Here is a 101,962-nt window from a genome sequence, read left to right on the forward strand (position 1 = left end):
CCATTGAGCTCGTTTCTTTGTTGTTCGGCTCACTTCTGCTTACTTTTTTACGTGACTTTTACTTGAAAAAAAAGAAACGACAAGAAAAGAAAAGAAAAGAGATATATATGTTGGGAAAGTGGGTGTGGCAGCATGAGGGAGAGACAGAAAGATGGAGACTAAGAGGCAGTGCCGTAAAGTATTGTTGGGCTTATTAAAAAACATAATTTAAGCGTTTTGTTTGCCATTTATTATGATTATTTGTGATAATGGAAAATGTGGAAATGATTGCCACAATTGATGTTGAAAATGCCACTGACCTATGCATAATGCTTAAATAATGTATGTACATTTATATAAACGTCCACATAAGAATTTTAACTAAATGAAATATATTCTCAAGGCACATGTTCGTGAAATTTCTAAACTATCAACATTTATTACTCATGCTAAACTCAAATTAAATCTCTCCTTTAGTCCTACTATACTCTCCATATCCTTAATAACATCCACTAAAAAAGTCCTGTACCACAAAAAACAATTCAAATCCCCCGTGAGCAACGTTGCAGCAAAAACAAAAAAAATTACTGAAGTCACTCAATGAGGGATTATGCTGGTCTTGGTCTCCTCCAATATGGCCTGAACAACCCTAGACCTGGCTACATCCTGTCCTCCTATGTGAACCCTTTTGGCGGTGACTGTGACTGTGTGCCGCGACATGATAAATGACCGGTGTTATTCAAATTAATTGATCAAATCCGAATGTCAGACTGTGGAAATCTGCGAGAAATTGCCAAATTACGGCATCAAATGAATTAAGTGGCGACTGCCACTCGCATGACACATGGCCCGAACGGATGAGGATGTGGATGTGGAAGTGGGTGGCGGATGGGGGATGCGGCTGGCCCTGTTGCTGGTAGAGGGATGCAGAGCAGCTGGAAATTTGCATGTGTCACGCCCGAAGGTCCGAGTGTGTGACACCCCAGCGGGAGTTGCCCCAAAACATCAAACCGGATGGGGAGGTGTACGTACACATACAAGTATGTGTGTCAAACGGTATAGCTTCCGGTTGAATGATTGGACAAATGAATGGCTTACAAACGGACGCATGTACGGAACGGACGCAGGATAACCGCATCCACATTGAGAGGCAGGCAGGCAGGCAGGAGGCGGCAGAAGCATTAGCCCCCTGAGGGCTTCGGGTGCCCTGACCAAACACGTCGACTGTTTGCGGTTACTGTGGCCAAAATCTGGAGCGTTGGAACGAGTACAAGAGGTCTCTCCGAGAGCTGGGCAATTGCCCGTTGGGCAGATTTTTCGTTGCAAAAATTGTGGCACAAATTGAAATCGGAATTGCAAATTAACAGCAGCAGCAAACGATTTATTGCCTCAGATATACCCAGGACTCTGCCACTCGTTCTACAATTCTCTCTGTGTGTCTGAGGCTGAACCTGATTCGAGTCAGTCAGTCATTTGAGTTGGATTAATTGCACAGACTGTCGAGAAGAGGTGGGGCGAGGCACATGGACACAGAGAGAACTGATTAATTTTCTGAGATTTCACAATTTGAGAGGCTTCCAAAAGTGGTTCGAATGATTGCAAAAAGCAATTAAATGCTTAAATTGAGTGCAAAAAGCAAAGTGATTGAACGCGTCTCAAACTCTGTACTGATTTGTGGAATGCAAATGGAACTGATTTTACTGATAGATGTGATGGGTGTGCTATAACTAATTTATACTCCATCTGAATGGATCTAGAAGGAATTGACTGGCTGACCTTCACGAATAGGTATGCTCGGAAAGGTATTGTATGACTTCTGGCACAACATTTTCCCACACATACACCACCCACATGCACCCTCGGCTCCCACCCTCGAGGAATGTGACAAAGCCACTTAACACCTACTCATGTCACCCACACAATCCGCTTAGTTTAAATACCCAAAAGGCTAAACAAAAAACCCCGGTAGAACCAAAAAACCACCGAAAGCTCAAAGCGAGCGCGGAGTAAGGGCGAGATTTTTTGGTGACTTTCTGCAAAATTTAACAAAAACAACAAGGGTTCTCCTGCCACCTTTTCGACACTAAACGCCCCTTTTTGTGCGACGATTTTCTTCTTTTTTCAAGTGGTATTGGATTTGGTAAGGGTTCTGCAAGGGTCTGTGTGGGTTTGTTCCATTGAAAGTCCCTGCCGGAACAACCACCAAAAAACTACAAGCAAACGCGGGGGTATGGGAGTTGCTAAAGTTTCAACTTTTCTGCCAAAATAAAACCCTCATCGAAGGAAGGCCTTCTTCCGATTCTCCCTCTTTTTCTTATGGAGCAACAAGTGCACACTAGGAAATGAAAATACCATTTCAATTGCTTCCCAGCCAAAAAAAAAGAAAAAAGGGCAAATCGGAGAAAGGAGTGAAGTGTAGAGGAAGAAAGAAAGCTACTTGTGGGAGTTGGTTGAGTGTTTGGGGAAGGGGTGGGAACAGAACTTGGAGCAAGCCCCCCATACGAATAGTAGGACAACATGAACGCAAAAAAAGTCAAGCATAAAAGGAAATCCAACAAGCGGATAATAGAAAATCCACAGAACGTACCAGTGAGCCGGAAGTGTTTTGTGAAGTGGCTTTGACTTATGGCCAAGACATTTCCCCGAGGGTTTGGCTCTCTGTGGTCCAAGTTGTCAACGCAATTGGCCAAGGCTTAGAGACAGACAGATATGGACACAGAGATGGACTGGATGGACGCACCATGACCTTTCTGGACAATGTCTGGGGGTGATCTCTTCCATTGAAACTGTTTACCTTGGCATCAATTTCAATTTGCATGCAGGGCGGAAAAATAAAAAAGAACTTGAATGAAATTCAAATTTAAAAGTGTTTATGGCAGCGAAATGTAAATTTGTATTTGCTTAAGCGCACCACGCCGCTAAATAGCAGAGGGCACTCGTACTCGTACTCGTATGCAACACAACGCCAAGTGCAAAAACCGAAAAACCAAAAAACCTTTTTTGAAAACCGAGAGCAACCCTCTATACATGTACGCGATTTTCGCTAGGGGGTTGAGGTCTTGGGTTTGCTTTTCATGTGTGTTACGTCCACTTCAGTGTCAAGTGCATATCGCTTGCTTGGCAGACTCTTCCTTCCCCCAGCATCCTTCAGCCTCTGTTCAGAGTCCGACACCCGCCCCCCAAAAACAATGCGCTCTTTCAATGTAACAATATGCAAATAAATTGCCATTAAATAGCGACTAAAATATTATGGTCTGCATTTGTTTTAGGTCTCACAATTACAATGGGCAGCATTTTAGCCATTTTCCTATTTTCATTTTCGAAATATTCCTTATTTTTTCAAACGTTTGGGTTGGCGGCCCATTTCAATAAAAACAATTAGTGACTGCAACATTTGCATTGACTGCTAACGGCCCTTTGGTTGTTGTTGCAACTGCTGTTGCAGTTCATGAAAACGAAAATATTTTCGGGGCATTCCACGTTGCAGTTTCGATGAGAGTTTCTGTGGGAATTGCAGAGGGAATGTATAAATATTTTTAAGCCGTTGAATGCACATTTTCTAAAGGAAGTAATCCGATAATTTCGATCAAAGTATAAAAATGATTTCAACAGTAATCGTTAAAGTCATTGAAGTCGATCTTTTCGCTCTGTTTTATATTATATGTAATACAATGCTGATGGATAAATATATATTAACTCAAATTTCTGCGTTTTAGCCTTGAAATCTCTTTCAGAACATCCTCAAAACCATTTCGGAGTCCTATAACCTCTGGCACCCCCTCCACCAGTGTATTAACCAAGGACCCAGCATCGGAGTGGAGTGCCGTTTTTGTGGTATTTTAATATTGTGTTGCATACTTGCAGGCGCAATGCAACGACCCAAAAAAGAGCGAGTCCATCGCATCGTCGTCTGCAGCTGTCGTCGGCATTGGGCGCTGACAAAACATTTTGCCCGCATTTAATTAATTGTTCAATAAAATTAATAAACATTTGTGGGCCTCGTCCTGGTCCGCCAGAGAAGTCAACGTCCAACCACACACACCCGTTCACTCCCTACCAAGGGTCGAGCCCGCAATGAAATTCATGACATTTTTTGCCCGACTGCAATGGCAATGCAGTTTGTTTGTGTGTTTGGGGGAAAGACCCAAAGGCCTAAGGGCCAGCACCAGGACCAGGGCCAGGCCGAACGAGGTCCAGGCCCGACTGCAATCTGTGCAATGTTTGTGCAGTCCCCAAACCCAGAAACAGCGAATGCAGCGCCTGGAGAGGAGATGTGAAAAAGTCGTTTGGCGTAAAAACATTTTGTAAATTGCTTCATAAATATCAATTTGTAAAATAATAATTGTTGGTCTCGTGTGACCGAGTTGGAGTTGGAGTGAGCAGAGTTTGAGCAGTGCAGTCCCTGAACTGGCCAGGATGGGAGGTAACCGATCAGAGTGGGCGCCAATCTTTGTGACTACTAAACACAAAGGAGTTTGCACTCTGGTACACTGTCTGTCTGGTTATGACTGCACTCGCTGCGCTATTTACAAAATCTGTGAATTGAAGTATACCCTTTGGAAGTTTGTTGCCAAATGGTTCTCAATTTTCATAATTATTTCAATATGTATCCACACAATGAGTGACAGTTTCCCAATACTTAGTACATCTTTGCAGATAGTTTTTTTTGTATTTAACACTCTCTGCTCAACCCTTATTAGAGTACAGAGTAACCTTTCAGTCGACTCAATGATTAATGAATCCAAGGGTATTCCCACTTGATTCCCATTGCCGTTGACAGCGAGCATCTTTTTTATGTTTAGTCAACAATGTGGAACGTCCTGGACATTGAATACCGACAGTACCTGTACTCGCAGTCATGTCCAGGGCCTCATCAACTGGGCAAGTGCCTCGTAAAAGCATCGCTGTATATGAATGGGTAGGAGTTGGGAGTGGGGCAGACTGATTAAAGTTGTTACTGTCATAACTAGTGTAGTGTCTGTTGGGATCTGGTTGGGTTTGGGAGTGAGGAAAGTAAGTGCGAGTACGAGTATATGTATCCCTTGGCGGGCGTCAGAAGTCACACCAAACACAAGAGCAACACAAAAACGCTGCCCGCGGCCAATATGTATAGAACGAGTCAACGACAGGAGAGGCAACCAAAACAACTCATGTCTGAAGTTTAGCCGTATTTCCATTTAAATTTATGTTTCATTTCATTTACTCGACTGTCCCGAATTCCTGTCTGAGTTATCCCCATCTACTTTCCTTCTGTCTGACTGACTGACTGTCTGTCTGTTAACGCTGAAAGTGTTGCTCAAAAGTGCATGAACAATTTGGTTTGTAAAATTTCATTTAGCTTTCACTTTTTTCTCTGTTGTGTGTGCTCTCTGTGTGCTGCTCTGTTGTTGGGCTCACAGGTTCAAACTCATAATTTTCATTACATTTTACGCATTCGAAATGTGGAAAGTGTTCCTCCCTCTGTGAAAACTCTTTGCAGGACCCAAATTGAAAAGTTCAAATTGAATTTGAATTCAATTTGGCTTCCAACATGGCAAATGGACAGGAGAGCCAACCAAAACAGAAAAAAGGAGGAAGAATTGAGTTAACTGCGTATGTAATGGGTAGTTCACTTGATGGCTTGCTGGCTGGCCGGGGGTTAGCGTATGTAAGGGTAACTTGTTATTAGAAAATTTTCCTCAGAAACAGAAACAGGAACGCATTTCTCCAGGGAACACACTTGATTAGCCTGAAAATGTGCATATTTTTCATTTGCTTCTAGTTTTGCAAACCATTTATATTTTTCTTGTTATTTTTTTCGATTGATGATGAATATGAAAAATTGATTTGAAAAATGTTATTTGATGGTTCTATTCTGATGGGCTAATGGTAGTGGAAATAAGTGGGTAGCTGACAAGACAATGATAGGTTTGATAGACTTAAAGAGTTCAAACAGATCTGCAATCGAATTGGATTACAACGTGTCCCTAAGTAGTTACATACATATCTGGCAAATGCCTAGTAAATAAATAAATATACATAAATTATACAGACTTTAAAGGAATTAATGATTTTAAAATAAACTAAACTATAACCGAAAACTAAGACTAGTCACATAGAATTAGAGAGATTTAAAAAGTTGTCTTCATAAACTTTCTAATCAAAACCCCTCGAACTTCTAGTTCCTTCTCATTTCAACTCTCATCACAGAAAACCATTTCCATTCCCATTTCAATTACTAATGCAAAACGCACATAAATTTCATTAAAAATGCATTTGGTACTTGGAAACCGTGAGAGATAGAGAGAGAGAGAGGACCCCCTGCAGAAAAGTTTTGGACCAACCCTCCGCCATTTAGCTACCCAAAAGGTAAACCAAAACCACAACCACACAGAAACATCTGTGGCTCCATCAATTGCGGACTTCAGCTGCCGGCTTTTACCTCTTATTGTGGCTTAATATTCATGGTAATTGTGTGGACGGTGTGGCCTCAGATGTTTAGACCAAAAAGTAACTAAAGCATCACCCCAAAAGGTTATCATTTCAGGTGGCTTCGGCTGTTGGCCTATAGAATATTATACATTTGTGTACAATTTGGTTGCATTTCCTAAAAGTGACTGTAAATTCTAGCTAATGAACTGTTGGAGGGAGAAAAGAACACCTCCAAAAGAAACAAACAGAAAAGGAAAATAAAAAAGAGCATGAAAAAACAAAAAAAGTGAAACGAATGGCAAAATGAGCCCAAGAAAACCTGAACCTGAACAGGACAGAAATTAGTCGCACTTCGTCTTGAGTTACATTTTGATGACTTCTTCACTTTGTTTTTAGACTTTTTTTGTTGGCTGGGTCTCCCCTCTGATCCCATTATGTTCATGAGAACAGCTTTTAAATGTTCAAAATTTCCATTCTTTTTATGACAGACGCAAGGCGCTAGGCCTCTTGATTCCTAGTGATTGTCCTGTTCAGCATATTTGTTGCTTTTACAAAATAATTCCAAAATGTTTAGCATAAAAATGACATAACAATTTCAAACAGATTTTCTACGCATTTTCGGGATGAAAAGTTTCTTGTGTAACGGGGTTGGAAATATTTAAGCAATACTTTGATATTAAAAACCGCTTAAAAGCAAATTACTCAAACTATAAACAAAAGCCTAGAAAAACTAAAACCAACAATGTTTCGGATTACATGCAGGATGGGTTTTGGGTTAGAGAACGTAGTAGTGTCCTGCACAGGACATGTGTGAAGATGGAGGGCAGGGCACAGCAGAGAGAGAGAGCGAGAGTTTATGGGTCCAGCTATGGGACAGGTGCTCTTTCTCCTGATCACCCCACATTTTGGTTAGCAACTATTAGAAAGCAAACAAAAAGCAAACTATAGAGTAGAATAAACCCAGGGCCCACTCAATGCACAGGAAACAGGAAACAGGGACATTTTTATACCCGGTACTCGAAGAGTAAATAGGGTATATTGTATTTGTGCGGATAACGGTTGTATGTAACGCACAGAAGGAAACGTTTCCGACCCCATAAAGTATATATATTCTTGATCAGCATCAATAGCCGAGTCGATTGGGCCATGTCTGTCTGTCCGTCCGTCCGTCCGTCCGTCCGTCCGTCCTTATGAGCGCCTGGATCTCAGAGACTATAAGAGCTAGAGCCACCAAATTTTGCATCCAGACTTCTGTATGCTCACACTGTTACAAGTGTATTTCAAAAATGAGCCACGCCCCCTTCCGCCTCCGCAAAAGGGCGAAAACCTCCCAAATCTACAATTTTGAAGATAGCAGAAAACTAAAAACGCCATTTCGTAGGGAATGACCATATCTATCAGATCACCAAATTGGGATACGATTGGATCATTTTTAAAGCCACAATGAAGAAATTAATTTGCAGTGGCCAAACCCACCCCGTCCCGCAGCATTAACACTCTGCATCGCGCTGTTTATGGCCTCTCCCCCTGACACGTCACTGCCTCTGCCTCTGCCGCTGCCTCTGCCGCTTCCTCTGCCGCTGACTCTGCCGCGACTCTGCAGTGTGTGTCTATAGGGGAGGGTGGCGAGCTAAAGGAGCGTGTTGGCGTGAGCAGTGTTGTTGATGTAGATGACAGATGAAGAAAAAAATGTAAAATTTGACAAATAACCGCTAAGTTGCAGATGTAGTACTGAGTGCCGGGTATAAAAGTTGTGACGCGTAAGAAGCGTCTCACACGTCCCTTCTCGTTCGGTTTGCAATTTGGACATTTTTCATACCAAAATATTTTGTGGTGGGGCATGTGTATGGGGGAACGTTCTGTAGTTTTTGTAAACTAAGAAATTTGATCGAAAAATGTACCCTGAAAAGGAAGAGCACGGAGTAGAGCTTGCATGGAAGGAGGCTGTAGCTTCGTTAGGGAACTGGAACTTCGGTCCCTGTGCTTTGTAATTATTTTTTGAGCTAGTGCAGACGGCAGCTTGATAAAAAGTAAATAGCATAAATCAAAAGACTCACTCGTCTATGTATGAGATGATGACAAAATGTTGATGCAAGAGCAAAGAAAAGAAAGGCAGCAACTAGAACTGGAATTTGCAACCAAAGGTTCTCCACCTTCAAAAGTTTGCCGCGCCGCTCCCCTCTACATCAGCAAAAACTGTTTCCCTGTTATTGCCTGACTGGCAATTATCCAGATGGGGGATAGCGCCAGCCCATGCTCCATCTATCGAGGTCCCTTGGCCCAACTCTCCGAAATATATAAAAAGCCGACAAAACTCTCCTGGCGGCGATGCTGGAAAATTTCATTAGACTATAATTTTTAATTGAAAACTGTATATCATTGCCGGAGCACAGTCTGGTCGTACCAAAACCCTTTCACCATCGCATGCTTCCCCCTCGATTCGCTGTGGGTGGCGCTGAGAAAAATGCACGAAAATATTTTGTAAGCAGATTTATAGTTTCGAAAAATAATAATTATTTGCACAGGCGGTGGAAAACAGCAAGGACATGGCCTCTCCTCAGTGTGGAGACCCAACCATCTATAGATACGAATAAGTATGGGCATGTATACACATACATAGGTACTTCTTCTACTGACTGTAGCTCTATCAGTTTTTCCCTCTCGTTGGCTCTGCTACTTATTAAAGGCTTGGGTGTAGATTAGTTTATCATTTAATTATTTTTTCTGCCTCCCAACCGTGACGAGGGCGTGGTTGTTGATGTTGGAATGCTCGTAGAAGCAGGCTTTTAATTCGTTTAGTTTCATTTGCCGAAAAAGAACTCAATTTACTTCGGTGTCTAAAGAGTTCCTTCCGCCTTGGGGTTTCGGCAGACGTAATCCCTGTGGAAGTGCCCAGATTTGGTTATGCTCTTATATGGGTTTGAGTGTGTGTCTAGATGTGGGAGTTTGTCTGAGTAGATGTGGGGAATGAGATGCGCTTCAAGTGTGAATTGATAAATAATTAGCTTAGACTGATTCAATCAACTAAGTCCGCTACTTAAGGTGGAGGCCAGATACAGGAAAATAAGTTTCGGAACGGGATAAATACTATCTCTAGGCGAGGGTAACAAAGGTTTTCCCTACCATGGTCACATATAGATTCAGCAAGGTGTCATCCTGGAAGTGATTAAGACAGTCTCCGTTTCGTTGAACAACATCCATCACACATATTGGTACGAGTGTTCTTCAAATTTCGAGTTCACTGAGCCATATCCAGCCACAGAACCCGGAGTAGGAGCAGAATTTTCTCATTAGCAGGCGGTCAGAGATTTTTGAATATTATTAACCCATCCTCCGATGATGCGGGGGCGTTGGCTATTGTCTGCCCAGGGTGTCGGGGGTGCTGGGGTGGATGGACTGGCCAGTGGCCACCACCTGACCTTTCTAATTGTTTGGCTTTGTGACCTTTTATGCTGGGTACTTTTTTTGTTCTCTCGACTGAAAGGTGTCAAAAGCATTTGCTGCTGCTGCTGGACTTCATTTACCGCCCAGACACGTGCGTTTGCTTTGATGACCGTGGAAATTGAATGAGAATTTCTCCTCCTTTTCGGTCACACATGACCGCTGTGCCTTTGTCAACAGTTGCCTTTTAATTTCACTTCATTTATATTAAAATAAAAAACGCGGTTGCCTCTCTCCACAATCTCTCACTGTATCTTCCTCTAATTGCTGTCCAAAAAATGTGGTTGCATAGTGCTCGCTACACACCCATCCATACCACACGTGACAGTACGGAAAATAACAAATGCCAAAACGGATATTGACATTTGCCTTATTTCCATTTCCGTTCGAGGCAGTCTGGCTTTGGGGACATCCAATATTTCATTTTCACATTCCTTGTACTTTTTTTTGTCACTGTCCATAACTCGACTCTAATGTGGCATGAAATGATGGCATAAATACAAATTATCCGCCCCAAAATGGAATAAAAATAAAACACTTGCTATTTCTAATGGCATTTATTAATCCAATTGCATTTGCCTGTTGGCAGTGGGTGACCGTGCGGTGGCTCTGCGTATTCCAGGAGTGGATGGAGGGTCAGAGACCAAGAACCTAATAACATTAACGACCACCATCACCAAAGGAGAGATGAGAAAAACATTTTGCAAATCTAATGAGCCTCGACGGCATAAAAAAGACGCGCTCAGACGAAATTAAAAATAAAACGACAACCAGAAAAAGGCAACAGACGTTGAAGGCAGGGCATAAAGCAGTCCGCCAGCCCGCCCGCACGAGAAGGCCAGAAATTGACAGCATTCTCGGTCCGTGGGTCGTGGGTCATGAGCCACGACTGGACCCCGAACGAGGGTGCAAAATCAAGAATTAAAACGTCTTAATGGTCTGCGTCTTTATGAACTCGAACTGTCCTCTGTTCTCCCCCCCTAAATTGGGGGATGATGACTGTGATGGGACTCTATGTAGTGCGGGATTTCCTCTGCTGTTTCTGGCATCTTTTCGGTCGCATTTTTCTCTGGTCTGGTCTGTGATTTCGCCTTCTCACCCAGCGCCGCCTGGTTTAGTTAATTTTCATGTAAATTAAGCAATCAAATGTTGGGCTCTAATGTTTCAATTAACGTGTTTTGTGTCTCTAAATTAATTTCAATTTAGCGAAAATTTTGGGAATTCCTTAAACGAAACTGCTTGCTTGGGTCTGCTTGGGGCTTCAAAATTAGGTTTTGTTCTTTAGGATTGGGCAAAGAAAATCATAGGGGAATAATCATTGTTAATGGAATGTTGGGAAGAAGATGTGTTACCTAATCCGATTCGTATAAATAGATACATATACATAAGTATCCCAAAGATTTAAAAGTATCACATAAATAAACTTAAATCTATTTCCGCATTTAAGCACCGCAATTCCGCTGCTGGTCTGTAATTTTGCGATCTTTAGTGTCATTTTCCTGTTAATGAAGCAATTAATGCTGTGAAACATTTATTTTAATTTGAACTTTGACAATCTGCTGCCTTCGGTCTGGCAACCATCTCACACTCCCTGAGTCCCGTCCCCATACGAAGCTGCCTTACGGCTTCTGTTTGTTGCTGCTTCGACTGCAATTAACATATTTGCGCTTGAGTACGAGTCCCCTAAACCAATACATACTCGTACTCGCACTCGTACTCCGACAAAGCAAAGGCATAGTCGAGTCGTGGGCCACTTATCTGACAATCAACAGTTGTGTGTGTATGTTTGCGTCCCAAAAAAGAACCTGAGGGCAGCAGAGCAGCAGCAACAGCAGCAGCAGCTTGAAAAAAAGTTGTAGGCGTGTCCAGGTAGAGGCCGAAGTAAGAAATTTGCAACTGCAGAAGCCAAGTGCAGTGGCTGCCACTGGGAGCGGAGCCTGCTCCACCCACTTTTTGTGCTAGGCAGTGGGTCCTACAACACCCTCTCTATGGTAGAGGTAGTAGTAAAAATTTTCGGGTATCTAGCAGGGGATCTGAGAGTGGGCCGGCAGCCAAGGCATGGTCTGAATCGGGGACTGACTCTGGGACTGAGACGAAGACTGGGGACTCTGACGGGGGAGACTGCGACTCCAGCTGGGGCAAGTTTGCATGCCAAGAGAGCAAACAAGTTGGGCCTCACTTGATTTACAACAGTCGCCACTTGGTAAGTGCTGAGTTATGGCCCGATCTCTGGCTCTAGCTCTGACTCTGGCTCTGGCGCTGGGGACCGTGTGTGTGTGTGGGCGTCAATTACCAGCTCATAAATTTCAATCGATTTGCCAACTATTTTTACTCCGTCTACCCTTTCTTTACCTCCCACCGTTAGCCTTTTTCTAATTGTTTATTAATCAACTCATTAACTGTTTGTTTTTGGCCTCTGCTTTGATCATTTTAATTAATTTGTGCAATGTATTTTCCAATTGCATTTTTGATTAGTTTCGTTCATTTGATTTGAGCATATTTGTACAAAAAATCAACAAAATACTCGTAATTAAATGCATTCAAGCATTTTTAATTGTTATTTGCGCTAATTTCGATGCTTAGGCATTGTGTGGCTTGGTTGCCGGGTGGTCACCGGACTGCGATTTGTCAGAGGGCGTGACTTTGTTAAATATGATAAATTATTGATATGTTTGTGTCGGCATTGAATGGTTGAGTCGATTGTCCTGTGGGCTATTTGAACAAGTTGGGTTAACTGCTGGTGGGGTCAATATTAGTTGATCGAGAAACTAAGGCTTATATAATGGGAATGGTTTGAAATAGTTTGAAATTCTATCTCCCCACAACTCTCATACACAACAGCCAACAATTTATCAAACATTACATGGCTCAATGCATTCCTTAGTTTATAAAAAAATGTCACCTCAATGGCATTTGAAATATCCAGCGACAGAGAGACAACCTGGTGACAACCCAATCACATCCATGGAGTGTGTGCGGTGTGTGCCTGTGCCCATCCCATGTGCTGTTTTGCTCTGTCTGTTAGATTTGACTGCATATTTTGTTTGACATCATTGTTGCACATGCCACGTGCTGCTGTTGCACCTGCAGCAGTCCACTCCTGTCCGACAGTCAGCAGTCGGCAGTCGGCAAAACGCCCCAAAAAGGCGGCTACATGCAACATCAGAGGCCTTGCAAAAAATTGCAACCAGCTGCATGTGCGTGCATAAATTTGTGGCAGCTACTGCTGCTGCTGCTGCCGCTGATGTTGTTGTTGTTTGCATCAAGCAATGAAGACATGACACACAGAGAAAGAGAACACCTTGTTCTGCAGTTGCAACGTTGTGGCTGGCCTTCAGCTGTCCCTTGAGTGGCTGTTGCACGATGTATTCTCAGCCGGCGGTATTTTACTCTGCCAATCACACTATTTATACTGCTCCACTGATGACTGAAAATGTCAAAAGTGGTTCCTGTGTTACCATTCTTACCCCTGCCTACACTTTCTTCAATCCAAACCCCTTCTAATTAACTGCAGTGTGGCATCGACTAGGTAATAAATCCAAATAAATAGCTAACGACAAATGTTGTCTCAGCCTTTGTTTGAGCAACAATGCAGCCGAACACTAGCAACAATTATGTGTATGCCAGGCACAAACCGCCTGCGAAGGACCAACAAACTCAAACAATAGTTGAATTTATGTATGTGCCAGAACATTTTATAGTTCCCTATATATGACAGCCAGTCAGAAGCAAAGAGACCCACAGCCACGAGACAGCACCAGTCATGAGGAGGACAAACACATGGAGGAGGCGAGGGAGTGGGAGATGGAGCTGAAGCCAAAAAGGATATCGCGTGCCAGCAAAAAATCACCATGTAAACACATCAACCATACAAAAGGCGCAAGACTGGAGAAAGCTTTCAGCAGAGCACCCTCTATTCCAGCTGTATACGAGTATCCCTCTCCCTGTAACATGTACACATGGAATCCTGTTCTCTTCTGTGTGTTTCCTCCTGTTTTTGCCTGCTTTTGTTTTATTTTATTGTGATTTTTATGTTAGTCGTTTTGCTTTGGCATTTTTGGCAAATATTAGTTCCATTCCGTGGCTATTCCATTGTTGCATGGCAAATGGAATGCTATTGTATTACGTTTAGTTTTCTGGCGGGGGCTAATAGCAGAGAAAATACTCGTGTGGGAGAAATATCATTCGACTGTGTGGGATATTTGATAGTTGCGTGTATTTCCCTTGGGTTTTATTTTGGGGAGTTATGTATGAATCATGAACGAGACAATCGAAGATCGTTTCTTCGAGATGCCAATAAAATAAAGTTACTTCAACAGCACCTTAAGCTTAACCTATTTTGTTGTTAGTTTATTTGTCAATTGAGTTTTTCATTGAATACATAATCATTTCCATAGAATCATATACTACTCGTATTGTACTTAGCATTGATGCATAATATCAAAAGTCCAGCGGGCCCTGCGAGTTTAGTCTTCCAAATATTCTGCAAGAGAAAGAATTTCAATTTAGATACATTTTGGCAGGCTTGTTGAGTCAATTACAAGTTAAACCAAGCTGTGGTTGGCCAAAAGGCAGCTCATTCAACCCACTCAGAGCAAACCCCACTCTCACAGTGAGACAGACACAATAATTACTAAACATTTATATTAACTTTAATTGCACACACAAGATTGTATGGGGGCACCATGAATAGGGGAATGCATCAAATATGTATGGAATATGTAAAACATTTTATGATTTATGCAAGACCCTCCTCCCATACCCTCGCCAGGTTTCGAGACAAGAAACAAAATCAACAAATCATTTTTCTGGGCAACGCTGACAGCTGCAATTTTTCACTGCTACTCTACACTGCCGACTCGGGAGAGTCATGCAACATTTAACAGTACAGCAAAGTCCAGTTGCAGTCCCGGGCCAACTTTAAAGACCTCTACCTCTACACTAACTATGCGGAAACCAACCCCAAAAGTGCAGAATCCCCCCAGAGTCCATGCCCAAGACCAAGCTGAACCCAAAACCAAATCAATTAAATTCAATTAAATTCGAAAAACCACAAGCCAAGTGCATATCGTCTTTGGTCCCCCCCTGGGTTGGCGCTTAACCTTATCCGTCCAGTGCAAGTGCACAAGTGTACAAGTGCACAACGGATCCATTGTTGTGCCTATGGCTGGGACTGGGGCTCCGGCTGTAACTGCTTTCGGTGCAAGGGCTCTGGTCCCACCCCACAGCTTATCTGTCAATCTTATTCTAATTGAAATGCATACACTACACAAACACACACTGCAGGACCTCCGCCTTGGACTCAGACTCTCCCTCCCACTACGACTGGAGTTTCGTTTCACAAATTGACTTTTACGCATCAACAATTGAAATTTTCCCCAGTTTTGAATGAGGTGCAACATGAACTCAGTCTCTTTCGAGAACATCATGCCCTGGGAGGCAAAATCAACAAGTTAACTGCATTGCTGGCACTTTGGTTTGGGCCAGTCATTCAAATTGATTTGGATTTTGACCAGCCATGGCCTCAGGCCTGGGCATTCTGTGTTTGGTCTCTCACTGTCTAATTGACTTGTGAGAGTAGGGTGTGAAGTGGGGAGTATTTGAATTTGAATGGGTCACTCAAAATGCCTAAACTATGCTGGGTTAGCTACGTTATGTTTTACTGCAAATACTGAGAAAGCTGAGTTTCAGCTGAGAAAAATAAATATTAAATTGAGGAACAGTCTGGCAAAACAAAGCAAAAGTAGGTCAGAGGTGAAGGAATTAAAATGATCCAAGCATATTCGAAGTCCGCTTTATATTAAATCAAATTCTAAATATTTGTCATTCCTTTCACTCATAGTCGAAATACATTTCCCATTTTGTGCATAATATTTTGATAAGCCTTCAGCTATCTTTCCGGTCTCCCTCCACGTCATCCATCTCCTGCTGCTATCTCTTCGGTTCTCTCTTAATTAATTAAAAAAGTTGCGTCACCTTTTTTGGGGTTTTTGGTTTTGGTTTCTGTTCTCTTGTGGGCCAAAAAAAATGTGCGCAAATTTTTATTTCGCACATGTGAAATTAGCGCCAAGCTCCTGTGTTTTTTGTGCCATGTCTTGTTAAAATATTTGCAAATATTTAAATTGACATTTTTCCGTCATGTTATGACTATGAACAATGTCAATTTTGGCTGGGTAGCCAAAGCCCAGGCCCTCAAGGCATGAGAGGTTTTATGTTCTGTTCTGTCCTGTTCTGCGTTTTTTTTCCAAAGTTTGTTCTTGTTTTGGCAGTTTAAAATTCCAGGGAGAGAGAACACTTTAAGTTGCATTTGTAAAATGCTTGGATATGCCCTGCTGCGCTGCAACAACTAATCAAAACAAATTCAATTAAACGACACAACCAACGGACGCTAAGTCAGCCAAAGTCGATTCAGGGTCCCCGGACTGTCCACTGTACTCTGTGGAGTGTCCATCGCCAGGCACCCTCCTTTGGTCAGCTTATCTGGCAGCACAATCCATTAAAATTGCACATCGTTTACACCAAAAATCAATTCGCCAAAGCATTTAGGCATTACAAATGCCAAGCCAGCCACTGAAGCTAGTCCAGTCGAGTCGAGTTGAGGCGAGTCGAGTCGAGTCCACTCCTGGACAGGCCACTCCACTCCACTACAAACTCGTGGACCCAGTCGCAGTCGCAAGCTCAGGTCCAGAGGTTTTCGGGGTCCCGCTTCAAATTCAACGTTGATGCCCATAAATTTCACATACGGCTCTTTCTCTGCATTTGCCTCTGTCTCTCGCGAGTTTGTTTGTTTTGCTGCCTCTTTGGGTATGGCTATGGCTCCTCTGTCCGAATGTCGACTGTCTGTCTGTGGGGCTACCAAGCGATAAACGCAGCCCAGTTGGCATTGCTTTGAAATGTATCCGCCAGATACGAGTAGTACAAAAGCTGCATTTGTGGAGCGGCGGGCCCAGAGGCCTCACAGCTCTCTTGTGAGCTATGTTAGCCGGCCGCTGGTCGTGTGTCGCCTTTTAGAGAGGAGTCCATAAAGGTTGTTGCTGTTGGCTGTGGTGTGAGCTTATGAGAAATTAGTCGGAATCAAAGTGGTATTGCTAAAGGAACTAAATTAGCTAGAATTTAGAGTACATATTGCCAGGAACGTACTCGTTTCAGTTACACTTTCTTTATATAACTTTCAGAAGAAGTTAATGCAAAATAACATCCATCTATTGCTAAGCAATAAATATTCAAACAAAGGAAACGTTCTTTAAATTACCTATATGGAGCTCTATAGCTATTCGTAGAGCACAAAAATATTTCTTAGAATTTTTCGTTCATCCTCAAGTATCGCTAAATTCTAGCTTAACCATCTCTAGAAACTTATTCGGCCTGTCCTTGTCCCTGGCCCTGTCAGTGTCACCTCACGCCCCGACAAATTATGTCTATCGGAAACACAGAAAGCTAAAAAAGTAAACCCAAATCGAATGCCACGTATCTGGGGGCGATCGTTGGTGGCTTCGTGCTCGGGCGAGTGGTTCAGTGGTTCGTTGCAGTGGTGTCAGTTTGTCGTGCGTTTTATTAGTGGCAACTCAAACAGCAAATTGAGATTAGAATGTCGTCGTTGCCGCCGTGGAGGCCATGAGTTATGGCCTGCATTAAAGCGCATCAAAGTGGGGAATTGAAGAAGACTAAAAAAAAGGGGGTAACACCCATTAGTAGGTGACAGTTGAAGGAAAGGCAACGCTCTCAAGTTCCTTGGATGTTTTCACTGTACTTAGACTCCCAAGACTCTAAAGTATCCCCTCAAAGGCTGGAAGTTCTTTTCTAGACATCTGTCTGAGCCACTCAGAAGCGTCACAACATATCCCATCCATGAGATTACTCTAAGCATTCATTTAAAACATTTAGAGCTCTTTAGGGTTCCGATTATCCCACCCCTAACTCTCTTCAGCGCTTATCCTAAGTGTATTCCACTTCTAGAAATTTACATTTGATTGCTGCTCAATCTACTTTCATCTCGGGCAACGGCAACCCACAGATATCACAGATAGCATGTAATATCCTTGACATTTATGAGTTGTCATCACTGTGGGACCCCTTCTCCTCTCGAGAACGAATATGTTAGGGCAACAATCACAAATGTCAAATATGATTTGCATAACATACAAACATTCACTCCCGGGGCTGTTGCTTCTGTCAGTTGGAGTTTCTTTCATATTTTTTTATCACAAATGATAGCAATCTGAAATCATCTGAACTGCCTTTCCCCTCTCGCTGTAGTACCCCCATGACCCGCATAATTCACTTGCTTTGACTCATTCCATGTCTACCGAAAACAAAAAAAGAACTGCAACTGTCTGACTTTCACTTACAATCCCGGAATGGTGGCCAAGAGGAAGACAACATTAGGCCTTATTAGATTTGACATGTTGCTCCCTGTGCTGTTGCTGTTGCTGTTGCTGCTGTCGAAACAAAAAAAGTTTTCCTTTCATTTTCCGTGGCTGGCAGAACCAACCCCTGGCTACAAATCAAAAGATAAATTGTTTTCCTTCATGATTTATATATAAAAATGTTTTGTTGACTTCGCACCCAGACATCGCATCCCTCCCGCCCAGAAGTTTTCTCTTCTTATCATCGTTTGGCGTTGAAAGCGAGCAACAAATATTAATATTGTTTGTGTTTCATGCGTTTTTAGCTTCTGATTTCGTTTTCGTTTTCAATTTTGGCAATGCAATGGAATGGGCATGCGAATGGCAGTCGCTTGTCAAATTTAATATAAATTATTGTACAAAAATCGGTATGGTATGAGTATGGAATGAGAGAAAGTTGTTCGAGTGTCTTAGTAGGTCTCAGATTACCCACCCTCTTGTGGCGTTGAGCTCAATTTCAGTTGGATTTCTTGGGCCTTTTTGGCCAGGATTTCCTTGGCCTTCAGGGTGGGCTTGTTGCAGTTCTCCTTGTCGGCGAAGTGGTCAATGTACTCGTCTCGCTTGCAGTAGATGCACACCCCATAGATGTACTCCTCCTCGCAGATGGTGGCATTCGTTGTTCGTGCCCAGACCGCTGTCTCCGCCATCGGGTACAGCTTTCCCACATAAATGTGCGATGATAAGGTATTAAAGGCTGTCGGCGAGATGGTAGTTATCGGATTATGCTCCAGATTGAGCACCTGAAGCTGTTTCAACTTGTCGAAGAGACCACTGAAACGGAGAGAAATATATTTAGATACATAATGGAAAAATAGGAGGCTCGACTTACGATTGAATGCGATCCAAGTTGTTAAATGCCAAATGTATCTCCAAAAGCATGGGCGTGTAGTAGAACAGCTGATCCGGCAGTCGTGCAATATTGTTCCTCTCGAGGCGAAGGGTGAGCAGTCGCTTCTGGGCCTGGAGAAAGTCTTTGTGCAGATAGCTGATGTTGCTGCGAATGCCTATGTAGGCCAAGTGTTCGGATTTCCAGAACAAATCTGTCGGCACATTGTCGCCGCAGTTGAAGAGCTCAAAGGACTGCAGGTCGGTCATGTGCCAGAGCTCGTCAGAGGCAAAGGCGGACATCTCGACGCTGCTGTTCTTCACATCGCAATCGATCACCAGATGCTTGAGTTTCGATTGCTTGGCAAAGATCTGGCTGGCCACTTTCTGTATGTTCTTGATCACGATGTTCAGCTTGGTCAGATTGGTCAGGGGATGCAGGATGGTGGCTGGGAGATCGCTGTAACCCTTCAGCGACAGATGCTTCAGTTCGAACACATTCTTGAAAAAGTCGGCGGGCAGCGTGGACTTGAAGCCCAGAATGGTGAGCTTCGACAGGCCCGGTAGATTTGTGTAGTGCTGCTGCAACACCTCCGCCCGATCGGTCTTCTTGGGATCAAAAAAGTTGAATACCTCCAGCTCCGTGTAGTTGGTGATTCCCAGCTTAGTGATCAGGTTAGGAATACTGTGGGCATTGGGAAGGGCACAGTTCTGAATGGTCAGCGATCCAATGTTGCCCACTTTCAAGGGTGGTATATAGCCAAATCCCCTGGCATCGAAGATGTGGCAGCTAATGCTGTATAGCTTTTCGCTGTCGCTGTTCACCTGAAGAGTCTCACACTTGATGTCCTGATCCTGACACTCGCACAGACTGGGATCTTTGATCAAGGCCTCACAGCCAGCCTTCGTCAGGTAGCTAAGTGTTTCATTTCCCTCTTGCCACGACGGAGAGATTGTGGCCAGGAGCAGCAGAAGCAAAGGCAACATCTTGAGGCGATCTTCGAAACCAAACTGATCGCTGCAAGGGAAAGAGAAGTGATTTTAATGTGAGTTTTCATAATGCAAGGGGACAGCTGCTCCTGAGGCTGCGACTCTTTTTCTAATGGTTTTTCCTGCAGGTAGCACGCATTTCTGCGTAATACACCCATTTTACAGCCACAGGCCGTCAGCTATGCGCCATTTTTACACAAATTTTTCCCACCTGAGGCAGGGCTTGGTCTGTGGCCCAGGTATCTAAACTCCTTGGAGCCTCTCTCGTGGCCTACCTGCCCGCTGCCCACTGCCTACCATGTTTCCCTGCTCCATTTAATGGCCCATAATTTACTACGCAATTCGCTCGATTTGTGCATAATATTAAACCATTTTGAATTCGCCTTACACAAAAAAAGGAACGCAAAAAACTGCAAACAAAATGACTTAAATTGCCATTTGCGTAGCCGTTGGTGGACTGCATTGGTTTATGGATGGGTTGGGGAATGGGAACTGGGGAGTCGAGACTGCCTGAGTGCGAGATGATCTGTAAGAGGCACAAAAGTCGGCGTTCTGATAACAGTTGAAAATGCCCGACTTTACATACGAATTGCGGCTCCGAGCAAAACTCAGAGATGAAGATGCGAACGGAGACGACCCGAGGCTGGGAGCAAGAGAAAAGAAGCCAAGAAACAGTGGTTGGAGATGGTGTGAACGGTAGTTTATATCTAGGGTTCTCAGTTGACTCTCTCAAGCTAATTTTCTAAGCAACTAAATCTTTGTGAAGATTTACCATTCAAATTTCTCCCAAACATCTTTACACAGAGTTCAATTTCTTAGGGTTAAATCGCACTTATTACCTTAATTCAGGAGAATTTCAAGAAGAAAACAATTAGGCTTAATGATTCCTCATGCGCGACCCACTGTGCCACATACCGAAGTTCAATGCTATCAACCTCTGCCCACAGCAGCCACAGACCCATCCCCATTCCCATCCCCATCGACATCAGCACATCTCGAACAACCAACATCCTCAATCGCAAATGTAGTCTTCTTTTGCTGTAGATACCATCGCCGCTGTGCTGTGCTCAAAACTGGGACTGCGACTTGACCGAACCGAACCGATGGGTTGGGGATGGGGATGGCTGCTGCCGTGGCTTGATTTCGAACAAATTACAATTCATTCTGGTTTTCAGTTTCATTACAAATGCAAAAATGCAAAATGGCAAGCCGGCCATTATCTCTCGAGAGCTCTCGAGAGTCGATGGTCCGTCTGTGTGTCTGTCGGTCGATCTGTCCAGCTGTCTGTTGATCGATGATCGCTGTGGCCTGCCGATGATCAAGTTTTGTGCTTGTGCTCTGCTCTCCTCTTCTGTGTATCGTTTGAGGCGTACATGCGTAAGTGCCCCTGATCCCCTCGCGTTTATCCCCCGTCCATCCAGGAGCAGTTGCATTCACAGATCGGGGCCAATGCATTTGAATTTGTCTGGCCGCCAGCCAAATCGATCGACAACCAATCAGCCCAAGTCTGGCCGGGTCCAGTTCGTCAGCCATCATGCCCAGGCACTACATGCACAGGTCTTGGCCTGTGCCTGTGTCTGTCTCTCGGATGTGGTTGCTGATGCTTTTGCTTCTGCTGCTGCTGCTGCTGCTGGCAGTGGCAAACATTTTATTTTTCACGATCCACAGTCTCGTATTCCCAAGAGCTAAATCAATAAATTACGTGACAGGCATGCAGAAAACCTGATGCCTCCAACATTTCGGATCTCCGACTTCAGCATCCACAGCGACTTCTTAGTCCCGCACTCGGACTGACTGATCGCTGTTTTTGCGTTTTGCTTCGTTTTGATTGAATCAATCAAAATGTTGTGCATTTATATGAAAAATACAAAGAAGTGGGCAGCGGCATGTGCTCAAAAATGAAGTCTGAATACCCTTCTGGGAGCTTTTGTGAAGCTAAAGCAATATTATTGTGGAAGTTTGTAAGACTTGGAGCCCTTTCAACCATAAAAGGTGAGAACAAAGGGGAGAACTCTTTAGAATCTCCTCCTCGTTATTATCTAGAAGATTTGTTACTACTCTTCAGATTATTCCAAAGTTCTTCCTACTGCACATACATAAGTACAGATATAATTAGGTATGATATTCCTGTAGGGTTTATTTATTTTTTCCTATTTATTAAATTTCTTTAAACTACAAATTTGACAATAAAACCTGCCATACCTCTCCCATACTCTTAAGAGTATTCAAGTAAAAAGAACATGAAGCAAACATATGTACATATGTATGTATGTATGTTCCTACATACTCGTACACACATATATCGCTTGCAGATCTTCTGGCGCTGCCATCACATAAATTATTATTATGGCTTGCCCATTGGCCATTGGACCAGAGATACATATTTTCTCTTGGCTGCCACCGAGGTAAATTCACATTAAATTTGATTGGTTTCCATTTGTTTGGCACAGGAAATGCTCAATAAAGTTCTTAACTCGATTTAATTAACTTTGACAAATTGAACTCTGTGGAAAATGCTTTTTTGCGTAAAATAATCAAATTAAATCCCCAGGAAAAGTCATTGCAAAGAGTTCACAGTACTGTGGCCGCTTCGGCTGCTACTCCTTCAATTAGTAATAAATAATTTGAGTTGGCTAAAAGTTTTGCGTTTGGGCTAAGCGATGCATAATCCATGAAAGGGCGCAAGCAAAGTTCAGGAAGCCAAACCCAGGCAACTGGAACTCGAACCGAAGTGAACCTCTGGAACCAAAAAGTAGAAGCCTCATTGGTGCTGCTTTTTGGCTTCAACTATTGTACATCAAAATCTTCATTGATTTTGATTTCTTGTACTGGGGAAAATCGCCTTAGGCTAAAACTTTTACCCACCACCCCGCCCCGACACACACACAGGAAAGTATTTTCGTTCAATATTAAGAACGTGGAAATGTATTTACCCCCAAAAAAAGGAACAGAGCACAGAGAACGGGGAAAAGTATTTACCATTTTCAGCCACAGGACAAGCAAATAAATGGTCATAATCCTGCCCAGACAAAAGGTCCCCCGTCCCTCTCCCTCTCCGAAGTCATGCCATGGTTCCTGCTTCTCATAACTCAGGATGTGTCTGGACAGGGTGTGGCGTACCCTGTCCGTCCTGTATTCTGAGTGTGGGTAGGTGGTGGCGTCTTTTATGCGTTTTACATTTGATTTATTCCACATGCAAATTGTGGCCGTCTCGTATACGGAAAAATTAAGTTGTACTCCAAGGTTTTATTCCAAGAAACGTTTTTCGTTTCGCTTCGACTAAATAATAATTCGCTTCAAATTCGAATGCGCACGTTCCACAAAGAAATACAAACGAACCAGAAAAATACTCGTATTTATAACCATGGCATAGCCCAAGGCGACCAGGCCCAATCCTCTCTCCTGCCAACTCTTTTGTCCTGGGGCCCAACCCATTCTATACCCCATCCGGCATAAATGCATGAAATTGAATACCAGGCAAAAGCATTTTTGACATGAATGTTGATCGTTAGAGCAGAGAACAACAGAGAACTCCACTCGGGAGTAATTGAGAACGTCTCCATCATCTCTATTTGGTATTTGGTATTGTAGTTCTGCCGCGTTTTGTTTATTTATGTGTTTGCGCCTATTTATTTATTTTAATTAAAAGGGCACGTGTTGCTGTTTTCTTGTTTTCTTTTTGCCACGGCAACATTTCGCCCTGAGAAATTGTTAGCATGTAGCCCGAGAAGGGTGTTGCGAGGTGTGGTACGTTAAGGTAGGGGTGGGAACGGGTTGTGGCAAGTGCAATTGGAAACTGTATCAATGACAACCCCAATATGAAGGGCAGAAACAGAAAGGAAGAAAAGAAAAGACTCCCGAAAAGATTTCTTATTGATTCGTATATTTAGTTATATTCAAATTCAAATGTGAAAACTGTAAACAGCAGCCGAATGTGTCTTCCCACCAATGACTTCATTCATTTACCATTCCACTGTTTTCCATTGACTGTTTAACCACCCCTAATTTCTATTGTTCATTCAATCGAATAGGTAACGTAACTGCCATCAAATGGACATTAAATGAGTGTCAAAACAAACAGAACCGTAAACCAGACCGGGGCAGAACTGGGCGTGGATAATTCCACTGACTAAGCCAGAAAGGAATGGCTGGCAAATAGTAATAAACAAAGGACGGGCAACAATCAGAGCAACTAATTAAATGCCACAACCCCCAGAAACGAGGCACCAGACAAAGTCAAAGTCAAAGTTTTCCCCGACTCGTTTTCATTACGAGTTAATTTGAATGTAAATGAACAGAGAGCTGAAAAGAGAACTGTGAGCTGGGAGCATGGAGTGTGGGACAGATAAAATGTTTGGCTAATGTTTCAATTAAGAAGACAGTGAAAAATTTAATTTTCTTTCATTTGGCGTTGTGGAAATGGGAATTACTTCGAGAGTGAAACACTTGCCACCCAAGCCAGTAGTGTACCCCCCAGAGACCCCTCGGGTTTGGAGTTGGAGTGGATGGATTCCGCTGTCTGGTTGTTGTCCCGGGTGATGTTCACAAGGAATTTCAATGTTCCACTCATAATTTCATATAATTTCCATTAATTGTATGAAATTAATGCCCTTGGCTGAGGCTCACCAAGTCCACCGTCTTCATCTTCATCTCCCATCTTCTTCTTCATACTTGTTGGCCACTCCAGTAGCCATTTTCATGATTTTCTACGCACTTTGGCAATGGCTGCGAGTCAGAGGCAGAGTCAACGCCAGAGCCAGAAAAAACGAACGAAACGAACCAAACGGCAGCTAAAAAGGAAACTATGTCTATGCTAATTTCCTAGTTTTGATGACTAGTCGGCTACCGAGCTACTGGCAACGGCTACCTTTCATTTCGCTGTGGCCTCAAAGCAGCCTAACCAACCGCGTAACCACCTTTTGGCCACGATCGATCCTCTCAACTGATCCGCATTGCTTTGCATAGATCACTCAAGGGCATTTGGCCACATTTTGTTCTGCTCGTGCTCGAACTGACTCTCTGACTTCGGTCTCTGTATCCATCATCGGAGCCTTCGCCTTCGCCTTCGTCGCTGTCTAGGCCATGGCAAATTTCCAGTTGAGACTCTGGAGTGCAACATGCCCGGTCACGCCCCATTTCGACTTGGCAATTGTCATGGGCATGCTAGCGAAATCAGACTGATGTGAACATATTTTTTACCTGAGAAACAATTTCGTTATAGCACTCGTAATAAATTACTTGTGAAAGGAGTAAGCTAAAGCAGGGGAAGCAGGGAAATGGTTGGGAATTTCTTAGTATTTGGAGATACATATGGCCGACTGGTTGTATTGACCCAGAACTGAGAATAAGGCAATGTTTCTGATCAATTTTAATGCTAACATTTCGTTGAGTGTTCCTACTTTATATTTCGAAAACCTAACCCATCTTCTTTCCTGACTTTCCCCTGATGCATCCTTGTTCACAGTAGCAAGTGGCATTGCCCATTTACCAGGCCAGGAATGTTGCAACAGCCTCTTTTCAGACATTCATTTTCTGCACACACAGCACAAATTGCAATCAAAGTCCGTCTCCCCTTAGGAGCTCCCGCTCCTGTCGGAGAAATGTGTACCGTAGCTCCCTTGGGGGCTCATGCACCGACTTTTTAGCACTTCAAATTGGCAAACAAACAAACTCACGTTCAAATGAAATGTGAGCATAAACAGAAAATTTTTCACACAACGTTTGGGTCCCAATCTCACCGTCAGACTCAGACCCTGCCGACCCCCCATCCTTAATGGCAAACAAACTTGAAAAGCAAACCGAGAGCAGAAGCGGAAATATTGCGCATACGTCGCGCAGCATGTGGAACAGAAGGGAGAAAGAAGTAGAAGAGCAATGGGAATCAGAGCAGAAGAGCGATAGAGTGGAGAAGGAATCACTTGACACGCAAATATGCATAAACAAGGCATGAATATTCATGCACACAGCAGACACTTGCCACTCTATCTGGCTCTGGCTCTGTCTCTCTCTGTCTCTCTTTCGTTCAACATCTTGAAAAGGACTCGTTCTCGTTCTCGTCGTCGTCCTGGTCGCCCATATCTCGTTTAGAGATGAAATGCAATGCGCATTCAAAAATTTGCCCGCAAAAAATGTTTACACAAGCTCCGCCAAGAGGTGAGTGAACCAAAAGAGAGAGAAATGAATGATACTACAGTGGAGATTGGCCTAAAAAGGAACTCGAGAAGGGTAAAATATATCAGAGCTTAAAGTTAAGAAATTGAAGAAAGGAAACCTAAGCATGCAAGATATAAGGATTCAACATTCCAAACATCCTTTTCTGAATGCATTTAAGTTTGAACATAACTGAAATTCGTGTTGCCTTCACGATTGTTTACTGTACGACATCACATACTCGTAATATGCAATTTTCACAGCATTTGAATGAATGCATGTTGGTGTTTGTTTTATCAGCTTTTCTTTAGAAGCAAAGTGCAAGCAGGTCATTCACTTTCGTCTGTACTTGGCTACTTGGCTTTTCTCAACACCCCCAAAGAAGATTTTACAAAATTTTAACAATCATAAATCCTTGTCAATCACACGCGGCTGTCATCATCATCAGCAGTAGCAATGCCAGTGGCATCATCAGCCCTCTAGATAGGCCTCGCAAGCTGCATAGTTCCAACTTCTCCTTTGACTTTTGTGACTTGCCTAAGCGGAACTGATTACGCGACCGTCTGCGACGTCATCGACTTCGCTGCGTGACAAAAATGTTTCTTCTTTTTTTGACAATTTCGATGTCATTTATTTGATGCTTCCTTCGACTTTGACAGCTGCGCTGTGGATCGATTGTGGGGAGATTGAGCAGCACGAGAAGGATATGGAGGCCAGCGTTATGTAACACTTGAACTGTTAATTCCTTTGGAATTTATATTGGAAGTTATTGTATTGTTTGACTTGATGTCAAAGAAAAGACTTGCAGTTGCTGCGATGAAAGGAAATGAAAGCATGACTTAGAAGATGAGATTAAAGGGAGACTTAAGCTCAAAGGGAGGAGCTATCTCTGATATCATATTTAAGAATATATAATTTGTTTGCAGTTTATACTTCATTCAAATTGTAGTTGCTTGTGAGCACAGCAAAAAGCAGACATAACCATAACGTCTGGCCCAAAAAAAGTGCAGAACTAAATGCATCTTTGAAAATTATATAAAAAAACTCTCACCTGAAATTTGCATATACTCGTAAAATTAGGAAAAAATTCCTATAAAAAAGAGTCCAGCAAATCAGCAACTAAAACTAATCTCCCAAATCTGCGACGATTGCCAGAGCAAATCAAAGTCTTGAGACCATAAAAAAGAGCAAAGAGCCTGGGCCTGGGGCAACAATTTAAGATTTACGCCACTTAGAAGACATTTAAGCGTGCAACAAATGCAGGAACAACAAAAGCAAAAAGCCAAGTCCACATGCAAAAGGCCAAAGTCAAAAGCCGCCAGAACTTGTTGGTTGACTTGTGCGTGCAGCTTCCTTTGGGTAAGAAGCCCGTTCCCATAGCCGACTCTGCGACTACGGCTACGGCTCTGGGGACTGTGCCTCTGCCTATGGACTGGACTGTGCCTCTGTCTGTGTGTGCCTGCCAAAAATCAAAAGGGAATCTTCCTCAACGGCCGACAGTTTACAAGGTTTTCTCGTGTTTGGACAACATTAATTTGTTGTTGCTGCGCCAGCATGTTGCTGGGAAACATTTTGGGGTATTTGGTATGTTGCCAGCAACATGTTCCTTACCGCAAAAACCACAAAAGATATCTGAGAACAGTAGCAGCAACGGCAAACAGTAACAAAAATTGTTTAATTTGAGTGTATTTCGTTCATATCTTTTTCACCAAAGGCGAGAGGCAAAAACCGAAAAACCACAACATTTTACGAGCTCCTCGTCGCTTTTAACAATGTCTCATTGTCAGATCTAAATCATTTTTAACGATCAATAAATGAACACAGAGAGACTTGCGATATTCAGGGATCAGAGCGTGATGGAATCACGAGACCGGGATAGGTCTGCGGTGAAGCTATGACGGGTTTTAAATGATAGTTCAGTTGTTACTTTCTTAAAGATTTGGTACAATAGGTAGGACGAAAATCCGAGGTTGAAAATATAAATACTCATAGAAAAAAAAGAACAAAGGAATATCGATTCACTTATTCCTCATAAATAAATGGATTCATCTTAATTTATCTTAAGTCTTAAATGAATTAATGGAAATTTTGCTCTTTCCATTTTCTAATAGTATTACTGATTACTGCAATCAATCCGCTCTCATTGGCATTCTCAACACACCAAAATCTATAAGCACGCTCCCATCCCTATCGATTATCTTCGGCCTCAAGAGAATCCATATATCTTCTTCTTTGGAACTCATCGTCCAGCGCGCTTTGTGTGGCCTCTCCACCGACTCGGCTTAAAACTCAGAAGTCGCGAAAGGTGTAAAGCTAATTGAAAGCCCCGCACTGAGGCGGCCAACATCAAAGCGACAACTTTGTTGCGGAAGCAGAAATCGCTCTAACCAGAACTATTACCAGTCAAAGAGTTCTCCCAGACTGCAGCACATACAGACATATCTCGCATTAGTTTATTGACAACTGTCGAGAGAGTGGGTGGGAATGGGAATGCTGATGGTGGGACCCGACGATAAGCTCTGGATTGCACACATGTTTCGATATTTAGCCAAAGGCAAACACTGACGACTAGACAAATCTATCTACAACATTGTAAACACTTCTATCAATTTATGTGCTTTATCAGTCTATAACTTTTGTCCCTATTTACCAAATGCTTCAAATTGACAGCTGTCCGTCCCGACTGAACGGAGGCGCTGGTCTCGGAATCGAAAATTCCTATGATTAAATTGCAATATCCACAACAGATGTTCCGGGGGTAGGGGAAATCCATTTCTAATTGTAAGCGGATATTTATTTCCCATCATTTCCGCTCGTTTTAATTTTACAAAACCCAAAACACAGAACGGAAAAAAAAACTTATTTGCTAATAAAAATTCAAAAGATAAACACACAAATCAAAATCATAGGCCCGAAATGAAACTGAAACTCGAACGAAAAAATCATTATGAATGGGGGCAAAAATCCGGCAAAAAATGCGTAAAAAATTCTTGAGATTTTTAGGGTAATTTGTTCGGGTGGTTGGACTCGGTTTTTGGGGGAAAACAGACTCAATCCGCACCCCGCACCGCAGCGGCTTATTAAAGCAACACGTGCGGGGAAATACCGCGAAATCTTATTAGAAAACATTTCAACGACTTAGTTGACTTTGAGATTCGAAGGATTCCATTACCCCAAGAGCCCTAGCAATGGGAGATTTGCATTTGTACAACTGATTGCACTTACAAATCGTAAAAAACCGAGAAGGAACATTTACAACGAACATCCATTTAGCCCACTGTGCACAGTGGGTAGCAGTCAAGGGGGCAGGGGCTGTGGGTCTATGGGTTGGCTAATGCACAAAAGGAAATTATAATAAGCGCAGCTTTTCCTAGTATAGAAGGAAAGGGGAGAGAAAGGCAAGCCAAATAAAGAAGCGTACAAGAAATTCATAAATAAAAGACGCCGCAAAGTAGGCAATGCAAATCGTTGTGCTGCCGTTCCGTACTTTCGCTTCCCATGTACCTACATTTTTCCATATTTCGCCGGCTTTTATCGCACTAATAAAAAGGATTTTCCCCGAACGAACGCTGGTGAATCGGAGTCCAAGTCCCTGTCTGGTCTCGCATTTCTTTGTATCATTTTACTGCAGACCGCGGGTGGTCGTCGTCGTGGGCCCCCGAGATCTAAGGGCTGTTTCGACATTTTCCTCAGCCCTATTTATGTATTTACTAGCCTTGTCATATTGCAACAACTGAAAAAAGTCATTTTTTCCCATTTATTGCTGTTGTTGTCTGGCTTATTTTGTTTGTTTTTCCTCTTTTTCTCTAGCTTTTCCCTGCCTGTTGGTTGGGGTCGTTGTGCATTGTGCGGCAATGTTACCTTATAAATGGATTATGGCAATTAGAATGTCAGATGGGGTTGGCTGAAATAGGCAATCCATGTTCTTGGCTGGATCTTGTAATGCATTAGAGGGGCAATGGATTTGCTATGGCCTGAAATTTAAGTAAGATTGTTGGTCAGAGATGGAATGGTGTTTGGTTGTAATGGTCTCCGATGGATAGAAAAGATTAACTGGGAATAGGGTTAGGCAAATAAAAGATTTTAAACATTCACAATACAACATTTCTTGTATTTTAAATGTGTTCACATTCACTAAAAAATTCTTAGAAACCCAATCATTTAACCTCATTACATGCCCCGTACCATTTTTTGATCGATTTCTTTGGCTAGTCATTCCCTGCCGAAACCTGTACAAAAAACCAATTAAATGCGAAACAATCATCATTAGGCAATGCCACAAAATGATAATTCAAATGTTTTCAGTTGAGTAGCCAAAACGAATCGAGACAAGAAAACACCATAAACTAAATATGTATCGACACCGTGAAATTGTACAAATAATATGCCAAGAAAGTAGGCGCCTTCGCAAACGAGAGACTGGTAAAAGTTCAAACAGTTAACACACACAGAGGCCAGCAGATAATTAATGATCTGATATATCAATCGGCTACCAGATCAAAGAGGTTGCAGTGGTGGCGGTTGGGGGTAGTTCCATTCCAAATATTTTACAACTCACAATTTAAACAGAGAAAATATTTGAAATTCGAACCGTTAACATTCTTTGAAGCGCACACAAAATGCCAAACCAAACCAAAAACTAAAATTGGACCCCATTGGATGGGGGAGGGATATGGTTGGGCTTTGGCTGTGAGCAACCCATCAAAGACATTTAAGCATTTTGCGGTTTTTCTGTGCATGAGATGCCTTTTGTCCTGTGCCAGGACATGTGCAGCAAAGTGTCGCATATGTGGCTCGACTTTTTTACATGATATTCCATGATATTCTCTCTCTCCATCGCTCTGGGATTTATACCTCATCCTGCACATCCCTCGTGCCGTTTTGGGTCGCTTATTGCTTGGCATTTATGAAATTCTGTATGGAATGCCGGGGCGGACCAACTTGAAAGCCAAAAGATGAGTAGAGAAACTCAGACCAAGAACAAGACGCAGTTGAGTCGAGGTTAACAAACTGCTGGCATACAGTAGCTGAAGCTATGGAGCTCCATGTGTGTGTGTATATTTCCACTAGACTTTTTCTAGTTTTAATTTATATGTAAATTAGCTAACTCTGACTGGGAAACACTGCTGCCTCAGACACTATAAGAAGTGTCTGCATCTGCCGAATGAAACTATTAGCACAAAGCTGTAAATAATGACAAGCTGAGTGCAATTTGATGACAGTTGCAAGTCGGAGAAGCAGATGAACTTCCCAGGGAAAGGCATCAGCAGTTTATGGTAGAAAACAGCCTCATTTCGATCATCATCATCACTCCATAATCAAATACTTCAATATATCATCCAGATTTTCACACAATCCATAGCAAATCAAGCATAAAATTGAACAATTTATGGACAAGTTCAACGATTGGTCAACTCTGACAGCAGCAGAAACATAAATTAAACAAATTTTAATCAAACATAAGTGGCACAAAAACTGATGATCGACTGATATTTTTGTTTGTAATTTTCTCACAGCTCCATTTTGATCCACAAATCACTCGAGGCGAAATCCGAAAGAAGAAGCCATCTCTCGGGTTTATTTAAAGTTTAATTAAATGTTCAACATGGAAGAGTATGAACAGAGCAGAAGCCACCATCGACTCATGGCCCCAGTCCCAATATTCGTAGGAGGCGTGAAACACTGACACATAATTTATGAAAGCTGCCAACATTGAACGGCAGTTGGTAATCGACATCGTCATCGTCATCATAATCGCAATAGCAATCGCCCAAAACGCAATTGTAATCATACATTGACAATCGTCATAATTTATGGCTCCTTCTGGTGTCTGGTCGAATAGGGTCTGAGGTCTGGTTACTCCAAATAGCCAACAACATAACAGCTAAATTGATAAAAACCACAGACCAAAAAAAGACGACAATCAATAGTACAGAACGGGGGCATATTGGTGTAGGACTGTTATGGGTGTCGTTATTGGAATACCCTATTAAAATGGGGAATAATTCAAAGTAAATTCCATTGCATTAATGAAATGTCAAAATAAATAAAAGATTTTCCATAAATTTAAATATATTTCATATCAAATAAATGTGGAAACATGAAAGTTGGATCATAAACACTAAATGCTTCCTGGGAGGAACGCACTGAATATATTTATTTATAACTAGTTGACCTTCACTCTCACTTTGTATGTGTATAGTGCCATATCTCAAATACACAATCCTGCTTAGTAGAGAACCAAAAAAAAAAAAAAATAACAATTGTAAACGAAGCCAGTGACAATTGGGGTAGCCAAAACCTGGGAGCTGACAGCAATCGAAAGCTATGCAATAATAATAACAGCCAAAGCAGCAGCGGCAAGAGAGGAGAACCAACACGAAACAGCTGCCAACATTCACACGTCATTTAATTTCGATTAGTCCCCGAGAGAAGTCGGGAGACGGGAGAAGGGAGCTGGAGAGAAACAAATAATGCGACAAATGTCAAGTCGAATGCGAAGGCAAATGTTTTGTGGTCAATACTTTGGCTCTGGTAATTGTCGCCTTCAACAGAAGCTGACCAAGAAAAATGTACAAAATGCCTAATTGGCACTTGGATGGATGTGCCAGGCCAGAGAATTCCGAAAGGCCAGAAGGTGAGGCAAGAGAAGGCACGGTCCACCTTAATTATGAAATTCTCCCCTCGAATTCTCGTGTTCTTAGATCACTTTTTTGTGGTTGTGGTCTTCTGGCAGTTGCAGCTGAATATCATCGATTCGTGCAGTCAGTCACATTTCGATTGCATTCGATTCATATTTTTGATTGATGATTCAATTTTAGTTTCGGGAAGAGTTCAAAAGCTGAGAGGCCTCTTAATGAAGTCCGGCTTGTATCCGTTTCTGCTTTTCTTTCTTAGATTAACTGATTGAGGCATGAGAAATGCCCTTGGGTTGGTCTATTAGTGACAAGGTTTGGCTGATGTGAATGGGTGTGAGAATGGTATTTGGAATGGTTAGTTGATTTGGGCAGCTTGGAGAGGTTAATCCAACGAATAAGACAAATATTTCTGAAGAATACTTAAGCCTAAAAGGTAAAGATAGTAAATGTTTCTTGCAATTGATCACAAGTTCTATGAATATAAAAGCAGGCTAGAGCCTACTTATAGCCCATACAAGACGAATTTGGATAAAATATATGTATTTCCAAACCAATCTTCCTACCACATTGTGTACCAAAAACAACTTTTTCCCTCACAACTTTTTCAATTAACTCTTTCTTAATACACATATCTTCAAAGCTCACCAAAAATATACGAAAACCACTGGTACATTTGTGGAGTAAACTCTTGTCCAATAGGCCTTGGATAGGAAGTTCCAGCCAGCCGCAAAAGGCTAACAAAAAAAGAGTAAAATGTTTTCCCAAAGCGTTAAACACCCGCTGGAGCCACTTTTGGACCCAAACTCCAGGGTCTTTCCTCCTCCTGGAAGTGTGAATAAAATAAGTTGGACAGCAACACAGCAACAACAATTTTTCGCTTTGAAAATGATTATTAGGTCAGTTGCTGCTGACAGGCCACGAGAGGAAGCAGGGAGTGGGGCAGGGGCTGGAGCAGGGAGTAGTAGCAGCAGCAACAGGAAAATGTTGCAGGAGATGTGGCATGCGGCAGCTGGACAAACGCACCCGAAGGCATCGGCAGGACAAGGACCTTTCGCCCGCATGCCTTTGTGCTCAGCCTGGGGAAAGGAAAGGAGTGGAACAGGGTTAACTGGAGCTCGCACCTCATACGAAAATAGCAGAGATTCCTTTTGAAGTTTACGCACAAATATGCCTCTTGGAACACGGAACCCCTCCAGCGAAGGTCCATGGACCCAGCATACAACCCAACCCGAACAGGATAATAATTAACGCAATAATCATCGATGAATGAAGACGAAAGAGGGGGAGAGAGGGGGGCAGAATGGGCCAGAAAGAGATGGTCAATGCTTAAAATGATTAACGCGCTTAACCCATTGCTGCTCAGGCATTTGCAAGGGCCTTAACCCCCCCTCTGTTCACCTTCACCCGCTCCCCTACAGCTCGCTGCGTGTGTTCATTTTGTAATTTGCGTAGGTGATGCCATGGAATTTGATTTTCACACGTGTTGCTCTTGCTGCTGCCACTGCCACTGCCACACCTGCCCTATCGTACTCCCTCTGCCCCCTATCTCTCTCTCTCTCTCTCACCACACCAACTGTCCTTGTTGCTCATGTAAATGTTAATAATAATGGAAATGCTGCTGTGTGTGCAATTATCTTCCATTTCATTGATTCCACACACGCGCCGCATAAAAATAGAAAGCGCCGATGGAGAGTTAGACAGAGAAAAACAGAACCAGCAGCAGGCCTATCCGAGGGCTTTAACCCATTAGGAAAGCGTCTAAAGAATGAGATGAAAGTTGTTATTATAGTCAGTGTGCTCTGAAGTGTTTCGGTTGGTGTGGAAATTATACAAATACTTTATAAGGAATAAAAAAGTTTCGCAGACCAATTGAAGGGATTAAACCTAAGAGGAAACCGAATGTAGATAGTACTTATTGATTAAGTGTTAGAGCTCGCAAAAATATTTGATACAACTTGATTGAGAAATCGTTGTGGGAATTACAATTTCTCTTGCAGTACGCCTTGGGTTAAGGCCACTTTGGACCAGCAATTTACCTTCGATGGCTAACCTCCACCTCGAATTCAATAATTTCTTATGAATTGAAGTTACTGGCGGGTTCAAAGCTCACGACGAAGCAGTACAAGCAGAAGATGAAATAGTAATAACAATAATCATAAATACAGCGAGACGATGACAACCCTAAAACATTCGAGCGACTGCCTCATGACAGGAAAAACTGTGCAGACCCAGGCAATGGGCAACGGGCGGGCACTGGGCACCAGAGCTCCAGACCCAAGACAGAATCACATGGAATCACAGATAAATTGTGCAAGTCTGGAGAGGTTGCGGAGGAGGAACTTGAAGTGCAGCTTCGGTTGAAATGTTGCGCGTGCGCAGAACCGCGTGCGGACGTGAAATTGAAATGAAAATTGCAACCCATGTGTCCGACGATGTGGTTCTGTTCCCGACTTCCTTGCTTCTTCTGGTGGGAAGAAGCACCTTTTTCAAGATAAGTCATGGGAAGATCAGAGCAGAGATCCCCCATCTAATTGCTCAATTGTGTTGACAGTTGCTGCTCAAACAAAATGTAAATATTTATATATAATAAAAGAAAATTTAATGGCAACAAAAGATACTTTAAAATGTGGTGCAGAATGCAAAACTCACATTAAAATGCACGCAATTGTTGGGGATAGGATAAAAGGTGTGCTCTAGGGGGCTGTGCAACAATGAACGGTCGCAATTTCTTGCCCTCATTTTAATTACCAGATAAGCATCGATAGTCGCCGTTGCCGCTGCAGCTACTGCTGCCACTACTCTCTCGGCCATTTTGTTAGAGCGAAATGATTGCGTGTGTTTGGCAATTTATCAAAACATTTGATTTAGTTGTAAAAAGAAAACATTTTCAACTCAATTTCGTAGGCAGTAGTCCCCCATCCCAGACATCCTCAAAAAATGGCAGCTAACATGGTCGCCTTTCCCACTGCCCTGCTAATAGTAATGCTTGTGGAAATGGCCTCTCCTCAAGGGTCCTCCTCCCGTCGGCAATTCAACTGAAGTCCAGACACCGTCCTGGGTCCGAACCGGGGTTGAGCTCCAGTTGAGGCGAGGTAATTGCTATTGAAATTTATGGACTTTGACACAAGTTCTTTAGTTCTTTGTGTGCTCTTCTAGATGGAAACAATTTGTAGCAATAGGGTAACAAATATCCGAATTTTCCATGGGGTAATTCCAGGTAAAGATACAGAGGTGAATGTTGATTAAGACTGAGAATTAGGGTAAGATGGTTATAGTGGTAGAATTACCAGCATATTCTTGATCTTCTTATGTTTTAAGGTATTTATAAATATTATTTGTTCATCCCCTTATAATGTACTGAAATTCAAGCAATTACATATTATGAATGTATGTACATACATACATACATATGTAAGTACACAGATATGTATACTGAGATCAAATTAAATGATCATGAAAAAGTCGTTACGATATGAAATGTTAAAAGAAAAGAATATTGAACGTGTTTGAGTACAACTTTTGTTAAATTAAAACCTTTTAATTGTTCAAGCTGTTCAATTGCATTGTTACAACACCCCTGCCGACAATTCCCCTACCCTTTTAGAACCTTTCAAATCCAAGAACACCGTTCTTAAAAATATGAGTCTTATACTAGATTTACTCTCCCCTCCCCTTGGATGGCAATCATAGGTAATTAAACAACTCGTCAGAAACATCAAAATGGAACCTGTTGTAGCATTTTGTAATTAAAACGTCTGAAACAAAACCAAATGCAAATTAACCAACAAAAACTTGTAGCATTTTGCTGTAATTTTTGCAGCTTATAATTTTATGCAAGTCTCGCGTAGTGGCAAGTGTTAGAGGGAGAGAGATATAAAGATGGCAAGGAGAGAGACAGAGAAATGTAGTTTTCGCTGCATGAGAGAGATTGGGTATATGAATAGGTCGATTGTCTCATCATAAAACACAACAGCAGGTAATAACAAAGAAATCGACTTATGCCAAATACTTCCTGCCATTTTAGAATCTATAAACAATTCTTCAAAAATTACATTTATCTTAAAACAAATATTTCTTTAAGCAACGATTCAAATTTGATCACTACCATAGAGATTTTATTAAATATTGCACGAAGTCAAAGACGTCTATCGATGTCCATACTTTTGCCGTCGGCTTTACAACTGATGCGAGTATCAATAACAAAACCAAAGAAAATCTCTTCTTCAAAACGTGACAGATACAAGAAGGCAAGGGAATTTCTCGTTCCTTGCATTCCATCATTAAATGAAGTTGTCGGAAACTTTAATCATGTTCACAGGTGTGTTCGTTCAGTTCCGTCAAATGGTTATCAAATCCTCTTTTGGAAAACTGTAAGTCGTTTTCAAATATTGCCATTTTTTCATTTTTAGTTGCTTTGTGTTATTTTTTGTCATATTTTAATTTGTTTTATTTGTTTGGAGCACGTTTTGGGGATTGATTGCTGGTGCGCGTCTTGCGTCGCACAAATACAGAGACGTAATAATATAATCGGATGGCAGAGAGCGGCGCCGCGGTCCAAAAGAAGAAGAACAGAACCAATACCAATACTTGCACAGTGGCAGAGAACGGTGTTTGTGTGTGTGCATTTGTATTTGTTTGTCATTTCGAATCGCGCTCTCTCACTCTCTCTCTCTCCATCTCACTGTGTGAGTGTGAGTGAGTTGGCTACGCCCACAAACATGTTGCAGAGAGAGAGAGAGCTGTTTCATTTCCATTTCGTTTCCCTCTATATACTCTTGCGACTTTGCTGTGTGTTTTTGGTTTTGCTTTTGCCCCACTCCGCTTTTTGCCTTTGCCTTTTCGGGTTGGTTTTGCTAAGAGCCGAAATGCCGTTTGTCGTACTGCTTTTATTTACTTAAGAGCTTTTGTTGGAGGAGAGAGAGAGGCTGTGTCTGTGTGTGTGTGTGTGCTTGTGCATTTGTTTATGCGTCTCGTTTTACAATTTAAAGGCATTTCCTTTGTGGAGGGTCGCATCGGCTCTCAAAATCTTTGAACACTGCGCGCGCCGACACCCCAGCCTCCTCTCTGGCGGGGTCACCTTTTCGGGGCCACCCTTCAATCAGAAAATATTGTTATATTGAATAAATATTTTACTTACAAGGTAAAAACAATATTTTGGTTTTAGTCTCTGCTTAATTTTTCGGGTGGAAAAAGGGGTTCCTAGAGTTTGGGGGCGGAGCTGCCATACTCGTTGTTGGGTCGTTGGCTTTCCTTTGCAAAGGCTCCTGTGGCTCTAATTTAAAATTTATGTTTTTCAAATTTTGTTGGGCAATTTAATTTTCGTCGGTTGTAGTTTTCCCGTCCAACACAAAGTTTACGATGATGACAATGACGATGAGAGGAGAAGAATCGGGAGATTCCTTTGCTGGGTTATTTATAGAACCGTCTTGTGGAACCGTTCAACTTTGGTGGAATGTAAATTTCTTCATTAAGAATTCATGTTGAAGAGCTCCGCCAGCCTTGAGGTGCACATTTTCACAATATTCTTTAATTTTTCGTACAAAGTTGGCAGCTTGCGAGAATTTAATAGGGGTCAGTCTTGTCATTGAAGGTGTGTTTATATGGACAAATTATATATTTTACGTTTTAAATTAGATGTCAGCTACAATTAAATATTAGTTTTAATGTTTTCCTTTGAATATCACAATTTATTTAAAATGGTTTATGTGTACATATTGAACTGTACGAATTTATTTATGGAGCACTTTAAAATTGATTTAGATAAGAATTTTTAAAACGGTACACTAATTAGAGACCAATGATTCAATCAATATATTCCTCAGCCCTTAATGGTATGGTATGTATGTATTTATAGTTGCGTTCCTTTTACCTTGGCATAAATGGTTTTTTGAGTAAACAGGCTCCACAGCAGTAAATGCAACATATTTATTCGTCTGCACACAGGTTGGCAAATCCCTCTATCCCTCCCTCATTTCTATGCTAGTTCTTTGACTAATTCTAATTACTCCGAAAAATTATATTTGCCTTTCTCATCTCTTTTAGAGCCACAGCAATTTTCTTCTATTATCTTTTGGTGTTCGCAAATTGAAAGATTAATTGCGAGCGAAATGCGTAAAATAATTTCGTTTCTCAACCAAGTTGGCAGTCCTCATTCCGCCATTTTCATTGTATACTTTCTGTCTTGGATATCTCTTTATTCTCGGAGCCTTATGTACAATGTACAAGGAACGCCCTACCATGCCTTCGGTGCTCCTTCTTTTTGCTCCTTTGCTCCCGCTTTTCTTTATATCCGCCATTTTATTGCTTTTGCCTCTTATCCACGATGCTCTCCCACTCCCTTCAGAGATCCACAAAAGCTCGGGAAAACTCTCGACATTTCATTTGCAATTTTCTTTTCTGGCTTGCATTTTATGACTTTTTCTTTAGCACTTCTTTCGGGGTGGATGGAGTGGGTGGCGGTCACACCTACACAGACAAAAGGAAAATCTCCTTCACTTCCTCTTTCCCTATTTCCTCACGTTCCGTTCTTTTTCATTCCTTCTCCTCTCCCTACAATTGGCAACATCTGCGTAATGCAATTTTCCTTTTTGGCTGGCTGGTGAATATTTCTGCCTTTGTTGTTTCTTCTCTCTATCTCTGCACCCTTTTCCTATTTCCTTTCTCTTTCACATCGTGTAGTTCCTTTCTTATTTTCTCTATCTGTTTTCCCCTCCCTTTTTACCCATTTTCCCCATATGCCTTCTTCTTCTTGCTGGTTTTTAATTCCTTTTTGCCTTGGCATTGCATTTCCCCGACAGGATTTATGTGGCCGCAAGGATCTTCCTTGTTGCAAGCAAACAGCTCAGTCTATAGCCACGCCCCTAATTGTAGGGTGGTGCAAGAAGGAGAATAAGTTTTCCAAGTAGCACAGAAAACTCTTTGTCTGGCCTTGCCGAGTCGTCTCCTTCTCCTCCTGTGGATTTCGCCCTACGCCACCGCCTCGATGTATGCTACAAAAATGGTTGCCAGTTTGAAGATTTTAATGGGGTTTGGGGGCAGGATATGTCTGCGGATGAGCGTAATTTAGATATGAGCGAGGCATCTCAAATCCTAAACATATTTTCCTATTTTTTATTACCCTACTTCGATAACACTTTGAGAACTGAGCAAAGGAAAAGGAGGGAAAGCGGGAAAGGAAAAGTTCTCTCCTGCTCAGCCTATGGTTTACGTACTTCCTGCTTCAGCATCTTCTGCTGCTCTTCTGGTGCTGCCACATCATTGTTGCCAGTGACAATAATTCAGGGGCAGACAAAAGCCAGCCAGCACCTGGAAATTTATGACCAACTTGTGATGCAAGGACCCCACCACTTGACCCATAACTATCCACATGACTAGGCTTCTACCCTTCTTATTTCTTTTCTTTTTTTGGTTTAGGTTAACACTTTATCGCATTTGGTTGGGTCGTAAATACCTGAGTGGGAAGTAGAATCCTTTGGCCAGCCAAAGTTATGCAAAGTTTAGAACTTTCTTTTCGCTATCATTTCCCTGCTTTTTTATAGTTTCCTGCATTTGGCAATGCTTTCTCTTCCCTCTCCTTTCCTTTGACCAACTTTATTATCATATTTGTTTAATATATTAGAAATTTTTTCACATCCTTGCTTTTTTTGTGGTTCCGTTTTGCAACCCCGGATTCTCCATTTTTTCTTTCTTCGGTTTTTTTCCAGCTCTGACTTGTGGAAACTTTGCTCAGCAGTTTTTGACATTTTCCATGATGGATTGCATATTATGCTAATTGAGTTTAAACACAGTTACACTTTCCCTCACACATAGACATATAGACATTTTTTCTTTGGCTCTCTCTTTTTTATCCAACTTTTATCTTATTTGTTTCCTAGGCAAGGGTTTCGGGGAGGTTGGGATGGGTTAGATCAGTTCCTGGCTGCAACTGACAGACAGCTTGTGGTTGGTCTTCATATGGGGTGGCGGCTTGTTCTTTGGATTGGTATGAATGAAGTTTTGAGTGATTAGCTGCTAAGTTTCTAACTAAATTGAGTGTTAAATAATGAGAAAAAATATATTCAGGAAGAAGTTGATTGGAAAGGAAGAGGCACACTAGGAAAAAGAATGAAAGTTTCTAAAAGAAGAGCATTTTTTTATACCTATTTTAAATATCCGCAATATTAAAATTAGAATAATCATTTCATCAGTTACTTCCTTAATAGATTTCGCCATTCTATTCACACACTCCCAACACTTTTTCCTTGCCCAATCACTCATCACGTGCCAGCCGCGACCAATTTTAAATTCAATTCCCATCTCCATCTCCATATGCATTCATTATACAAATTACCCAAATATCATACACAAAAAAGAAACCCTAGCGCCGTTCCGAAAACAATCGAAATTGGAGAAACCTCAACAAATGGGCAGTTGGCGCAAAACATACGAGTACAAATTTCAGAGGAAAATCTACATCAGCTGATGTATGGCGCTGCCCATGATGATGATGTATGATGATGGATTGTCAACTTAATTAGAATGGCAAACAATGGAGTGTTGCATAAAATACATTTGCTATTGTTATTGAATCCAAGTATGCAAAAAGGACTAGCCGAAAAAAGGACTCGCAACGTGCGGCACATGGCATTGTACAGAGTCGATGAGGGTTGCAGGCTGGTGGAGAAGGCGTGTGCCCTGGGCTAAGCTGACTAATCTTTGGCTGCAATTGTTTGCAAGGACCAGGACGAGGACCATAGCTATACCCGAACCCAAAACCGCATCATAATTACACTATCACATTCTGCACATACACACACACACACTCCGACTCCCTGCAGCAGGAACAACTTCACGGCTCACATGTCCTGTGCAGCCTTTTCCGCGCAGCACTGTAAATTAGAATGTTTATGCTTTTTCACACAATTAAAGTCAACACAGTGTGGCTGCCAAAGGGGTTTATAGGGGTATACTTTGTGTGTGTGTGTGGAACACAATTAAAAACGTCACTTATACTGGGTAAAAAGTTGTTCCTAGAACATTTAGTTATCGTGTGTTATGTGTGAATAGAGCTGTAAATGCTGGTTCTTCATTAATTAACGCCAGAGCGGGTGAAGCTCTGCAGAGACCTCCATTTCATTCAATGTTTAAGGGATACCGTCCCATCTTTGACTTTCATGACAACAGTTTATTAAAATTCGGCAACTCATTCAAGTATTTGCCATGTCACGGGGAGTCTAAGTATCATCTTAATCTAGGACTGAACTGTTCTTAATGCATATATAAATACAATATACACCTGAAAGGAGAACCCAGCTTGCCATTTAATCCTGAACAACAGGAAATAAATTCATCATTTTACCTCTGTTCATAACTATCTGATCAAATTTAAATTAATTTCTTCGCTCGCCGAAGCCATTTCCTTTAAATACAAGTATGAATATACATATATTCCAAATATATGTATTAATTCCTGGCGCTCAACTCTTGGGTTCTTTCTTTCCTTTGTCCTTAGGGGCCGAACCTTTTAATGGCATCAATTAAAATGTTGTCTACGTGACAAGAATTTTTAGTGAGTCTAAGCTAAACACACAAAAAGAGCGAGGAGAAATGAAAAATAAAACTTTACTTTTGATGTTTGAGCCTCAAGACAAGAGGCCAAAAGAGCGGAAAAGAGTAAAAAATATTTTGAAAAGATACAAAAAAGAGAGAAAAGGCAGAGGAAGCCTAGCATAAAGTGTGGAAATTATAAAATTTCGAAGCGTAAAATTAAAAACCCACCAAAAGCAGCAAAGAAGCAACAAATCGTAAACGATATTGAAACACAAGTGTGGAGGAAGTAGAATGGAGTGACCCCAGATTCAGGCACAGACACCGACTGGTTCTGCTCTTCTAAGGGGGGGCGTGGCCCAGAAGTTGCATAAGGGTTAAAGGGTCTTCAAGGCAGACCGAAATGATGGAGATGATCTTTGACTGACGAAGTGTCTGTGAGCGTCTAGAGTTCCCAACGATTCCCTGTTCAATTTGCTGCCTACTAATTGAAGATGTGATGGATAAATTAATTGATACGATATGTTACGTATATGATCGATTGAATGAAAAGTTTAGTTGGAAATTGGAAATGAAACTAATCTGGTTCTAATGCTGGAGAAGGAGTCACTTTAGAAGTAAATAATACATTTGGAAAAAATGTATCAGATTAGATCTGTAACAAAGTAAAGATAGTTAGCATAAATTGGATAATTAATGATTACCAAGATTAGGAGATTAATCATTGAGTTCCAGACAATAGAAGGAAGGCCCTATTGATTCAAAGTATCAAAGTTTTCTTATTTTCCATATACCATTCTCCAACTATTTCAATGGCGTTTTCCTTGAGCATATATGTATGTACCATATTACATCGGTCTATCACCCATACCTAGCCCTACCCATAACTATACCTCCTTGTATCCCTTACCCCCTGTCAATCGAAATGGCAAGCCGCAACGCATTTATTTGTCCAATGGTGCGTGAAATAAATGTCAACCGCAACTTAAACCGCATATGCTGATAGCGGATAGCGCCTAGCCCACACCACACCACATCCACATCCACACACCCTATCCACATCCACGACCACGCTTCAGAGTCCCTTTTGAAGAACAAACCACCCGAGACCGCGATGGGACACATGGCAAATGGATGTTACACCCCGCCAGGGACCGGAGCCAGACGATATGGTTTGGTGGCTTTATCTTTTTATTGGCTGCCGTCGATGGAGTCCAAGTCCCCAAAGAAAAAGCCCAGAATCAATGTCACATTATGATTATTTTTTTTGTTGTGCCACTTTTTATGGCTCCCAACGCAAAAGGTAAATTTTCGACTGACAGTTATAATGTGAGAAATATGCTCGGGATATACGACGCACTCGCACGGGTACGGGTATATGCTCCAAAGAGATAGCTATCGGAGCACAGACTCTCAGGGAGCACTGGGACCTGTGTGTAAGAGCTGTGTTCGTGGGAGTGTGGGGACTAAGGGAGCTGGCGACGTGGCTAATAAATTTCAAATGCAACAAAGTGTCGAACCGATGGACAGACATGGACATGGACATGGAAAACCAGGAGGAGGTATCCCAGGTCCCAAAGTGTGGGTCCAACAGAAGTGCAACGAAGATTGATCTAGCGGAATGAATGGGTGACTAAGTGGGGGGAGTGGTTTGCAGGATGGCGATGGGGACTGGATTGGAGTGGCAAGTGGAAACAAGCGATTGCGCCTGGCTGACTGCGGACATTATTCATTGTTCTCCCTCATTGCTGGGGTTCCAAAAACGACACCCCTGCCGCCCCTCCCAAACAATCCACCCGGTCAAAAACAAAAACTTGACCAGACGACCACGAAGCGCAAATAAATTTTCCCCCTCGGTAAAGGAAGGGCCAGACAGTCGGTTAAACGTTTGTACAAGCCCATGAAATGTCCTTGCCCAAAAATACAAACGGAAGATGGTGGCGGCAGGCGGCGAACAAAATCTCTTGACTTTACTCTGTGAAGGAGAAATGGGAATGGGTCTGCTTTTGGGTGGTGGCGGGATGGATGGGGTCGTTGCGCATTTAGTCAGTCAATAAAACTTGTTAACGCCGTAATTGCCAGCAATTTATTTATGTGGACTTTGTGTGGTTTGCCAAACGGAAACGAAACCAACTGGTAGAGTCCGATTTGAACTTTGTATTTCTGCGGAATGTTAATGAACTGTTAATGGAACTATTGAATAACTAAAAGTCGGAGCGGTACTCATAAAATGTCACAAGACATATTTTCTCATATGGAAATAATGGCTGTGGAGTAAAGAATCAATGAGTAAAACTGGCTAATGAGAGATGAATTAATGATATCCCTTGGGTTTCCTCCAAGGTTGTACATCTACTCCCTCTTGTCCTTTAAGAAGTTTCAATTGCCAATGTCTTTCGATCAAATCTTTTGTGTGTGTGTTTGCCTCGAAAAAAAATTAAAAATTTATTAGGAACGCACATGAAAATTATCCAAATGCACGCAACGACTGAGGTTAGCAGGTGTACTCGCACTCTGGAGTGGGGGTTGGTGGGTGTCTTAATGGTGGGTCTGTGGCTAGAATGGGTGCAGTGGGTGCTGGCCCACCAACTTGATTAATTTAAATTGGGCCTCTCGGTGCCCGTCTCCAAGAGTCTTTGTGCAGAATTCTCGCATGTTTGGCACGAATTAAGTTGTCGCAAGTGTTAAAGCAAAAGTTCGACGGGCTGTGTAGTGTATGCAAAAGTTGCATATTTATTGGTCGGTGCCACAGGGGGGCGTGTCCAGTACACGGCACTCATACACAAGTCGGAAACGCGTTCCACTTGTAAATGCAATTTTTCAAATAGCGGTGGCAGTTAATGAAAGAACGAATGATGAAACCTCCAGCTTGAAGGTAAAAGTTAATTGATAGAACATTCATACTCGTAGTTAGATTTTAGCTAAAGGAAGTTGGATGGAAGATAATTCATTGTTGGAAATTTCAAGACACATTTAAGATCCCATAAGGGTCATTCCACTATAGCTCCTGCTTCTCCATCGATTTATATTAATTTATGTTGCCATCATCGTCATCACAGTAAATGCTGCCTTCCCTCTTTCAACGAACTCTTTGTTCCCCAAGAGTTCAAATGGCTTCACAATGTTTTCACAGTCAAACGACTGACAATTTGCATAAACGTCGCGGACCCACACTCCGAATCAGGACCAGGACCAAGACCCACTCCAACCTTAACCCTTTCCCCCGCTGGAGGACACCAAAATGAACCCCTTTCGGTGAAAAAATCTGAAAAGCTTTTCAAACGTATGTTAACCCCGGTTGTTGTTCCTGTTTTCACACCAGGCTACATGTGACAGGAACAAACTTCCCCTCAAAAATATCCGTTGGGGCATGTATGGAGAGGGACAATTTCAACGCATTTTGTTTCATGTGTCAAATGTAAAATGACAGCAAATTTAATCGATTTATGCCTTTGTTTCCCTTCATTCACAGATTTTTGGTTCCGCAGATTGTACAGCTTTTGGTTCCACAAATTTTACAGCTTCTCGAGTTATGCTGGGAGGTGGGTGAGGCGTTGCTGAAGGCGTGGCAAGCTAAAATAAAATTCACCCTCCTCTTTTGGTTAATTAATTTATGCGCCTTCTCGCAAAAATGGGAAAAACTGTTCCCAATGGTTGAAAAAGTTTCGCCGTGAGGGAAGGCAAAAGTTGTATTCGATAAGAGGCGAACAAATTTAATTGAATTGAAATGTCTGCTTGACATGAGATTTCATACACTCGAACAACAACAATTATTGAGTCCCCGCACACACCCCACTGCACTCCACTCTTCACTTTTTTTAAATATTCTGCATTTTGCAATTATAAAAAAAGATGGAAGAAAAAACTATTAAATGATGAGGCAAATACAATTTTTGTATATATAGAAATTAGTTGTAGCTTTTCAGTAAAATATATATACTATATAGAGTACATACATATGTATGTATATCTGTACAACAATCAACGGAACGTGTTGAGTTTTCCTTTGCAAACGATTAAAAAATTTAAACTAAATTGCCAATTTGCATGTTGGCGCGTTGTTAGTGAATCGACTGCCTTGCCTTAACTTTGTACATAAACATATATATTATACACATATATATTTTGTATATAAAAATTATAAGCACCTGAAATTGGGAGCAACAATGTCTGAAAGAGAAATGGGAACAGGGAGGAAAACACAATATAATAAACATTTAAATAAGCTGCGTAGTGTCTGCCTGTATAAAGATGGGAGATGGCTAAGAAATTAATTAGGGCTGGCCAAGAGAATACCTGGAGAAGCTCTCACAGTTTTCTCCGTTTGTTCCGCTCAGCCAAGGTGTTGAGAGTCTTCAATTAGTCTTAAGCAGCCAACGGGAAGAGTGAACACCTCCTGAGGCCATGCTGTTTTACTAAATTGCAGTACAACATAGAAATAAACTAAGCAATGAAGCTATATAAAGATGTTGTGTTTCTTTACGTTTTCCAAGGGGAACTCTAAATTTATCATGGGAATTTATAAGAATTATTATCAAAATTATATGTGGATGTCTGCATTATGCTAATATGGGCTATGGGTAATATCTTTAATAAGTTCAATTGACGTAACAAATAATATCACAAAAACTTTAAGAAATCGTAAATTGTATCGGCTTGCATAAAAACATTTTTCCCCAATTACAAAAACATTTAACCCGGAACTTTCCCAGGGACAAAACTCCATTAATACTTTGCCCCATAAAGGCCATTGTCAAAGGCTCACCCACTCTCCTCTGTGACGGAATTCAGAGCAAAGCCAAAGCAATACCAAGCCTTGAGATCTTATCCTAACCCTGAACAAAAATATCAAATCCAATCAAATTGTCTTTTGGCTCTGGGGTCTGGGCACAAAAACAATTTCATATGATTTATATGCATTCGACTTGGATCTCTGCTATGTATATAAAGTACCTCCTACAACACACTCTCCTTCTCTATGAAACCCATCTGCATCTCCGGCTGAACCATTGCAAATGAAGTTGCAAATCAAGTTGCAAGGGGATTTTTTTGGGAATGGTTTTTTGGGCGAGTGGAGAGTGTGGGGTAGGCAGCTCTGCATGCAACCAATTTCTGCCTATGACAGCCGCACAAAAGTTCAACTGATGATACATTGTGGCAGCAACTGCAGTCTGCCACACACACAGGAACATACACACTCAGCCAGACCTAGCCAGACCTCGAACGGATTGCAGTTGCAGCAACGAGTCGCCGGGTCTCTTCATTGTTTCGAGTTTCGAGTTCGTTTTGTGGTCGAAAAGTGTTGCAAACTGTGACTGAGAGTCGGAGGGGTGCTTGCCGCCAGAGGAAGCTGGTTTATGAAATGAAAGCAAAGATAAGACCAAAAGGGGAGAAATCCCTTTTTCGGGCCATGTTGTTGGGTGGCGGCAAATTGCATTTTGCAATGAGAAGTGGCAGCCAGCCGGGGCAGATGCACACAAACACACACACACGCCGATAAGGGGGGAGAGGATCTGCCACTGGGGGTATGAGGGCGTACCAGTATGGGGGAGTGGCAAGTTGACAATGTGCGAACAAATAATTCCATCAGCAAGAACAAAAGCGTCGAGTGTTTGTTTGGGTGGCGACGGCATCGGCATCGGACCACGTCGTCCCGTTGTCTGTCCCACGTTCATGCGAAAGGACGAAGGGACCCCAGCATACCCTGTGCAAGTGTCTGAGTGTCTGTGCATGTGCATGTGCAATATGTTACACTTGCTGACTGGATGCTGCTGCTGCCCCATCCAATCCTCTGCTGAACTGAGCTGAGCTCCTGCAGTCAGCAATCTTGCAACGCCCTCTTCAAACTCTGAGTTTGCTCGATTATCATTGTTGAAATTTATGAATTGCATTGCAGCAGCAGCAGCAGGAACAGTGGCTAGATGCAGAGAGAAGGGTGTGCTCTGTGGACGGGTGCAAGTGGGTGGTTTGCCCTGTTTGTCCATTCCACACACCGACAACTCAATTTGGGTTCTGTAGATTACGTTGCCAGATGACTTTGCGATAAGGAATTTGTATGCTATATCCTCTGTTAGTCTGACACGGAAAGAGTATTCCACATTCCTCCAATTGCCTACTTCACGGCGTCTGTCTACTCAGCCAAAGCCTTATCATGTGTGACTGCCTCCTGCCGCCTAATTAGTTGTTTGTATTATCGGAACTTCATTATATTCACATTCATTCATACGAATATACACATACCATTCATAGGCACAGTTCGGCCCAGACAATTCTACCGAAAATAAATCAGGGCCCTTAAGCACGCAATGTCGACGCCCACGAGGCGTATGTGCAATGTTTAATGTCTGTATGGGGAATGGGGATGAACCCCACCGACCAACGACTTATTTCACCATGTCTGAGGGGCGCCCGTTTAATTGTTTCTCGTAATTTATACACGCATTAATTGCACATTTTTCTAAGCGCCATAAATCTGCGGCTCATTGGAAACATTTTCTCCTTTTTATTAATTTGCCAAAGGAGGTTGGGTCCAGTCGGGCGAAAAGTTTAAAGTAAATGTGTGAGAATGTTGTGTGAATTCTATTAGCGTTTCTTGGAACCCAGAAACATAAATATTCATTTGCTAAAGAACTTGATAGAATCTGAACGAAGGGCACACACTGTTAATAAGGTCTGGTTAAGCGGCTGGAAGTCGGACTAGTTTAAGTTGTGTAATAGTTCTTAAAGGCAACTAATTGGCAAGAACAACTGATTCTACATGCTTCAATCGAAAGTGGCATTATTTTAAAAGTAGCATTAGTCGATGCCTGTGCTCGATATTGGAAAGTTTTCACCAAACTTCTCGCTGGAAACAAATCTCTTGGCTCACATTATGAGGACTTTACTTTGGCTAACAGTTCTATCGATGATGATTATATCCATACTAAACAGTGAGGTCTATCACATTTTATATCTGTTAGATTTAATTTAATAATTACAATTTTTTTAAATACCAGTTCCGAGTCGTTGTAGAAAAATAAAAGGAGATTTGTTGGTGTGCCAAAGCTACTTTATATAGTCTTTAATTTATCTCATTAAGGGGCTACAACTGAGAAATGTTTGCATTACCTAAGGGGTTTGTAATGTCAACAATTTGGCAAGAAGAATGAATTCTTCATGCTCTAATCAAATATTGGGAAAGTAGAAATTTATTTCCGATTAGTCGAGGTTTATGCACGTTAATGGAAGGGTTCCATATGACTTTATGGACTTCTGAAAGAATCATTCCCTCAGAATATGAACTCCTCAGATAGTTATTCTATCAGTAAACTAAGAGAACCTTCTAAGATGTTATAGATATAATATAAGTATTGTGAATCCAAGCTGAAGAATGTGAAAAGGATATACAAATTTCTTGCATAATTTTTGATAATTTATGACTTTTCCTGCACACTTTCATTGCAATTTTTCGCGTAATTTTTCATGGCAATTCATTTCGCACTCCATCCCATAACTTCTCCTTTCGGGGTACTAACCCCCTGCATTGAAAGACCATATATCCTCGTTGAATTCCATTCCACTTTTGCGGTTGTGCCCATTTGATGCCACACTCATGACGCCGCTTATGATGATGATGATGCCGCCCATTGGTCAACGCGGTGCAATTTCGCCGACCAATTCCGTGGCTCTGGATTGCGGGACCGAGCTCCTCCTGCACCAAAAACTGGATCGGATACCACCCCCCTCCTGCTGAGCGTTTCGTTCTCCGGCCATTTGTCGAAAGCAATATTTTCTGCATGCAAACCAAAAAATTTGCATATAAATGCGAAAACGCATTCAAACTAACAACGACCAAAAGGAGGAGCGAATGCAGGACGCGGATGTAGATGTGGATGTGGACTGAGACTGGAACTGCAAATGGAGCCATAGCTACAGCTCCAGCTCCAGCTCCGTGGTGTGTTGGAGCACAGAAGGGGTGGGCTCCGAGAGGTGGCCGGCCGGCCATGCGGAGGCTTCATTTGCAGTGAAATAAATAAAGACGGGGAGAAAAAAGCGGAAATTTTCAGTGCGAAGCGCGCCATCGAAAATGTACGAAAAAGTAATTAACTTGTGGGGCCAACCCGCTGAGTGGTGCAAGGAGTAGGGAAAGGATAAAGGGAGCAGAGAAAGACCACCACCAAATGCAAATTTGGCCAAATGCACATTGCACTTTCGGCTAATGGCGGCCATTGGCGACGTCATCGGTGCAGGTCCAATGGTGCACAGTGGAACCAAATGGGATCATCAATTATGCTTTGAAAAAAACTGATGTAGAAATATGTGTGGATTTAGATCTTACAGTGGTAGGGCAATGCATTTTTTTTGTTATCATAGTAATGAAAAAGACGAGGTATTCCATCGGAGTCAAGCGGATATTGATCTCTAGTATCCTCCTTAGACGACATCAAATGCCCAAATGGAATACAACTTTGACCAATGCATTGCCCAATCTATTGGGTAAATAACAGCTACTTATGAAACATTTTATTGGCATCGAATCGCGGTATCATTTTTAGTTTTCTTCAAAATCCTGGACGCACTGTGGCGGGTCGGCCATTGCCCACACACTCATACAGACATGTACATATGCAGCACTTACACCCAGCTCAATGGCATCTAGTACCCAACCACGCCTCCCCTCCCCCTTTGGCATTCTGTAGTAGTTTTCCCACTTCTACACCCTAAACGTCCCTCCCAAAATGCGCTCTATATACAAATATATATACACATCAGCCCTCCTCATCCCTCTACCCCCAGCACAGACACCGCATGGCCGACAAAATAATATCATTTGACGATCAAAGTAATTATTTTGCTTTGGTCTACAGCATAATTGTGGGTTCTACGCCGACTAGGGGTTGTCCAGGGGTCGGAGAGTAGTAGAGTTTTGCATGGGTAGAGGAGGAGCACACTTGGTGGCCTGAACCATTGGACATTGCATGGCCGTCGCTTTGGTTGGCTGATTGCCCTACCAAATGTACAGTGGTTACGCATGGATCATAATTTAATTAAATATTAATACAACTCATGGTGAAACATGAAGAAATGTGAAAACAAAACTTTAATTAAACGATCTAAAATTCTATATAAGTTTTGCATGTCAAACTATTTCTATAATGGCAATTTATATATTCTGTCAATAATATTATTTTTTTTTCGTGCCTTGGTAATTTCAGCTTCCGTTTAATATGTAATACGTTTTTTTGGAACCACTCAAATAAAATATTGACGTTCCCTTTTTTCCCTGTTCTCTGTCCCAATGTGGCATGGGAATAGTCGTAGTTCAACCGGTTGGTACTTGCTACTGGTTGCCCTCCTCCCTCCCAGTGATGTTTGCCTTTTAGCACATGGTTGACATTTTCCCCAACGCCATTTTTGCCATGTTGGGACTTGGCTAGGGACAGGGGGCACAGGGAACTGGGAGTGGAAGTGGGCCTGCACTTTTCCAAATAAAATGTCGCGCACTCGCTCTTTTCGGCCAATGCTGAAAATATGCAAATGCATGCAACAATTTCCCCTGGCCAGACGCCATTTTGTGGCATCAACTTTTGTGCGCCGCTCCAGCCGAACACGAGGAACCCAAATAAATTTATGTCATTCTTCGAAAAGGAAAATAGAGAGGTAGAAGGAGAGAGAGAGAGAGAAAACCAAAAGGAAAATTGAGAAAATTTTCAAATTGCATGCCAAGCGGAACTCACGAAAATTGAGTTGAATTTTGACTTATTATTTTCGTTATATAAAATACTTATATATATAGCATTAAATGTATGTTTAAACTTATGGGCATGTACTGGAAGCATCGCCTGTTTCCTAATTACAGTTAAAAGCTCTCGCGCTCTCTCTCCCTTTTCTCTGTTTGAAGCCATTAAAAAGTTAGTCTGAAAGTTTTTCCTTGGCCAATTGTTGGCAAAGTGCTGAATTTTCGGCTTTTGCAACGGAGTAGATGGGGAAGCTCCTCTGTTTTTGCAAACCAAATTAAAGTGCATGGGATGGATGCAGAATCTGCTCCTATCTATGGATTCATATCTACATATCTCTACACTAAATAACTCCACCCAAAACTCAATCGAAACTTCAACTGGAAACTGTGCAAAAGCCAACTCGGAAAAAAGTAATCAAAATGCAAAAAATCAGACAGCGGATGCAGCAGCAGGAGCAGGAGTCAGAGCATCAGCAACAGCACCAGCAAATATGGCCTCGGGGCATACCGCCAAACTGCATTCCAAATCAACAACAGAAGCTAACAAAACATGCATCAAGCTCATCAACATCCCCATCAGCAGCGGCAACTGTGGCAGCAACAACATCATGCAACATGATGGTTGCCAGCCAACAAAGTAGCAGCCGAAAATGGACGAAGGTGGCGGAGGCCTAACCCGATCTATGCCCAAGACTTGCCCAACTATCCGAGCAGACAGACAGACAACTATTATAGCAACCACTGCAACATGGAGTGAAGAGACCCAGACCCGACACTTATTACTCACCAAACCACTCTGCCACTCTGGCACTCCGCCACTCTGCCAGTTCATAATGAACTTGAGCCATTTGATTGACTCAAAGACGGAAAGAGTCTCGGCAGAGCCGCGCCGCGCAACTTGATTCGCGACTTCGCCATATTTGCAATGAAAAATCGCAGTCGTCGAGGTCTGAGTCTGTGGCTGTGGCAGAATCTGTAGCTGAGGCAATGAATGAATGATGAATGCCTGTTACAGTCTGCCTCTCCCAGTCGCAACTCTTCGGGGCAACATGGAAGCCAACAGTCGGAGGCCGCTGAGCAACATCTAAATGTGAATTTTATGCATTTTATACAAGACGAAGACGAGACGAGACACAGTGGTCATAAATGATGAATTGTCATGAAGAATTATAATTTGGGGATGGATGGAAATTATTTGTGGGTCTTTTTTGATAGTCACAGGAAGGTTCAATTTGTGTTCTTTGATGGAAGAAATATTAATCAAAACATTCACACTTTGGCCCACTGTGCCGCCACAGAGGAGAGGATGTGGCCTGGCTTGCGCAACATGTAATCCTTGATATGGCATGGCGGCATATATACAATCTATATACGAAATATATGTAGCTCTATATATGAAAACATATATAATATAAAAAGTGCTTTAGGCGCGGCACAGCTTTTTCAGCAGCAGAAGCAGCGGCAGGCGGCAGATGGCAGCTGAAAGATGCAAAGATACTCGTACTCGTACGCCAGGAGAGCACAGGAGAATGATGACGGGAGACGACGACAACGACGACGACGACGACGAACAACATCGAATGCTGACTCTGAAGAGGGAACCAGGGCATGCCCCATAGCATAGGTAGGAATCGGAGGGCTATAGAGGCTGAGAGATGGACGGAACGAAGTGCAGACATTGCGCATAATTTCGCGTACGTTTTGTGAATTTGTAATTTTGAAATTATTATTGCCAAGGCGGTGAGTGCTGAGAGCTGGGCCGAGGATGAGGTGAGAAGCAGCAGAGACCATGTGAGCCATGTTCTTTCAGGGTTCTTTTTCCTCTTCTCCTCCATCTCTACTTCTTGTTGTTGGAACAAATTGAGTCTGATTGGAAGTTTGTGCCAAGTTGGCTCTTGTGAAGCTCTTTTCGATTTGATTCGCTGCAAAAAAAAAGACATTAGCAAAGAGGGAAAACAAGAATGTCGAAGGCGGTGCCCGTTTTTATGGAATTGGAAACTTTGGGAATATGCTTTTGGTGCGCTTTCTGTTTTGATTTTGGTTTTGGTTGCGTTTTGCTTGGGTTTTGGTGTGGTTTTTGGGCTGAGAGCACCCACCCACACGACACGACAAAGTTATGGGGGCCTTTCACCGACCTCATGGAAAAACTCATTCCTCTCCACACAAAAGAGAGCGATCCATTAAGTGAGCTTTTGACCAATTTTTTAACGCCGCGCTTGCGGTTATTTACACGGCATCACTCACACACAAAAATGATTCTCATAAATATGAGAGAAAAAATTACATCCGCAAGCCCGAACCCAGCTCACACCATCGCGGAGGAACTCAACCGAACTGAACTCTCAACTGTTTACTCATGTAAATAATTAAGCAAAATAATGGCGCTACAACAGGAACAACAAAGAAGGACCTTCGTTATGCGGCAGTGATTTTTCACACACATACACATATGAGTGTCCAGCTGTGTGGATAAATGTGTGTGTGTCAACTGGACAATGGGGAAGACCTTTCAACTAGAAGATACCTTATATTCGAAGTATAATATCAGATGACAAGAATGCGCGATCATCAGGAAGACAAATGTGTGCATTTCTTCATCTGTGGGAGTCATTCGGAGCCATGGACTCACATTGCCACGCTTTCGAATATGCGTTTGTCGAATGCCTCTGTCATAGCTGCCACATTAATCTTTTCCAATACAACATACCCCTTGCTTCCTATGATTACCGGGTATTCAAAAAAAAAAGACAAAGTGACGTTCAGGTTCATTGTTGTGGGTCCTTTTTGGCCATCAGCACGCGCTGCCCTCAACTCTTAGCTGCCCTCCTCCCTGTTGTCCACCTCCTTGCGTGTCTGGCGTGTGAAAAAAAAATGGTCAGCTTTATTTTTCATATTGTTAAGCAGACAGCAACACACATACACAGATTCACAAAGGAGCACACACGCAGCCTCATGCATTTTTTAACAAATTTATTGGGCGTAAAAAATTATATTTAATTGTGTGTTTGGAATTGTTTTCCGGGCTAAAGGTTACAAAAGACCCAAGCAATGAGCCCAACGGGGGTAAAGGATTAACAGAAGGAGGAACGTCCATAAAGGATAGGGGATAGATACAGCTTTCAGCAGATCATTCATGGCAGATTTTCTGGGAAATCTAATAGGGACTAGAGAATGACAAAAGTTTAATCTACAAATATATAGACAGCTCATAGACAAAAAGTTATACTCTTAAGATTTTCACCAACATTTTTCCTATGCACATAAACCTGTACAACAACAAACCTTTAAGACACCTTCAACCACCAATTTGAAGAAGGAAAACCCAAACAAACCCATGCTCATCCTCAACTTCAGCGACCACAGAAAAGTGCGGGCAAGATGTCTTGACTCCTATTTACCTTGGCGCAAATAACATTTGCCAAGCTAAAAAGTAAAATTGTAAATGAATTATTGGATCCATTAGCAAAATCCATTTACACAAATTTAATGCCAAAGCAGCTTTCTCTGCATCACCATCTTTCCCATCATTCATTTGGGTTTCGTTCGCTGCAAGAAGAACTTTACACACTTCGTTGAACTTTTTGGCAGGGCACGAAAGGGAGGACTCGGGAGATGGTTTTGAAAGGGTTAAGGATGAGGTGGAAATAAAAACTTAACAATTAAAAAATAAGCAAAGCAAAAGAAAACATTTTTAGATTTACGCATAATGCGCAAAGGGTTGTCTATCATCGTTCCAGAGCTGGGGTTCTTCTTTGGGAGTTCCACCTCCATTTCCGGTTCGATTTGCATAGGAAAATAGACAGACAAATGTGAATGTTGCTGGATGGTCTGTGAATATGCCCTCTAGCCTGTATGGCCAGACTTGCAGAGGGATGGTTGTCTGGGATTGGGGCTTCCTGTCACAATATTATTTTAACTTGGCCCGCCTTAAGTGCTGAAAGTTCTACTCAAATTCGGGTAAAGATGCCGTGCTCTAAAAGGGTGGATTCCAGACCGAATAGTTCAATGTTTTCTATCATTAACCATTGGTTTATGCTATTAATGTATTATATCCGATATGGATTTTCTGTAACACAAACAAAAGCCACAAAATTTATTTACAATTTTTTATGTTTTGGCTGCTGACTAACTTTTCAATTTATTTACAAACCACTTAATTTGTTTTTATTTAATCAGATTCTGTTTTAATTACATTCTATACGCCGCGCTAAATCTGAAATTAAAAATGTATCCCGTACATATGTATATACTTCGATTTCGAGCACTTTTTTTGCGCGTACTTGTACGATCAATATTTATTGGAGTGTCGCCTGGCGTTGCTTTTTAATGCAATTACGGACAATGCAAACAATTGGTTTTTATAGACTTATAAACCATTTTTATAGGCAACTGTCTGTTTCTGCCCCCACACTCACTCTCACACTCATACTCGTACACTCCTCTCTTCTCCCAGATTTATGTTCTGCTTTTTATTTATATTAACTTTTTTTCAGTGTTTTTCTTCTTTTTTTGTGTGTTCAGTGTGTACATTAAGTGGCATTAATTATTATTTATGACATTGTTGTTGCCATTCAATTTTTATGATATTTTTCAATAAATTAATGCCATTATGAGTTTTCTTTTGTCTTAAACAGCATTTCATATATTATAAAAATTAATTAATAACTATAAAAATGTTGATGTTGAGAACAAAACCTTAAACTGCAATCGAAAATGGAAAAAGTATAAAAGTGTCTGCATGGGACTCGGCGTGGTGAATGCTCTTTATTTGTTACATTAAAAGAAACTTCGTTAGTGCCAAATGAAAGCTGAGCCAAATAGATTGCCAAAGCCCATTTTTCTTCAAGATAACTTTAGCTGTGATAAGTCAGATTAAGCTGGATAAGTCTTATTTTATACGATAACCAAATTCAATAACAAACCGCATGCCACATATGCCCCTGCCTCCACTGAGTATCCGAACATTAAAAGATAACATGACAGCCACGAGAGAAAAAATCACATTTTGATTGACCACAAAGCGTCGATATTGATTTACAACAAAAAGTACGCTTATAGTAGTGCAGATTGGTCAGTGAGGAGAGAGAGGGAAGAGAAGGAAGGGCATTAGTGAGCCAGGGCCAACTGTCGCCAGACGCCACTAGGGTTTCTTTTCGTGGCCTGACACTTGAGCAGAAGCAGAGGCAGAGACCTGGCCAAATCACATAACCCTCAGCCGAGTGGAGACCCAAAAGCCAAGCCAATAAGCAAGTCAGTTAGCTGCAACTGGTAACCCGAGCACCAAAGGTGGACTGGGGGACAGGGGACAGCGGAAAGTTGACCAAATCGACGCCAGAACAAATTGAGCAGAAAACCAGAAGGCGCCATCGAGACAGGGAAAGAGACGAAGAGGTGACGTGTGATGGAAGTGGTAATATCGAAGGATGTGGGGCAGATCGAACCTTCCATTTGAGCCTGGTATTTTGACACTTGCCACTCGTTCTGGCAAAAACAACAGTTATTTAGGCTTATAATGAATATGAGCAACAGACCGAAGGTCATCTCGTACCCAGCTCAATAGCCACAGCAGCAAGAAGAAGTCCTTCAAGGTTTCGTATTTAGTTCTCTCCTCCTCCGGGTCTCGCTTGCTGGTGACATGTGGCGCCACGGAGTCATACGCATAAACCAAAGCAATTTCCGGACCTGGCAACGAGCAGAGAACTAGAGTTTCTAGCCCATCGATAGAACTTACTTTGATGCCCAGGTCTAATGAAGACAGCAACAGCAGCAGCAGCAGCAACAACAACAGCATATTCATTCCTAATGAATGACAGTTCAGGGAATCATCAAGCTCTAATAGAGAGCCCTGGCCTGAATGTCTGACTGACTCCCTGGAATGAAGCCTGACCGGGCAGCACAAGCACCAGCACCCTCCAGAAAGACACGGATAGCTAGAGAAACGAACGCTCTTTGTCTCATTAAAAAATTAGAATTTGAAGCAGGGTATATTATTCTTTGAGTGCACTCTACAGATGGTACTAGGACTTTTGGGTAGTGGGACTAGAATATGAAGGTTGTCATTGATGGAAAGAGTGAAGAAAATTACAAAATATATTATTTGATATTGCTTAAAGAAGAATTGAATGAATATTATAGCTAATGAAAGGTAGAAAGATTGATATATAGGTACATAAGTTACCTATTTTCTGGGTACAGGAAAAACATATTTTAAGAAGAGTTTTGTTGAGCTATCAAATCATTTTAATAATTTTCTATGCTACCAAAGAGAATCTTCACTTCGTCTGTAGCCACTTCAATCATTCTCTTTGCTAGGTTTTTTTCCGCCTTATCCATTTCCTTTTGCGCTTAAATCAACAACAATTTTTAATTTCATTTTTCAAACGTCGCTTTGATACCTGCACGCCGCATTAACACCCCATTCTCCCCCAACCCTAGTGTACGAGCACTCACACCTCCCCAAAAGTCCAAGGCCCGACCCTGACAGACGGACTGACTGACTGATGGACTCACTGACGGACTCAAGGCCCAGCCCAGCTCGTGGCTGATAATTTGATATGCCTCTGCCTGTTTATATGCGGTAGAGCGGTAGAGGGGTGGAGGAGGGTTCATCAGGGTGCTTTAATTTTATTTGCACAAAAATGCGCGTCAATATTACCGAAAAAATACATTTGGACAAGGAAACGTCGCCTCGTGTTGGCCGTAATTTCTGTTTGTGTGTTGCTTTTTTTCGCTCTGTGGCCAAAGCAAATAAAATTCATTATGAATTTCTAATTATATTGCCCGCCAAAGGCAACCCCCATTTGAAAGCCCGAAAAAAAGCTAAAAGTTGCCTCAAAAAAGTTTACATTTTTTTCCTCCGCCCCCCACTGAAGAAATGTCAAGCCGCACATTTGACAATGATGAATTTGCTTTGGCGATGGCTTCGCCTTCGGTTCGGGGCTTTGGACAGCAACCCCCGGATGACCGAAAAATACAACAAAAAATGCCTTAGATAAACTGATTAGGCACATCAATTGGGCAGCAGCACTCGCACTGGCACTCTGCCGGAGGAAAACCTTCACCTAATGGCAATTGTTTTGTGAAAATTGAATTTTCTTTTGTACTCCGACAGTGCATTGTCTGCCTGGTTACAGAAAACTTGGTAGCGGAAGCGGCGGCTGTCTAATTAGAAATATGAAATAAGGCAAATGTTTTCTGCGGTTTTCTGCACCTGCTACCTCCAAGATAATGAGACTGAAAGGTGAAACAGAGCCTGGGGGTGGCATGACGCCGGTCTGGAATGGGGTATGGCTCTGGGTGTGGTGCTCCCTAAATTGGTAAAGGTATTTATTTAAATTATTATTGGACTTAATTATACGAGTAACGAAGTTGTGTTGGAAGGAATGCCAAATAATGGAAACCAATTTCAAGTTTTACAAAAGGCAGTGGGGCGTTTTTTCTTTGAATGGCAAAATGTGACCAGCTTTGGAGGTGAACAGCGAATGGAATACTTAAGCCAGAGAGCCATTGTAAAGGTACTTAAGATTATTTATATTTGAAAAGGGTTCAGTAGCAATTGTTGTAATAATTAAATTGTAAGCGATGGTTTAGTAGTCCTTAAATTATGAACATAAGACGCTGTGCGATGGGTAGAAGGCAAGAAAGATACAGATAAAGATACATACTCTGATATGTCACTATTATATTTACAGTTTAAATACATAATACTTAAGCGAAAATCCCCATACAACACAAACTTCTATCTAATTAATCTAATCTAAAGCAAAATCTATTAGCCTTCCCCTAAAATTTCCACACACATTTCCCCCACAAAAATATACATACAAAGCCCATCACATCACATTAAATAAATGAAAGTCAAACAGCACAGATCATAGATGTAATACAATCTCCCCATTTAGCACATTAATTTCACACATTTAACTATTTGGCATTGGTTTCTATTTGCCCCACATTGATTGACTGATTGATGAAACTGAAACTAGCGAAATGGACTGCGAGTAAACAAAAAACCAAATGGGGAAACCATAGTTTCCCCTACATGAAGATTTGTGGTTATTAGACAGTGGACATCATTCTGTCGGTCTATAGCATATAAACACCAAAAATAGCGACAGTCAGGAGCGGCTTGACCTATTTTATCTGATGCCCAAAGGCAGAGAGATATGAGGGTGTGAGTACACAATGGGATGATATTGATGCATGCCACTGCGGCTCGTTGATACAAATCAAACAACAATGAGAGACACAGATACAGATATGGTTACGGATAGCACACGCACACACACGCACTCACACAAATGTGCAGAGCACACACTCGAAATCGGAGGACATTGAGGATAATGCTGCCTCTCAACACGAACACGCCTTTACCATTGTGTGCCCCGCCCCGACCCGCAACGACTCGTTCAGTTTTGCTCTGTTCCGCCCCATTGTCAACGCTAAGCAGCGTGTGAGGATTATTTCGCATTCTTTTGCAGGACTCTCCATGTCCTTTGTATAATTGGTTGTGTCACATACGCCATCCTGCATCATCCTACCTCATCAGTTCAGATCCCATATCCACATCCACATACGCATTTCCCATACCCATTCCCATTCCCCCATTGTTGTGACTGTTGTCATTAGCTGTCGTTCCACTGTTCCACATCCTTGTACGGCTTTTGGGCCCCAGACTACTTGTAGACACAGAGCAACATCTTTCGGGGCTTTGTTTTGGGTATTTAATGCTTCAATTGATTTTTGATTTAAGTGCCTCCCCGTTGACGTCGTTGGCCCAGACAGCTGCTGGCTTGGTCGGCAACCTTTTCGTGTATCAGAAGCTGCCCAGCAGGTTGCCTTTGCCCTCCTTCGTCTGAGTATCTTAAAGATCAGCTCTGGGCCAGCTAATTGAAAGTCTTTCCCATTCATGTTGATGATGATGATGCTGCGTAAATAAAGGGAACCCCCAAAATGGATCATGAAGAAAAAAGAGAAACAAACTGGCAGATAACCCCAAAGAAGCCTCGGTTTTTGGATGCCTAAACGATATCAGATTGTGGTGGAATTTTCTATCTAGAAGACACTTTATAACACCGTCTTTAGAGAGTACACAAAAGGTTTACCAGCAGCGTTAAAAGTACATCCAAATGTACCCCGACTCCCAGTTGAGTCACAACATAATTCTAGAAATTTATTTACTGCCAAAACAGAGCAAAACAAATGCCAGGAACTACGTAATAACTGAAAACCTGATAATGGCATCATCAGCTGTACAGCATCATACACACGGCACTCTCAGTGAAACAGAGATAAGCCTCGCGTGAAGCAATGTAAATCCATCTTCTGAGCTCAAAAGCTCTGAAAGTCAATTCCCTCCAGACAGTTGCCAATATTCACTCATAAAGTCAGGACGTACCGAGTTCTGCTATATTACCACGGAAAATGAGATTACACTTGCTTTGTTTACTGGGGCTGCTCAGCCTCACCGATTTGACCCGCGCAGCCAGTAATCTGGTCTGTTACTATGACTCGGCCTCGTATCTGCGTCAGGGTCTGGGTAAGCTAGTGCCCAATGATCTGGAGCTGGCCCTGCAGTTCTGCACTCATCTGGTTTATGGCTATGCGGGTCTCAAACCCGGAACCAATGAGCTCTTCAGCCTCAATGTGGACCTGGACATGTTCCATTACAAGGACATAACGAATCTTCATGCAAGATTCCCCCAACTGAAGATTCTCCTGAGTGTTGGCGGTGATCATGATGTGGACACGGCTCATCCTAACAAATATGTGGAACTACTGGAAGCGAATCGCACCACCCAGCAGAACTTCATAGACAGCAGCATGATTTTGCTGAAACGGAATGGCTTTGATGGCCTAGATCTGGCCTTCCAGCTGCCACGGAATAAAGCAAGGAAGGTGCACGGATCCATTGGCGGCTACTGGAAGCAGTTCAAGAAGCTCTTCACCGGAGATTTTATCGTGGATCCTCAAGCGGAGCAGCACAAGTCACAGTTTACCGATTTGGTGGAGAATCTGCACAATGCATTTAGCCATGCCAATCTGATGTTAACACTGACTGTTTTACCAAACGTGAATGCCACTTGTAAGTTGGAAGATAACTCCGGTTGACTCTCATGACTTAATAATATTTCCTTTGCTGTTAGGGTACTTTGATGTACCGAAGCTGCATCCCAAGCTGAATTACATCAATCTGGCCGCCTTCGACTTCCTCACGCCTGTTCGTAATCCGGAAGAGGCTGACTATACCGCACCCATCTTCCAGCCAGAGGAACAGAATCGCTTGCCCCATTTGAATGTCGAGTTTCAGGTCAACTATTGGCTGCAAAATCATTGTCCTGCCCAAAAACTGCACCTGGGAATCGCCAGCTATGGTCGTGCCTGGCAACTAACCAAAAACTCCGGCCTCAGTGGACTTCCTGTGGTGCCTGAAACCTATGGACCAGCACCTGGTGGCCTACAAATTGGCAGTGCCGAGGGTTTGCTCAGTTGGCCAGAGATTTGCTCGAAGCTGGCGCAGAACTCAACGGCTGTGTATAGGGGAGCCACGGCACCCTTACGCAAAGTAACAGATCTGACCCAGAAATACGGGAACTACGCTCTACGGCCGGCCGATGAGAATGGAGACCATGGCCTGTGGCTAAGCTACGATGATCCAGATTTTGCGGGCATTAAGGCGGTGTATGCCAAAAACAGGGGACTCGGCGGCATGGCAGTGTTCGATTTGGGCTGCGACGACTTTCGAGGCCTCTGCACAGGCCAGAAGTTTCCAATAATACGTTCTATTAAATATTTCATGGGTTGAAGGGGTATTGCCAATCCAGTTGTACATAGAATTCTAAGTGTGATGGCAAAATAAATTTGTAAATTCTAATCAGCGAACGCATTTCAATGTTTCTAATTTGTTTTTACTTTAAGTGTTTTTATTTTCGATTCTGAATGGCCTCATACACTTGACCCTCAGTCGCTGTCTCGTCATTAACTGTACAGCATTAAGTCATTCCGAGAATAAGTAAAGTAAACTTGGATCGGAATCGACTCAGACTCGGACTCGACTCTCTCTTTCTCTCTCTCTCTCTCTCTCTCTCCACGCAAAGCTCTACTTGCTTAAGCTTTTGTGTTGTCATTGCTTCTCGTTTTAATACGATTTCAGTTTCCATTTCAGTTTCATTTGCAGCTTTAGCTTCGACTTTAGTTCGATTTCATTTGATCGGCGCTGCGGTTGTGTTGCGTATTATATCCGAGGCAAAATGAAGCTGTTGCTGTGGCTATCGGCTGTCGCGTGCCTCCTTGTGGCTGGCACTGAAGCCGCCTCCAATCTGGTCTGCTACTATGACTCCTCCAGTTATGTGAGAGAAGGTATGTAAAGTGTTTGAATGAGCCCCGAGTGTTGCGACAGTTGTAAACAATAACAGGTGTGGCTCTTGGGTAGCAGACGTTTGTGGGAGATGTGGGTACAATTGTTCTCATGGAATATACATTTGGAGGATTCCTTGCACGGAGTGAACGTTTAATAATGATCCTTTTTTAGCTTTAATGTGCATAATATTAGTTAGCTTTTTCTACATTTTATGTTCTCTGGAACTCCACAAACCTTTAACCCTTCAAATCGATAGCTTAGTCAGCCTCTTAAACTAGCACAACAAATGTAAATACTTTGATTAGCATGTGCCAAATTCACGCACCTCTAAAAGCCCACAACAAAATACAGAGTAAGAAAAAAATACCCGCTAATCAAGTTACATAACCATTTGTGTATTCAAAACAAAACTGGGAATTAATTCAATTCAATTCCAAATGCTTATCGCACAACCAGATAGATAGAGAAACTGAAAACGAAACAGAGAGCGAAATCTAGTTCTACTCAATCAGCGGACCACTGTCGGGGGAGGTCAGTGGCTTATCGGACAAGTTTTTTTCTGCCAAAGAGAGCGACTCTGAGAGAGCTGCTGCTCTCCCGCTGAGCTCTGTTTTGGATGCAGACAAAGAGCGTAAACACGGTTGTTGTTCACTTCTTAAAAGCTAATTACAGTTTGAGTTCACTTACCAAACAATAATAATGAGCAGTAATTATGGAATGATAATCCAAAAGTGGGTGTGAGTTAAGTATTTTGATTCACTGAAACGGATCTTTGTTGATCTGATCTGGTTTGAAATGAAAACCAGAGCGTACAACACACAGCGAGTCCAACACGACAACTGCCCCAACAGCGGCTTGACGCTTGCAGAGATTGAAACAAGTGGCAAGCAGAGCAGCAAGTGACTCAGCAGCGTTGCACAGTGGGCTGCGGATCACAAAATGCGGCAATAAAATGAATCGAAATGTAGCTAGCCAAAAATTAATATTAATTCTAGATATATTCTGGATTTCATTGGTGCAAATTAAAAGAAATGAGACCTGGAAGAATAACAGAAAACGATCCTGAAAAGTTTCTACAGAAAGAACTTTTGACACCCACTGTGCCACGCACCCAAGTGAACAACAATGAACCGCTCGCTGGGCTCACACTGCTGGCGTTCAATTAAGCCACTGAAAACGGCGAGACAATGGAGATGACAAACCACACAGTGGGGTGTGGGCAGGGAGGGGGAAAGGCCACGAGAGACAGCCCAATGCAGAGAGGGAGAGCGAAAGATCTTCGCATGCAGTGGCGGCAGCTTGTGTTGAGAGGAGAGTGGAGTAGTCCGCGCGTCCGAGTGTCAACTGTCGACGGTCGGATCGCCGCTCTCAGATAGTGTCGCTCTCCGAGCTGTGGAGCTGACAATTATTTGTCATTCAAGCCAGTGTCAGGGGACGACTGCAATTTGTCGTGCATCTTATGCATATTAAATTAAGCGATATAACCACAACCACAATAACCCCCCACCACGCCATTCGCTTTGCAGGTTTGGGCAAGCTGCTAAATCCCGACTTGGAGATCGCTTTGCAATTTTGCACGCATCTGGTGTACGGCTACGCGGGCCTACGTGCGGACAACTACCAGGCGCACAGCCTCAACGAGAATCTAGACATCTACAAGCACCAGTACTCCGAGGTGACGTCCCTCAAGCGCAAGTATCCCCATCTCAAGGTGCTGCTGAGTGTGGGCGGTGATCATGACATCGATGTGGAGCATCCCAACAAGTACATTGAGCTACTGGAGGGCGAGAAGGTGCGACAGGTCGGCTTCATTCAGTCGGCCTTTGCCCTGGTGAAGAACTATGGATTCGATGGTCTGGATTTGGCTTATCAGTTCCCCAGGAACAAGCCGAGGAAGGTTCATGGCGATGTCGGCTCAGCCTGGAAGAGCATTAAGAAACTCTTCACGGGTGACTTTATCGTGGACCCACAGTCAGCTCTGCACAAGGAACAGTTTACGGCATTTGTTCGCGATGTGAAGGACTCCCTGAGGCCCGATGGCTTGCTGCTCAGTTTGACTGTCCTTCCCAATGTTAACTCTACATGTGAGTACCAAATGACGTGAATATAGATATATCTTTAATCTTCCATCACTTAGGGTACTTTGATATCCCCGCCTTAAACGGTCTGGTGGACTTTGTGAACTTGGCCGCTTTCGATTTCCTCACGCCCGCTCGTAATCCCGAGGAAGCTGACTTTACCGGACCCATCTACAATCCAGAATCAAAGGATCGTCTGGCACACTACAATGCCGACTTCCAGGTGAATTACTGGCTCCAGCAGGGCTTCCCCTCAAGCAAACTCAACCTGGGCGTGTCCACCTACGGCAATGCCTGGAAACTCACAGCCGATTCGGGTCTGGAAGGTGTACCAGTGGTGTCGCACACGGATGGCGCCGCCAAGGAAGGTTCCCAGTCCCAGAAGCCCGGACTTCTCAGCTACGCCGAGATCTGTGGCAAGCTGAGCAATCCCCAGAACCAATACCTGAAGGGTAATGATGCGCCGTTGCGTCGTGTCACCGATCCCACCAAACGCTTTGGTACCTATGCCTTCCGCTCTGTCGACGGAGCCGTCACCGATGGTATCTGGGTGAGCTATGACGATCCCGATGGCGCCTCCAACAAGGCGGCATATGCTCGTGTGAAGAATCTCGGAGGCGTGGCACTGTTCGATCTGAGCTACGATGATTTCCGTGGCCAGTGCACTGGCGACAAGTATCCGATTCTGCGTGCCGTCAAATATCGTTTGTAAATGTAATTTGAAAAGAGATTTTTGCATGTGGAGGATTAAATTTAATAAAGTTTGATTGTATTTTAAATTTTTATGTTTTTGTTTAGAGAAGGGCCAGCTGTAAGCTGGACTACTATTTAATTAGAATTGTTTATTGAACAAAGTGTGCCGAAATGTTTACAAAAATAAACTTACAGCCGTTGTCAAAGCTGTAGAGGCCAGTGGAGTTTAGACAGCAACGGAACACACTTATTTTCGTTTTCAAAATTGGTTTTGTGCTCTTTTTCTTACAAATTTCCAGTTCTGTGATTGCGAGTATTAGACCTTGTAGCCGCAATAATCTCGTGAATCTGTGAACAAATTTCGGTCAAAATATTTATCCATTGCCGGGGACATGCATATGAGTCGGCCTCGCTAATTCGTCAACACCTTGGCAGAGTCTTATATAGTGGATGGAGACTTATCACTAGCTACATCCCACCCATAAATAGCTGCTGAAGATTTGCGTATTTAAACTATGAGTCGCTGGGCATTATCTCTCGAGTAAACTGGAAGTAAACTGTGGGTACACATAACTGTTGCTGTTGCTTCTTATTCTGTGTAAATTACCCGAGCCTGAGTGATCTCATTGAACTCGGTGTCAGCCTGTCACTTGATCGCAAACAATTTCGTTGAAATTTCTTGATAATAAGCCCCACGAATTACGTTTCGCGTCCGCCTATTGTACATGCGATACGATACGTTTGGTGTTCGGTTCGGGGAAACGCTGAGACGACTCTACAAAAGCTCCGACCACGGGCAAACCCATTTACAGTGCCATTTGAATTCAGTTTTATTTCGCATCTCGCCAGAGTCGGACATAAATATCACCTGCCTAATTGGGCAACGCAACGCTGTCGTCACTCTCCTCGTGAATCTCTCTGTAACCTGAGTAACGCTCTCTAAGTCTACACAATGATGCGCTCCTCTCTGTGGCTCGGCCTGGGGCTGAGTGTGATGCTCTTGGCTTCGTTTTCATCGGTGAACGCAGCTCCTAATCTGGTGTGCTTCTATGACTCGCAGGGCTTTCAGCGTCAGGGTAAGTGTCGAGTGTTTTTTGCTCAAATTTCCCCCAATTTAAACTTGCCATTTGCCCCCCGTTCTCTCCGCGACCCGGCCTAGGCCTGGCACAATTTACAATGACGGATGTGGAACTGGCACTGCAGTTCTGCACTCACATAGTCTACGGCTATGCGGGTGTCAATGCGGACAACTCTGAGCTGCAGAGCATCAACAAGCGGCTGGACTACGAGCAGCGACACTTGGCCCAGATAACGGCGCTCAAGGACCGCTATCCGCACATCAAGTTCCTGCTGAGTGTGGGCGGCGATGCCGACCAGAACGAGGGTAATCAATACATCAAGCTCTTGGAGTCTGGACAGCAAGGTCACAGACGCTTCATCGAGTCCGCGCGCGATGTGGTGCGTCGCTTCAATTTTGATGGCTTGGATCTGGCCCTCCAGCTCCCACGCAATAAGCCACGCAAGGTGCACGGGGACGTGGGCTCGGCCTGGAAGAGCTTCAAGAAGTTCTTCACTGGCGACTACATTGTGGACGAAGATTCGGAGACCCACAAGTCACAGTTGACGGCTCTGATTAAAGATCTGAGCAGTGCCTTTAAAGACAATAATCTATTGTTGAGTCTCACTGTTTTGCCCAATGTGAACTCCAGCTGTAAGTGGATGCCGTCTACTCCCAAGTCTTTCCACAAACCAATCTCTCCTTCTTTATTTAGGGTACTATGATGCCCCTGCCATTGCACCCAGCTTGGACTTCATCAATTTGGGAACCTTTGATTTCCTCACTCCTCAACGCAATCCCGAAGAAGCTGACTTCTCAGCGCCTCTGTACGAGGCCTTTGGACAGAATCGTCTGGGCCACTACAATGTCAACTTTCAGCTGGAACACTGGCTGCTGCAGCGCGTACCCGCCAACAAGCTAAACATCGGCATTGCCACATATGGCAGGGCCTGGAAGCTGAGCAGCGGCTCTGGGGACACGGGCATGCCTGTGGTGACCGCCACAGAGGGCGCTGCACCTGCCGGACGTCAGAGCAAGAAGGAGGGAATGCTGAACTGGGCCGAGATCTGTCAACTGATGCCGAATCCCAGCAATGCAAATGCCAAAGGAGCCGACGCTCCTGTACGCCGCGTGCTCGACCCCACCAAGCGCTACGGCAGCTACGCCTTCCGTGCCGCCGACTCCAACGGCGAGCATGGTCTGTGGATCAGCTACGATGATCCCGATTCGGCGTCCAGCAAGGCCTCGTATGTGCGCGCCAAGAATCTGGGCGGCGTAGCCTTGTTCGATCTGACTCAGGATGACTTCCGTGGCCAGTGCACCACCGATCGCTTCCCCATGCTGCGTGCCATCAAGTATCGCCTGCTCTAACGACCATAAAGACATCATCAGACGCGCAGCCACGCAAATGTCACAATGTTGGGGAAGAAGGAAAAAAAATGTATCCAAGGGTCCAACGGGTGTTCCAAATGTCACCCAATGGGTTTCTGTCGCTGTCCCTTTTTGCAAATTAATTACAAAGTTGTAAACTAAAATGCACCGCAAATTAATTCGATGTGCTGGCTCCATGCAGGGTGCAGGGCACAGGGATTACTGGATAGCAGTAGCTCCTACCATCTCTCTCGCTCTGGGCTGGGGCTTTAATTGCCTCTTTGCATTGAATTGTTTGGCGCCCACGTCTGCAGCGGAGTGGCATCGGGGCGAACCGCTCGCTTTATCATCTCGGACCCATCTTGGTCAAATGGCATTTTGTGTGGTGGCCTTTTTTTTGTGTTTCTGCCGTTCGGTTTGCTTTGCTTTGCAGATTTGCCAGATTTTGTCTCTCGCAAAAGTTGCAGTTGCAACTGCGCAAGTTGGTTTTGTGTAATTGGCGCTACATACGCGACGCGACCCCTGCACAAGCCGGACTCTAGGCTACACTCCACTCCGAACCTCGATCCTCGAATCCATATGCGTACTGGCGGAGTCTTGGGCCTCACCTGGTGACTGTGTGTCGTCTGTTTACAGAATAGCTGACATACCACCATGCAAAAGGTTGCTCACTCTGAAGCTCTAGGATACAGGGAGGAGAGGCTCCTATCCGCTGGCGGGGGTGTCTGGTCTGGCTGCCTCGACTGGCGACGACAACGACACGATGTAAGACAACTAAATTAAGTTATTGTTTCGGGTTAAGAGTCCAGGAAAAAGGTGACTTTGGGGTACTCTACTGTGCAGAGAAAGAGATCTGACTGAAGTTAGCTAAAGATCATAGTTATAGGTTTGCAATGTGTCTGAAATTAACACCTAACATAGGTATGGCTTCGGCTAAAGAATGCTCAACAGATGTATTGCATATTAGTTATCTTGGGACAAAGTTCACAGAGTTTCAAATGCAAAAAAATACTCTAAAGTACAACCCAACTTCATTTGACTTCAAACTTTACTTCCTCCTAATCTATAGATCTTTTGGCCGGCCTAAAACTAGCATCCTTATGAATATGTTGCCCCTGGGACATGATTTTTGTGAGTGTCTCCCACACTTACCCTAACCACTTATCCTTATATTCAATCCCAGCAGAGCCTGTTGCTAGTCATCGTAGTTCTAGTTGCTATCTATGCGGCTTATCTGGGAATCGTGATCTTATTAAGCAAACTATACACTCGAAAATTATTTGCAATTGGCCGCAATGTCTTATTGGAATGCAAAATATGCCATTAGTGGCAGTAGTCGAGACTTGGCCATCGAGTCAGCCAGAGCTCAGCTCACTTCCCAGAGCCCGAGATTCAAGGCCCTAAAGGGCATGGGCATCGGGTATTGGGTATTGGGTATAGAGGCATGCCAATCGCATAGCGTACAAGTTGTAAACACGGCATTGTTTTTGGCCACTGTTCCATAATATAACCCAAACTGAAACCAAGCACAAAACCCAACTGAAGTATCGTTGATCGTGTTCGAAGTGCGCTCCTAGGCTGAGGTTCAAGCTGAGGCTCCTACACTCCTGGGGCTTTTGCCTGCCTTGTCGCCTCATCTAATTAAGGAGCATTTGGTGCATGGCGGCGGCGTCTACAAGATCTGTTCATGATTATTGCCCCCAAGCTATCGCTTGTCTCCACCTCAGGCTCAGCCACAGTCCCAGCTGCTGCTGCTGCTACTGCGATTCCTGCTCCTGCTCCCTGCGAATGACAAATATGTTGCTTGCAGCAGACTTCGACTTCGACTACGACTCCAGCTTCAGCTTCAGCTCCAGCTCTTCGACTTGCTTCCAAGGAAGGCTCCACTGTGTTGCCTCTTTAAATAAAGATATTTTCGCCCTCATTACGCGCTGTGTCCTTTTGTTTATTTGCTGCTGGGTTTCTTCGATTTTTCCCCTTCTACTTGCCTGTGTTTGCCTTCTGATTTTTATTTTTTTTCGGTGGCCGATGAAGTGTCGCTGATTGCGCGTTGCATTGTTTTGGCCAGGTCAGCACTGCCGATGATGGCGATAAGCAAAATGCATGTGTCCGTGTGGCTGGAGCTGGTCAGGGATGGGGTCTCTTAACTCCAGATATGATAAGCTGCTTAGCCGGACTCGCCACTGGACCCTGCGATAAGGATTTCCTTGGAAAGTTTTGGTTGACAAAAAAATTGCTATAGTTTTTATCCAAAGACATTAGTATGAATGTGGCTCTTCAGGTTTTATGCGGACACAACTTTGCCTGTAATCTTCGGTTAGTCCCACAGCTCCGGCTGCTGCTGCTTCTGCTGCTCCTCTGTCTTGGGTCTCACAAAGAACTTGGCTAACTGGAGGCTATGCCGGGCCTCATTCTCATTCTCGCATTTCCACACTCCCCCCATTGTTATACCTGTGCCGTTTGCCTTGAGTTTGCATTTTTATTGCTTTGTTAATTTTAAATAAGCCACGCGACTTTATGTTCGTACATACTACTCGTATATGAACCCATAAGTCCGTCCGACATCGTTAAGGCTCTGGCTCCTCAGAGAGCTCTTCGTTAGAGTCAGTCCCAAAAATCGAATTGAGCTGTCCGCTTCGGCAGGCAGATCGTTCTCGTTCAATTGTCAGCGGGTTGTCACACAAAATGATTTACAGATGACGATCATTGACTCTCATTGATGGCCATGGCCAAGTGGCGCCACAGAGCGTCACACCGAGAAAGAAGTTTGTGGGAGAACTTGGCCAGGAGAATATTGCGGTGGAGACAGTTGGAGAAGTTCGTATACCCTTACAGGTGATGATTGGGGCTCTCTGCATAGGGAAGCCAGTAAAGCGGGAAACCATATTCAATTAAGAAACAATTCTAAACATTTCCTAGTGAAACTCTAAAGATTATTTAAGTGTCCTCAATGTCAACATATCTTCACCTCTCCCATATACCCACTCTCTAGAAATAGTGTATATAAAATTCTCAGGCAGCATCGTGCCGAGCCCGACATTCGTTTATAGATTTTTAACGCCCAGATCGTGAATATGTCTGACCACAATTATTTTGTGCAACAACGAAAAAGCCTTTCGTCGTAGCCGTCCTCGATATTTCACTGCTGTTCGGTTCGGTTCGGTTCGGTTTGGTTCGGTTCAGTTGTGTTTTTATTCATAAACAAGCGACAATAAAAATGTGCCATAACAAGTTAAGGTTATTCTTGTTTAAACGAAATAAACAACTCATAAAATTATGCTACACAAAAAAAAGAAAAAAGAAGAAACCAAAACCAACGTCGAAGAAGAATCAGAAAGTTTTTTGTTTATTTTTGTGTAAATTTTTGTTCGCACCAATTAAATTCAATTAGCTGACAGCTCTGCTCGGTTCGGGGTCCTATCTATGTGATGATGTGATAGATAACCCCAGAGCAGCACCTAAACTGCACTGGTGTGTGTGCTCTGTATCTGGGTATCTGTGCGTGTCTGCGGCTAACTGTAGCGCCACTGCCTCGTAAAAGGTTAGTTTAAACAAATAAACACGTGGAATTTAATGAAGAAACGTGTGTGGCTCTCTGAATTATATGGCAATGGATGGTGCACACACGCACACACATATAAAGTGAAGAGCGAGAGAAACGAGGCTGATATCGTAATGGTATAAGTGGGTTAAATTGGATAGATTGGGTGCAGAGGAGTGGATATATTTTTCTAGAGGATTATAACTACTAAATTATGCTGAATTTATAGATACATCCAATACACTCCTTTCAATAATCAAATGCCAAGGCCTGTATCCAGCAGATATTTAATCATTATAACAGAACAAATGCCCATCTTTCCTTCTCTTCAACTCAGAGATGTATGTACATATCTGATTCAAATAGATCATCTATAGGACTACCTTCCTCAACCCATAAACCTGCAAAATGGCAAACAACAAACAAACAAATTGCCAAAGACTTGCGGTCACCAAAGAATGTGCATAAACATTTGCAGAACTTTTGATTGCGGCACTAAAAACGAAACTGGGGGGAAAGTGTGAAATCGTATAAAGACGAAAACTATGACTCGAAAGAGCATCAGGCACTGAGAATGGGATTAGGTATTGGGAAGGGAACAGCAGACTGGGGCAGCTGATGACGCGCCTTAAACAAACAAATAAAAGTCTCCAACTAACTAACAGCGTCCATCCATCGACTGGCGGCGGCACGCTTTTGGTCTGTGCCTTAGAATTTAATTAAATCGTCAGAGAAGCAACAATAAAAACTTCATAGATGGATGTGTGGCACATGCAGTGCCGCCTCGGACCTGGCTGCAGACTTTTATTACGCACTGCTCTATGTGCAATAACTCAAAAAATACTTTGACCCGTGTATCATTAAAATCAAAATCGAGAGAGCAACACAGAAAGAGAAAGAGAAAATGCACCACCCACGCGGGCTGGCTATTGGGGCTGGTGTTGGAACTGTTCGAAATATCAACGTTTACTTTCCTATGGATCTTGAGATTTGCTATTAAAACTGTTTAGATGCACAAATAAACACTACACGCGGGGCAGGGGCAATCGTTAAATGGGGGCCCCCAAGGCAATTTCTTATTTCACTTGTAAACATTTAGTGGGGCGAATTAACTATCCGTGATGATTTGAAATGGTAAGACTTGTATCATTACAGATAAAGGCATGCAAAGAGTTCTGTCAGAATTTAATAGACCATTAGGCAATTCAATTAATTGATGGACAATTCAAATAAGTTTATCTTTGGGGATTTTTATTACTCAGAGTGAAAAATATTAGTGTATAAGTTCCGTGACATCGAGTTTACTTTCAGAAAATCTGTGCCATTTGATTCCCTAACTTTTCTCAGCCCTTCGAAGCTCCCATCAATTCGTTGAGTCAATCAGTGCACACGCATCTTTATCTCTCGCCTCACATGAAAGGCGCCAAAAAAGGAAATCGAGTAACCCTTACCCGCTCACCCCGCTCACCCCGCACTATCCTTGTTTTTCTTTTGGGAAAATTAGTATGCAACCCTTTTTTCGGCTGGGTTTTTCGGTGATAACAAAAAACGGTAATGTCAAACGTGGTTTAGCGATACGTCATCATGATTTGCCAAAATTTGACAGGCGAAAACGTCGAAATAAAGGAGAAAGGGCTGCACATAGGGGGTATGGGGGTTGGTTTTTTGCATAAATTGCTTAACAATTGGGCAATGTATGTTTGTTCCATTCATTCATTCAATCGGTTTGCCTTCTGACAGCAGCTGAGAGATTACGGCAATGATATGCCAGAAAACCAAACCAGAAAGAGCTGCTGCTGCAACACTTTGACATCGTCGGCTTCTTCCCTGGATTCCTTCCCCACTGCCTCTCGAAGGCACTTTCCTGGGCTTGCGTGTCACGCGCAGATTTCTCATTTGGTCGCAAATCGAACTGCCAACTTGCCAAATTGTTTGTCCTCTTGTTGATGCGTGCGTGCGTGTGTGTTGGGAGCAAAACAGTTGGACAAATTGAATCTACAGATTCCCAGATTCCCTTCGGACTGTGCCCGCATGTATCGACTCTGTCTCTGTGCTGGGAGAGAGAGAGAGGTCGAGGGGGAGGAGCACAAGAACAAGAATTGAATTATCATTTGCTGGTGCATCAGACTTAATTCGTTCTGGCGCTGTACGCGTGCGCACGCAAAATGCCCCAACTGGAGCCCCCATCTCTAACCGCTCTGTCCGTCCCTGTTCCTCTGCCTGTCCCTGGCACTAAACTGCCCACCTGCTGGGGCACAAACACAAGCGACTGACATAATCGTGATATATTAGCACGAAGAGCAGTTCCAAGTTCATCTTGTCTCTCACCTCACGCTCCAAACGAAATGGAAATTATTTTCAGTGAATGAAAGTTAAGCAGAGTGTGTTAGACTTGAGGTTTAAGGAAGATTTCGAGGGGTAGAAATATAAGTTGGAAGTTCCCAGGAGCTTATAAAAGAAGCGAAACATAATTATTAAAACTACATAATCCATTTCTCCAGCCCAAGAGAATTTGCAATAAATTCAATCCCTAATACATAATGCATAAGATTGAGTAAAGTAATACTTCCTGGACCGCTTTTCTGTTGCCTCAACACTTTCAATTTAGATTAAATTCAGTTCACAGCGGCGCTACCCCCACCTCTGTTGACCCAAAAGCCCCCTCAAACCATCCATCACGCACACACTCTCACTCGCATATGGCAAATAAAAACGTCATCGATCAGATCCTGGCAGGGCGCCCAATGCTATGCAATACGAGTAATACACCGAGTATATAAGAAACCAACAAAAAATGAAAAGAAAATCGCTGACAAATTAAAATGCAGAGCCAAGTGAAACTTACTCAATAGATTTTCCAAACAAAAACACAAAAAACCGATGACGAATGCTGAAAGAATTAAGATGGATCACATGACTGAATGACGGCAAGAAAAAAAAAAATTCGGAAAGGACAACTACACAAATGAAGAACCAAATGGAGAGAGGAAACCAAAGTGAAACGAAGAGTTGAACTCGCACAATGGGAATGCTCGAAAAAAGAGGGAATCGAAAACATCTTTCAGATACGATTTTGCCATTTGGCTGCCCTGGCAGCAGTGATGATGCAGCAATTTGGCTACCTACAAACATATCGTCATGGTCATGTCACTCACTCATGGAGATCCATCCATACTCACTCCACTCCATCGAATCCATTCCAGGCAGCACCGCAGCGGCAGCCGCCAAAAAGAGTTTGAATTTCAAATTGAATTGAAACGAAGTAAATGACGTTGAAAACTTACAAGGGGGACCCAATCCTCTGTGTCTGTTATGTGGATTTAAAATGCCTTAATGGTTAATATACCAATGAATCTTGGAAGCATCCCAGTACCCAAAACCCAATCCCAGCAAACTGGCCAGTCATGGCGCCAGCATAGAGCGCTCGACTCTGGCCTCGTCTCGTCTCTGTTCTTTCCGCAGTAGGAAAAACTAAAACAGGATATGAGCGTGGCAATGAGTAGCATGTGGCAAATCATTTATAATGTTTAAATTTTTAATAAATATTCTTCTTCGAGGCAGCCAGCACACACACACATCAGCGATTGGGTAAGGAAGATGTATTCCCATACTGTAAATGTAACATCCTCAGACCATCCTTTGTTCGGGTGCTTCTTTAATCAGCACAGGAATCTGATACTTGTACAAAAGGCTTTTCTTTGTAAACACACTTCCTGAACTTTACCCAGCAACCAAGCAGAGCGAGTAGGGTGGGGGGTGCAAGGGTTACGGGATAGGGAATCCCTCCGGCCTCCCCCTGCCCCCCTGGTATTGTATGGATATGGATTGTGCGCATATTTACACATATGAAAAACATGTTAACCAGAAAATTAATTATAAAATTTTCGAAAACCTTAACAATGTCTACAATATGGCGTTGATTTTACTCAAACAAAAACTAACTAACTGTTTCGTCACAATGGTGTAGTGGGAGTGCGTGTGTGTGTGTGGGCGGGTGTATGGATGTGACGAAAGAAAACTTTTATACAGGATCCTGAAAAGATTGCATAACAAGCTGGAGCGAATTGCATTGTTTTTTAAAAACTGTCCAGCAAAAGATGAGCGGAAACAAAGACTTTTAATATTTTTAAAATATTTTAAATACTGGTTAATGGTTGGAGAATCTTGAAAGTACTTTAAGAAATAGTTCTGAACATAGAAAACAATACAATTAAGTAGATTTTAAGATGGTTCATAAAGAAATATGGAATTTTATATTGGTTTAGATATGCAATACTTTAGAACGGGAAGAATTCCCTTACGCAAACTCTCAACCTTTTATTTCCTGGATGTTTCTTTATAATTATTCCTTTCTTAATCCATAAAACATCTTAAGTACTCTCTGCAACACCCTGTATTCGTTGCCAGGATCTACGAGTATTCGTACCTATAAGAGTTCAGCAGGAGAAACCCACATACGGAACACGCACACACTTCTTCTTCTGCTTATAGACATTGTTTGATGGGGCAGGACACCACTAAGGCAGGAGTAAGTAGAGCCAGACCAGCAGCAGGACCCAGAGCGAAGAGAGCTGTGGAGGAAGGACCTTCCTTCTCTGGCTGCCAACAGCAACAAAAGGCAGAAAAAGTGCCCGTAATTCATACTTCCTATAAGAAAATTTACAATTTCTTTTCTTTAACAAGAAATCCTTACCACTTGCCACCAGCTACCGCTCCAGCTCCCACACCCCACCACGATGCTACTACTCCATCCACATGCCAGAGGCTAAGCAGGAAGGATATGGATATTGTGCTGCTGCGAAATTAAACACGGCCAAGACTTGGGCTGGCAGGCAGAGAAGGGAGTTTTTTGGGGGTAGAAGCAGCAAAAATGCGAGAAACGTGCACAAGTTGCGGTTTGTTGGGTTTTTTTTTTGTCTTTCCCAAAAGGAAAAGAGCCGGAAGAGGCTGATTTCTGGAGTTCTGAATTTACAGTTTAGCGGATGCAAATCTTGGAATCTTTGAAATACAGACAAACAGAGATGCGGGTCGCAGCATGAGGGGGTATCCATTTATGAATCTTCAGAATCCATTCTGTCTCTCCCACGCTCCACCAACTGTTGCCCCATTGACAGCTGTTGTCACCTGTCTGTCCGTCTGTCTGTGTGCGTCCTTTGCCACAACTGTAAATCACAAAAAGAAAGCACAGGACCAAGCAAAATTATGATTAACATAATGTGTGGTCTGCGCGCCCACATAACGGTGAACCTCTCAGAGCCTCAGACATGAACATCGACCCGCAGACCAGACCAGACCAGACCAGACCATAATATATTATGTACCATGGCTCGGCAATATAAATAACGGATCAGATTGCATTCACATAAAATTTATATTATATTTTTCACCCAGCCATAATTATCATAATAAGAAAAATTATGAAAAATTATGCAAAGGAAAGGAACACAGAGACAGAGACAGAGACAGAGAGAGAGAAAGAGAGAGATAGAGCTACCCTCAGGATGCCGCTGTCTTGAAATAAAAGTATCGAATTAGCGAAATAATATCAGATAACCGCTCTTCAACTACTGGCAAAATACAATGAAAAAGAAATTAATATAAGAAAAAATTATACAACAACAAAAAATTCCACTTGAATTGTCAGCCGGCATGCTGGCGCTCCTTGAACCACCAGCAAACAACAAAAAAAACCCAACAAAAGATACAGCGAATGGTTCAATATCTTTCACATTTATAGGATAGTCCGCTGCCACGTATCTGTATCTGTGTCAGCTGCCACGGGAGTTACGAAACTGGAACTGAAAAATCAAACCACATCGACACATGTAAGCCTTTCGCTAATCCCCATCCCCGTTCCCCCCTCTAAAGATAGTTGCATGTTGTTGCCATATTTATAAGCAGTTATCCTTTCCATCAGAGCCACAATAACACAAAGAAGAGTCTGCCAAGAACTTCTCTTCTTTTTTTCCTCCTGCCTGAGTGCATTAGAATCGCCAGACGGACGGACGGTTGGACGGTTGGACGGGCGGGTAACCACTCAAGGATTTATGAAATAATTTTTTTCTTATTTCCCATTCTTCTCTGCACTCCGCACTCTCTTAGGGCAACAATGGCCAAGGAGAACCTTTTTTTGTGTGTGCTCTGAGCGGATTTTGTTTGCGGCTTCTGCGGGCTAAGGCTGGGGCTGCTGCTGCTGTTCCTGTAAAAATTGCATTCGAATTGACAAAGAATTTGCGAGAAGGTTATATGGCGGTAAATTAAACAGCAGCAGGCAGCACCTGTCGATGTCAGGGTATAGATGTGGAGTGCTGAAGGAGCAAGGGGATTCTCTTGATAAAAACTTGTATAGGGATTAAACTTGATCATTGATTCATATAGAAAGATCCCTGAAAGATCCAATTCCACAAGTATTCCGCAAAGTTGTAGTCTGGTTCCTGACCGACTTTTTAATCCATTTCAATTCCCATTCCTTCAACATTCACCCATTCTAAAATTTTGCAGCTAAACCCACCTCCAACACCTCCTGCAACCTGTTGTAACTCTTCTCGGGCATTGAACAAAGCTCCAGCCCATAATAAAGAAGTCCAGGATATGAAATATATACAGCATTAAGCACCATTGACCATTCCAGCTGACCCATAACCCAGGCAATCCACCTGCTCACCTGCTCTCTGAGGTAATCCCATCGCTTTTGCCGCACCATCACACCCACCAGCAAAAAGGCAAAAACAGAAATTAAAGGCACAAAAAATGATAAGCCATAAATTGCCCGCCCCAAAAGTCAAAACAAATACAAGTTCTCCTCCAAACCAAAGCAATTAAAGAAGCGATGCCCGACTGGTGCCTGGTCTGGCATGGAATGGCTGGTCTATGGGCTTGCATTCAATTGGGATTGGGATTGGGATTGGGACTGGGGTTGTGGGGGCCTACCCACTCGTAGATACAATTAAAACAACAATTTTTCATATGCATCGAGTGCTGCGAATGCGAATGGCAATCGGTGTGATTGCAGCTGCGTATCTGTTGGGTTAATTCGTATCTGGGCAATCGATCGAACGATTTGGCCTGCTCTCGAATCGGTGGGGGGAGTAGGAGTTTCAATTAGAAAAAATTGCGGGTTTCTAGTTTTAGGTAATAGACGTAGGAGGGGGCAGTCTTGGTTAGATTTGTGGGCGTTACCAGGTAATCTCTGCAATGAAATTAATTTCGTATACACTTTGGCAGCTAACTTTGGGTTAGTTGAAATGGTGTCTACTCGGAGGAAGATGTGATTGGGAAGCTATTTTTAAAGTGATTTTAGAATGAAACATTCATGGAGACCACAACCAGTCATTAAGTATAAGGAAACAGTTTTACAACCATTCCAATTTCATGTTTTGATATTCCACAACGAAAATGTAGAGCAAAAATATCCAGAAAGTGTATTCCAACTTTCACCAAACTATTCCCAAGTGAAGTTTATCAAATTCTTTGTGTTGCGTGTTGGAAACTCTTTGCCGTTTGCCAAACTAATTCGATTTGTTTCGTTTGGCCATTAAATGCCATAAGGGATACCCGAGCAGATCTTTCCTTTAGCCACTCGTACTGGCATGGCAGTACACTGCGAGATCTGAGATCTGAGAGCACTGTGAGGTTTCGGTTCGAGCAAACATATGTTGCATTAATTGTTCATGTTGCCTCAAAAGCAACTCATGTTCAATGAGTTTTATTGCTGCTCGACACACACAAACAACGAAACAAAACAATCTTTTTAGTAAGCAGCCGGAGAGCAGAGCAGCACGAAACAAATGAAAAGAAAAATTGTGCACAAAACATTTTTCATTACGTGATTTTCGAGCATGCCACGGCGGGGTTGAGAGGCAGTAGGATCGGTAGGAGGTAGGAGGTAGGAGATCTGGAACCAGGCAACCCGGGAACGTGGAACGGGGACCCTGGCCGATTGGCCAAAGTGGCGACAGCCGGCAAAGTGCCATGTATACAACAGCAACAACATTGCCAACAGCAGAGGGGTCGCCGTCGCAGCACAGCCATAAGGATCGTTGAGGTTCGCCCGAGCCGAGCCCCGTCTCTTGCCTCGCCTTCTCCTCCGGCTCAGCCTCTGGTCCCCGGCCTGGTCTGGCCTGGCCTGTGCATTCCCACACGCGATCACAATCGCAGCCTAGCCAGAGATCCACAGCGAGGGCCAGAGTCGGGACGAGAGGAGCAGTTGGCGAGGAGCAGCCAAAAGTTAAAAGCTAAAAAGCACCTAAACAGCAGATACAAATGTATCTATGAGCTGCAGTCGCGACTCGCGACTCAATTACAATTTATTAAAAGCCGCGCAAACTGATTTATAACCAGCAACTCCACCAAGTACCAAGCGTCTTCGCGATGAAGAGGAGCCAGCCCGAAAGACCCTTTCTTCAACTATAGACTATGGGATATATCTCCATTTATAGGTAATAAATCTGGGATTGTGCCTTTACAAAAATTACAGCTAAGACTTTGTAAAAACTATCATGAAGTAGGTCCAAGATGACAGTGTTTAGAGACTGGCAGAAGTCAAAGAATTCTTGAAAACTTAATTAAATAGAGAAAACAGTATAGAAATTATTTCATCAATTCAATTAAAAATCATTTCAATGCGGAAACAAACATCGAATGGCTCTTCAACTATCTTAGCTTAAAATGTTCACCCACAAGCTCACTCGCTGCCTTTACCCTTTCGATCCCATTGTACCTTGTTCACGTGTCTGCCCAGTTGACGTAGTGTCTGGTGGATTTTGCTTGCCTTGTTCACGTTGTCTGGTCTAGTGGGGGCAAATTGGCGGCTTATTTGTGTGTGGAAATTGCCTGCCAAGCTGTTTTTGCTCTTGCTTCTGCCGCTGGTGCTGCTGCTTCCACTCTGCTGTTGCTGCCCCATGGGAGCCGCTGCCAGGCGAGAGTGCAGCAGCAGCAGCAGCAGCGTACACCGAGGTGGAAGTGGAGCCTCAACAATATGGCGCCTGGGCCGCTGGTGGTGACAGTTGCTTGTCAACAGCATACACGATCGGGAAGAAGGAGCAGCCTTGTCTGGGCCATGATCTATGAAGCCTGACAACAGCTACAATGAAAGAGCTGTTAGATGTTTAACAGATGATCTATGGGGCTTGAATATGCAGAAGGGTCTTTAGGGAAAGGATTAGTAAGTGAGTGAGAGGCGATCGCTGGACTTTCGTGTGATTTTCGAAATTCTTATGGCCTTTAGATTATCAAATATTCCTTTACTTGTAATAAACCTACTTTATTCAACTCTTCTCCAACATCTAAATGCGAATCCAAAGAAATCTTGAATAGATATTCAACCCAACAGTACCCTTTAAATATTTTAAACTTCTCTGCTTTTTCCCCTTGCTTGAATCCACAAATCTAATCCTTCATTATTGGATATTCTCAATTCTTCGGACTCCCTTCAACGTTCCCATGATTAACCCAGTTTCTCTCTGGCCAAACCGCTCATCATATATCGCTGATTTATTGTCAACCAGTTTCACTGAAATTCCGCAATAACTGTTATGTGGGCAAGGACCCTTCAATAAAATATGAAATTAATGCATTTAACACAAAATATGATTGCCACAATTTAGGTATCGACTCCAAATTGTGGAATGAAGGCAGCAAACACAACGGGAAACCCACAATCAGCTAAACGTTGCACGTTGCCAGTGAGAAATTAACGAGAATTAAGCGACCAGCCCACCTAATGCTCCACTCTGCCCCGAGAGACAGCGACACATACGACGAGGAGTATTCCCCGCACGGATACTACTCGTCCTCCTCCTTGGGGCGAACCTAGCAATCAACAGCATTCCATTTAATTTCAACTTTTTGCAGCCAGAGTCCAGCCGAGATGCGCCCCGAAAATCAAAAAGTCCAAATCAAAACCAATAATAAAGTTAAATCGATAATTGAGGTCAAGTCGGAGTCGGAGTTGGAGTTGGAGTCGGAGAGATATTTTTTGGAGCCGACGAAACCATTTTCGCTGCTCTTCAGATCTGCGCGCGGGCCTTTGGCGTACATACGTGATCGTTTAACTGTAAATTAAATATAATTTACCAATAATCATAATCACAATATGCAGTTTCTGTTTCTGTGTGCTGTCTGTTTCTCCCTTTCCTATGCACATCTTTCGCACATCAAGATTGAGAGCTGATCCGAGGTGATTTGATCCCCTTAAGCCAGACGCATAAATCATCATCTGGCGTACACTCTTAAATTTTTTACGGATCGATAACTGTCCAAAGAGACCTGACCGATTGTCCGTCTGGTCTGGGGTCTGTCTCTGGTCTTGCCTGGTAGAAGTGCCAAACGCGCGCGCCTCCCAGCTGATGGCTGTACAACAATTTGGCGCTGGGTTCGCTGATCGATTGGACTCGTCCGTTTTTTTCGGGTCTCTCACGCTCTCTTGATGATCGTCTGCCTCTGTGCTATAATTAAATGCTAAATCGGATTCGCATAGACTGGCATATGTTAGATCAAATTGAGGATGAGCACAAGCAAAGAGGAAAGGTAAATCTACAAAGCTCAAATGGGTTTTGTTTAGTCAGCAATTAAACAGTTCATAAAGGAGCAAACACAAAACAAATCAATGGCAGAATGGAACTTCCTCTGGGTAAATGCCTACAGTTCTTTGCCTACAATTAAATTATTATTTGAGCTATTTTTAATGAGTTTTATTTCAGTTTTTTATGACTGATAAGGTAACCTTGGAGCTTTCTCACTCTGACTTCTGTGATTTAAATACCCTATTCAAAATGGAAGCATAATCTTTCATTCCATATACGAACCAATTTAATGCAAAATAATTTTACAACCAATTGGAAAACCCATTAAAGCTTTAAACAACTCCAGCTAAAAGGTGTTAATGCCCCAACAAATAATTTTGATTAATATTTGGTTCAACGGCAACCCACCGAAAAAAGTGAATGAAAACAACAGTTTGTCGCTTTATTATTTTTGCAATAATAATTTATTATTATATATTATTTTTAAAATTTTTCGCTTTTTGTTATGGATTTTTCTTGTTGCTTTGTCTGCTCTGCCGTCTGTTGCTGTACTCGTATTATTTTAATATTATTTATTGTAATAATTTTCTGTGTTTTTGCAGCGAGCGGCGAAATGTTGCACAATTTTTCGGGACCGCTATTGTTGATGGTGAATTCAGGGAATTACTCGTATCTGTCCTTTGACTATTGTTTATGACTAAAGTTAATGTGTGTATATATATAGGGTGTATATATCATAGCATATGAAGCGTTTAAATATTTTTTAGTTTCCATTTTTTATATATTTTTTTCTTTTCTCATTTTTTGTATTTTGTAACATATGTTTTTGAATGACGGGCAAACAAGTGGTTTTTCCTTTTATTTGTTTTGCATTTATTATTCTTTTGTTTCATTAATATTTATTATTAGATATTTATATATATATAATATGAATTACTTGAAGTGAAATACTTGAAGTTAATTTGTATTAGATGCTATCCTCTTTCTGTTAGTACTTATTACGGGCTTAATGCACTCTTGCGCTAGGCTAGTGAATAAATTAAAATCTTAGCTTTAAAAAATGTACTCGTACGTCGTAAAAGTAAATCATAGATTCATCATCTCCATTTAAAACACTAAAAAGCGGCTCGTAAAATGTACCATTTATTTCATATACTAAATCTATGTATATCTTTAGGTTTTATGTATACGCAATTACATGTGGTTACATACATACTGAGATATATCCAAATATACTCAAATTGAAGCTATATCGTAGTGTTTATAAGCAATGCTAAAAATGGTATTCCTTCTTTGCGTTTTCTTTTTCTGGGGGAGGGATGCTAAATGCTATGCCAGCTTCAAGTGTTTTCCAATCTCTAAACTCCATCCAAAAGTCTTTCGTAACTGCTTTCTATGTACAACGCAAGCTTACAACTGGGATATTATTCGATCTAAGCTTTCTAACTGCATATCGGAAGTTCTTTCATATTTTCACTATGTACGATCTATATACAAAATGGCCGCTCCAACGTTTGCAACGTTAAAAATTCTCAAATTCTACTTCATTACTCTTAGGTTTTGATATTTACAAATGTATTTTGTTGTTGTGTGGTCTCGGGCCCCACCACAGCACTCCCACTCAAGAGCAGCCGTCGCCTGGATTGCACTCTGAGATCATAAATGTCCTTGCCACGTGCCACCACCTGGAGCATCGCTTACCTAGCCTGCAATCGGTTTGGGATCGTCTGTTGTGGGTTTAGTTGGCGCTGCCGAAGAGCACGGAATTTTTGTAGTAAGCCGTCGGCCGCTCTGACAGCGGACTCTTCACATCCCGCTCGGCATTGGCGGCACGCGTTTTGCGCTCCATTTCCAGCTCTTGGGCTAGAGATTCTGCAAGGGGAGAAGGAGATATGACGAAAAGGAAAGTGTTAAGGGGGTTGTAGGTGTTGTAGCTGAATATTAATATAGATCCCTCTTAATTCCTCTAAAATTCCTCAATTTTCTGATAGCAATTTCCCGCTCAAGTACTCACCGGAATAGTTTTGCCAGAAGGCGCCGGTGGCCATCAGATCGATGCCTGGATAGCTCCAAGGGCCCTTGCCATTGCTGGCAGCGGCCGCTGCTGCTGCCGCCGCTGCTGCGGCAAGACTTCCCTCAGCGGCAGCGGCTGCGGCGGCCACAGCAGCAGCACTTGGAGGCCGTTCGTCCCGTTCGCGACTGCCGCAGCGCGGTTCGTCCTCGGGGCCAGAGGGGGCGCGGGGCTGGCGCTCCATGGATCCCTCGTGGTCGGAGTGTGGCTCGCGCTTGAAGTGGGTGGGGATTCGGAGCAGGCTGCGACTGCAGTGGAGGCCGTGACATGGCCGGTCACATCACAGGAGGAGGAGCTGAGGGACTTGTCAGACTTTTCGCTGCCGCCGCGACTGCCGCCGTCGTTGTCTATGGGGGTAGAGGGAAAGCAGAGGGCGCTGTGTTGGTTAGATAAGCGTAGGGCGTAGGGTGTGGAGCGTGGGACGCAGTTGGGGGTGGGGTGGGATGGGTGTGGGTGTGTGGGGCCAGAGAGAGCCGCATATGTGGGGGATGGGGGAAATGGGAGTGGGGAACTGTTAGCCATGCGTTGTGCTTGTCCTTGCCCCTTTTGCCACTTACCTTTGAGCGCCTCGACGCCGTCGCGGCTATTGCTGCTGCTGTTGTTGCACTTCACATCGCCGACGATGCTGCCACCGCACACCTCCGCGTCGCTGCAGGCGCCACCGCCATTGCCATTGGCATTGGAAGTGCTGACCTTAAGGCCGCCGCCGAGCTGCTGCTGGTAGCGAATGCGTATCTTGCGCTCTCGTCGGAAGCGTTTTTGGTAGAGCACTGCAAGAGAGAGAAGAGAAAATTGATTGGAGGGCTAAGACCAGAACATAATTTCTAATATTTAATATTTCTTCTTTGCAAGCAGCTACAAAGTGTAACCCTAAACCAAATACTAATCCGCTAGCGATTCTCGCTCTACACCCAACACTCCAGCAACAACCTTTAAATTCCTTCCCTAGAAATGGAACAGCAAAAACGCAGAGCCACAACCCATAAACCGACTCATCGATAGATCGTGATGTTGATCTCGAAATGCTGGTAACTGGTAATTTGATCGATTCAAACGTTTCCCCCTGGCTTTCCCTTGGCTTGTTGCCTCTTGCCTGTGCCCATGCCCGTGCCTGTGCCCGTGCCAATTCAACTGCGCATCCGGCCGTGTGTGTGGGCGCAATTATGCTTATTGATCCTGACTTGCAATCATTCCAGATCGCGAGTCATAGAAACGAAAAACAGCAACAACAACAAAAAACATTGAAAACTCGACCTGATCGACGATGTCGATCGATGCAGTGAAGCGTGGTGACAGCCGTTTTGAGGGTGGAGCCACGCAGCCACGATCAGTGTGCCCACAAGCAGATCCAGCAACAGAGCCAGCCACAGCCAGAACATCAAATCTATTCTGTTGTTTCAGGCATATTGAATTTCACCGAGGATCGAATCGGTTCGGTTTGGAATGGAGTTCATGGCATTGCACCCACGCGGTGTTTCGGCGTTCTCCAGAGTCCGCTCCCATTGCAAATGGCCAATTGTTGGCCCCATGTTCTACAACAGCAGAGCGATGTTTATCGCCGGCGTTATTATTAGTTGCAATTAGATGTCTATGTGCCTGTGTGGCATTTTGCATAGTTGCATGCAATTTTCATTTCGGACTCGACTTTACTTTGGTTTCGTTTCGTTTGCTGATTTATGCGGCTGCCTTTTTTTCCACCTTTTTCCAAGTGCATAATTTTCTCGGGCGGGGGAAACTACACACAAAGTAACACACAGACAGAGAGAGAGAGAGAGAGAGATGTTGAGTTATAGCCTCCTGGTCGGTCAGTCGTTGGGCAATTATACTCTTGGGTTTTGCCCTCGTTCCCTTTTCCATTCGGTTTGTAGTTCTTAAGTTGTTGGGTGGAGCTCTGTTACAGTTTTTCTTTGAGCTTTTTTGGGTGTATCAATGGCGGCTTCTAAATTTGAGGGTTGGCACATGATTTAAGCTACTTCAGTGGTCGGTCGCATAACTAATGCCTTTTGATTGAGTGTTGAGCGTGGGCCCAATCTATCGCCTGATATATAGATCAATTTGTGGGCCATACATGTGGTTAGTGATTATACTATCAAGTACTGGGACAGTAATTGGTACATTACCAAAATTAAGTACAGAATTTGTGCAGAATTTCTGAATAATGGATTTATAAACATATCGATTGGGGTTAGCCCTGCTCCAGCATTAAGCTCTTCTGTGGCATAATTGGCTCATTGGATACCCCTGTTCTATCTGGCTTTCAATTAGGCTTAGTTCCTCACCATCACCGCCACCCCTTGCCAGTCTCTGACAACCCTTTTAAGGTCTTTTATGGGAAGTCAGCGCCGAGACATAACAACAACCAATTAAAAGATTTCTCTGGCTCTCAACTCTCAACTTTCTGCCTGTAATCGAAAGCAACTCAGATTCCACATTCTTAAGCGCGTACCCAGAACCGAACAACTCCCCTTTCGTCATCGTCATCTTGCGTCTTGCTACTTTTGCCAATCATTCGAGTGTAACTAAATAATGAAATGATATTAAATTCATTTGAATTGTGATTTCTGTTGAAAAACGGCCCCAAGACAACGGAGAGAACAGAACAGAACGGAAAGGAAAGGAACGGCAGCCTGAGCCTTAAAACCCTTTTTTTATGCAGCCTGGCGACGACCACCACAGCGCCACAAGGGAGTGGAGGAGCTGGGGCAACAGGGCAGACAGTCGGCATATCAGGTGTCATTGTCATTTGAGTCAGTTTGCATTAAGCGCGCACGATTGGAATTGGCATAGGCAGAGCACAGACCAAGAGCAGAGACAGAGCCAAAGCCAGACCAGAGTCAGAGATCTGTGGACACTGTCAAGGCTAATTTGCTCCACAAACTAGGGATGGATCATCAAATGCCAGAGTGGAGTGACTGACAATAAGGTGAAACAGTTGAGCTTTTTGGATAATTATTTGTTAAAAATAACTTTAATATGGAGAATTTTTTGGTCAAGTATTTTGAATAAATCACAAATCCGAATTCCAGATTTCTTTTCTTCACTGTTGATATATTTTTCACTTTCTGTTGACTTATTCTGCTAACCCTTTCCCGTTTTGTCCTCCCCAAACTCACCTCTTAATTTCCTTTCATCCACAAGTTGTCTCTCCAGCGAATCTTTCACCTCGCGCTCCCGCAGCACATCCATCTTGAGCTCCGCTAGATAGAAAAAATCACAAAAGAAAGAAAAGCAGAAAACAAAAATTAGTTAAGGTCAGCCTCAGCACGATTCAGACTTCGCCACTTTCCATATTGCAACTGCAACTGCAACATGAACTGCCTCCTCAACTCACCTTTTTCGTAGCTGATTTGACGCTCTTGTTGCCGGGCATTATCGGCTGCCACCTTGAGCAGACTCTGGATATTCCTCAGCAACGTCTCCGTTGAGCTGGCGGGCACGGCGGCATGGGCATCGATGCCAAGAGGACCCAGGGCCAGGCCGCCAGCCAGGGCTGCTGCAGCGGTGGCATCATTAGCAGCCATCAGCGCCTCGTTGGGGGTGAGGGCGCCACCGCCACCGGCGCCAGGTGGACCATTGACCACAGCAGCACCTGCCCCATTGGCCACCGCAGCAGCTGCCGCCAGTTGGGAGTAGTTGATGGCGCGCTGATGTTGGAGGGCGGCGGCAGCGGCTGCCTCCGCGGAAGGGGAGCCGCGTTGCGGCACCACTCCGAGGTGGTGAACGGCCGCCGCGGCTGCTGCCTGATGATGATGCGAGGCGGCTGCTGCATGCTGGTGGAGATGCGCTGCAGCCGCGGCTGCTGCTGCAGCGGCGGCCGCCGAACCCGTGGACAGATTATCACGTTCCGTGTCACTCAAATCTGCCAGGAGAGATGGATACAGAGATGGGGTTGAGATGGAGAAAGAGAACACACAAGAGCAGAGTCATTCACTCGGTCAGTCAGTCTGGTTGTCACTGTTATCGGTTATCGCTTATCGCTTATCGCGCGTGTCACATATCGCATGTGGCATGAATCGCTTGTGCAAAGTCTACTCACCCTCATCGTCTTTGGCCAGGCAGCGTTCATCGGCTTCAGATTGATTCTCGTCGCTCAGGTTCTCCTCTTCCTCCTCGTCATCCTCGACACCGATAATGCCACCGCCGACGCCGCCACTGCGACTGCCCTCGTCCAGGCTGCGTGAGCCCCTGGGGGAACCTGCCACCGAATGACAGTCGCTACGCTCACTGCCAGCATCACAATTGCTGCCACCATGATCGGTGTTGCCGCCAGATTTGCTTAAATTCAACACCGGACTCTGACGCGTGGGGGAGCCTAAAACAAAGGAAAATACAAATAAAACAAATTGATTGGGCATGAGTTAATGGAAATGATAATTTTTCAAACTATTAAGCTATATATTTTCAGGGATTTACTTACAATTCCTTGAACTGAGATCCCTGGGCTTCACATCGCCGACCATGACATGGCCCACACGATCCACAACGGCGCCACTGACGCCCATCACCTGCTGCCGGTCATCCGTTCGCTCCTCTCGCAAACGCTCCAAATGCTTGACAATATCCTCGTAGGCTGCACGGCAATTCTCCCAGATACCTGAACGGGCAAGGGCGTCCATATTGGCAGCGGACATGCCCGCATTCTGGGCGGCGGCCTTCAGCATTTGGCTCTCGGGCCGGGCATGCAGGCCATGAGGTGGCATGCCGGGGGACATCAGAGCCGCCGCACCAGGATGATGGGCATTCATTTGCATAAAGGCCATGTGATTGATGGGCGGCGGATTGTAGCCATTAGCCAGCAGTGGCGACTTCTCCAGTCGATTCATATCTGTAAAGTAGAGAAAAAAAGATTGAGAGTGATTTTCGATGCAAGTTAAGGGTTTCTTCTCCATCTCAAAGAAATCTTCTAAAATTTAATTAAACATCTTAAACTACTCTGCGCTAGTATCTCTTGAAATTAATCAATACATGGTAAGTAGTAGCTCCCTTGATAAATTGTTTAATTTACAAATGCATTCAATGTGTTCTGTCCATCCTCAACAATATTTGCCTTTCATTTTGATGGCTCGCGCAGCAGACCAGACACCTGTTCCTGTCTATGCTGTCTGTGCAGATATATGCACATGTATTTGTATATACGAACATATGTATATACTCATATCTATATATAGCAGGCATATTGTCTGAGCGGCCAGACTAAACACAACAGCTAAAAACACACACGCCACGCCAACATCCAGTACATTCACATGGAAATACTGCTTTGTACTCGTATGTTGATGGTGTGTGTCATTTGTATTTATGTATCTATAGCTTGACAATTTAGTGTGTCCATTAAATGCTTTAACATTTAGTAAATTGCTTAATTTAATAGAAAATGCAGAATGCAATTAAAACTTTGGTGAAAACTCGGACCCGTTCTTTCTCCACAAAATGCAATTAAACCATGGGCTCGCTTCAACGAAAGTGCAGTTAACAAATTTATATATTCTACAGAGTGTTTCGTTCTTTTTTATTAATAATGCAATATCACTCAAGAATCAACGCCCCATAATTCACTCAAAAAACCTTTTCTTTATGGCCGCCTGATGACAAGGCACAAACACTTTTTTCATGTTCATCTTCTTCTCTCTTTGAGTTCAGTGAAGTTGGTGGATCGTTTGATTTTTTGTTGTGTTTCTTTTGGTACAGAAGGCGCCGGCGGCACATCGTTCTCAAGAAAAAGAAAATGAGACTTCTTTCGATTTTGGCCTCTTCGAATATCTCTCGAATATTGTGCGTTTCGGACACATTAATAGAAAGGGGCGTGCACCAAGTTGTCAGGCTCTCCAAAGCCATAGAGAAAAAATATGTAAAAAGAATCGACAGCAACAGCAACACACAGAGAAATAAAATCAATTAAATGTGAGTCCGCGTGTACTTATCATAATTACAGATACAGATCCAACACGATACACATTCAATTCGAAAATTTCAGCTGAATGCGATTTCCTGTACAAATCATATGGCAGTCCGCATTGGAATTTAGACTTGATTGCTGTTTGCCGTTTGGCTGCCATTTATCTGTGGCCAGCACTCTGGGAACGTAGTACTTCGTGGCGGCCCATTGTATCTGTATCTGTATCTGTGGCTGCGGCTGTGTCCGTATCCGTATCGCCTGTTGTTCGTTTGGCAGCTGTAAGTAGTAATCAGCCGACAACAACGACCATCGAGCACACACAAATCACAAATGGCGGCAGCACAGAGTCAGGCCAGAGAAGAAAAAAACACAAAAAAACTGATCCCCAAAAGCAAGTTTTGTGGCCAATCTCGAAATGATTTCATTACCATTCGAATGCGAATTCGTGGCGCTCCCGGCCATGCCACTCAATTTTGAGAGTCTCTTCCCAATTGGCAAGTGGGAAAATATCGTCAGAGCAGGGTGTATGGGAATTTTCAGAAACTCTCCAGAATCTCTTCTTCCACTTCACTTACCACTAATATGTCCATTCTCATAGGCATAGTCACCGTTGTCCAGGCGATGCTTCTTCAGCTGCGGATGCTGTGATAGATGGCTGGGCGGCAGGGAGAGCCCCACGGGTCCTCGTTTGGGCGGTCTACCCGGTCTGGAACTGCGGAATTGCAGAGAGTTACTGTTGGGTTGAAAGTAATGGACAATTTTCTTGGTATCAGTACAAAAAAAAACCAAATGCCTCAGCACATTGATCATAGTTCAGTCAGCAAAAGAATGTATGGGAATGGGAACAGAGTTTGGTAAAACGACTGCTGAATGTTTCGTGCTATTGCATTTTGATATGAATTAAACAGAGATATAACTTTAACTTGAGAGGAAAACTAAAGCAACATTTATCATATTAACAATTAAAAGTGAAAAAGAGATCCAAATTAAATTAAATTATGTTGTTGTACATTGAATAAATTCATTAACTTGAAAGCTAAAAAAACAAGAATAATATTTGTAATTATTCCCATTGCAACCACTTAATGTCTCTCTGACTTATTGCTAAAATGTCTTCCCCATTAATCCTCAACATCATTGCTTAACTTTTTCAAAAAATCTCGCGCGCCTCTTGAAATCTATTACCAAGTCATATTTCTGTCTCTCCCACAGCAGACGCTTGTGTGCCATGCGAATCTTAGGCTTCCCCGTTTCTGTGACTCTTCGGTCCGTATACAGACACACACACAAACATACCCTAATTAAGCTTTAACCAACTTTAACCAGCACCCCGTTGACTTGAGACAAATAAAAAGGCCAAACTTGAAAAGGCACGAAAAGAAACGTGCTACCATTTTAATTATCGACCATAAAAAAATGGTACAACCAAAACGCAGCAACAATAATAATAAAGAGCCAAGGCACAAAGAGTGAAAAACAAAAAAAAGAGTTCAACTATTTTTCTAGTAATTTATGCCCGCAATTGCTGCTATTTGTATATAAAATATTTAAATAAGTCTTGCGCAAATACTTGACGCAGGTTAAGCTAAATAGTTAACCGAAAAGGCATAAACAACTTGGCGCAGCGGGTGGAAATTATGACAAACAAGAGATAAAAACCCCCTCGCGCCACCGCGCCCCACACCAAACAGAAACTTAAACTGCAGCAAATACTACAGAGGGGAGCCAAAGACTTGAGCAAATAGAGCGATCCCTGTGTGCCCCAGCTGTCCGGAGCCAAGAAGGGGGCACTTCCAGATGGTTCCTAGCAATTAAATTATGGAATCTTCATTCAATGTTTGTCGGTGGTAAACAGGTGCCCCCCGTTGCACACAGCCAAAGAGTAAGACTCAGGCAAAGACAAAGGCAAATAAACACAGGTAGCCATAGATCGTACGGAGTACTCTTATGGGATGGCGAAACGATGAACCATAGCATTTGTAATTGTGCGTACTCGGGATAACGATTCAGCAAATATTTGCAGTTACATATTTCCACAATAAATATTTGTGGCGGGATTTTAATTGTGCTCCATTAAACGTTTAATGACAAACAAACTTTTGAATTGTTGTCTTAGCCCCTCGCTGTGGGTCGTGTAAAGAGGCGCCCCACATAATGAATCATTCCCTACCCAGAAAGAGGCACACACTCAACAGAGTGTCTTTCGGTCCAGCGAAAGTGTTTTTCGGATCTAATCGGAAGGCCGTTGTTCCAAGTTTGTGACGTGCAAAAAAAACAATCCGTCAGTCAGTTGAAGATGAAGTTGAAGATGGATTTATTATGAAAAGTTTGGGGTTGGGGCAGGCACTTTCATTGGAAAGTTTTGCGCTGCTGCCGCGTTGACATGTTTGTCTTGTCCTGCAAATTCGTGGCTTTCGTTGGAATAAGTATGTGGAATATGTCGGATAGGGTTCGGATAAGATTGGATAAGCAATTTTACGGAATTTGCGTAGCAGTCAAATGATGACGTGACCTCCATGGGATGTGAGCAACAATTTCCTCAAAAATTGCTAATGTGAATAAATTCTGATAAATAGTTGCAACTATTTTCTGATTAATTAGATAACGACTGACATTAAAGTGAGACTAATTTAATAATAATTTAATTATTCAAATGGATAAGTCCGTAAATACCTCAAATGCATGGCATATGGCATCGAAAATACCCAAAAATCCAACTGCCGCTTAACTAATTTATGCACTGTTGTTGTCACTCGCCACAAATGTCATTTTTCATTTTTTGCGCGCGGCGAGGCAAACGTTTAGTCAGGAATAAACAACAATTTGTCAAAATAGTCGCTTTGGCCAATGCCTGCCACAACAACAACAAAAACAACAGCAGCAGCAAACTGGCGGCAAGCAAATGAGCGAAAAGGAGATGAAAAGCATTCGCGCAGCGTAGAACCGGTTGAGAGGCTTGCAACTTGCAGCAAACACACACACAGACAACCAGAAAACCTGAACCTGTTTGCAGCTGTAGACGAACGTCCCCTCTCCTGGTACACGTACTCGCACTCATATATTTCAATAATCAAGGGATAGCTGAGTTGTTAATTATTGACTTGCGGCTGGGCTTGAGCAACAGCCGCCAAAATATGCGCCAAACTGTGCTAAATGTGCCACTCAATTGGGTCGGCAGGATCGACAGCAGCAGCACAAGTTATAAAAATCGAACGTACAGATATGTCCAATTGCGAATCGAATGCGAATAAATGTCGTGGGGGAAAGGCCGGGGAGGCGTTGCCAACATTTGTCATCGATTCCACGCTCTCTGAGCTTAACCCACTGCCCCAGGGTTCTAGCCGGAGACTCCTCCGTCTGGACTGCCGATTCATCCAGCTACCGCTGCAAATTGGCAAATCAATTATATTTATGGCCAAGTTGCCACCTTGTGGCCAGGCAGCGCGTGTTTGCCAGCAACTAAATCAATGCGATCGACCGACCCACCGACCGACAATTAAAACTTGACTGCAACCCCATTTCCATATTCGCAATTACAACTTTGAATGAGTACTCGGCAGAATTTTAATTGAATTTATAGCTTCAAATTGATTCGCGCCTGGCAATCCTCTGCCATTTGTCTATAAGCCGCTTTCGAGGCGACACAACCGACACAACAATTTCTCAGAAAGAAGCCGTCTCCGTCACCGTCTTGGTCTTCCTGTGCTCCGCTTGAAGTTGGCTCGAATTTCTTTCAGTTAACAATAAATGTTATTGGAATTTGCATTTACGCAAAACGAGACAACGCTGCCAACATCGGCTGTGTGCCTGTGCCTCAGCTCAGCTCAGCCTGTGCCTGTGCCTGTGCCTGTGCCTTTGGTCAACTTTTGTGTTCATTGTTAAGTGACATGCAAATGTACAAATGACATGGCATTCGCCCGAGACCGATTGTGCCAGAGGGCCTGGCCCGAGCAGGGGGTACGACCCAAAGATATCTCCATGCTAATTGTGGGGCTTGGACACAGGGAATTGCGGCCTGCGCTTCACCAAATGATAAACTACATAGCGGCATGGAAATTCTCAACTACAGATTGTTCCAAACAAATGCAATTGCAAATTACTATGGTAAAAGTATTTGGAATTAGAAATGGCAATGGGAAATGCGGTAAAGCAGAGAGACCAACTGAGCGTTTGAAATGTAATACAACGGAATTTGTGAATGGATAGTTGAATCTGTTAATGATAGAACGCTATTGATTAAGTGTTTCTCTGTCAGAAGGAATCCATTACACAGACAAGAACTTGCTTCAAATCTTCCTTAAACTTTGAACTTTCACGGAAAACTTCTTTCATGTCTCACACTTTATTCCCACTAGTTTCAACGTGCATGAATTATATGTGCTTTAGTTCTTGTTCTCAGTGAAATATTCAAAGCGAATGCATATGCTAATTAGCAATTTTGGGTGGCCTTCTTTGCCATATAATTTCCTCAGGCGACTACGCGATTTCCCCGAGACCATTCACAACAGTACTTATACTATATATGTAGATATATATTTATTTTAGTATATATATTAATGCAGATTTCTAGCCCATGCCGTTTTTTTCCACACTCACTTGAATTTTCAATTGGCGTGCTAATAACTCATTTAGTTCGCAACAAAACAAAAAAAAACCAAGCAACAAATACTACAAAAAATAGTTACAAACATGCCACACCAACAATGGGGTTTGAGATCCACTCAAGACTGCCTGCCTGACTCCACCACCACCTCCTCCTACTTCACCGCCCTGAAGCTGGATCTCATGATGCTGATGAGAGAATATTTATACCAACATATGCTACAATATATCCATATGAATGCTGGGTGCAGTTTTGTTTGGCAGGGGGGGCTGGGCGCTCTGTAATTATTGTAAAAAATAAATTGAACTATTGTTGCTACATTTAGATTGAACAGAAGCCCCTTCAACAATGTTGCTTTTGTTTTTCGGTTACACTCAATTAATTCGGTTTTGCAAAATGCACAAACTCACACCTCAAACCGAAAAGATGTGTATATGGATATGCAAAATTACTCTCGAATTATTTTAGAAATTTAATATAATTAAATTTGTTTTTTTTCCCCCCTGCCTCTTCACTTGCAACATTTGTGTCTGTATTTTGGACAGCCTGAGGAGTCGTTTCGAGTCGGGGATCTGTGTAGTGGAGTTGATCTCTTGATTGTCAGTCAGTCATTTCTGATTAGACATTCGACAGTTGAACAGTCGGGCTGGGCATTGTTGTTGGATGGCATAAATTATAGTCTTGTCCGTATAACAAAAGCCGTGCATATAAAATTCATATTATAAATCAATGTGGCTGTCGTAATTTGTGTTAAGTTATTTGTAATCAATTTGAATTCCCCCATCTCAAATCTTTGCTTTCATCTATTCGAGAGATTTATGAGAAAAATCGTATTTATTCTGCCATTTTGTTTGATTGTGGATTTGGAATACTTTATGCATATTAAAATGATAATTTGCTTAACGGAAAAATGTTTTTATAGATAACTGAATAGTTGCTACAAAAAACTCATCTTTCCAAATCTGCTACAAGTTCATTCTCACATTTATCCCTGCAATTTATTCCATCCTTCATTCATCTGCAGAGCAACCTTCTTGCAGCTACCATTTATTCCCAATAACTGCCCCAAACCATTCACCAAAATCATCTCCCTAATCCCACAGACGCTCCCACTTATTCGCTCTAACAAATTTAACAACAAATTAAACTCAAATGAAGTCAAATCAATCGATTGGTTTTCAATTCTTTTTTTTTGCAAAACATTTTTCCACTTGGCCCGAGCAATTTGCATAGTTGTGGTCTCTAAGCTGCTCGAATCGGAGTCGGAGTACGGGACGGGGGTTTAGTCCAATTTAGTGGAAAGGTGTGCCCACCAGCCCAGTCACAACACGTTGTTGTTGCAGTTGCTGTGGCTGTGGCTGTTGCTGTTTCTGTGGCTCATTGGAGTTACCTTCAAGAGTTACCTTTTCGGTCTTTGGTCGGTGCCGCTCTCGAAGCCTAAACGTCGTTTTAGCCAACTCCATGGGGGTATGGGGGGTATGGAGTGCGGCACGGATCGCGACTGTCAACTGTGATCAAAATCAATTGTTTGCCATTTGCCAAAACCAAATTGACTGAACCAAAGAGCCACTCACACACAAATGCTGGCAGAATTATTTTTATGGCCAACACACAAACTCACACACGCACACACACACACATGAAATGTCAGTGTCAATAATTTTTGTAATTATGAGCACATTAAAAAAGAAACAAAGAACTATTTATAGTATAGATATATGTTTAAAAATGATTATTGGGGTGGGCTGCCATATGAGAAGCCCCCAACAAAGGCAAACAAATATAATAAAAAATTATTGCAACGTAAGTATTTCGATTTCGAACAAAAAGGAGAATATGAACATTGGATGGGGAGCTCAAGAGTGTTTTAGAGTGAAAAAAGTTGAGAATTTTGATTAGCTCCAAGTAAGAACCCAAAATATAGTTGTGTATTTATTTAAATATTTACAGTTTGAAATTTCAAGTTGATTTTTATCAAAACAGAATTATTGTTTTGAGTAAATTGAAGGTTGTATGTTTTGAATTTGTTTTGCCGTCAGTTTTTGATTCAGTTCAATTTCGATTCTTTGTGTGTACAAATAATGCAAAATTTGAGCTTAAAGTTGATAAATGATTCAGCTTTGGATTGGAGCACGTTTGATTGTTCTCCCGTTTTCTTTTTTAATATTTTTTGAATTAAAAGTTAAATTCGAGTTCAAAATTGCTATCAGATGGTTTTGATTATATTCTCTCCCTTTCTTTCAGCTTTAGATTATCTTATACCCTCAAATTCAGAACCGTTTCAATCGCTATATCTACAAATAAAAATCCAATCTCCCCACCTGTTCCTTCTACCGTTATAACCGTAATTCCCAAAAAATTAAACCCAAAAACTCTTATCGGATAAACCCTTTTGTGTCATGCTCTATTTACTGTAAGTTTACTGTTTTTGAACCCTCAGAATATCCTTGCAACTTCCGCTTTTTTTTGCGGCTCGCCCAATTTCCGTTTCGAGTTTAATTAATTTAATAAACAAATTCTTTTCGCTCTAAAAACTCTCAAGTGTATAGAAAAAAACGATGCAATCGATGCGTTTCTTTTTTCCAAAAAACAAAAACCAAAAATATCAAAAAAAGAGTAAAAGGAGGAGGAGAGAAATTATTGCCATAGTTTTTTTATTATACTTGTATGTTTACCTCTCTGGTGGCTTGATCGATAGGCATCTGCAATTAAAAAGAGAAGAGAAAGAGACAAGTGAGGCAAAATTTTTGTTAAACGTTGTGTGTAAGCTTTAAACAACAAAATTAAAATTGTTCCCCAAAAACATTGTAAGTCAGGGGAGGTAAGGGAAGTTTTCATTGATGGAAGGATGGATGGATGGATATGATGCATCCACATTTTGGCGGGCAAGCGGGTGTGAAAATGCACACGCCTTACCCCTGACAGCCCCATCAAACAATTTGTAATTATCCCCAACCCTCGAGACAGTGAGAAGAAGAGGGATAGACGACGACTCCTATATCGACTGGCAACTGCCTTTAGCGGTTACAGTTTTCCCCCTTTTTTCTTTTTTTTTTGGCTCTTTTTTTCACCCGTTTCAGTTTCCTCAACTTGTTTCAATTTAGCGCAAAAGTTTTTCAACCTAATAATAGGTTTAACCGCATTTTTAACTGTTCCTCATGTTCGGTCCGGTTCGGTCAGGTCTGCTACGTACTCGCCTCCTGGCTGTGGGTCTCGTCCTCTCTCTCCATTCATCCTCTACCCAAAGCGCATGTGCACATTGGAGCACACTCCATGTGTGTACTTCCTTCCCCTGCCTGACTGACAACCACGTTTCCATAATTAACTAGATGGTTGTTCATTGAATGCAATGTGGTCGAACAGTCGACCGCTCGACCGACCGGCCGGCCGGTTGGTCATCCTACGAATGCGAATACGAATTCGAGTACGGGTTTGAGTCTGTGGAAGGGTTCTACTCCAGTATCGGTTGCACTTGGGAACTGTAAACAAACGCAGGACTCGGCACCACCGAAATAAAAACAGCATAAAAGGATATTGGAGTACAAGGTTGTAATCTTTTGCCTCTTGATGTCTCAATGTTGGGTCTTGGGTGGGTTACTGTATGAGAATGCTATTCGATGGAGCTCATTACTTTAATGGACAACCGAAGATTTTTTAATGCTGGTAGCATTCAATTTCCAGAAAAAATTTGAGTTCTGTTCTGATTACGGGAAAGAATCAGAGTTCTAGGAAAAATATAAGGCTTTCAAGGAGATCCTTATCTTTCTCAGGAGTTTATTCTGCGTTTCATCCACAAGCTTGGACTTTTCTTTAGTTCAATTTAAACCTGTCAAAGCTTGCAATAGTTCCCCTAGCCATGCGGATAGAATCTCGAGCAGATAATTCTTGAATAAAAAGTTCTAAATTCATGGTAAATTCTGTGAAAATAATACCATCTACCTTCTAAAGGTCTTTCTTCGCTGCTAGAAAACCAGTAGCTCGGATTCTTGACTGCTCTTGTGCTCTGTTCATAGCCAACTCCAAGTACCAGACCAGACCCCACCAATCGCTGAACCCACTCAATAATTACAATTACATGAACAACAGCAACAACTAAAAAACCAAGAACGAGTAAAAACCTATTTCTCTGTGCTTTTTGCTTGTCGTTTTTTCCACTCGAACGGAAATGCGCTGACAGGGCACCGCACACGTCGTACACAAAACAACAGCGCGCAAAAGAGCGAGCAAGAGAGCGAGCGAGGGAGCGGGGAAAACTTGAACAAACTGGAAAAACTGTTTCACCAACTATTGTTAGAATCGCTCAAAAGAATTACGCAGCTTTTTCGGATAGTTAGCAAGACGAGGGTGCAGCGCAGGTAGGCCTTTAAATGGCAATTGGGGGGTCGGGGGTCGGGGGAGGTCCTTGGAGTTACGTTTGCATTGCGTATTTCCGCCAAATGTCATCGGAAAATGAGGGGAAAAGCGAAACGAAAGTTTTTTGATTGCCTGTGTTAATCGATATCGATGCACACAAACTATTTGCATTTTGGCCGAAAGGGGGGGCTCGCGAATCGGCTGCACGTTGAGTGCGTAAGTTGGCTAAAGCGGAAACAGGAAATGAGAAAATTTTGCAGAGCAAACCCCGAGCTATAAATGCAACTAGGCACTGCGCGTACACTCAACAAAATTGTGGTAGTAAAGAATATGAAAAGACTTTAACTCAACAAATATTAAATGAAAAGATGGAGATTTGAAGAACTTTCTTCTTGTGTGTCTCTCAGTGCATTCGTACCTGGCTGTGGTGCAGTCCCTGTAGAGCACATCGAAGTCCTTGCAGCTGAGCAACTTGCAGCGATTGACGCCCGGCTGGATGGCCCCCAGGCCTCGCAGTATTCGCACCTGCTCCACATTGCACACCAAGGGCACAATATCCAGGCGCTTCAGCTTCGTGTATACCGTGTGCAGGCCACCCACCAGATGCTTGAGGAAGAGCTCGAACGCCTGCGGCAGGCAGAGCATTGTCTCGTTGCTGATGATGAAGGCGGCCACCTTCTGGCCGCGGTACTCCACCAGCTTGCACTCGTTGGCGCTCGGATCGGAGGTGGAGATGGGCGGCGGCGAGTTGTACGATCGCGGCGGCACATGGTGATGGGCGGCAGCCATCAGCTCCAGCGGCGAGGCATGGTGCATCATCTGCAGCGAGTTGAGCAAACCCAGCGAATGCGGTGGCAGTCCGTGCGGCATTCTCGGTGGCAGTCCAGCGGGCAGGCCATTGCCCGTGGGCATGCCACCCGCTCCCACATGCGGCGGGGGACTCAGCTGATGGTGTTGCTGCTGCTGTTGTTGTTGTTGCTGCTGCTGTTGCTGTTGCATTTGGGCCATCATCGAGTGATTCAGGGAGCTGACAGGACTCACGGCGCTGGGATGGCGGCTGGGCGAGCTGGCCGGCGAGCAGCTGGAGCCGCGGCCCGTGTGAGAGCTCCGTCCATTGGGTCGATCATCGTTGGCTCCTCGAGAGCTGTTGCTGCCGTCGCGGCCATTCTGTTGCTGGTGCTGCTGTTGCTGTTGCTGCTGCTGCTGCTGCTGTTGTTGCTGCTGTTGGGCGGCTGCTGCAGCTGCTGCCGCGGCGGCGGCCTGCTGCTGCTGTTGATGGTGCATCAACATGGCTGTGGTGTTCATATTGCTGGAGAGGATTGGTAGGATATTGCTGCTGCAATTGTGAATGTTGCAGGTTAGATTGTTGGGGATGATGCAGCCTAAATTTTGGTGGATGTGGCCGCTGTTGTTGTAGTTTCTGATTTGATTGTTGTTGAACGACGTTGTTGGATGGTGATTAAACGTTGTTGAATGGTTGTGGCTTAGGTTGATCCTGTAATTATTGTGGATTGTTGTTGAATTGTTGTTGTTGAACGCCGCTGAGTTGTTGTTATTGATTTCTGTATTGTTGTTTGTGTTCTTTTCACTAAGTTCACTTGTCACAGAATCCATACTTCATCATGGCCGACACTTTTGTGGTTTGTTATTTTGAAAGCGGCTTTTTTAACCGATTTATGTTTTGGTTTTTTATTCCCCTTCTGCTTTAATTACTCTCTAATTTGTTTTCTGCTTTTGTATACCATAAAAAATAATAATAAATACGCATTCAAACACCGAGATGGAAACAGAGAGAGAGAGATAAATAATTAATGAACTTTTAATTCATTTTTAATTATTTATTAGTGAGTTTTCCATGCAAATTATAATGGAGATTCTCTATTGGTTGTCCATATCCGTGTCCGATTGGAAATGAAATTCTAAGTCGTAGTTGTCAGAACTAACGTTTTGAGCGAGAAGAAGATTGAAGATTTTTCGGAATAAGCAAACGCTGAAAAAATTTCTATATTTTGAAAGGTAATCGTAAGCCTACTAGACTTTTAGGTGTTATTTCAATCCTTTGAAAGTTCTGGCCCATGCATGCTTTGGTTTATTTATTTTCAGACTTCAGATATTTTGTGTCCCTCATAAAGAAGTATGAAACAGCTATTTGAAGCCCTTTTGTAGTGTCTAAAGTCTGTATAACAAACCTCTATTTGTATTGATTGGAAAACTTGAAGTCTCTAATGGAATTTGAATCGCTTTCAAAGTATCATCAATCCACAGCTATTTTAATCTAATTATTTTGAGTTGATTTGAATGTGTCAACAAATATCTCTCCCCTCTTTAACACTCC

General features: G+C 43.0%; 5 protein-coding genes across 5 annotated transcripts; 3 read left to right on the forward strand and 2 right to left on the reverse strand.

Annotated features, from left to right (window-relative positions):
* Positions 1–14,154: 14,154 nt before the first annotated feature.
* On the reverse strand, positions 14,155–64,293 carry LOC117902769 (leucine-rich repeat-containing protein egg-6). The gene is made up of 4 exons (XM_034814362.1): positions 64,129–64,293; positions 19,066–20,079; positions 18,670–19,007; positions 14,155–14,314 (listed from the first exon to the last, which is right to left on the reverse strand). The coding sequence occupies exons 2-4, from the start codon at positions 20,046–20,048 to the stop codon at positions 14,298–14,300; spliced, it is 1,338 nt and encodes a 445-aa protein (XP_034670253.1). The 5' UTR covers positions 20,049–20,079; positions 64,129–64,293; the 3' UTR covers positions 14,155–14,297.
* Positions 61,429–62,946, forward strand: LOC117902772 (chitinase-like protein Idgf1). Its single transcript, XM_034814365.1, has 2 exons — positions 61,429–62,166; positions 62,228–62,946. The coding sequence occupies exons 1-2, from the start codon at positions 61,506–61,508 to the stop codon at positions 62,884–62,886; spliced, it is 1,320 nt and encodes a 439-aa protein (XP_034670256.1). The 5' UTR covers positions 61,429–61,505; the 3' UTR covers positions 62,887–62,946.
* Positions 63,261–66,298, forward strand: LOC117902771 (chitinase-like protein Idgf2). The gene is made up of 3 exons (XM_034814364.1): positions 63,261–63,440; positions 64,968–65,525; positions 65,579–66,298. The coding sequence occupies exons 1-3, from the start codon at positions 63,332–63,334 to the stop codon at positions 66,229–66,231; spliced, it is 1,320 nt and encodes a 439-aa protein (XP_034670255.1). The 5' UTR covers positions 63,261–63,331; the 3' UTR covers positions 66,232–66,298.
* Positions 66,299–66,457: 159 nt separating this feature from the next.
* LOC117902770 (chitinase-like protein Idgf3) lies at positions 66,458–68,693 on the forward strand. The gene is made up of 3 exons (XM_034814363.1): positions 66,458–67,288; positions 67,372–67,923; positions 67,985–68,693. The coding sequence occupies exons 1-3, from the start codon at positions 67,165–67,167 to the stop codon at positions 68,638–68,640; spliced, it is 1,332 nt and encodes a 443-aa protein (XP_034670254.1). The 5' UTR covers positions 66,458–67,164; the 3' UTR covers positions 68,641–68,693.
* A 14,932-nt stretch (positions 68,694–83,625) lies between these two features.
* LOC117902406 lies at positions 83,626–101,348 on the reverse strand. The gene is given in 11 exon segments (XM_034813750.1): positions 83,626–84,576; positions 84,719–85,042; positions 85,045–85,106; positions 85,329–85,545; positions 87,889–87,972; positions 88,107–88,634; positions 88,812–89,087; positions 89,193–89,600; positions 91,247–91,383; positions 97,950–97,976; positions 100,046–101,348. Coding segments are annotated over 11 exon segments (3,393 nt in total). The 5' UTR covers positions 101,242–101,348; the 3' UTR covers positions 83,626–84,442.
* Between the last annotated feature and the right edge of the window lie 614 nt (positions 101,349–101,962).

This window comes from Drosophila subobscura, chromosome U, assembly GCF_008121235.1.
Source record: "Drosophila subobscura isolate 14011-0131.10 chromosome U, UCBerk_Dsub_1.0, whole genome shotgun sequence".
Classification (NCBI taxonomy): Eukaryota; Metazoa; Arthropoda; class Insecta; order Diptera; family Drosophilidae; genus Drosophila; species Drosophila subobscura.

Coding starts and splice junctions, on each gene's coding strand:
- LOC117902769 (XM_034814362.1), bottom strand. CDS start 20,048: ATGTTGCCTTTGCTTCTGCTGCTCCTGGCCACAATCTCTCCGTCGTGG. Junction 19,008..19,065: donor AACTTGGATCGCATTCAATC/GTAAGTCGAGCC, acceptor TCTCCGTTTCAG/TGGTCTCTTCGACAAGTTGA.
- LOC117902772 (XM_034814365.1), top strand. CDS start 61,506: ATGAGATTACACTTGCTTTGTTTACTGGGGCTGCTCAGCCTCACCGAT. Junction 62,167..62,227: donor ACCAAACGTGAATGCCACTT/GTAAGTTGGAAG, acceptor CTTTGCTGTTAG/GGTACTTTGATGTACCGAAG.
- LOC117902771 (XM_034814364.1), top strand. CDS start 63,332: ATGAAGCTGTTGCTGTGGCTATCGGCTGTCGCGTGCCTCCTTGTGGCT. Junction 63,441..64,967: donor CTCCAGTTATGTGAGAGAAG/GTATGTAAAGTG, acceptor TTCGCTTTGCAG/GTTTGGGCAAGCTGCTAAAT. Junction 65,526..65,578: donor TCCCAATGTTAACTCTACAT/GTGAGTACCAAA, acceptor TCCATCACTTAG/GGTACTTTGATATCCCCGCC.
- LOC117902770 (XM_034814363.1), top strand. CDS start 67,165: ATGATGCGCTCCTCTCTGTGGCTCGGCCTGGGGCTGAGTGTGATGCTC. Junction 67,289..67,371: donor GCAGGGCTTTCAGCGTCAGG/GTAAGTGTCGAG, acceptor GACCCGGCCTAG/GCCTGGCACAATTTACAATG. Junction 67,924..67,984: donor GCCCAATGTGAACTCCAGCT/GTAAGTGGATGC, acceptor TTCTTTATTTAG/GGTACTATGATGCCCCTGCC.